Below are 102,818 nucleotides of genomic sequence, written 5' to 3'. Positions count from 1 at the left end.
TGAGGACAAGGTGCCCAGGACCAGGCAGGGCTCCAGGAGCTGGATCCTTGGTGTGGGGAAGCCTTCAGAGACCAAGAAGCTGGAACCACAGGCAGCCTCTAGTCCAACCCCTGCAGCCAGCAGGGACATCCCCAACCAGAGCAGGTTGCTCACAGCCCCAACCAACCTGACCTGGAATGCTGCCAGCCAGGGGGCAGCTCCCAGCTCTCTGGGCAGCCTGGGACAGGCTCTCTGCACCCTCGGGGTCAAACACTTCTCACCTCTCTCTGGTTTCAATCACCTTCTTGCAGTTCCAAACCATCCTCTCCTGTCCTGTTACAACAGGCTCTGCTCAGAAGCCTGTCCCCAGCACTGCAAGGACACCAGAAGGTCTCCCTGGAGCCTTCTCTCCCGGCTGCCCAAGCCCAACTCTCTCAGCCTGGCCTCCCAGCAGAGGGCTTCCAGCCCTGCCAGCATTGCTGTGGCCTCCTCTGGCCCACCCCACCTCAGCTCCCCCAGCCCCTTGCTGTTGGTCCAAACCCTCATGCCCCTCAATCCCATGTTTTAATCCCCATACTCTCTCCCTGGGGTGGCTGAAGCCGCAGCCTGGTCCCTGTTTGCTGTGCAGACAGCAAAGCAACCTTCACCCAGCTGTGGAGCCAAGCAGGGATCAACTTCAGGGCCCTGCTGCCTGCAGCCTCAGGCTTAACCCCTCATGGCCAGAGCTCTGGTCTGAGGCTGATGATGGGACACCCACACATGGGCACTGCAGCACAGGACACACACACACACACACACACGAGCTGCAGCACAGGGCACACACAGACACACACACACACAAACAGAGGAGCTGCAGCACAGGGCACACACACACACAGACACACACAGAGGAGCTGCAGCACAGGGTGCACACACAGACACACACACACACAAACAGAGGAGCTGCAGCACAGGGCACACACACAGACACACACAGAGGAGCTGCAGCACAGGGTGCACACACAGACACACACACAGAGGAGCTGCAGCACAGGGCACACACGCACACACACACACAGAGGAGCTGCAGCACAGGGTGCACACACACACAGACACACACAGAGGAGCTGCAGCACAGGGTGCACACACAGACACACACACACAGAGGAGCTGCAGCACAGGGCACACACACACACAGACACACACAGAGGAGCTGCAGCACAGGGTGCACACACAGACACACACACACAGAGGAGCTGCAGCACAGGGCACACACACACACAGACACACACAGAGGAGCTGCAGCACAGGGTGCACACACACACAGACACACACAGAGGAGCTGCAGCACAGGGTGCACACACACACAGACACACACAGAGGAGCTGCAGCACAGGGTGCACACACAGACACACACACACAGAGGAGCTGCAGCACAGGGTGCACACACACACAGACACACACAGGAGCTGCAGCACAGGGCACACACACACAGGAGCTGCAGCACAGGGCACACACGTGAGGGTGCTGAGGAGAGGCCAGAACCGTTTCAAGGCAGGACTGGTGGCTGGGGCTGTGCTGTGGTGCTGGAGGTCAGCAGGAGGTGGCAGAGCTCCCCCTGTGCTCCAGCACCTCCTTGCCATTGGTGCTCAGCAGCTCAGCCCCGAGCAGGCCCCTCCTGCTGTATCACACAATCACAGCACATGAGAGGCTGGACAGGATCTCCAGAGATCGTCCAGAGCAGCATCACCCAGGGCAGGCTGCACAGGAATGCAGCCCGGGAGGGGTTGGAAAGGCTCCAGAGAAGGAGACTCCACAACCCCCCTGGGCAGCCTGCTCCAGGGCTCTGGCACCCTCATTGTAAAGTTTCTCCTCATGTTGAGCTGAAACCTTCTCTGTTCCAGTTTGCATCCATTGGTCCTTGGCTTGTTCCTGTGCACCACCCAAAAGAGCTTGGCCCCCTCCCCTTGCCCCCCACCCCTCAGATACTGATAGACATTGATCAGATCCCTCTCAGCCTTCTCCTCTCCAGACTAAACAGCCCCAGGGCTCTCAGTCTCTCTTCAGAGGGGAGTTGCTCAAGTCCCCTACTCACCCTTGTGGCTCTCTGTTGGACTCTCTCCAGCAGGTCTCTGTGTCTCTTCAACTGGGGAGCCCCAAACTGGACACAGTGCTCCAGGTGTGGTCTGAGCAGAGGGGGAGCAGAACCTCCCCAGCCCTGCTGGCCACACTTTGCTTGCTGCACCCCAGGATCCCCTTGGCTCTCTTGGCCACAAGGGCTCATTGCTGTCCCATGGAGACCTTGCTGTCCACCAGCACTTCAAGGTGGAGCTCCAGCAGGGCTGTCCCCAACCTGCCCTGGTGCCTGCTGCTATTCCTTCCCAGGGGCAGGACCCTGCCCTTGCCCTTGTGGAACTTCATGAGGTTTGCCTTCCCCCAGCTCTCAGCCTGTCCAGCTGTGGTTGGGTGGCTGCAGAGCCTGACAGGTGTCAGGCACCCCCCACCCAGCTACAACAGAAGGAGAAAGAGCCCAAGCCAAGCCCCCAGCAGACAAAGCAGGAAGAAGGGAGAAGCAGCTTCCAGTCATTCTCGTTTATTAAGCTCTATGCCAGCCTCAGGAGGTGACTCTTCCCGGAAGGAACCAGAGCAGGCGGCCGCATCTATCATGAATAAATTTATTGTCTTACAAAAAAATCATTGTCTAGAAAGATGGGGTTACAGAAAACAAGACCTTTGCAGTCAAGATGCCTGGTGGGCACCAGCCAGTTCGAGTAAAAACACCCAGAACACACACACACAGAGGACGAAACCTTCGCCACGGATGTTAAAGCTTCGTTTGGAGCCCGGGAGCTGGGGCTCGGCCCTGGCCCGGCGCCTGGCAGGGGAAGGCTCCCAGTTAACACTGATTTCATCATCACCCTCTCAGCTGAGTTCCCCCCACTTGGGACTGGAGAGGTAACAAGGTGTGATATGAAACAATGCAGACATCAACCCATCGTTAAGAGAGGCAAATCAAAAGGTGGTGACATTGTCTTAGTACTGTAGTGTCTAAGGCACTTTCCGTAGGTCAGGATTGCAGCTGAACGGAAACCAAATCAGGAAGGCTAACTACTGGCTGTAATACTGCTCAAAAAAGAGGAGGGAAAAACCCAAACCAACAACAATGACCAGAAAGGAACAAGAGAGCAAGGATCTCACATCCACTGGCATCTCGCCTCGCCGGCAGGCAGCACCCCCACGGCACAGAGCACAGCCCCCCCCGGCCCGGGGCAGAGCAGCTCTCCCTCCCCCTCCCCAGCGAGGCTGCGGGGCTGGAGGCCTGGCTGGGCCCTAAGTGAATAAATTAACGGTGCCTGTGCTGGGTGTTGCTTTCCCACTGCTGTTCACATTTAGAGGAGCCTGGAGAGCCGCACGGCCCTGCAGGGCAGAGGGGCAGGGAGGCTGCAGGCTCCCGCCGGGGCAGGAGGAGGAGCAGCTGCTGGGTACAGCCCCGAAGCACACCGCGGGGCAACCGGGGCGCTGCGCCCCCAGCCCTGCACCACCTCTCCCCGAGGCCTGGCTGATTCTGTGTCACAGTTCACTGGCTGGTGGTGGTGTGTGGGGGGTCACAAGGATGAGGAGGACAGAGAAAGGTCGGGGTGAGGTTTGGTCGTCCGGGGCGCGGCAGGCCCGGGGCGGGCGGAGCGCAGCCGGCTGGGTGCTGTCTGTACAGAGCATGCATGGCCTGGCCCCCGGCTCTGCCCCAGCCCCCCAACCCCCCCCGGGAATGACACTGCTGTAGTGATAAAAAACCAAACCCAAACAAAAACAAACCCAAAACAACAACAACAACAACAACAAAAGAGCCAACAGAAATGGAACAAAACAACCCCAAAGAGTTTCATCCTTCACATGATGCTTTAGAAAATGGCTTTCCCACGAGGCTCTGGAGAGGAGCTGCGCTGAGCAGGGAGGGCCCCGTGCCCAGGGCTGGCGCTCAGGAGCAGCTGGGCCTAGGTCAGAAGCAGGGTGCGGCGTGGGGAGGCTGCAGAGCCTTAAGACAGAGTTGACCTAAGAGAAGTAACCTTGTAGCATGCCGGCGATCCGTAAGGCAGAGTTAGGGCCACAAGGCAGTTGGGTGGTCAGGAAAGTCCCCCTCCTCCTCCTCCTCTTCCTCCTCCTGCTGCTGCCTGTCCTGCCAGAGCTCTCTGGGTGGAGGCTGAGGGCTCTACTCGGCAGGGGCCGGCTGCGCCTCGTTCACGTCGCTGCCTTTGCTCTCTGCGTCGTCGTCAGACAGCTCCAGAGAGGCTCCTTCCATGTGCAGCTGGCGGCGCCCGGAGCGGCTCGAGGAGAAGGTGATGGGACCCCCCCTCCTGTCAAGCAGAGCAGGCAGGGGCTGGGGGCTGCTCTGCTGGGCACAGCTGAGGCCATGCCTCAAACACTGGGCTCAGCTTTAGGACCCTCACTACAAGGAGGACATTGAGAGGCTGGAGGAGGTCCAGAGAAGGGCAATGAAACTGGGGAAGGGGCTGGGGAGGAGCAGCTGAGGGAGCTGGAGGGGTTGAGCCTGGAGAAGAGGAGGCTGAGGGGAGACCTCATTGCTCTCTACAGCTCCCTGAAAGGAGGCTGGAGTCAGGTGGGGGTTGAACTCTTCCCCCAAGGAACATGTGATAGGATGAGAGGAAATGGCCTCAGATTGCACCAGGGGAGGTTTAGGTTGGACAGGAGGAACAATTTCTTCCCCTTGAGGATTGCCAAGGCCTGGCCCAGGCTGCCCAGGACAGTGGAGTCCCCATCCCTGGAGGGGTTTCAAAGCCCTGGAGATGTGGTGCTGGGGCCATGGCTTAGCAGCAGGCTTGCTATCATTGGGTCAATGGTTGGAGTCAATGACCTTAAAGGTCTTATCCAGCCCAAGCCCCTGTGACTCTGCTGATGGCTCACACCTCACTCCCAGCCCAAGGCCTGTTGCTGGCAGCCCCCCCTGAAAGACTGAACCATGGGAGAATGTGGTAAAACTCCCCAGTGGTGTCTTGAAACCCTCTCCCCCACCACGCTGGGCTCAGACAGCTGCTGGTGCTCCCAGTGCCTGCTGAGGACCCACTCACATGTTGCAGGTCCCTCTGTCACATTTGCCTGCAGCTGGGCTGAGCTGGCAACCCCTGAGGACCTGACAATGTAAGCTCCAGAAGCTTTGGGCCCAAGAGCCACCTGGAGCATCCCTGTGGTCTGACAGCTTCCTACCACCACCACCAGGCCTGGCCGGCGGCGCCCGGCAGGCTCCCTCCTGAGCCCTGCCCCAGCGGCGGCAGCTCTGCCCCTGCAGCTCCCCAGGGCCGGACCCCAGGGCACAGAGGGGCTCAGGGTCCCCGGTGCCACTCACCTTAGCCTGTTCTTGAGGGTGCTGACCTCGCGGCTCAGGCCCTCGTTGGCCTCGGTGGCGTCGTCCAGCTCGCGCTGCAGCTTGCGGCGGGAGGCGTTGGCGCGCGTCGCCTCCTCCTCCGCCTCCTCCAGCTGCCTCTTCAGCTGCTTCATCCTGGCGTTGGCCTTCTCCATCTGAAACGCAGCCCCAGGCGCTCAGCAGGCTCCACAGCTGCTGCTGCCTGCCCTGCCTCACCGACACCCCCTGCCCCCGCTGGAGGAGAACCTGCAGCGCGGCTGCCGGGTGTGGGGGAGCAGGATGGGAGCCACAACTGCAGCCACCACGGAGACCTCCTGGCTGCTGGGAGCTGCTTCAGTGCTTAAGCTATCAAAAGAGGTCTCCTTAGATCTTGTCACTTCGTGTTTCTAGAGGAGCAGCTGAGGGAGCTGGGGCTGTTGAGTCTGGAGAAGAGGAGGCTGAGAGGAGAGCTGTGACAGTTTTAGGCTGTGCCTTTAAGCTGTGCTTTGTGTGTGTGTGGGGGGGAGAACTAAACTTTCTCTCACTACCACAAGACCTCATTGCTCCCCACAGCTCCCTGAGAGGAAGCTGTAGTGAGGGGGGGTTGGGCTCTTCTCCCAAGGAATGAGTGATAGGATGAGAGGAAATGGCCTCAGGTTGCACCAGGGGAGGTTTAGGTTGGACATGAGGAACAATTTCTTCCCCAAAAGGGTTGTCAGGGCCTGCCCCAGGCTGCCCAGGGCAGTGGTGCAGTCCCCATCCCTGGAGGGGTTTCAAGGCTGTGTAGCTGTGGTGCTGAGGGCCAGGGGTTGGTGGTGCCCTGGCAGTGCTGGGGTAAGGCTTGGACTGGATGCTCTGAAAGCTCTCTTCCAGTCAAATCAGTTCCCTGACTGCAGAAGCAGCCCTTGCTGCCCCAGGCACGGCTTGCTTTGGCTTTGCTGAGGAGCAGGAGCCCGAGCTGCCTGCACCCACCTGCTCCTTGTACTGGTCCGCGTGCCGCCGCTCGTCCTCCACCTGCATGAAGACCTCCTTCAGCTTCTTCTCCGTGCGCCGAACCAGCTTGTTGGCAGCTGCCCTCTCCCTAGGACGAGCAAAGGCACCGTTGGGAACGTCAGCCCTGCCCCTCTGCTAGGCTCTGGCCTCGCTGTGTGGCCAACACAAGGCCTCTCCACACCTGCCACCACCAGCAGAACCCACTCGGGCTTAGTCTGCTGTGGGAGGCAGCTTTGAGAGTCAGCAGTGAAGCAGTAGGAGGATGGGGGAGGAGAGGGGTGAGAAGGTTCTTCAGTGAGAGGCAACAGAGCAGCTTTAGAGCGCCTGCTAACCAGGAACATGGTCCTCCTGCAGAGCCAGCAGCACAAGAGGGGTGGAGATGGAGATGTGACAGTGCACCCTCAGAGCCTGGGGAGGACTAGCTAAGGACTGGGCAATGCACTGTGTGTGGAGGAGCAAGGTGGCACAGGCAGAGCCCCCTGCAGCAGGGCTTCTGCAGAGCACAGGATCCAGCTCCACCAGCTGGAGCTGTCACACACAAGCTGACCAAATTGCTTCCCATAACCATCCCTGGGGGCATAAAAGGCCTTCCCCAGGAGCTGCAGTGGGACTCTTGCTCCATGCTGTCCCTCTCTGTCCTGCAGGTCAGAGTCTCAAGGGAGGTTTTCACCTCGAGAAACTTCTGCAGCACCTCGTGGAGCCTGGGCCCACAGTCACACATCCACTGCTTGATGCCAGGAGCTGACTCAGCTCCTGCACTCAGGGAGGAAAAAGCTTCTGCAGCTTTCAACTGCAGCTCCTTTCTGCTGGCCTTGTTAAATGTCCTCTCCTAAACATTGGCTTCCAGATGCTGAAGCCTGCAGTGGCTCTGTGAGCTCCATCTCCATCTGAGTTTGCTGACAACACCAAGCTGTGAGGTGCAGCAGACACTGGAGGGAAGGATCCATCCAGAGGGACCTGGACAGGCTGCAGAGCTGGGCCCAGGACAGCCTCATGAGGTTCAACAAGACCAAGGGCAAGGTCCTGCAGCTGGGGCAGGGCAATCCCAGGCACTGATCCAGGCTGGGCAGCAACTGGCTTGAGAGCAGCCCTGAAGAAAAGGCCTTGGGGGTGCTGGGGGAGCAGAAGCTCAAGAGGAGCCAGCAGGGAGCACTTGCAGCCCAGAGAGCCAAGCAGAGCCTGGGTTGCAGCTGGTTCAGGAACCTCTGTTCCAGGCAGAAGGATCTGGAGGTGCTGGAAGGTGTCCAGAGAAGGGCCATGAGGATGAGCAGAAGGCTGGAGCTGCTCTGATGTGAGGACAGACTGAGGGAGCTGGAGTTGTGCAGTCTGCAGAAGAGAAGGCTCTGAGGAGACCTAATTGTGGCCTTCTAGGATCTGCAGGGGGCTCCAAGAAAGCTGGGGAGGGACTTTTGAGGGTGTCAGGGAGGGACAGGACTGGGGGGGATGGAGCAGAACTAGAAATGGGGAGATTCAGATTGGATGTGAGGAAGAAGTTGTTCCCCAGGAGGGTGGTGAGAGCCTGGCACAGGTTGCCCAGGGAGGTGGTGGAAGCCTCCTGCCTGGAGGTGTTTGCAGCCAGGCTGGAGGTGGCTGTGAGCAACCTGCTGCAGTGTGAGGTGTCCCTGCCCATGGCAGGGGGGTTGGGACTGGCTGAGCCTTGAGGTCCCTTCCAGCCCTGACAATTCTGTGATCTCTGTCCTTCCACCACCCAACATCCGACAGAGCAGGCAGACAGACTGCTCCTTACTTGGCCTCCTGCTCGAGCTGCTCTTCTAGCTGTGCAATCTTGGCTTCTAGGGTAGAGATGGTTGCCTTGAACTTGGACTTGACAGAGCCCTCCAGCTCCTGCAGCTTGGCTTTCAGCTCCTTGTTCTGCCTCTCCAGCTGCTGCCGTGCGTTCTCGCTCTTCTGGGCCGCGCTGCGCTCCCCGGCCAGCTCCGAGTTGAGAGTGTCCACCTGAGAGGAGAACAGGAGATGCTCACAGTGCTTTGGCTTGAAGGGACCTCAGAGGTCATCCAGTTTCAATCCCCCTGCCACACACAGCGACACCTCCCTCCAGCCCCGGTAGCTCAAGGCCTCATCCAGCCTGGCCTTCAACACCTCCAGGGAGGAGGCAGCCACAGCCTCCCTGGGCAACCTGTGCCAGTGTCTCACCACCCTCACTGCAAAGAATTTCTTCCTCATCTCCACTCTCAGTCTCCCCTCTCCCAGCTCAAAGCCATTGTCCCTTGTCCTGGCACTCCCAGCCCTTGCCAAAAGTCCTTCCCCAGCTCTCCTGCAGCCCCTTCAGGTACTGGGAGGCTGCTCTGAGGTCTCCCTGGAGCCTTCTCTTCTCCAGGCTGAACAGCCCCAGCTTTCCCAGCCTGTCCCCACAGGGGAGGTTCTGCAGCTCTGCAGTCATGGCCCAGGACGATTTGGTGCTGTCCAGAGGCCGCCTTTGCCTGCAGGCCCAGCTGCCAGCTGCCCACCTGCAGCGTGGTCTTGCGGAAGCGCTCGTTGAGCAGCTCCATGTTGCTCTGCTCCTCCTCCAGCTCCTCCTCCAGCTGTGCAATGCGAGCCTCCAGCCGCCGCTTCTCGTCCAGCAGCGCTGACCTAGAAAGGAAGGATTTGGGTCAAGCCTTCCCGCACCTGACACCAAGCTGCCAGCCAGCTCGCTCCGGGCCCTCCGGCGCCGCCGGCCCAAAGAGAAGCTGCCGCGGCTGCAGCTGCAGGGCGGCCAGGAGGGAGCTCGTGCGAGCAGAGGGGCGAGCGGCAGAGGTGCTGCGCTGCAGTGGGGCTGCAGTGTGGCAGTGGGGCTGCAGCAGGGCTGCGGGGGGCTGCGGCAGGGGCTGTGGGGGGGGCTGTGGGGCTGCTGCAGGGCTGCGGGAGGGGCTGTGGGGCTGCAGCGGGGCTGCAGGAGGGGCTGCAGGAGGGGCTGTGGGGCTGCTGTGGGGCTGCGGGAGGGGCTGTGGGGCTTCAGCAGGGCTGCGGGAGGGGCTGTGGGGCTTCAGCAGGGCTGCAACGGGGCTGCAGGAGAGGCTGTGGGAGGGGCTGTGGTGCTGCTGCAGGGCTGCAGGAGGGGCTGTGGGGTTGCAGGAGAGGCTGTGGGGCTGCAGGAGGGGCTGTGGGAGGGGCTGTGGTGCTGTTGCAGGGCTGCGGGAGGGGCTGTGGGGCTGCAGTGGGGCTGTGGGAGGGGCTGTGGGAGGGGCTGTGGGGCTGCTGCAGGGCTGCAGGAGGGGCTGTGGGGCTGCAGGAGAGGCTGTGGGGCTGCAGCGGGGCTGTGGGAGGGGCTGCGGGGCTGCGGGAGGGGCTGTGGGGCTTCAGCAGGGCTGCAGCGGGGCTGCAGGAGGGGCTGTGGGGCTGCAGGAGGGGCTGTGGGGCTGCAGCGGGGCTGTGGGGCTGCGGGGCTGCAGGGAGGGCTGTGGGGCTGCAGTGGTGCTGCTGGGCTGCAGCGGTGTTGCAGCGGGGCTGCAGCGGCGCTGACTCACTTTCCGGAGGCGCTGTTGGCAATCTCGTCGGCCAGCTCGTCCCTCTCCTGCTCGGCGTGCCGCCGCGCGCGCTCCGAGGCCGCAAACTCCTGCCAGGGGCAGCACAAGAGGCGTTAGGACCCCCCCAGCTCCTGCAGCCCGGCCTGGCAGCCCTGAGGGCGGTGGAAGGGCTGAGCAGAAACGCAGTGCCCTCAGGCTGATCCCCCCGGGTGCCACGGGCTCCCTCCGCCCCGGCCCTGCAGCGCTCCTCGCACAGAGCCAAGGACAGCAGAAGCCACTCTGAGGATGGGCTGCAGTCAAACCTAAGCTGCAGGAGGCAGCTGCTGCCCTGTGCCCCCAGACCCACGTCTGGTGAAGTGAGCACTGACCTGAGCACAGATTTGGCTCACAGCATCAGTTTGGCTGGCAGAGACCTTCAAGGTCATCCAGCCCACAGCCCAGCACGGCCAAGCCTGCTGCAAAGCCATGGCCCTCAGCACCACATCGACACAGCCCTGAAACCCTTCCAAGGATGGGGACAAGTCCTGACAGCCCTTTGGGGGACAAAATCGTTCCTCATGTCCAACCTGAACCTGCCCTGGCACAATTCCAGGCCATTTCCTCTTGTCCTATCAATTCTTCCTTGGGAACAGAGACCAACCCCTACCTGGTGTCTCCCCTCAGCCTCCTCTTCTCCAGGCTCAACACCCTCAGGTCTCTCAACTGCCCCTCCCCAGCCCTGTTCTCCAGACCTTTCCCCAGCTTCATTGCCCTTCTCTGGACCTCCTCCAGCCCCTCAATGTCCATCTTGGAGAGAGGGCTCCAAACTGACCCCAGGACTCAAGCTGTGACCTCAGCAGTGTCCACTATGGGATGACGATCAATTCCCTGCTCCTGCTGGCCACACTGTGGCTGATGCAGGCCAGGAGGCCCTTGGCCTTCTTGGCCACCTGGGCACACACTGTCTCATCTTCAGCCACCTGTCAGCCAACACCCTCCCAGGTCATTTTCTACCACCAGGCAGCTTTCCAGCCACTCTGTCCCAAGCCTGGAGCATTCCTGGGGCTGCTGTCAGAGCACAGGCACCAAACCCACAGCAGAGCAAGGAGCACTGGAGCTCTCCTTACCAAGCTGCATGAAGTGGCACAAACACCCAAGTGGCTGCTGAGAGGGACAACTAAATGTCCTGCCAGTGCAAGAGTGACAAGTGTGAGGCCACACATTCATGCCAAGGAGAAGCTGTGGGAGGTCACAGGTTTTCTGTAAGGGCTCAGAGTCAGTGTGGTGAAATCTGAGTGGCTGCTTCAAACCTCGGTCTGCTGCTAAAGGAGGCCACAAAAAGAGGCAGCCTGTCACAGCTGGCACTTCTGCTGCTGCTGGGCAGCCTGGGGGGATGGTGCAGCTAAGTGCCAGGTACCAAGACTTGGAGCTCTTACATGAAGTGAGGCAGCTGCTGCCCAGAAGAGAAGGGGTGAGGACCCTCAGGGCAGAGTGAGAGCCCTCCACAGCCAGGCACAGTGCTGAGCAGCTGCAGAGCTTGTTGAGAGCACTGCACCTTTCAGAGCCTGGAAGCACCCTGCAGATGTCAGTGAGGCCTCAGGCCCAAGCAGGAGCAAAGCTTCCTGCTCACCTGGCAGGGAAATGAGTCCAGGCTCCCACAATGAGTCCTACAGAGCCCCAGGAGCTTCACTGATGTCCTGGGGCAGGGGAAGAGAAGGTTCTCCTGGCTCCCATTTCTCTGCTCACCTCACTAGATTGCTTTTAACTCTTTGCTCTTCACCTCAGCAAGAGAAACAAACCTCCTGGGTGACAAACTCACCTCCTGCAGCTGGAGTATCTCTGCTTCCAGGCCTTTGAGCTTCTTCTCACTCTCTTTGGACTGTGCAAAGATCTCATCCCTGGAGGCTCGAGCTTCTTCCAGCTCCCGCTGGTAGTCTTTCATCTGAGCCTGCAGGGGGAAAGAGGGATGGAAAAGAAGGGAGCAAGGAGGTGGGGGAGAGGGAAAGAAGGGAGCAAGGAAGTGGTGGGGGAGGAGGGAAAGAAGGGAGCAAGGAAGTGGTGGGGGAGGAGGGAAAGAAGGGAGCAAGGAAGTGGTGGGGGGAGGGAAAGAAGGGAGCAAGGAGGTGGTGGGGGAGGAGGGAAAGAAGGGAGCAAGGAGGTGGTGGGGGGGAGGGAAAGAAGGGAGCAAGGAAGTGGGTGGGGAGGGAAAAGGGAGCAAGGAAGTGGGTGGGGAGGGAAAGAAGAGAGCAAGGAAGTGGGGGGGGGGAGGGAAAGAAGGGAGCAAGGAAGTGGGTGGGGAGGGAAAAGGGAGCAAGGAAGTGGGTGGGGAGGGAAAGAAGGGAGCAAGGAAGTGGGGGGGGGAGGGAAAGAAGGGAGCAAGGAAGTGGTGGGGGGGAGGGAAAGAAGGGAGCAAGGAAGTGGGTGGGGAGGGAAAAGGGAGCAAGGAAGTGGGTGGGGAGGGAAAGAAGAGAGCAAGGAAGTGGGGGGGGGAGGGAAAGAAGGGAGCAAGGAAGTGGGTGGGGAGGGAAAAGGGAGCAAGGAAGTGGGTGGGGAGGGAAAGAAGGGAGCAAGGAAGTGGGGGGGGGAGGGAAAGAAGGGAGCAAGGAAGTGGGGGGAGGAAAGGGAGAAGGGATGAGCAGGGAGAAGCCACAGTGCCTTAGGTCCCTCACAGGATGTCTCAGCAGCTCTGGAGCATTCTGGCCCTTACAGCCAAGACCTTCAGCCCACAGTGGTTTCTCTCCACTCAAGTGCATTTCCACTTGCTATTTTCACACTGGAACTTCCACTTTCTCTCCTTCCTGCCCTAGTTCCTCACCAGAAGCAGCACATTCAAAGACTTCACCTCCTTTATCTGGCACATTTCTTGCAGGGAAAAAAAGATCATCTCTACATCAAGAGCTGCTCCTTGCCATGGGTGATGGAACTTAAGGAGACACAGAATGGTTTGGGTTGGAAGGGACCTTAAAGCTCATCCAGCTCCAACCCCCTGCCATGGGCAGGGACACCTCCCACCAGCACAGCTTGCTCAAGGCCTCATCCAGCCTGGCCTGGAACACCTCCAGGGAGGGGACGGCCACAGCCTCCCTGGGCAACCTGTGCCAGTGTCTCCTGACCCTCACTGGAAAGCATTTCTGCCTGATCTGGAGAGGTAAAAAGCTTTAGCAGTGCCCAGGACAGACTGGCAAATTGAGTATAAGAAATCCAAATGATGAGAAACCTGTGAGCTAAGAAGCTGTGAGTGCTGAAGCAACATGATGCCCACCCAGGAGACACACTCATGCTTCCCTTAGACACCTGACAGGCAAATCCTCATCCCAAGGCTGACTTGAGATGCCAAACAAAGGTGAAGCTGCACTGAGGCTGTACCTGCACCTTTGGAACAGCAGCAGGCATGGAGCAGTTGTTTCAGGTGCTACATGCAGATGCACAGAGGTTAGGTGTGAAGTCTCCAGCTCTCCTGGCCTGGGGGAGCACAGCAGCTGGGCACTGCTGGGTGCCAGCACTTCTCACTTAAACCTTCACCCAGGGTTCAGCTCCAGAACTGCCCCACTGGGCTGAAGCAGGATTTGCAGGAGCACTGCCAAAGAGCAGTGAAGACAATTTGACATCAGTGTGCTCCACCTGCTCTTGCCATGGCCCCACACTCACAGCACAGCATGGTGAGGCCTGGAAGGGACCTCAGGGGATCATCCAGTCCAAGCCCCCTGCTCCAGCAGGGCACCCACAGCAGCTTGCCCAGGAGCACAGTGCCCAGCTGGGCTTGGAAGCTCTCCACACCAGGAGACTCCACAACCTCTCTGGGCAGCCTGCTCCAGGCCTCCACCACCCTCACAACAAACAACTTTCTCCTCCTGCTCAGATGGAACCTCCTGGCTTCCAGTCTGTGCCCACTGCCCCTTGTGCTGTCCCTGGGCACCACTCAGCAGAGTCTGGCCCCAGCCTCTTGCCCCCCACAGCTCCTTTAGCTCTTGCTGAGGATTGCTCAGCTCCCCTCTGGGGCTGCTCTTCTGCAGGCTCTCAGCCCCTGGGCTCTCAGCCTTTGCTCCTCCCAGAGCTGCTCCAGGCCCCTCAGCATCTTCTTGACCCTCCTGCAGCTTTGGGGCATGGCACTGAGAAGTTCTGCCAGGCCTGAGCCCTGCCAAGCACTGCATTCTGGCCATGGGACACAGCTCCTTGCCACAAGGACTGGGTGGCTCTTGCCAAGCTGAGAAGAATGGGCAGCTTGGAGCTGGTTAAAAGCAACTACATTTGCTCCTCCTTTTTCCTCTGCAGCATCTTGGGCTGAAAATGCCTTCAAAAGCAGCACATTGAGGAGGCAGCAGCCAGGAGAGCTGAGCTCAGCCTAAGGGTGCAGACAGCAAACCTGAGTGAGTCCTCGTACGAGGTGGTGGTGGCAAGGCAGAGAGAGTACTGAAGAGAGGTACAGGGGGGACAACCTCAACTCCCCCACTGCAGAAGGCTGAGTGGTGAGCAGGAGAAGCTGAGGGCAGGTGCTCTGTGCCACCTCAGCCCAGGGGAGGCTGGGGGCCCTGCTGCCCTGAGGCTCCCAGCAGCGGGAGCAGCCCCAGGCCGGGGCGGTGGCTGTGCCGGCGGTGCCTACCTGCAGCTTCCGAAGCTGTTTGATGGCCTCATCCCGAGCCTTGTTTGCAGCTTCCATCTGCCCCTCCAGGTCCTTCAGATCCATCTCCAGTTTCTTCTTGGCTGCCACAGCCAGGGCCCTCTGCTTGCGCTCATCCTCCAGCTCTGCCTCCAGCTCTCGCACCTGGGGGGCAGGGACAGGCTCAGGCCCAGCAGTGCAGGAGGCACAACCCCAGCGAGGGGGCTGGGGACACCAGGAGGCCTCTGCAGAGCAGAGCACTCAACCAGGCAGGGGACTGCAGAGACAAAGCTGCACAGAGGGCACTGCAGGTGGCAAACCCGAAGGCACAGGCTGGAAGCAGAGCTCTGCACTGCCCGGGGAGGCAGACAGGAACTCAGCAGCTCCTGGCCCTGCACAGCCATCCACGCACAGCTATCACCCTAGAGAAGACCTCACCACCCTGACTGCACCACCAAGAGGAAAACCATCAAATGCCAGAGTCATTGTGGCTGGAAGAGACCTTTCAGATCACCCAGTCCAAGCCTTACCCCAGCACTGCCAGGGCACCACCAGCCCATGGCCCTCAGCACCACAGCTACACAGCCTTGAAACCCCTCCAGGGATGGGGACTGCACCACTGCCCTGGGCAGCCTGGGCCAGGCCTTGACTACCCTTTGGGGGAAGAAATTGTTCCTTATGTCCAACCTAAACATCCCCTGGTGCAACCTGAGGCCATTTCCTCTCATCCTATCACTCATTTCTCCTCTCATCCTATCACTCATTCCTTGGGAGAAGAGCCCAACCCCCCTCACTGCAGTCTCCTCTCAGGGAGCTGTAGAGAGCAATGAGGTCTCCCCTCAGTCTCCCCTTCTCCAGGCTCAACCACCTCAGTTCCCTCACCTGCTCCTCCCCAGACCCTTCCCCAGCTTTGTTGCCCTTCTCTGGACCTGCTCCAGCCCCTCAGTGTCCTTCTTGGAGTGAGAGGCCCAAAACTGAACCCAGGACTCAAGCTGTGGCCTCACCAGTGCTGAGTAGAGGGAGACAACCTCTCCAGTCCTGCTGGCCACACTGTGCCTGATCCAGGCCAGCCTGCTGGTGGTCTTCTTGGCCACCTGGGCACACTCTGGCTCATCTTCAGCTGCTGTTGGCCAACACCCCCAGCTCCTCTTCCTCTGGGCAGTTTCCAGCCACTCTGCCCCAAGCCTGGAGCAGTCATGGTGCTGCCATAACCCAAGTGCAGGACCCAGCACTTGGCCTTGTTGAGTCTCACCCCAGTGGCCACAGATCCCTCTGCAGAGCCTTCCTAGCCCCCAGCTGACCAACACTCCTGACCCACTCAGCATCCTGTGCAGACCTACCAAGGATGCCCTCAATCCCCTCCTCCAGATCACTGATGAAGACATGGAAGAGCACTGAGGCCTGGGGTGGTGCCTGGCCACCAACTGGAATGACCTCCTCTCCCCACTGCTCTTTGGCTGAGTAGGTTCACCTCATTTTCTCAAGGAAGAACTGAAGTCATTCCCTTTGAAGCCCTTTGCTGCCAGCACTTAAACACTGACCATGGCTGCTGTGCAGGATCTAAGCAGCAAACCACCCACCCCTAAGCCAAACACAGCGCCCCCCAGCAGCAGCCAAGCCTCTGCTGCCATGCTGAATGCTTCTGGAGGACCAGCAGCAGCAGACAATGCCAACAGTTGGCAGTGGCCAACAAGAGCAACTCTACCACTGGCAAAGATGGGTGCTTGGGGCTCCTACAGGATGGGAGTTTGATTGCCCTGGTAGCAAGCTCCCCCTGGAACCACAGAGCTTTGGCCAAAGATCCTCACAGCAGCCTCCTGCCCCAAGCACAGCACAGCAGGCTCACCTGTTTAACCAGCATCCTCTTCTTCTCTTCATTCTGCTCCTCCCTGGTCTGCAGATCTCTCTCAAACTGGGATTTCATGGCTTGCATGTTCACCTCCAGACGCAGCTTAGCATCTTCAGTGGCCTGCAGTTCATCTTCCAGCTCCTCAAGCTGAGTCCTCATCTCTTCAACCTGCTGCTCTAAAGTCCTCTTTGACTTCTCCAGTTCATGGACCTGAGCCAAAAATATTAATCAGACTCTCTCCCTCAGGTAGCTCAGAAACGTTTTGGTGCCAACCCTTAAGCCAGCAGTGCCAGGTCCCCGCTGAAGCATGTCCCTCAGCACCACATCTCCAGGGCTGCTGAAGTCCCCCAGGGATGGGCACTCTGCCACTGCCCTGGGCAGCTCAACATCAGCACTGCAGAGCCAGACAAGAACTGGACTCAGGACACTGCATTTGGGGAGGGGCTGAATTGCACAAGGGATTAGAACAGGCAGAGCAGCATCTCTGAGTCTGTGCCAGAGAGCTCACCAAACACCTCTGCAGATCACACAGTGCCTTAGGCATCAGCTACTCCAAACTCCCTGCCACATGCAGGGACACCTCCCACCAGCACAGCTTGCTCAAGGCCTCATCCAGCCTGGCCTGGAACACCCCCAGGCAGCCACAACCTCCTTGGGCAACCTGTGCCAGAGTCTCACCACCCTTGTACTGAAGAGCTTCTTCCTAAGCCTGACCCTGCTCCTTGCCCTGTGTTGCTGGACACCCTCATGGGAAGTCCCTCTGCAGGGGACTGGGCAGAGAGCTGTGCAGTGCCACAGAGGAGAGCAGCAGTGGGACAAGCCCTCAACTCTAGCACAGCACTGGGCCAGCAGCTTTGGCTCCCCATGGCTTCACCTCTCTTGTAGAGGCCTCATGTCAGTGAAGACAGCCCCTGTGCCCTGAGCTCCTCCAGGCCTGGGGTTGTACAGCAGCTACAGAGCTGTGTTTCTGTGCCCAGCCAGGCAGCCCTGCTGGCTGCTCCCCATGCAGGCTGTGGGAGCACACTCACGTTTTTGCCCACATCATCTTTGGAGCTCATCAGGTCTTCCATATCTGTCCTCAGCTGCTTGTTCTGTCTCTCAAACTCTTCCTTAGCTTCCAGGGCTTCCTCCAGGGCCCGAGCCAGAGACAGTGCCTTGGTTTCCTTCTCCCTGGCTTCTGCTTCAGCACGGTCTCTCTCCTCTGCATACCTGGCAGAGATGTTCTTTTCTTCTGCCAGCATCTGCACACAAGAAACAAGGAATGCAGCTCATGAGGTCCTAGGACCAGGTCCTTCCTGCCTCAGGGGTCAGCCAATGAATGCTCTATGTGTAGCTGGCCTCCAGAAGCTGTCTGCTCTCTCCATCTTGATCACAGTGCTAGGAAGGAAACAGCTACAGCTGCTTTGGGATGAGAGGAGGAAAGGGAATTCCTACTCCAGATCAAATAAGGGTTCTGAGATTTTCATCTTCCCTCCTTCACATCCCTTCTTGGTTTATCCCAGGAGATACAATCCTCAAGCTTTGGTTCCCATTTCCTTTGAGTGCACAAAGAGCTTACTGCTTCACAGAGTGGCCTAGGTTGGAAGGGACCTCGGAGATCATCCACTGCAAGCTCCCCATGATGGGCAGGGACACCTCTCAACTAGACTTGGTCACCAAGGCCTCATCCAACCTGGCCTTCAACACCCCCAGGGAGAAGGCATCCACAAAGACTCTGGACAACCTGTTCCAGAGTCTCACCACCCTCATACTGAAGAGCTTCTTGCTCAGCTCCAGTCTAGCCCTGCTCTCCCTCAGCTTCAAACCATTCTCCCTTGTCCTGTCTCTAGACACCCTCATGAAAAGTCCCTCTGCAGCCTTCCTGTAGGATCCCTTCAGGTACTAGGAGACAGCTCTAAGGTGCCCCCAGAGTCTCCTCTTCTCCAGGCTGAACAACCTCAGCTCCCTCAGCCTGTCCTCACAGCAGAGGTCTAACAAGACCTAGATGTAGGTGAGGAGCTGCTCTGAACAAAGGCCAAGCTGCTCAGGAGGGATCCCTCAGCACCCACCCCACTCTGGCCAGAGCCTTCTCCCTTTCTGCAGGGACACCAAAGAGGATGTCCCCTGGAAACCACAGAGAGAGCAAGGGGGCAGGGAGCCAGGCTACCTGATCAAACTTCTTCTGCTTCTTCTCCAGGTTGGAGACAATCTGGCGCTGGTGGTCCAGATCCACCATCAGGTCATCCAGCTCCTGCTGCAGCCGGTTCTTGGTCTTCTCCAGCTTGTCATAAGCCAGGGCCTTCTCCTCCAGGCGCTGGCTGAGGGACTCCATGTCCTTCAGCAACTTCTTCTTGTTTTCCTCCAAGCCTTCAATGGTTCCCACATCATCATCCACCTTTTTCTTAGCATCAGCCAGCTGGAATGCATGGAAAGAAAACAAGGTGCAGCATGAGAGGGGAAAGGAAGCAAGGGGCAGCAGGAGAGGGGAAAGGAAAGCAAGGGGCAGCAGGAGGGGGAAAGGAAAGCAAGGGACAGCAGGAGGGGGAAAGGAAAGCAAGGGGCAGCAGGAGGGGGGAAAGGAAGCAAGGGGCAGCAGAAGGGGGAAAGGAAGCAAGGGGCAGCAGGAGGGGGAAAGGAAGCAAGGGGCAGCAGGAGGGGGAAAGGAAAGCAAGGGGCAGCAGGAGAGGGGAAAGGAAGGCTGCAGGTCCCAACAGCCCCAGAAAGAGATGTCCTTGAGAGCTGGAGTGACACAGACACTGGGAGCTAGCAGGAGAAAGTCACACCGTCTCAAGCATGCTGGAGGTTGGAAGGGACCTCTGGAGCTCATCCAGTCCAACCCCCCTGCTAAAGCAGGGCTCCCACAGCAGCTTGCCCAGGAGCACAATGCCCAGCTGGGCTTGGAAGCTCTCCAGAGCAGGAGACTCCACTACCTCTCTGGGCAGCCTGCTGCAGGCCTCCAGCACCCTCAAATCCTGCCCATTGCACTGGCTTGTCCTGATCATTTCTGTGGAGGAGAAAGGCCACAGGAAACTTTGTTCTGAAATCTAGTCTAGCATGCGTGCAAGCTCCTTGGCACCTCTCCAAGAGGGCTGGGACACCAATCCATCCCACCTGGAATGTTCTGGCCTTCTAGACTCACAAATCACTTGGGTTGGAAAAGCCCTTGGAGATGATGGAGTCCAACCGCTCTGTAACTCTACCATGGCTGGTGCTAAGCCTCAGCAGCACATCTCTGCAGCTTCTAACACCTCCAGGGATGGGCATTCAGCCACCTCCCTGGGCAGCCTGGGCCAGGCTTTGAGATCCCTTTCAGGGAAGAAGTTTCTTCTAGTGTCCAACCTAAACCGTTCCTAGGACAAGTTGAGGTTGCTTCCTCTCATCCTGTTGCTTGTTACCAGTCAGAAGAGGCTAACCCACCTCATTCCAGGGAGCTGCAGAGACTCCCTGCAGCTGTAGGTCTCCCCTCAGCCTTCTCTTCTCCAGATTAAACAACTCCAGTTCCCTCAGCTGCTCCTCATAGGACATCTTCTCTAGACTCTTCCCCAGCTTTGTTGCTCTTTTCTGGACGTGCTCCAGCCCCTCAGTGTCCTTCTTGGGAGCGAGGATGAGAGAGCCTTACACAAGTCCTGCCCTTTACAACAGCTTACCTGTGCCTGCAAGGCCAGCATCTGCTTCTCCAAGTTCTTTCTGGCCTCCTCTTCCTCTTCCTGCTGCTCCTGCAGGTTGTTCTTCTCCTCTTCCAGCTGCCTGATCCTGCTGCTCAGGTTGAGTTTCTGGCGGGTTTCTTCCTGAAGCAGCTCCTGGTACACAAACATGGATAGAATAGAATAGAATAGAATAGGCCAGGTTGGAAAAGACCTTTGAGATCATGGAGTACAACCTCTCACCCAGCACCATCTGATCAACTCAACCATGACACCAAGAGCCTCATCCAGCCTCTTCCTAAGCACCTCCAGTGATGGTGACTCCACCACCTCCCTGGGCAGCACATCCCAATGGCCAATCTCTCTTGCTGGGAAGAACTTCTTCCTAGCACCCAGCCTGAACCTCCCCTGGCACAGCTTGAGACTGTGTCCTCTTGTTCTGGTGCTGCTTGCCTGGGAGAAGAGGCACATCCAGAGCTCAGCTGTGCTTGTGGTGGCCTTAGGCTACGACCCTCCTCCTCCCCCACGTGGAGTTCCAGGTTTGGTTGCTGTTCTCACAGCATTTTTCTCCCCAGACAAGCTGGGATTTGGCTTTTCCAAAGGCCCTGCCCATTCCTTTGGGGCACACTTACACCTTCAGAAAGCATCAGGGGATCTGTGCCCCTGGTCTGGTCTGCATGTTAATGGATGATACTTTGTCATCTTCAAAGGGAGGAGCACAGAAGTCACCTTCCAAACCTCCTGGTCTGCTCTCAGCCAAGCATCCAGAGCAACTACTTTAAAGCACTCAGGAGGAATGCACAGCAGTGCAGCCTGCAGTGGCAGCACTCTTCCAAGGTTTGCTGCATGCTTAAAGGTAGAGGGGAGGTTGAGGACAGCTGGAGCTTGGCAGTGGAGCTTTCTGCCCTCACAGAAGGTGTGACCACCACCATCCCATCTCCCCATCCTCTTCCTCCCAGACCACCCCAGTTGCAATCAACATTACTCAGGCAGTCACCATTCTCCCAAAAGGAAGATAAAAAGAGGCTATTTGAGTGGTGAATACATGCAGCAAACTGCATTGCTGAACTCAAACCCAAAGCCTGGCAGTCTGAGCTCCAGCTGTCAGCAAAAGACAAGAGGGATGTCCCTTGTGCCTTTCACACACCCCAAGGCTCTCATTTACATTCATAGTCTACTTGAAAAGCACTTCTGGACTTCATTCTCCTCTCCTATAGAGACTAAGGCAGAAAAGAGAAGCTGAAAGGCTCCAGTCTGTCAAGCTGAGAATCTTAGCTGATGACAAACTGGCTCCATATGGAGCTGAGCAACCATGGGCCACCCCACTCCAGCTTCTGCACCTTCTGGATCTACCAAACCAAGGCTGAAAATGGACTTTTTATCATGCACTGAAGCAGGAACAAAGCTCCAGTGCAAGGCTGGAGCCTGCCTGCCCACACACCTGTGTGTCCTGAAGCTGAGATTCCAAGCTGGCTGCATCCTTGGCAAACTTGATGCCTTTCTTCTCTGCTTCCTCCAGGAGACTTGAGACATTATCCAGCTCGTTCTGCAAAGCAAGCAGACCAAAGGGAGTGAGTTTGCCTGGCTGAAAGCAGAGCCTGAGTCCCAAAGAACCTCCACAGATCCCAGGGGCACCTACAACATCCTGCCCAGGGTCACAGTGCCCTGCTGGGCTTGGAAGCTCTCCACACAAGGAGACTCCACAACCTCTCTGGGCAGCCTGCTCCAGGCCTCCAGCACCCTCACAACAAAGCTCTTGTTCAAGGGGAGCCTCCTGGCTTCCGGTTTGTGCCCATTGCCCCTTGTCCTGCCCTGGGCACCACTGTGCAGAGTCTGGCCCCAGCCTCTTGCCCCCCACAGCTCCTTTAGCTCTTGCTGAGCATTGCTCAGCTCCCCTCTGGGGCTGCTCTTCTCTTACCTGCAGCTTGTTGGCTTTCTCTGCCAGCTCCACCCTCAGCCTCTCTCCTTCGGTGACCTTGGCAGTTAGCTCTTGAACCTGAGCATCCAGCTTCTTCCTCTTGTGCTCAGACTCTGCCTTCACCTGCTGCAGCACCTTCACTTCACAGGCCAGCTCCTTGTTGTCAGACTCTAGGCCTTGCTTGTTTTTCTCAAGGTTTGCTTTGAACTAGGGAAGGCAACAGGAAAGCAAGAAATGAGATCAACACTGGGTTAGGGCTGGCAAAAGGCAAGGAAGCAAGCCAACACTTTTGTGTGTGAATTAAAGGCCTCTGCCCCAAACCATTCAGCAAATCAGATTTAGGAGTTGAAAAAGATAAACCAAGTGCTGAGTAAGCTCTGAGTAGAGTGGAGAGTGTTGAAAGTGTTGAAGGGAGCACTCTGTGCAGTCAGCCAAAGCCCAGGTGAATGCAGGCTACTCCACCTGCCCCTCACAAGCAGCAGTGAGGAGCAGAAGATACTGCCACAGACCCAGCAAAATCTGGGATGTGAGTGCTGGCAAATGCCTGCTTGAGTGGCACTGCCAGGAGGAAGGAATGTGCCCATTACCAGCTCAGCATGGCTCATCTCACAGAAAGAAAAGGACAGCTAGCAGCCAGAGCTGCCCTCATTTCAGGAGGCACAGCCAGTGCACACCAAAGCTCTGCTCAGCACCACCCAGACAGCTGGCAGCAGTCTGCTGGAAAAGCAGCCATTCACTTCAGGGTGCTCAAGTGTCACTGTTGCACTGATAGCCTCTCATCACAGGCCCTCTGGGGAAGGCTGCAGGGCGTTCTTCTTCCTCTCCATCTTCTTATTGAGAGTATTTCAGGAACCAGGAGCAGAAGACACAAGTAAGACCTCCAGGTCAGCCAAGGGCAATTCCCACCACCTTCAGCTACCACATTTCTCACTCAGCATAGAACACTTCACTACTGCAGCACAGGAGCTGCACACAGGGCACTGGGGAATGACCCAAAGCAGCATTTCACAAACTGAAGCTGCTTTAGGGTGGGGGATTGGAATAATTCTGCTTTTGGCATTAACCAGGTTGGAAAAGACCTTGGAGATCATGGAGTCCAACCTCTCACCCAGCACCATCTGATCAACCAAACCATGGCACCAAGGGCCTCAGCCAGGCTCTTCCTGAACACCTCCAGGGATGGTGACTCCACCACCTCCCTGGGCAGCACATCCCAGTGGCCAAGCTCTCTTGCTGGGAAGAATTTCTTCCTAACATCCAGCCTGAACCTCCCCTGGCACAGCTTGAGACTGTGTCCTCTTGTTCTGGTGCTGGGTGCCTGGCAGAAGAGACCAACCCCCACCTGGCTACAACCTCCCCTCAGGGAGTTGGAGAGAGCAAGAAGGTCTCCCCTGAGCCTCCTCTTCTTCAGGCTAAGCAACCCCAGCTCCCTCAGCCTCTCCTCCCAGGGCTGTGCTCCAACACTCAGCCTACAGCAGCAGGACCAAAGGATCATTTTGATGGGAAGAGATCTTCAAGATTAAATTCCATCATGCTCTAGGTGTACCAGGCCTGGTGCTAAACCCTGTCCCTCAGCACCACATCTCTGCCTCATCTAAACACCTCCAGGGATGGGGGCTCCACCACAGAATGCCAGGCTGGAAGGGCCCTCCAGGATTACTGTCTAGGTAACAGTGGAGCTGGAGTGAGAAGTTCAGCACCCTGGCAAGCTGAGTCTTCAAACTGTTCCAGGCTTTAAGAACCCTTCACAAGGAAGAAGTTTCTTCTAATGTCCAACCTAAACCTCACCTGGTGCAACCTGAGGCCATTTCCTCTTGTGAATCAAAGCTTGCTAGGGAGAAGAGACCAACCCCTCCCCCCCCACACTACATTTATGCTACCCAGGAGGGCATCCTCCTATCCTCCTGCCTGCTCTGGAGGTGGTCACCAGAGAACACCAGAACACAGCTGTGCAAACTGGTGAGGTGCTCCACAGGCACCTAGCACTGCAGGGCACAGCACAGGAGGCTGGAAGCACTTCCCCCACTGCCTGCACACCCAGCTCAGCTGTGGGTGCTGCTATTACAGTGTGGGAGCACTGCAGCTCACTCAGCCCCAGGTCTGGCTCTCAGCAGCTGCACTGCTGGAGAAGGGCTACAGAAGGACATGATGTGAGTTTAGGTGTGCCATTTCCAAGCCTAAGGAACACTTCTCAGATGCCAAGGCAGATGCACAGAGTGCATAGGTTGGGAAGGGACCTCCCAGGTCATCTTGTCCAAGCCCCCTGCAGGCAGCAGGGACATCTCCAGCTGGAGCAGGCAGCCCAGGGCCACAGCAAGGCTGATCTTGAACATCTCCAGGTATGAGGCCTCAACCACCTCCCTGGGCAACCTGTGCCAGTGTCTCACCACCCTCACTGTGCAGAACTTCCTCCTGGTGTCCAACCTAAATCTGTCCTCCCTCACTTTCAAACCATTGCCTCTATCCCCACAGCCCTTCTGAACAGTCCCTCCCCAGCCTGCCTGAATGCAGCTCTAAGGTCTCCCTGGAGCCTTCTCCAGGCTGAACAGCCCCAACTCTCTCAGCCTGTCCCCACAGGGCAGGTTCTGCAGGCCTCTCATCATCTTTGTGGTCCTCCTCTGGACCCTCTCCAACAGCTCCAGGTCCTTCTTGGGGCCCCAGAGGTGGACAGAGCCCTGCAGGTGAGGTCTCAGCAGAGCAGAGGGGCAGGATCCCCTCTCTCCAGCTCTGGCCACGCTGCTTTGGCTGCAGCCCAGGATGTATTCACCTACTACTGCTAGGCACACCCAGAGGACAGCTGAGCTCTGCAGGTGTGGGAGGCAGGGACTCCAACCCTTGGGGCCCTTCTGAGAAGGCCTGGGGCCCAGAAGGATCTCTGTGCAGGTAGCTTTGCTCTCACCCTCTTGGCCTGCTCCAGCTGCTCGGAGAGCTCCTCCAGGGCGCTGGCGTGCCTCTGCCTGATCTCCTGGATCTGTGCCTCATGGTTTTTGGTTTCCTCTTCAATGGCTTTCTTCAGCTCAGCCACCTCCTGCTCACGCTTTGTCCTAGAGGAAGCAGCAAGAGTTACCCCCAGAAATAAACCAACCTGTGAAATGCAATGGAAGATGTGAGAGTGTGGCCAGCAGATCCAGGGAGGGGCTCCTCCCCCTCTGCTCTGCCCTGCTGAGACCTCATCTGCGCTGCTGTGTTCAGTGCTGGGCTCCCCAGTTCAGGAGGGACAGGGATCTGCTGGGGAGGGTCCAGCAGAGAGCTACCAGGATGATGAGGGGACTGCTTGGTGAGGAGAGGCTGAGAGCCCTGGGGCTGTTCAGTCTGGAAAAGAGAAGACTGAGAGGGGATTTGATAAATGTCCATCAATAGCTGAGGGCTGGGGGTCAGGAGGCAGGGGCCAGGCTCTGCTCAGCTGCACCCTGGGATAGGCCAAGGAGCAATGGATGCAAGCTGCAGCACAGGAGGTTCCACCTCAACACAAGGGGGAACTTCTTTACCCTAAGGGTCCCAGAGCCCTGGAGCAGGCTGCCCAGAGAGGTTGTGGAGTCTCCTTCCCTGGAGCCTTTGCAGCCCTGTCTGGATGTGTTCCTGTGTGACCTGAGCTGCATTCTATGCTCCTGCTCTGGCAGGGGCTTAGACTCCATGATCTTTTTGGATCCCTTCCAACCCCTGACATCCTGTGATGACTTCCAGTGGTTCCTCCCTAACAGCCACCCAAGCCTACCTCAGCTCCTGCTGTGCAGCAGTGGTGTCCAAGGTATCTTCCAGTTCTGTTTTCAAAGCCTCCAGCTCTTCACTCAGGTCTCTCTTCTGCTTCTCTGCCTTGTTGCGTGACGCCTTCTCAGACTCCAGATCCTCCTGGAGCTCTGCAATCTGAGCCTGCAGCTCTCTGATCACTTTCAGGGCATTGTTCTTCTGCACTGCTTCATCATCCCCTCTGTTGGGCAGAGGCACAGCAGTGAGCCAGTGGGGGAGATTGCTGCAGAGCTGCTCTCACAGCAGACTACCATTAAGTTATGGGACTGACATCTTAACCTTAGCACTAGAACCAAAACAGACCTCCTAGACCTCCCTGGATAGGAAAGCACCACTGTGATGGTGAGGAGCAGGGTGCCTCAGCTGCTGCAGGGTGCCTCAACAGTCTGTTGAAGCTTTCCAGCTCACACCCAAGCAGCCCCAAAATGCACCACCTGTAGGCTTTTCCCTGCCTGCAGTCAGACATCAGGACTCAAGAGACACACAAAGCCTTTAGCTGGTATCAAAAAGCAACCACACAGATCTTGATGACCTCCATCCCACCTACTCTAAGCATTTCCCTCTCTGGGTGTTGAACTGTGTAGGTCTCCAAAAGCTCCCTGAGCCCCAGCTCTGCTGCTCCCTGGGGACACTTCAGCGTTTGCAGGTGTGCAGAGATGCTGAGAAACAGTCTGTGGCTTCCTCTGCCACCTCCACACCCAGCACAGGAGTGCAGAGGTGCTCTAACACACAGACCAGCTGCCCTCTGCTTTAAGCACCCCCAGCTGGGAGGTGTCTGCAGTCAGCTGACACTGCCTGGGCCAGCAGGTTTGTACCACCCCTGCCCAGCCGTGTGCCCAGCCGTGCGCCCCGCCGTGCGCCCCGCCGTGCTCTGACCTGGCCAGGGCAGCCTGCAGCTCCTCTTCTTTCTTGGCCAGCTGGATCTTCAGCTCCTCAATCTGGGCCTGCAGCTCAGCTATTTGGTCCTGCAGATCTGTTGTCTCCCCATCAAGTTTCCTTTTAGCTTTCTCAAGCTCCTGGCGAGTCTTCTCCTCCTTTTTCAAGCGCTCTGGGGAAGCAAACATTGCAGTTACTGTTCCACCCCCTGGTCCTCTGAGGGAGGACCTCACTGCTCTCTCCCTGCAGCAGGCTGGAGAGAACTGGGGCTGGGCTCTTCTTGCACAGTGATAGGACAAGAAATCAGAATTGCCAGGGCTGGAAGGGACCTCAAGGCTCAGCCAGTCCCAACCCCCCTGCCATGGCCAGGGACACCTCACACTGCAGCAGGTTGCTCACAGCCACCTCCAGCCTGGCTGCAAACACCTCCAGGCAGAAGGCTTCCACCACCTCCCTGGGCAGCCTGTGCCAGGCTCTCACCACCCTCCTGGGGAACAACTTCTTCCTCACATCCATGGCCTCCAGTAGCTCCAGGGGAGGTTTAGGTTGGAGATTAGGAGAAATTTCTTTACTGCAAGAGGGGTCAGGGGTTGGCAGAGGCTGCCCAGGGAGGTGGTGGAGTCCCCAGGTCTGGAGGTGTTCAGGAAACCTGTGGCCATGGCACCTGAGGATGTGGTTTAAATAAATGTTTGTAAATATCTGAGGTATCAGGAGGCAGGGGCCAGGCTCTGCTCATCCCTGCTCATCTGCTCTGCCCTGGGATAGGAAAAGGAGCAAGGGATAGAAACTCCAGCCCAGGAGGCTCCACCTCAACAGCAGAAAGAATTTCTTCCCTGTGAGGGTCCCAGAGCCCTGGAGCAGGCTGCCCAGAGAGGTTGTGGAGTCTCCTTCTCTGGAGCCTTTCCAGCCCTGTCTGGATGTGTTCCTGTGTGACCTGTGCTGGATTCTATGCTCCTGCTCTGGCAGGGGGTTTGGACTCAAAGATCTCTTTGGGTCCCTTCCAACCCTGACATCCCGTGGGGCTGTGACGGTTGAGTGGCCATGGTGGTGTTGGGTTGCTGGTTGGACTGGATGATCTCAGAGGGCTTTTCCAACCTCAACTATTCCATCAGAAGGTTCATGAGGTGCCAAGAAGGGGTGAGGGGGAAGGTTTAATTTATATTGTGTCAGTTCTTTGTCCAGCCTGCAGCTAGAAGGCTGCCTGGGAATGAAATGGCCAAGCAGAACTGCATGGATTAGATAAAGTCCTAAAATACAGGCAATGAATGGGGGGAGGGAAGGGGGGAGAGTGAAATAAACACCAGAAACACCCTCACTGTGATGTAAAATAAGGATCTAACAGAAGGGCAGGTGGAGCTGCCCAGCCAGATAATCATACAATGGCCTAGGTTGGAAGGGACCTCAGAGCTCATCTCCTCCAAGCCCCTGCCATGGGCAGGGACCCCTCCCACCAGCCCAGCTTGCTCAAGGCCTCATCCAGCGTGGCCTTCAACACCCCCAGGGAGGAGGCAGCCACAGCCACTTTGGACAGCCTGTTCCAGAGTCTCACCACCCTTGTGCTGAACAACTTCTTCCTCAGCTCCAGTCTAACCCTGCTCTGCCTCAGCTTCAGACCATTCCCCTTGGCCTGGCTCTAGACACCCTCAGCAGAAGTCTCTCTGCAGCCTTCCTGCAGGATCCCTTCAGATATTGGAAGGTAGCTCTGAGGTGCCCCCAGAGTCCCCTCTTCCCCAGGCTGCACCCCCCCAGCTCCCTCAGGCTGGCCTCACAGCAGAGGTGCTGCAGCCCTTGGATCACCCTTGTGGCCTCCTCTGGACTCACTCCAGCAGCTCCAGGTCCCTCTTGTGAGGGGACACCTGACATCAAACTCAAAACTTAAGCTCAGCCATAGACTGGAAGCAATGATGGCTGGGCTCCCAAAGCTCTACTGGAAAAGAGCACAGCTTAGATAACACTTGGAGAGGGCACTGCTGCAAGGAGCTGTGCCACTCACTCACATCCCACCCCTGTTCAGCCACCCTCTGCAGCCCTGACAGCTCCAGGAATTGATCTGTGTAGCCAAGAGACTCCTGTCCTAAGGTACTCCTTGGACCTGACCACCTCTCCTCTGAAGAAAGACTGAGCCCTGGGGCTGTTCAGTCTGGAGAAGAGAAGGCTGAGAGGGATCTGATCAATGTCTATCAATGGCTGAGGGCTGGGGGTCAGGGTGAAGGTCCCAGGCTCTTTGTGGTGGTGCCCAGTGATAGGAGCAGCAGGTAGAAGCTGGAGCACAGGAGGTTCTTCCTCAACATGAGCAGACACCTCTTTGGTGTGAGGGTGCTGGAGGCCTGGAGCAGGCTGCCCACAGAGGCTGTGGAGTCTCCTCCTCTGGAGAGCTTCCAAGCCCAGCTGGATGTGTTCCTGTGTGACCTACCCTGGGTGATCCTGCTCCGGCAGGGGGCTTGGTCTTGATGATCTCCAGAGGTCCCTTCCAAGCCCTGCCACTCTGTGGCTGTTACCAGGGCTGGAGCACTCAACCCCAGGCAGCTGATCTGCTGCCTTGGCAGCTGGCTGCTGAGCAGGTCTAGCACACACTGAGATCACAGCAAGGGCTGCTTGGCACAGCATCAGCACCAACAGAGATGACTAGACTTGTTCAGTCCTCTGTGGGGCCTCAGTGCAGAGATCTCCCCAGCACAAGGAGGATATGGAACTGCTGGAGAGAGTTCAGAGCAGAGCCACAAAGATGATCCAAGGGGTGGAGCAGCTCTGCTGTGAGCACAGGCTGAGGGGGCTGGGGGTGCTCAGCCTGGGGAAGAGAAGGCTCCAAAGGGACCTTAGAGCTGCCTTCAAGTACCTGAGAAGAACTCCCAGGAAGGCTGCAGAGGGACTTTTCCTAAGGGTGTCCAGAGCCAGGCCAAGGGGAATGGTTTGGAGCTGAGGCAGAGCAGGGTCAGACTGGAGCTGAGGAAGAAGCTCTTCAGTACAAGGGTGGTGAGACACTGGCACAGGCTGCCCAGGGAGGCTGTGGCTGCCTCCTCCCTAGGGGTGTTGGAGGCCAGGTTGGCTGAGGCCTTGAGCAGCCAAGTCCAACTGAGAGGAGTCCTTGCCCATGGCAGGGGGGTTGGACTAAATGATCTCTAAGGAGCCTTCCAACCCAAACTGTTCTATGGTTTTATGATTTCTCTCACCCCTTCCTAAGCCTGCTGCTGGATATCATCTTCTGCACAGGTAGAGAGGCATCTTCAAGAGCCACCTCTGGGAGCCACCCAAGGTTATTTGGCATCTTCCAGACAGAACCAGGGAGTCACTTTGGTTGAAAGAGGCCTTTAGGATCATCAGGGCCAACCTTCAGCCCAGCACTGCCAGGCTCCCACTAACCCTTCAGCACCACAGCTGAGGAGGAGAAGCTTTTCTAGATGGTTCCTCACTCAAAACCCAGCCCTTGTGCCTCTGCCTGCACCTCACATTCCTGGTGAGTGCCAGTCAGCACGGGGGCAGAAGGCCCAGTTTTGTAATTGGGGAAGTTCACAGCCCTCCTGCTCAAGCCTCAGTGCCTGGCAGTGCCAGGACCCTAGCAGGGAGACTTTAATGGCTTCTTGAATCCTCTCCAAGAGTAAACATCCTTTTGCTGTGCTTCAGCAGCCAGGAGCCTGCAGGCCTTGTACCTAACTTCAAACTTCCCTTTCTAAGGCCATCAGCCTTGCAGCAGCCCCATAAGCAAACCCATCTGTCAAGTGCCTTCAGGAGCACCAGGCCTGATTTAACCACACAACTGCTCCAGCATCACTTTCCAGTGAGTAAAGCTCACTTCTGCCTGTTTTAAGGCCTCTGAAGATGATTCTGAAAGAAAAGGACCATCAATTACCTCCTCTCCCTGTCAGACTCACAGAACTGTTTTGGTTGGAAGAGACCTAACAGCATAGTATCATGGTATCACAGTATCAGTCAGGGTTGGAAGGGACCACAAGAATCATCTAGTTCCAACCCCCCTGCCATGGGCAGGGACACCCCACGCTAGATCAGGCTGGCCAGAGCCTCATCCAGCCTGGGCTGAAACACCTCCAGGGACAGGGCCTCAACCACCTCCCTGGACAACCCATTCCAGGGCTTCACCACTCTCATGGGGAAGAACTTCCTTCTCACCTCCAGCTTGAATCTCCCCACCTCCAGCTTCATTCCATTCCCCCTAGTCCTATCACTACCTGAGATCCTGAGAAGTCCTTCCCCAGCCTTCCTGTAGCCCCCTTCAGATACTGGAAGGCCACAATGAGGTCACCTCAGAGCCTTCTCTTCTCCAGACTGAACAGCCCCAACTCCTTCAGTCTGTTCTCATAGGAGAGGTGCTCCAGCCCTCTGCTCATCCTCCTGGCCCTGCTCTGGACACCTTCCAGCACCCCCAGATCCCTCTTGGAACAGGGGCTCCAGAACTGGACACAGTACTCCAGGTGGGGTCTCAGCAGGGCTGAGCAGAGGGGGAGGATCACCTCCCTTGCCCTGCTGGCCACACTTCTCCTGATGCAGCCCAGGATCTCATTGGCTTTCTGGGCTGCAAGTGCACACTGAGAGCTCCTGTTGAGCTTCTCCTCCCCCAGCACCCCCAAGGCTCTCTCCTCAGGGCTGCTTTCCAGCCAGTCACTGCCAAAGAATCAAGTCCAGCTGTTACCCCAGCCCTGCCAGGGCACCACCAGCCCACGGCCCTCAGCACCACATCTGCACAGCTCTGAAACCCCTCCAGGGATGGAGACTCCACCACTGCCCTGGGCAGCCTGGGCCAGGCCCTGACAACCCTTTGGGGGAAGAAATTGTTCCTCATGTCCAGCCTCAGCTCCATGGCTTATCAATCCCTCCAGAGATGGGGACTCCACCACTGCACTGGGGAGTCTGTTAGGTCAATACCTTCCCATACAGAGATTAAACTTTGGTGTTCTTCCATAAGCACAGCAGCAAGACAGCTATGGAATTGCCCAGAGAAGGGCCACAAAGCTGGGAAAGGGTCTGGAGAACAGGGCTGGGGAGGAGCAGCTGAGGGAGCTGGGGGGATTTAGTCTGGAGCAGAGGAGGCTGAGGGAGACCTCATTGCTCTCTGCAGCTCCCTGAGAGGAGGCTGGAGCCAGGGGCGGGGGTTGGGCTTTGCTCCCTAGTCTCAGGTGATAGAAGGAGAGGAACTGGCCTGAAATTGTGCCAGAGGAGGTTGAGGTTGGAGAGGAGGAGAAATGCCTTTGCTGCAGGAGTGGTCAGGGATCGGCAGAGGCTGCCCAGGGAGGTGGTGGAGTCCCCAGCCCTGGGGGTGTTGGGTTGATGGCTGGACTTGATAACCCCAGAGGGCTTTTCCAACCCAAACTATTCTATGATTCTATACCAGGGCCACACAGAGGAAGTGGCAAAAAACTCCTGCCAGATGAGGGCAGTTAGGGCAAATTTTGCCCTGGCAGTTCCTTCACATTGCACAAGGACTATCTACAGCCACAGGCAATTTAAAGCCCTTGAAATGAAGCAAGGTGACAGACAGGGGCAGTGCAGCTGGTGACAACACAGGCAGGAATGAAGAGCCAAAGAGGTGGAACCATCTTAGAGCCACAAAGCATTAAGCAAAACAATTTAGATTTGCTTACTCAAGCAATATTGGGAGCCTAAGGCCTGCCTGCAAACACTCCCCCAGGCAGGGGTTGCTCCAAGGTGCTGGTGCAGGGCACCTTCCCAGGACAGATGTGTGATCCTGACCCCAAGGGGACTGGCTGGGTACCTCCTGGCCCCAAGGGACTGGCTGGGTGCCCCTAGCCCCAAGGGAATGACTGGCTGCCCCCGGCCCCAAGGGACTGGCTGCCCCTGGCCCCAAGGGACTAGCTGGCTGCCCCTGGCCCCAAGGGACTGGCTGGCTGCCCCTAGCCCCAAGGGGACTGGCTGCCCCCGGTCCCAGGGGACTGGCTGGCTGCCCCTGGCCCCGAGGGACTGGCTGCCCCTGGTCCCAGGGGACTGGCTGGCTGCCCCTGGCCCCGAGGGACTGGCTGCCCCTGGCCCCAAGGGGACTGGCTGCCCCTGGCCCCAAGATACTGGCTGCCCCCGGCCCCAAGGGGACTGGCTGCCCCCGGCCCCAAGGGACTGGCTGCCTCTGGCCCCAAGATACTGGCTGCCCCCGGCCCCAAGGGGACTGGCTGCCCCTAGCCCCAAGGGACTGGCTGCCTCTGGCCCCAAGGGACTGGCTGCCCCCGGCCCCAAGGGGACTGGCTGCCCCTGGCCCCAAGGGGACTGGCTGCCCCTGGCCCCAAGGGACTGGCTGCCCCTGGCCCCAAGGGGACTGGCTGCCCCTGGCCCCAAGATACTGGCTGCCCCTGGCCCCGAGGGACTGGCTGCCCCTGGCCCCAAGGGACTGGCTGCCTCTGGCCCCAAGGGGACTGGCTGCCCCTAGCCCCAAGGGACTGGCTGCCCCTAGCCCCAAGGGACTGGCTGTCCCCGGCCCCAAGGGACTGGCTGCCCCCGGCCCCAAGGGACTGGCTGCCCCCGGCCCCAAGGGGACTGGCTGCCCCCGGCCCCAAGGGACTGGCTGCCTCTGGCCCCAAGGGGACTGGCTGCCCCTGGCCCCAAGGGGACTGGCTGCCTCTGGCCCCAAGGGGACTGGCTGCCCCTGGCCCCAAGGGGACTGGCTGCCCCCGGCCCCAAGGGACTGGCTGCCCCTGGCCCCAAGGGGACTGGCTGCCCCCGGCCCCAAGGGGACTGGCTGCCCCTGGCCCCAAGGGACTGGCTGCCCCTGGCCCCAAGGGGACTGGCTGCCCCTGGCCCCAAGGGGACTGGCTGCCCCTGGCCCCAAGGGGACTGGCTGCCCCTGGCCCCAAGGGGACTGGCTGCCCCTGGCCCCAGGGGACTGACTGCCCCCGGCCCCAGGGGACTGGCTGCCCCTGGCCCCAGGGGACTGACTGCCCCCGGCCCCAGGGGACTGGCTGCCCCTGGCCCCAAGGGACTCGGTGCAGCAGCAGAGCCTGCAGTGTGTCTGCAAATGAAGTGGATTCTCAGCAATGGACCCTAAGAAGCTAAGCAGGAGACAGACTGAGCAGGCAGAAGGAACAAGGCTGTTCTTCAAGGTGTGGATAAATTAAGAGCTGTTGAGGCATGGACACAGAGGTTACACTTTGGAGCAGGTCCCATTCCATTCCAGCAGTGTCCAAGCTGGGGATAGGTAAATGTGGTAAGAAAGATTGGGTTGGGTTGGAAGGGACCTTAAAGACCATCCAGTTCCAGCCCTTCTGCCATGGGCAGGGACACCTCCCACCAGCCCAGGCTGATCAAGGCCTTATCCAGCCTGGCTTTGAACACTTCCAAGGGTTGGAGCCTCCACAGCCTCCCTGGGCAGCCTGTGCCAGTGTCTCCCCACCCTCACTGGAAAGAGTTTCTTCCTCATCTGCAGTCTCAATCTCCCCTCTCCCAGCTCAAAGCCATTGTCCCTCATCCTGTCACTCCCAGCCCTTGTCAGGACAGCTTCCCAGCTCTCCTGTAGCCCTCTTCAGGTACTGGAAGGCTGCTCCAAGGTCTCCCTGCAGCCTTCTCTTCTCCAGGCTGAAGAACCCCAACTCTCAACCTGTCCCCACAGGAGAGCTGCTCCAGCCCTGGGACCATCTTTGTGGCCTCCTGAGGACAAAGCTTCCAAGAAGAACCAACCTTCCAAATCAGTGATCATCATTTCCTGCTTGTTCTTGAGCTTGGCCAAGTTTTTGGCCTTCTCTTCTTCTTCAGCCAGCTGAGAAGTGCATTCAGCAATCCGATCCTCCATCAGCTTCTTCTCCTGGGTGGGGGAAAGAAGAACAGCTTCAGGACCACCATCTGCCAAGAAGTCAACAGAGGCAATCCAGAGAGCTCACAGGTCTGAGTGCCTGACCTGGCAGGATTAAGGCCCAGTTGGGATACTACAGGAACAGTTATCTGTTTTCCAAGAAACTGAATTTACCACCTGGGAGGCCTGGCTGGAGGACAGCATCTGCTGCACCCCTCTGGAAATGCTGGCAGAGAGCAAGGGGAGCCAGAGAATCATAGAATGGGCTGGGCTGGAAGGGACCTCCAGAGCTCATCCAGTCCAACCCCCCTGCAGTCAGCAGATCAGGCTGTTCAGAGCCCTGTCAAGCCTGACTTTGAATTCATCTCCAAGCACAGGGCCTCAGCCACCTCCCTGGGCAACCTGTGCCAGTGTTCCACCACCCTCAAGGTGCAGAACTTGATGCTAACATCCAATCTCAATCTGCTCTGCTCCAATTTCAAGCCCTTGTCCCTCATCCTGTCACTCCCAGCCCTTGGCAAAAGTCCCTCACCAGCACTCCTGTAGCACTTTTCAGGTCCTGGAAGGCTGCTGTAAGGTCTGCCTGGAGCCTTCTCTTCTCCAGGCTGAACAGCCCCAGCTGTCCCAGCCTGGCCCCACAGCAGAGGTTCTCCAGCCCTGATTATGTATTCTCATGGCCTCCTCTGGACCCACTCCTTTAACTCCAGGTTCTTCCTGTATTGGGGTCCCCAGAGCTGGCCCCAGCCCTGCAGGTGAGGTCTTCCTAGAGCAGAGCAGAGGGGCAGGATCCCTCTCTCCAGCTCTGGCCACACTGCTTTGGATGCAGCCCAGGCTGCCCTTGGCCTCCTGTGCTGCCAGTGCCCATTGCTGGCTCTTGTCCAGCTTCTCTCCCACCAGCACCCCCAAGTCCTTCCCTGCAGGGCTGCTCTCAGTCTCATCACACCCTAAGCCTGGACTTCTGTCAAGGATTGCCTCAACCCAGGTACAGGGCCCTTGCACTTGACCTTATTGAACCTCATGAGATTCTCCTTGCTCACCCCTCCAGCCTGTCCAGGTCTCTCTGGACAGCTCTGGATCCTGCTCTTCAGACTTAGCAACCATGAGTAACACCTTCCAGCTCTTAGATTGGGCAGACTGGAAAGCTTGCAGGGGAAATACTTCCCTTTTGAAGGCCTAAAGAATCTCTCAAGGTCTCAGCTTCTACCTGTCCAAACCCCACAAGCCTTCAGGCACAAACTTCACTGATAAATAGAGCAGCCACCAGCTCTTGGGAGCTATCCCTTGGCACTGCCATGACCTCTGTGCACGACCTCCACCAAGAACACTGGTCTCACCTTCAAGAATTTGGAATTTTGGTCCTCCAGCAGTAGGATTTCTTCCTCCATCTTCTTGATCTTGGCTTCTGCTGTCACCTTTTCAAGCTGCAGCTTCTGCCGAGCTCCCTCCTCCTCATCGAGCTGCTCCTCTAGGTCCTGGGGAGAAAGGCAACTGCCCCTCAGCACCTTGCAGCTCAGCCACCCTGCTGCACTGGTCACTGGGGGACACAGATGTGTGCTTTTGAAGAGCCACCTGCCCTAACCAACACTCCAAGTCCCTTTGCTCTGCTGCAGTCACTGGTAGGGTCACTGTTAAGGAAACTCAAGGCCATGTGACACAGGTGGAACCTTTTATGCTCTGGATTCACACAGTCACAGAAACATTCAGGTTGGAAGAGACCCTCAGGATCACCAAGTCCAACCCAGAACCCTGCTCTGCAAGGGTCACCCCTAAATCACAGCCCCAAGCACCACATCCAAACCACCTTGAAACACCTCCAGGCATGGGGACTCCACCACCTCCCTGGGCAGCACATTCCAGCCCCTGACCACTCTTGCTGGGAAAAAATGTTTCCTGCTGTCCAGTCTAAACCTCCCCAGTGGCAGATTGAGGCCATTCCCTCTTGTTCTGGCACTAATTGCTCTCTACAACTCCCTGAAGGGAGGTTGTAGCCAGGTGGGGGTTGCTCTGTTCTCCCACACAACCAGCACCAGAACAAGAGGACACAGTCTCAAGCTGTGCCAGGGGAGGTTTAGGCTGGAGGGGAGGAGAAAGTTCTTCCCAGAAAGAGTAATTTGCCCTTGGGATGTGCTGCCCAGGGAGGTGGTGGAGTCACCATCCCTGGAGGTGTTCAAGAGGGATTTGGATGTGGCACTTGGAGCCATGGAGGTGTTGGGTGACAGGTTGGACTTGATGACCTTTGAGGTCTTTTCCAACCTTATTGATTCTATGATTCTAATTACCTGTGAGAAGAGACCAGCAGCAGCCTCTCCACAGCCTCCTTTCAGGTAGCTGTAGACAGCCAGGAGGTCTCCCCTCAGCCTCCTCTGTTTCACACTAACCATCCCCAGCTCCTTCAGTTGCTCCTCATCAGATTTATTCTCCAGGCCCTTCCCAGCTTCCTTGCCCTGCTCTGCCCTGGCTCCAGCACCTCCACATCTCTCTGGTACTGAGGTGCCCAAAACTGGGCACAATAGACAAGGTGTGGCCTCTCCAGAGCTGAGTAGAGAGCTCTGGCTGAGGCGTGCTGCCTAGGAAGCAGACACTCAGAGTCCTTCACCTTCCTCATTCTACACTAAAAAATAACAAATTCTACTTGGTGACAACCAAATCAGACCAGGCTTTAGGACAAGGACTTCCCAGCACCTAACAGGGCACCTGGGAAACGTGCCAGAGACACCACAGGGCCCCCCTCCTGACATCAGTGTGAATCTCAGCTCAGGGTCACAGCTGAAACCCTTCAGATCCTGCCACAAAGAGCTGGATGTGCCCAGAGGAGCAGTACCACAGCATGCCAGCTTGGGAGGGACCCCAAGGATCACAGGATGTCAGGGGTTGGAAGGCACCCAAAGAGATCTGCAAGTCCAACACCCCCCTGCCAGAGCAGGATCCAGCTCAGGTCACACAGAACACATCCAGACAGGGCTGGAAAGCCTTCAGAGAAGGAGACTCCACAACCTCTCTGGGCAGCCTGCTCCAGGGCTCTGGGACCCTCACAGGGAAGAAGTTCCCCCTTGTGTTTAGGTGGAGCCTCCTGTGCTGCAGGATCATCTGGTTCAGCTCTTCAGGTAACAGAAGAGTTGAAGGGAGCTGGCCAGGACCTTGTCAAGCTGCCCAGTGCAGGGGAACCCTCCACTTCCCCTGGGAGAGGATCCCAGTGTGCTTCTCTTCATGGACACTTCCAAAAGGCATCAGGGGCTGGGAGACTTGGGTTTTCTTTCCCCCTCAAGCACCTTGGATACTTCAAAAGGTGAAGCTCTCAGCTATTCCCTCTTGCCTATCACTCAAAAGGGAGCACCTAAACCATCAGCTTTGCCCAAAACCACCCCAGAGCCTGGCAGCTGGGAAGGGATGAAGCTGGTTTCGTTCAGGAGTCAAAGGAGAGCTGTTTCTCATGATTCTGGCTGGGTTTCTGCCCCAAAGGAACACTTCTGACAAGTGACACCCTCCCAGCAGTCTTTGTCTCTAGGAGACAGCAGGGGAGCCCCAAGGAGTAGTTCCCAGTTTCTCCCCACTCTCCACATTCCCTGCAAGCACAGCAGCTCCCAGGGCATTGTGACTTCTCTTTCTCCCCCCACACTCAAGTGCCTGCAGGGCACAAGAGGCTGAATGCACTGAACAGAGGAAGGGACAAACATCCCACCTGATTTTATTCCACACATGCTGCTAAGGAGATTTTATTCCACACATGCTGCTAAGGAGCTCAATTCCTCCATACTGTGGAGATCAGACTCACAGAATGGGATGGGTTGGAAGAGATCTCAGAGATCAGACACTTTCAACCCCCTGCCCTGGGCAGGAACACCTCCCACCAGCCCAGGCTGCTCAGGGCCTCATCCAACCTGGTGTGGAACACCTCCAGGGAGGAGGCATCCACAGCCTCCCTGGGCAGCCTGTGCCAGAGTCTCCCCACCCTCACTCTCAACAATTTCTTCCTCCTCCCCAGTCTCAACCTCTCCTCACCCATCTCAAAGCCACTGCCCCTCATCCTCTCCCTAGTCCAGGTTGAGATGCTGAGGGAGCTTCCCCCCCTTCACTGTCCTGTTGCATGCTTCTCCCTTTCCAGCACCCAGAACCATACCTGGATGTGACCCTGCATTTTCTTTTTCTCATTTTGCAGTATCTGGTTTCTTTCCTCCTCCTCCTCAACCCTGGACTCCAAGTCATGAAGGATTTCTTCCAGCTCCTGTTTCTTGGCAGCCAAGCGAGCCCTCATCTCCTCAGCTTCTGCAAAGAGCTCTGTCTCGGCCTGCAGCTGCTCAGCAAGGATGTTCTTCTCTTCCAGGAGCTGCAAGCACACACAAAAGGCAGGAAAGCAGTAGAAAGAGTATTTCCAAGTCCCTTAGGAGAGATTGCACACAGGACAACTGCAGAGTGACTTAAAGGCTAAGCTCAGCTCCAATTCCTACCCAAAGCCAAAGTCTTTGAGCAGAGGCATGTACCACAAATCCAGAAGGTAGAACCATGGAATCATTAGGGCTGGGAAAGTCCAACCATGCTCCAGCTCTTCTCTCTTGGTAGCAAGGCTGCTGCTAAGCCATAGAATCAGTCAGGGTTGGAAGGGACCACAAGGATCATCTAGTTCCAACCCCCCTGCCATGGGCAGGGACACCCCACACTAGATCAGGCTGCCCAGAGCCTCATCCAGCCTCCAGGGACGGTGCCCCAACCACCTCCCTGGACAACCCATTCCAGGGCTTCACCACTCTCATGGGGAAGAACTTCCTCCTCCCCTCCAGCCTGAATCTCCCCATCTCCAGCTTCATCCCATTCCCCCTAGTCCTATCACTCCCTGAGATCCTGAGCAGTCCCTCCCCAGCCTTCTTGTAGCCCCCTTCAGATCCTGGAAGGCCACAATGAGGTCACCTCAGAGCCTTCTCTTCTGCAGACTGAACAGCCCCAACTCCTTCAGTCTGTCCTCACAGGAGAGGTGCTCCAGCCCTCTGATCATCCTCGTGGCCCTTCTCTGGACACCTTCCAGCACCTCCACATCCCTCTTGCAATAGGGGCTCCAGAACTGGAGGCAGTACTCCAGGTGGGGTCTCACCAGAGCTGAGCAGAGGGGGAGGATCACCTCCCTTGCCCTGCTGGCCACACTTCTCCTGCTGCAGCCCAGGATCTGATTGGCTTTGTGGGCTGCAAGTGCACACTGAGAGCTCCTGTTGAGCTTCTCCTTCCCCAGCACCCCCAAGTCTCTCTCCTCAGGGCTGCTTTCCAGCCAGTCCCTGCCCAGCCTGGATTTGTGTCTGGGATTGCCCTGACCCAGCTGCAGGACCCTGCACTTGCTCTTGTTGAACCTCCTGAGGTTGGCTTGTGCCCACCTCTCCAGCCTGTCCAGGTCCCTCTGGATGGCCTCCCTTCCCTCCAGCTGTCTGCTGCACCACACAGAAGGTGCCAGGGGCTGCACTTTGGCCACAACAACCCCAGGCAGTGCCACAGGCTGGGGTCAGAGTGGCTGAGAGCAGCCAGGCAGAGAGGGACCTGGGGGTGCTGGTGGACAGCAGCTGAACAGGAGCCAGCAGTGTGCCCAGGGGGCCAAGAAGGCCAAGGGCATCCTGGCTTGCATCAGGAACAGTGTGGCCAGCAGGAGCAGGGAGGTCATTGAGCCCTGTGCTCAGCACTGGTTAGGCCACACCTTGAGTCCTGTGTCCAGTTCTGGGCTCCTCAGGTTAGGAAAGATGTTGAGCTGCTGGAAGGTGTCCAGAGAAGGGCAAGAAAGCTGGGGAGGGGTCTGGAGCACAGCCCTGTGAGGAGAGGCTGAGGGAGCTGGGGTTGCTTAGCCTGGAGACGAGGAGGCCTTCTTGCTCTCTCCAGCTCCCTGAAGGGAGGTTGTAGCCAGGTGGGGGTTGGTCTCTTCTGCCAAGCACCCAGCACCAGAACAAGAGGACACAGTCTGAAGCTGTGCCAGGGGAGGTTGAGGCTGGAGGTGAGGAGAAAGTTCTTCCCTGAAAGAGAGATTGGCCCTTGGAATGTGCTGCCCAGGAGTGGTGGAGTCCCCATCCCTGGAGGTGTTTAAGAGGAGAGTGGATATGGCACTTGGAGCCATAGTTTAATAGCCATGAGGTGTTGGGTGCCAGGTTGAGCTTGATGGCCTCTGAAGCCTTTTCCAACCTTACTGATTCTAAGATTCTCTACTTCCCCTCCTCAGGAAGCTGCAGGGAACAATGAGGTTGCTCCTCAGCCTCTTCTCCAAGCCAAGACAAACCCAGCAGCCTTAGGCACTCCTCATGGGACAGACCTGCCAGCCCTGTGACCATCAGGCACTGATGCTTTGCCCTTCCAGCTCTCCAGCTCCAGCCCATCTCAAAACACCCTCAGTGATGAACACAGGCCTGTCTTTGCTGAGCCCTTCAGCTCCTCTGAGCTCATACCAATGGCACTTATCACCTTTATCCTGCCTTCAACAACATGTGCCCACCAACAGAAGCATCCTACCCTGAAAACAGCAAACAGCACTGCTTCTGAAGTTCCCCTGGAAAGGCTGGAAAACACTTTGGTGTTCACAGAATTGTTTGGGCTGGCAAAGCCCTCTGAGATCACCCAGTCCAGCCAGCAACCCAGCCCCACCATGGCCACCAAACCTTGGCCCCAAGTGCCATGGCCTCAGGGTTCTGGAACCCCTGCAGGGCTGGGGACTCCACCACCTCCCTGGGCAGCCTCTGCCAATCCCTGACCACTTCTGCAGCAAAGAAATCGTTCCTCATCTCCAACCTAAGCCTGCCCTTTTCCTGGAGGAGTGGCTCATGCCACATCTTCCTCTCCCAGGTTTCAGCTGAGTGGGAAAGGAGTTGGTTTGCCTGATTCTCAGTGCTGTAGCTCCCAGCTGTCCCCCCAGCACAGCTCCCTCCCATGGGATCTACTGCTAGTCACACTCAGGACAGCAAAAGCAGCTCCTGGGCACAAACCTGTTGGTGCTTCCTTTCCATCTCCTCAAGCTCTGCCTCCACTTTTGTCTGTTTTTCTTTCACCTTCATGAGCTCCTCGTCCTTGGCTTGCAGCTCTTCCTCCTGACGAGTGACCTGCAGAAGGGGCTTCACCTGCAAAGATTGCAGATGGACATGTCAGAAGCTGCTTCCACCTACTCACAGGAGCCAAAAGAGAAGACCACAGCACAGGAGGAACCTTGGTGAAGACTCTCCACCACTGCCAGTGCCTCAGCTTCAGGTAGGCGGCGCAGTTCCTCTGCAGGATCTTCAGGGCGCTCAGCTGCTGCTGCTTCTTGGCAAAGGCTCTGAGGAGGAGAAGAGAGCAAAACAATTCCATGCTCAGCACAGCTGATCATCTGCCCATGCTTTGTTCTGCTGCTAGGTGCCTGGCAGAAGAGACCAACCCCCACCTGGCTACAACCTCCCTGCAGGGAGCTGGAGAGAGCAAGAAGGTCTCCCCTGAGCCTCCTCTTCTCCAGGCTAAGCAATCCCAGCTCCCTCAGCCTCTCCTCACAGGGCTGTGCTCCAGACCCCTCCCCAGCTTTCTTGCCCTTCTCTGGACACCTTCCAGCAGCTCAACATCTTTCCTAACCTGAGGAGCCCAGAACTGGACACAGGACTCAAGGTGTGGCCTAACCAGTGCAGTGTACAGGGGCAGAATGACCTCCCTGCTCCTGCTGGCCACACTGTTCCTGATGCAGGCCAGGATGCCATTGGCCCTCCTGGCTGCCTGGGCACACTGCAGGCTCATGTTCAGCTGTTGTCAACCAGCACCCCCAGGTCCCTCTCTGCCTGGCTGCTCTCAGCCACTCTGACCCCAGCCTGTAGCACTGCCTGGGGTTGCTGTGGCCAATGTGCAGAACCTGGCACTTGGATGTGTTCAATCTCCTGCCCTTGGACTCTGCCCATCTGCCCAGCCTGTCCAGGTCCCTCTGCAGAGCCTCTCTACCCTCCAGCAGATCAACTCCTGCCCCCAGCTTGGTGACATCTGCAAAGTTACTGCTGATGGACTCAATGCCCTCATCCAGATCATCAATGAAGATGTTAAAGAGCACAGGGCCCAGCACTGATCCCTGGGGCACACCACTGGTGCCTGGCTGCCAGCTGGCTGTGGCACCATTCACCACCACTCTCTGGGCTCAGCCTCCAGCCAGCTCCTAACCCAGCTCAGAGTGCTGCTGTCCAAGCCAGGGGCTGACAGCTTGGCCAGGAGCTTGCTGGTGAAGGGGCAGCACTGGAGCTGGAATCCCCTCTTTCAAAACAAGAGCTACAAATGTTGCTTCTTCCTCCTCTTACAGACTGGTTTCTTACAAAGACAAAAGTCAGGACTCTGAACTGTCCTTCAATTTCATCCCAACAGCTTTCCAAGTACTTCCAAGAGGCTCCAGTGGAGCAGGAGGGGAGGCTTGGCTTCTGTGCAGCCAGCAGCTCTGTTGGTGTCAAAGAGCTGCAGGTGTGGCTCAGGTGAGGTTAAGGGCAGGAGATAGGCAAGGAATGAAGGGGTGAATTCTAAGGGTGAATTCACCCAACACCCTGGATGCCACCACAGACTATCAGGCAGCTCACTTCAACCTCCTGAAGAGAACATTTCCATATAATCATGGAAGTGTTTGCTTGGAAAAGGCCTCTAAGACCACCCAGTGCAACCAGCAACCCAGCACCACCAGGGCCACCAAACCCCGGCCCCAGGTGCCATGGCCACAGGGTTCTGGAACACCTCCAGGGCTGGGGACTCCACCACCTCCCTGGGCAGCCTCTGCCAATCCCTGACCACTCCTGCAGCAAAGACATTTTTCCTCCTCTCCAACCTAACTCTCTCCCCTGGCACAATTTCAGGCCATTTCCTCTTCTTCTATCACCTGAGACTAGGGAGAAGAGACCAACCCTCACCTCCCTGCAGCCTCCTCTCAGGGAGCTGCAGATGCTCCAACTCCAAGAGCAGGCAGGGCCCACATACACACCCCAGTGGCAGGCAGGGCACACACACACACACCCAGGAGCAGGCAGGGCACCCACACCCCCACCCCCAGGAGCAGGCAGGGCACACATACTTCCTGGCCAGGTAGCCTCTGCAGACAGCCTGGAAGAAGATGATGATGTCGGTGATCTTCAGGTCTCGCTCTTCCTCTAAGTGTGCCAAGACTCCAGCCCGGAAGAAGATCTTGCTCTGCCCAATTCTGTATAAGTTGGGGTCCAGCTCTAAGGCTCTGATCTGAATGGAGAGCAAGCAGATTGGTTTTCCATCAGGAGGAGGCCAGCTGCAGCCTGTCAGCGTGAGCAGGGCTGAGGGCTGACACTCACCATCCGCTCGCAGGCTTGCTTCCCGTCCATGAAGCCTTTGGGGATGGCATTGGGGGTCAGGATCTCGTACCTTCAAGGACAGGAAAACAAAGCCTTCACACCCAGCCACCAGCTCCAGCACCCATGCAGCTGCAGCCACCAAAAGCTGGGCTAAGGGACCTCTCCACGAGGTGTGTGGAGCAGAATCCCAGCAGGGCGAAGGTTGGACCTCTGGAGATGACTGACTCCAACTCCCTGCTGAAACAGGGCACCCACAGCAGCTTGCCCAGGAGCACAATGGGCAGACTTGGAATCTCTCCAGAGAAGGAGACTCCACAGCCTCCCTGGGCAGCCTGCTCCAGTCCCCTTGCAATGCCTTCCCCTTCCCTACTGTCCTTAGAGTAAACTCATAGCATTTAACTGCTTCGAGCTTGAGCCACTCCAAGACCTCAGCCAGGGCTGTAGATTTTGTTCCATGTGGGACAGGGGAGAGTTTGGGGTGTCCTGAATTCTTTCACAAGGGACTTTGATCAAAGGTGAAGAGGCTGTTCCTGCTGTTACCTCTGCCTGAACTCCTGGAAGACAATCCTGTTTGGAAACCCTTGTCGACAAATCCTTATGCCTTCCAAAACCCCATTGCAGCGCAGCTGATCCAGAACCAGATGTGGGTCCAGCTTCCCAGCCTGCAGAAACACAACCACTGAGCTCACCTGCAGCCACCAGCAACTGCAGGGGAATTGGCCCAGGCTAATCTCTGCAAAGAGAGCTGTCTAAGTAAGGGAACATGCAAGAAATACTGAGGGAATCACCGACACAGGTAGGAAGGGAGCTCTGGAGATCACCCAGTCCAAGCCCCTGCCAAAGCAGGGCACCCACAGCAGCTTGCCCAGGAGCACAGTGCCCAGCTGGGCTTGCAAGCTCTCCACACCAGGAGACTCCACAACCTCTCTGGGCAGCCTGCTCCAGGCCTCCAGCACCCTCACAACAAACAACTTTCTCCTCCTGCTCAGATGGAACCTCCTGGCTTCCAGTCTGTGCCCACTGCCCCTTGTGCTGTCCCTGGGCACCACTCAGCAGAGTCTGGCCCCAGCCTCTTGCCTCCCCACAGCTCCTTTAGCTCTTGCTGAGCATTGCTCAGCTCCCCTCTGGGGCTGCTCTTCTGCAGGCTCTCAGCCCCAGGGCTCTCAGCCTTTCACAGAATCACAGAATTGTTATGGTTGGAAGGGACCTCAAGGATCATCCAGTTCCAACCCCCCTGCCATGGGCAGGGAACCCTCACACTAGATCAGGTTCCTCACAGAGCTGCCCCAGGCCCCTCAGCATCTTTGCAGCCTCCATTGGACTCCCTCCAGTAGTTCCCTGTCTTGAAATGGGGAGCCCAGAACTAGGCTGCAGCTGTGACCTCACTGGGGCAGAGTGCTGGGGGGTAGAGAGCCTCCCCTGCCCTGCTGACCACACTTCTTGATGCACCCCAGCAGGCCCTTGGCTTTCTGGCCCGCGGGGCCACGCTGCTCGGGGACTTGCTGCCTGCCAGCACGAAAGCTTTGTGGGACCTGGCTGCTGATTTCCCCAGAACACAAAGACAGGCAGGGTGCAGGGACTCCCCTGAGGGGAAAGGAGGAGAGGAGGGCTGTGGCACCTACCCTCTTCTCGTGGTTGGGGATGATGCAGCGCACGAAGTTGGGGTTGGTGTTGCGCAGCGTGGCCATCAGCTTGGTGAGAGACTCCTTGTAGAGCTGCCCCACGGTCCTGAACATGCCCTTCTTGGTCTTGTAGGCAGAGCCAAAGGCTGTCTCTGTGATGCCAGTCACCTGGTCCAGACCCACGATGCGATCCACTGGGAAGGGCAGGAGGGAAGAGTGAGGCGGGCCTGGGGGCAGGCGGGCCGAGGGGCGGGCGGCAGCAGCGGGGCAGCGGCAGAAGCTCGGCAGCACAGGGGGCAGGAGGTGCCGCCAGGGGAGGCAGTCAGCAGGGGCACGCTGTGCACAAGCAGTGGGACCAACAGCCACAGACTCAGACAGCAGGAGAGTGTAGCTTTGGGAGGGACAAAACTACAATGCCCAGCTCCTGACTTGCAGCTCTACATGACCGGTGAAGCCGTCTGCCTCAAGGCAGCTTCTCAGCGAGAAAGCTGCTTGGGAACCAGCAACTGCCTGAGCTCCTGGGATGGAAAACACTCCTAGGCTGAAGGCCTGGTGCTACACAGCTGCATCTGGCTGCTTTAAATGCAGCACAGCATGGCAGGGCTTGGAAAGCACCTCTGGAGATCATCCAGTCCAACCCCCCTGCCGGAGCAGGATCACCCAGGGCAGGTCACACAGGAACACATCCAGCTGGGCTTGGAAGCTCTCCTCACAAGGAGACTCCACAACCTCTCTGGGCAGCCTGCTCCAGGCCTCCAGCACCCTCACACCAAAGAGGTGTCTGCTCATTTGGGGAAGAACCTCCTGTGCTCCAGCTTGTACCTGCTGCTCCTTGTGCTATCACTGGGCACCACACAAAGAGCCTGGGACCTTCACCCTGACCCCCAGCCCTCAGCTACTGATAGGCATTGATCAGATCCCTCTCAGCCTTCTCTTCTCCAGACTAAACAGCCCCAGAGCTCTCAATCTTTCTTCATAGCAGAGATGTTCAAGTCCCCCAGACATCCTGGCAGCTCTCCACTGGACTCTCTCCAGCAGGCCTCTGTCTCTCTTGAACTGGGGAGCCCCAAACTGGACACAACAGTACAGGTGTGGCCTCACTAGGGTAGAGAGGAAGGAGAACCTCCCTAGACCTGCTGGCCACACTCTTCCTCATGCACCCCAGGACACCATTGGCCTTCTTGGCTACAAGGGCACATTGCTGGCTCATGAGGCACTTCTTGTTCCCCAGCACTCCCAGCTCCTCCTTCACAGAGCTGCTTCCCAGCAGGTCCCTCCTCCCCTGTGCTGCTGCAGGAGGTTGTTCCTCCCTGGGTGCAGGACCCTACCCTTGCCCTTGGTGAACTTCATGAGGTTCCCTCTGCCCAGCTCTCAGCCTGGCCTGGTCTCACTCAGTGGCAGCACAGCCTGAGGGGTGTCTCCACTCCTCCCAGGTTGGTATCAGCAGCAAACTGGCTGAGGGTCCCCCCTGTCCCTTCATCCAAGCAGCTGCTGAACTCCAGCTCAAAGCACAGCAGAGGGAATTGTGCCTTGCTGACAGAAGTTGTTGTGCAGCTGTCAAAGAAGTGCCAGCATTTCATTCAGTTCTTACACTCAGCTGGTTTTCAAAGGAACATCAAAAGCAGGAAAAGAGAGGGCAGCAAGTTTGGATCATTGCTTGCAGGCCCTGCCAGCAGCAGAGAGCAGAGCCCACGTCCTCCACATGGGTTTGAACAACAGAGCCTAAGCTGCTCCTGGAAGTCACAGCAACAAGCAGGTGGCAAGTTGGTCAGAAGATGCTCTCCCAAAGATTTACTTGAAAGCAGAATTCAGTTCTAAGGCAGGAGCTGGTCAGAGATCAGTGGGAAGCAGTCCTGCAGAGGAGGAGCAGTGTGCAGACACTAGAACCAAGCACCCCCAGCCATCACTAAGGAGTGGACACCAGTCAGCCTCTGGCCTTGTAGGAAAGCTCTCTAAGTAATAATTGTTTGGTACCTCTGGGTTTGCTCCCCTCTGTCCAGCTGCAAGGTGGTGCTTGGGATCTCCAAAGGACTACGGAAGTTACATGTAAGCTTTCCCTCTAGGTTAGTGCAGGCCCTGAGCAGCACAACTGGAGAGTCAGCCCCTGGCCAAAGCCTCTCTAGTTAGGAACCACCCTGTCCCCTTGCCTGTCATCTAGCACAAGGAGAAACCCAGTCTGAAGGCACAACCTTCACAGAGCCATAGAAGGGACCTCCAAAGCTCATCCAGTCCAACCCCCCTGCAGTGAGCAAGAACATCCCCAACTAGATCAGGCTGCTCAGAGCCTTGTTGAGCCTGACCTTGAATTCACCTCCAGGCATGGGGCCTCAATTACCTCCCTGGGCAGCCTGCTGAAGTGTTCCACCACACTCATCCTCACATCCAGTCTGTATCTGCTCTGCTCTCATTTCAAACCACTGCCCCTGGTCCTGTCCCTGCAGGCCTTTGCAAACAGTCCCTCTGCAGCCCTCCTGTAGCCCCTTCAGGTACTGGCAGGCTGCTCTAAGGCTCTCCAGAGCCTTCTCTTCTCCAGGCTGAACAACCCCAGCTCCCAGCCTGTCCCTGTAGCAGAGGTGCTCCAGCCCCCTGATCACTGTCATGGTGCTCCTCTGGACCCACTCCATCAGGTCCATGTCCTTCCTATGCTGAGGGCCCCTGTGTTTTGGGAGAGGAACACAGGAATGAGGAAGAAGCTGGATGAAACATCCAAAGCCCCTTCAGCAAGGCATTCCAAAGTAGTGCAGTTGTTGATGGCTCTCAAAACCTGGGCAGCTTCTCCAAGGGGAAGCACCCACATTCACACAGAATTGCTGAGGCTGCAATAGGCCTCTGAGATCAAGTCCAGCCTGTGACCTAACAGCACCACACCAACCAGACCATGTCACTGAGTGCCACATCCAACCTTCCCTTAAACACCTCCAGGGATGCTGACTCCACCACCTCCCTGGGCAGCACATCCCAGTGGCTAATTACCCCTTCCATGAGGAAGTGCCTCCTAACATCCAACCTAAACCTCCCCTGGCACAGGCTCAGGCCATGCCCTCTCACAGCATCAGAGGATGTTAGGGGTTGGAAGGGACCTCCAGAGATCATCAAGTCCACCCCCCCTGCCAGAGTAGGAGCATAGAATCCAGCACAGGTCACACAGGAACACATCCAGACAGGGCTGGAAAGGCTCCAGAGAAGGAGACTCCACAACCTCTCTGGGCAGCCTGCTCCAGGGCTCTGGGACCCTCACAGGGAAGAAGTTCCTCCTCCTGTTGAGGTGGAACCTCCTGGGCTGCAGCTTGCATCCATTGCTCCTTGTCCTATCCCAGGGTGCAGCTGAGCAGAGCCTGGCCCCTGCCTCCTGACCCCCAGCCCTCAGCTATTGAGAGACATTGATCAGATCCCTCTCAGTCTTCTCCTCTCCAGACCAAACAGCCCCAGGGCTCTCAGCCTCTCCTCACAGGGCATGTGCTCTCATCCTGTCACAAGCTGCCTGGGAGAAGAGCCTGACCCCCACCTTACTACAACTTCCCTTCAGGTAGTTGCAGAGGGTGATAAGGGTTTGAAGTAAAGGAACAACCCCACCAAGCCTGGTGGGAGCTGATTTCCCCTTCCTGCCCCCTCTACCACTGCAGCACTCCTCTGATGCTTCCACACCCCCTCCAGCTCCACCACCCACGTGCTACAGCATTGCAGAGTTTCCCCACTGTTGGACTGCAGAAAGCAGCTTGATGGTGCTCCCAAGCTTGTGCCCTCCCTCAGGTGCTTGGAGCCACCTGAGGTCTCCCTGTCCCAAGCAATTCTGCGTCTCAACATGGAGCTAGGAAGCAACAAACCTCTTTTGTTGTTGTTGTTAATCTGCAATGCTCAAGTGCAGTGCACAAACTGGAGATGCTCTATGTGTGCAGCAGCAGCTGGGAAGGTATGCACTGGGACACCACCTGCCTGGTGGAGGAGGGGTTCCTAAGGGCAGCATGAAATGACAAAGTTCATGCAAGCCTACGAGCAAACACATGGCTCTCCTGGAGGTCCCCCAGCCCTGCCTTCAGTAGGCCTACTGCTTTATAGCCATTCACCTGGTGGATCATGGAGACCAGTAATATTGTCATAGAAACAGGCTCTCTGAATAGTCTGAATCTCTAAGGCAGAGAAACAGCAGAAACAGAAAGACAGAAGAGCAGACACACAAAGACACTTCAGTTAGTACAACAGAACAGGGTTAGCAATTGCAAACAGACTTCACTCTGCTCCCAGCAGCCATTAGGCCACACCACATCCCATGCACACTTCCACCACCTGGGCAAGGAGGGGGTTGGATAGGTAGCCCACATCACTTTTGCTCCTCTGCAACACAAAGAGGAGCAGCTCCCCAGACAGCAAAGCTCTTTATCTGCTCTCTGAAAGTGCTCTCTGGAGCCGAGCCAAGAGGGATGCTCAGCAGTAACCTACAGCAGCAGCTCTGCACAAGCTTCACCTCACAGACTCACACAATGGTTTGGCTTGGAAGGGGCCCTTACAGCTCATCCAGCCCAACCCCCTGCAGGCAGCAGGGACAGCTGCAACCAGGGCAGGTGGCTCAGAGCCCCAACCAACCTCACCTGGAATGTTTCCAGGGGTGGGGCTTCCAAGCTGTTCCAGTGTTTGGCCACCCTCATCACAAACCAGCCCTTCCTTCTAGCTAGTCTAGATCTCCCCTCCTTGACTTTAAAGCCAGCACCCTTGGCCTGCTGCAGCAGGCTCTGCTGCAAAGCTTGTCCCCATCTTTCTCACAGGGCCCCTCAGGGTGCTGGAAGACTGCAATCAGCTCTCCCTGGGGCCTCCTCTTCTCCATCTCCTCCTTGAATCAGATGCTCCAGGCTTTAGATACTGTGGCAGGCAAAGATCCACTAATGAATGCACTCTCTGCTGGTGAAAACAAGCCCCTGCTGAGTATCTGTTGGGCTCCTTTTGCTTCCTGGAGGTTTTTTGGGTGAAAATATTGCTAACACTTGAAGCTGCCATGCAGGTGAAGTAGGGCATCAGCAATGTGCAGCTGACAGGAACACACTGAGCTGGGCTCTTTTTTGGATCCAAGCACTGCTGTGGCTGCTACAGGATTCTCTCTGGGGAGAGATGCAGCCTTCCAGGGGGTCACCCACCACTGCACATGAAAACTGTGCTGCTGCTCCCATCAGACCACAGTTTATTGACAGAGCCACCACTAGAGCTGCTCACATTCAGGACTCCACAGCAGCAAGTCCAGCTAAGAGTTTGGGAGAGGATTCTGCTTGAGATTTGACAGAGAGTAACAAGAGGTTGAGTGAGGATCAGTTCAGACAATGAACATGAGAAGCAGCTGCTCAGAAATGGTGCATGTGCAAGGGACCAGAGCTGCACCCCAGCTTCCTCTTGCTTTGGGCACTGGCAGGGGAGAGAAAAGGCTGTAGAGAATTAAATGTGAAGTGGAGGGTGAGAAGGGACAGGCACAAAACACCTCAAACTCATCCAGCAAGGTAAAGTCACCCACAAGCTGTCTGCCCAGAGCAGGCTCTCTTACCATCCTTCCACAGCTCTGCCACAAACTTGTCAGAGGACTGGTGCAGGAGGGTGGCCACGTTGTCGTTCAGGGGGTCCATGTTCTTCATCAGCCACTCATCTGCCTTGTAGTCCACCTGCAGGGCAGCCAAGTTGCACGTCAGCAGAGAAAGCACCAGCCTGAAATGCCCCAGCAGCAAAGCCAGCCTTGGGAACACCACAGTGGTGTTGCACTCCTGTTCTCTTGGCAGTCACAGAATGGTTTGGGTTGGAAGGCACCACCAAAGGTCATCTAAATCCAACCACCCTGCAGCCAGCAGGGACATCCTCCACTAGATCATGCTGCTCAGAGCCTTCTCCAACCTGACCTTGATTATCTCCAGGGATGAGGCCTCCACCACCCCCTGGACAACCTGTCCCAGTGTTCCACCACCCTCATAATAAAGATTTATAGAATGGTTTGGATCAGAAGGGACCTTCAAGATCATCCAGCTCCAGCCCCCTGCCATGGGCAGGGACACCTCCCACCAGCCCAGGCTGCTCAAGGCCTCATCCAGACTGGCCTTCAACACCTCCAGAGAAGGGACATCCACAGCCTGCCTGGGCAACCTGTGCCAGTGCCTCCCCGCCCTCACTGGAAAGAATTTCTTCCTCCTCTCCAGTCTCAATCTCTCCTCTCCCAGCTCAAAGCCATTGTTCCTCATCCTGGCACTCCCAGCCCTTGGCAAAAGTCCCTCCCCAGCTCTCCTGCAGCCCCTTCAGGTACTGGAAGGCTGCTCTAAGGTTTCTCTGAAGCCTTCTCCTCTCCAAGCTGAACAGCTCCAACTCTCCCAGCCTGACCCAAGTTTGAAGCACCACAAGAAGTTATCCTTTTGAAAGGGTCACTGGGAGTTCCCTTCCAGCTTTAGCAGCCTGACTTGCTGCCCACTACCAGCTGGGAACACTTTCAGGGTTATTGCCAGGGTTATTCCCTGTGAAGATGCAAACCCAGCTCCCAGCAGAGACCTAGAGGGCTGCAGCATGAAGGTTTGACTTTCCCTGCAGGAGTTCCACACTTTGTTCTCTCAGGAAAACAAACAAAGCTCTTATCTGGAGTGAAGCAACTCTGTGGTTTGCCACTGAGCTGCAGCTCAGCAGCTGCTAACTCAATGATACCAACTTGGGTTTCATTCCAGCTCAAAAAGGGAGCCCTAAAACTCCAGCTCAAACAGAATCTCTGCATAGAAAACCTTTCTGCCACCACCAGGGCTTTCTATTTTTAACTGAGGGCTTTGGAAGGAAAGGCACTTGGAAATGCTTCCAGCATCCCAGGCTGGAGCAGAGCAGTATCTCAAGAGCTCTTGCAGGACAAGCTGCCTTACAAACTATTCCAGTTTGGGAGGAATAGACATTGGGATCCACTGCAAGATGGGAAATGCCTGCTGACAGGAGCAGCTCTGCAGAGACAGCACTGCAGAATCATGGCATGGTCTGGGTTGGAAGGGACCTCCAAAGCTCAGCCAGTCCAATCCCCCTGCACTCAGCAGGGACACCCCCAAATACATCAGGTTGCTCAGAGCCCTGTGAGCCTCACCTTGAAATCATCTCCAGGCACAGGGCCTCAACCACCTCCCTGGGCAACCTGTTGCAGTGTTCCACCAACCTCAAGGTGCAGAACTTCTTCCTCACATCCAGTCTAAATCTGCTCTGCTCTCATTTCAAACCTTTGCTCCTCCTGTCCCTGCAGGCCTTTGCCAGCAGTCCCTCTGCAGCCTTCTTGCAGCCCCTTCAGGTGCTGGCTGGCTGCTCTAAGGTCTCCCTGGAGTCCTCCCTTCTTTAGGCTGAACAGCCCCAGCTCTCTCAGCCTGCCCCCACAAGGGAGGTTCTCCAGCCCTTTGATCATTTCTGTGGCCTTTCCTGGACCCTCTCCATGGCCTTCCTGTGTTGAGGATTCCAGAGCTGGACCCAGCACTGGGCAGGCAGAGAAATGCCCAGAAGTGGCAGAAAGAAATCATTCTACAGAAGAATTACTTCTGAGTACTCAGGCACTGAGCTGCTTTACTTCCTTCTGATGACTCAAAGGCAATCACAGAATCACCAAGGCTGGAAGAGACCTCAAAGGTCATCGAGTCCAACCTGGCACCACAGACCTCATGACTAGACCATGGCACCAAGTGCCACATCCAATCCCCTCTTGAACACCTCCAGGGATGGGGACTCCACCACCTCCATGGGCAGCACATTCCAATGATGAATGACTCTCTCAGTGAAGAACTTTCTCCTCACCTCCAGCCTAACCCTCCCCTGGCACAGCTTGAGACTGTGTCCTCTTGTTCTGGTGCTGCTTGCCTGGCAGAAGAGACCAACCCCTTCCTGGCCACAACCAACTTTCAGGGAGTTGGAGAGAGCAATGGGGTCTGCCCTGAGCCTCCTCTTCTCCAGGCTAAGCAACCCCAGCTCCCTCAGCCTCTCCTCACAGGGCTGTGCTCCAGACCCCTCCCCATCTCTGTTGCCCTTCTCTGGACACCTTCCAGCAGCTCAACATCTTTCCTAACCTGAGGAGCCCAGAACTGGACACAGGACTCAAGGTGTGGCCTAACCAGTGATGAGCACAGGGCAGGATGAGCTCCCTGCTCCTGCTGGCCACTCTGTTCCTGATGCAGGCCAGGATGCCCTTGGCCTTCTTGGCCACCTGGGCACACTGGTGGCTCCTGTTCAGCCAGCTGTCCATCACTACCCCCAGGTCCCTCTCTGCCTGGCAGCTCTCAGCCACTCTGACCCCAGCCTGTAGCACTGCCTGGGGTTGCTGTGGCCAAAGTGCAGCCCCTGGCACTTGGACTTGTTGAATGCCATCCTGTTGGACTCTGCCCATCTGCCCAGTCAGTCAAGGTCCCTCTGCAGAGCCCTTCTGCCCTCTAACTGACCAACATCTGCTCCCAGCTTGGGGTCATCTGAAAACTTGCTGATGACTGACTCAACCCCCTCATCCAGATCATCAATGAAGATGTCCCTGCCCATGGCAGGGGGTTGGAACAGGATGATTTTTAAGGTCCCTTCCAACCTGAGCTAATCTATGATATCATTTAAGGGGGGTGTGTGTGTGTGATATAGACCAAGTGTTATGGGAAGAGAGGAGAAGAAAGTGAAGGTGGCAGTGACACAGCTTTGCTTCAGGCACTGCTGTCCACTTGGAAACAGGTATTCAGCAGAGACTTAGCAGTGAAATGAAACTGCAATATTTGCTTCACTCAGCATCAGTTTGTCTTTCTGGCTCTGTCTCTTGGGTAACAAGAGCTCCCCCAGAGCTCAGGACAATTGAAGGAGGCCTCCCCCCTGCACAAGTATTGCACAGCTGGGCAGCTCTGCTGCACAGCACTTCCCCAAGCCAGCAGCTCAAGACAAGTGGTTCATGTTTAACCCTTACCTTCCCTGCATAGTGGATGATGCAGAAGTCTGCTTTGTCCTTCAGCTGTCTTGGCTTTTGGAACTTGGAGTGAGTCCCTTGCTCCTGGACCAATTTCTCCACAAATGTCTTGTCAGTAGCTTTAGGGAACCAGCATTCCTCATCCAGCAGTGCCAGCACACCAGGAGGGTTGGCCTGAGATGCAGATGGGTTTCAGCAGGGTTAATATCTCTCATCTAGATCTAAAATGGTCACATTCAACCACACCACTTCCTGCTACAAGGAGAACTTGTCTAAACTGATTCAAAACTGGTCTGAATTAGAGCCAGCTGAGGGGGTTCAATGAAGAGCACTGGGGCTGGTCTAAAGTCATGCCAGAGGCCATGGAGCCAAGAGGCAGAATCCCTGAATGCTAGGGGTTGGAGGGGACACCCTGAGCTTGAGTCCAACCCCCCTGCCAAAGCAAGGGCACCCAGGGCAGGGCACCCAGGAACACAGCCAGCTGGGTACTGGAAGCTCTCCACACCAGGAGACTCCACAACCTCTCTGGGCAGCCTGCTCCAGGCCTCCAGCACCCTCACAACAAACAACTTTCTCCTCCTGCTCAGATCCAACCTCCTGGCTGCCAGTCTGTGCCCACTGCCCCTTGTGCTGTCCCTGGGCACCACTCAGCAGAGTCTGGCCCCAGCCTCTTGCCCCCCACAGCTCCTTTAGCTCTTGCTGAGCATTGCTCAGCTCCCCTCTGGGGCTGCTCTTCTGCAGGCTCTCAGCCCCAGAGCTCTCAGCCTTTGCTCCTCCCAGAGCTGCTCCAGGCCCCTCAGCAGCTTTGCAGCCTCCCCTGGACTCTCTCCAGCAGTTCCCTGTCTCTCCTGAACTGGGGAGCCCAGAAGTGGACCCAGGACTCCAGATGCAGCCTCACTGGGGTGAAGTAAAATGGGAGGAGAACCTCCCTTGACCTGCTGGCCACACTGCTCTGAGGAGGACTGTTGGTCTTCTTGGCCATGAGGGCACCTTGCTGGCTCATGGGGAACTTGTCCACCAGCACTCCCAGGTCAGAGGCTGTTCCTCCCCAGGTGTAGGACCCTACACTTGCCCTTGTTGAACTTCATGAGGTTCCTTCTACCCAACTCTACCTTCCCAGGTCTCTGAATGGCAGCAGAGGCTGCTGAGTTGTCAGCCCCTCAGAGCCCTCCTCAGACTTACAGGCCTCTCAATCAAGTCAATGCAAGGCTGCAGATCCAGTCCAAAGTCAATGAAGTTCCACTCAATGCCCTCTCGTTGGTACTCCTCTTGCTCCAGGATAAACATTGTGTGGTTGAAGAGCTGCTGCAGCTTCTCATTGGTGTAGTTGATGCAGAGCTGCTCAAAGGAGTTCAACTGCAAGGGCAGGAAGCAAGAACAGGTCAGTGGCAGGGTGCAGCACACTTAGAATCACAGAATCAGGGAATCAACCAGGTTGGAAAAGACCTCAGAGATCATCAAGCCCAACCTATGACCCAAACCCTAACACCTCCTGACAACTAAACCATGGCTCCAAGTGCCACATCCAAGCCTTTTATGAACACCTCCAGGGATGGGGACTCCACCACCTCCATGGGCAGCACATCCTAAGGGCCAATCTCTCTTTCAGGGAAGAACTTTCTCCTCACCTCCGGCCTAAACATCCCCTGGCACAGCTTGAGACTGTGTCCTCTTGTTCTGGTGCTGGATAACTGGGAGAGGAGACCAACCCCCACCTGGCTACAACCTCCCTTCAGGGAGTTGGAGAGAGCAGTGAGGTCTCCCCTGAGCCTCCTCTTCTCCAGGCTAAGCAACCCCAGCTCCCTCAGCCTCTCCTCACAGGGCTGTGCTCCAGACCCCTCCCCATCTCTGTTGCCCTTCTCTGGACACCTTCCAGCAGCTCTACATCTTTCCTGAACTGAGGAGCCCAGAACTGGACACAGGACTCAAGGTGTGGCCTAACCAGTGCCGAGCACAGGGCAGGATGGCTTCCCAGCTCCTGCTGGCCACACTGTTCCTGATGCAGGCCAGGATGCCATTGGCCCTCTTGGCCCCCTGTGCACACTGCTGGCTCCTGTTCAGCTGCTACCAACCAGGTCCCTCTCTGCCTGGCTGCTCTCAGCCACTCCAACCTTAGAAGGCAATTCCTCAAATTCCACACTCCAGTGGGTAATGCCTGGCACACAGCTTGGGTTCCCTGTCACACAGAGTTCACCCAAGGTGTGGCAGGAGAAGCCATCACCTACAGGAGAATGATCTAGACTGAAATAGGACTTTTGGGCACTGCAGCTTAGGCTTGTCAAGGAATTTGAATGCTGCAAACCAAAATCCTCCTGCAGCTGGGAACCTGCACTGAGTAGCTTTACAGTCAATAGTCACAGAATGGGTTGGGTTGGAAGGGACCTCAAATCTCATGCAGGTTCAATCCCCTGTCCCATGCAGGGACACCTCCCACCAGCCCAGGTTGCTCAGGGCCTCATCCAGCCTGGTCTGGAACACCTCCAGGCAGGGGACATCTACCACCTCCCTGGGCAGCCTGTGCCAGTGTCTCCCCACCCTCACTCTAAACAATTTCTTCCTCCTCTCCACTCTCAATCTCTCCTCTCCCAGCCATTGTTCCTCCTCCTGTCACTCCCAGCCCTTGTCCGAAGTCCCTTCCCAGCTCTCCTGGAGCCCTTCAGGTACTGGAAGGCTGCTCTAAGGCTCCCTGGAGCCTTCTCTTCCCCAGGCTGAACAGCCCCAGCTCTCCCAGCCTGGCCCCACAGGGGAGGTTCTGCAGCCCTCTGATCATCTCTGTGGCCTCCTCTGGAGCCTCTCCAGCAGCTCCAGGTCCTTCTTTGTGTTGGGGGCACCAGAAGTGCTGCAGGTGGGGTCTCACAGGAGTTGTGAGAGGGCAGTGTTTGGAAGTACCTCAAAGATCTCAAAGCCAGCAATGTCCAGGATGCCGATGAAGCTCGCCCCCTGGCGCTTGGTCCTGTCCAGGGCTTTGTTGATGCGGTGCACCAGCCAGCGGAAGAGCCGCTCGTAGGTGGCCTTGGCCAGGGCCTCCACTGCAAAGTCTGCCTGAGGAACCCACACACAGCAGTCAGTACCTAGGGGCACTCAGCCAAAGCACACAGAGCCACAGGAGCAGAGGAGCAGAGGGGTTGGAAGGGACCTCTGGAGATCATTGAGTCCAAGCCCCCTGCCAGAGCAGGACCATAGAATCCAGCACAGGTCACACAGAACACATCCAGACAGGGCTGGAAAGCCTCCAGAGAAGGAGACTCCACAACCTCTCTGGGCAGCCTGCTCCAGGGCTCTGGGACCCTCACAGGGAAGAAGTTCCTCCTCATGTTGAGGTGGAACCTCCTGGGCTGCAGTTTCCATCCATTGCCCCTTGTCCTATCCCAGGGTGCAGCTGAGCAGAGCCTGGCCCCTGCCTCCTGACCCCAGCCCTCAGCTATTGATAGACATTGATCAGATCCCTCTCAGTCTTCTCCTCTCCAGACTGAACAGCCCCAGGGCTCTCAGCCTCTCCTCCCCAGGCAGTGCTGCAGTCCCTTCAGCAGCCTTGGAGCCCTCCCTTGGACTCTCTCCAGCAGATCCCTGTCCCTCCTGAGCTGGGGAGCCCAGCACTGGATGCAATATTGCAGGTGAGGTCTCAGCAGGGCAGAGGAGAGGGGGAGGAGACCCTCCCTGGATCTGCTGGCCACACTCTTAATGCCCCCCAGGATCCCATAGGCCTTCTTGGCCCTCAGGGCACATTCCTGTCCCAGGCAGAACCTGTTGTCCCCAGCACTCCCAGGTCCCTCTCCAGGGGGCTGCTCTCCAGCAGATCACCTCCCAGCCTCTACTGCTGCAGTTTTTATTCCTTCCCAGAGGAAGGACTCTGAAGGTACCACAGCTCAGACAGGAGAGGCTGAGTGGAGGTAGTAGCAGTGAGGCATGAAAACAAGCAGCAGAAGCAGGCTGGGGGTTGATCCATGGCATGACAAGGCTGGGCTGCAGCTGCTCCCTGCAAACCCCAAGCTGCATGCTTGACACAGCAATGGCATGAAAGGAGGAAGCCAGCAGAGGGCAGGGAAAGGGAAGGTTTTTCCTCCTTTGCCATAGATTCTTGCTGGGATTCCTCCTTCAGGTGGTTGCAGCACACACCTGATCCCAGCTCCCCCTGCTGAGAACTGCTGAGGGTGAGGCAGAGGCTCCTGCAGCACTTACCTGCTCCTTGGTCTGGGCCTTCTGCACGTAGTCCCTGCCCACCTTGATGCGGGGGGTGAGGATGGCCCTGGTGAACTCCATCACGTTCATCCCCAGCAGATGGCAGAGTTTCTGTGCGACTGGGAAGAGAGGAAGCAAGAGGAGCTCTGGGATCCCCCGCAGCAGCAGTGCCACCGAAGCCAGCCCCTGGCAAAGCCTGCCGTCAGCCAGCTGCAAATCCCAGCTGCTGCTGGCTCCTGCAGCCCAGGAGATCTGCCTCTGGGTCTGCAGAGGGGGCTGGCAGTCCCCCCAGCAGCACACCACTGGAGCTCCTCTGGGGAGTCTGGGAGACCCCCTGGTGCCTGGGAGATCCCAGCCCAGCTACATCTGTCATGTGAAAAGGGAAGGGAAGGCTGAGGACATCACACAGGGAGCAGTGCCCTGTGCTGGGCCCTGGGGAGGCCACACCTCCAACCCTGGGGGCAGTTTTGGGTCCCTCACTCCAAGAAGGACACTGAGGGGCTGGAGCAGGTCCAGAGAAGGGAAACAAAACTGGGGAAGGGTCTGGAGAACAGGGCTGGGGAGGAGCAGCTGAGGGAGCTGGGGGGGTTTAGTCTGGAGCAGAGGAGGCTGAGGGAGACCTCCTTGCTCTCTGCAGCTCCCTGAGAGGAGGTTGCAAGGAGGTGAGGGTTGGGCACTGCTCCCTAGTCTCAGGTGATGGAAGGAGAGGAAATGGCCTGAAATTGTGCCAGGGGAGGCTGAGGTTGGAGAGGAGGAAAAATGTCTTTGCTACAGGAGTGGTCAGGGATTGGCAGAGGCTGCCCAGGGAGGTGGTGGAGTCCCCAGCCCTGGAGGGGTTCCAGAACCCTGTGGCCATGGCACTTGGGGCCATGGTTTGATGGCCATGGAGGAGCTGGGTTGCTGGTTGCACTGGGTGATCTTAGAGGGCTTTCCCAGCCCAACTCAAACAATTCTAGGACTTTCTGAACTGCATCAGACTGCACACTGGTGAGAAGCTGTGCAGCAGCTCAGGCAGTGTCAGACTGCAGCAGAGCACAGTTGAAGCTGCATACAGCAGGGATTTGTACTGGGTTAGGGAGAAGCACAGAATGGATGAGGCTGGAAAAGACTTCCAAGATCAAAGTCCAACCACTACCCCAGCACTGCCAGGGCACCACCAACCCACAGCCCTCAGCACCACATCTGCACAGCTCTGAAACCCCTCCAGGGATGGGGACTCCACCACTGCCCTGGGCAGCCTGGGCCAGGCCCTGACAACCCTTTGCAGCAGAAATTGCTCCTCATGTCCAACCTAAACCACCCCTGGGGCAACCTGAGGCCATTTCCTCTTGTTCTGCCAGAACCTGAGCAGCAGCAGCAGGTCACTCTTCACCCAGCAGGAGCTGTGCTGGTGCCACACTCTGAGACGTGTCCCCCCCAGCGCTGCTCTGCACTGCTGCTGCCAGAAGCCTTTCCACAGAGCTCCACAGCAGCCTGGGTGTTTATGATCCCAAAAGGGAAAGTGACACTGGAGGTATTTTTAGGCCTGGGGAAGTGCTGCCCTTCAGCAGGAAGCCCTCCACACCATCCACTAAGTGCTTAAACTCCTTGTCCCTGTCACCTGACAGCTCCTTGCTTGGCTCTCAGCATGAAAAGAGCTATTTTTACAAGCCAGCAGTGGAAAGTGGATTTGCATGCCAACAGAGAAAAGCTTCCTCTGCACTGTATGTTTTCTGGGGGGGAGGGGGTAGGTTGCTGGTTTTTAAAAGCCACCAGCTTGCTTTTAGTGCTGAGATTCTCTGTGTGTCCACTGAGTCATTAGAAGGGTTCAGGAATCAATAGAGAACAGAAGGCAGCACCACAAATGGAGCAATCCTTCCACTGCAGCTGCACACAGGAACACTCCACAGCATCATTCTGGCTGGAAAGCACCTTCAGGCTCATCCAGTCCAACCATCCTCTAACAAGGCTGCAGCCAAACCATGGCCCTCAGCATCTCTGCCATCTCCTAAACACCTCTCAGGGATGGGCATCCAACCACCTGCCTGGGCAGCCTCTGCCAGGCTTTGAGATCCCTTTCACAGAAGAATTTTCTTCTGCTGTCCAACCTCACCCTCCCCTGACAGGACTAAGGCCAATCTGAGCAGTCAGGAAGGTGAAGCAAAGAGAAGAGCTCTGCAGCTCAGACCGGGAGCAGCCCAGAGCAGCAAGGTCGTTCCTGGGGTGGTGCCTGCCCTGGCCTGCTGCACACAGATTGGCTGCAACCACAGAATCTGCAACTGTTTGCCTTGGAAAAGTGCTCTAAGGCCATCCAGGCCAACCAGCAACCCAACCCCACCATGGCCAGCAAACCAGCTCCCCAGCTGCCATGGTCACACCTTTCTGGAACCCCTCCAGGGCTGGGGACTCCACCACCTCCCTGGGCAGCCTCTGCCAGTCCCTGACCACTCCTGCAGCAAAGGCATTTCTCCTCCTCTCCAACCTCAGCCTCCCCTGGCACAATTTCAGGCCATTTCCTCTCCTTCCATCACCTGAGACTAGGGAGCAGAGCCCATCCCCCACCTGACTCCAACCTCCTCTCAGGGAGGTGCAGAGAGCAATGAGGTCTCCCTCAGCCTCCTCTGCTCCAGGCTAAACCCCCCCAGCTGCTCCTCCCCAGCCCTGTTCTCCAGACCCTCCAGCAGCTTCATTGCTCTCCTCTGGACACACTTCACCCCCTCAGTGTCCTTCTTGGAATGAGGGACCCAAAACTGAGCCCAGGATTCAAGGTGTGGCCTCACCAGTGCTGAGTGGAAGGGCACAATCCCTGCCCCCTCCTGCTGGCCACACCATTGCTGATCCAGGCCAGGCTGCAGCTGGGCACACTGCTGGCTCACCTTCAGCTGCTGTCAGCATCCATCCCTTTTCCACCAGGCAGTTTCCAGTCACTCTGCCCCACGTGAGGCCAGTGACTGCCAAACTCTAACCCATACCCACTGCTGGGAGCCCTCTGGGAGCAGGCCACTGCCCTGCCAATGACACCAGTTGTGGACTAGCAATTGAGGACCATTAGGGAAGAGGCCACAGACAGAACTGAGAGCTGTGCATCTGCAGCAGGCCCTGTCCATGCCAGCTGCTCCTGCTCTTCCCAAGCCACTTCCCAAAGCTGCCTTGCTCAAAGAGCCTGTAAGAGGCTGGCACTGAAGTACCAAAGCAGACCAGCTGAGACCTGTGTCAGAAGGCCTCTCTTTGTGTGTGTGTGTGTGGCTGCACTCCTCAGGAAGCTGCTGGCACTGCAGCTGGATGAATCCAAGCCCAGCCATGCCATCATGCCACAGGCTTTCCTACACACAGCATTCTGGTGTCCAAACCATTCCCCTGGGGAAGTTGTGCTTGGCTGCAGGGCTCTTATTGTTGGCAAGGAAAGTGCTGCCAAGAACCAAAGCAAACAAAATGATTTAATCCTGCACTCCTTCCTAGGCCTTAAGACTTTGGAGATGATAATAGACAGGGCTCCAAGTGAGACACTCCCTCAAAGCCCAGCAGCATTCATGCCAACAGCATCACTGCTGCTGCTGGATAGCTCTGTGGGACAGGAATGGAAGAGCTTTACTGAGTGCTTGTTGGCTACTGCCACAGCTGTCGTGGCCTCTTCTGGCACAGAAGGCTCTGGAGGAAGTGGAGAAGCCTGCTCTGCACTTTCAGAGCTATGCACTAAGAAAGCTACAGCTCAGCTGCAAGGGAGGCCAAGAAACGTGAGCAACTCACCAGTGTTCTCTGGCATGGAAGCCTGGTCGGTGTTCCTCTCCTTCTTAAAGGAGATGTTTCCAAACTGCAGCACTGAAGACACCACTTTCAGCATTGCTGTGGTAACAAGAGACAAACCACAGAGTTACTGCATGCTGGGGGCTGAAAGGGACCCCTGGGGATCAGCCAGTCCGACCCCCTGCTCCAGCAGGGCACCCCCAGCAGCTTGCCCAGGAGCACAGTGCCCAGCTGGGCTTGGAAGCTCTCCACACCAGGAGACTCCACAACCTCTCTGGGCAGCCTGCTCCAGGCCTCCAGCACCCCCACAACGAGGAATCACAGAATGGCTTGGGAGGGACCCCAAAGATCAGCCAGTTCCAACCCCCTGCCATGGGCAGGGACACCTCCCACCAGCCCAGGCTGCTCCAGGCCTCATCCAGCCTGGCCTTGAACACCTCCAGGGAGGAGACATCCACAACCTCCCTGGGCAGCCTGTGCCAGTGTCTCCCCACCCCCACTGTCAAGAATTTTTTCCTCATCTCCAGTCTCAATCTGCCTTCTTCTAGCTCAAAGCCACTGCCCCTTGCCCTGTCACTCCAAGCTCTTCTCCAAAGTCCAAAGTCCAGAGTAGGAGTTGAGAAGGAGCTAAAGCTTGTACTGCACTTTTGGCCAGTGGCTTCATTCCCAGATTCACAGAACAGTTTGAGTTAGAAGGGACCTTTAAGATTCATCCAGTTCCAACCCCCTGCCATGGGCAGGGACACCTCCCACCAGCCCAGGCTGCTCAAGGCCTCATGGAGATGGCCGTGAACACGACCAGGGAGGGGACAGCCACAACCTCCCAAGGCCATCTCTAGCTCATGGCAGCCAAACACCTGCTGCAGGCTGTCCAGGACCCTCCAGCACGAGTAACTTTGGTGCCATTAATTAGCAGGGGTGTGCCAGAGGGCAAAAGTGGACTTTGAGGAGCCAAGAGGCTGGGTGACTTACACAAGATCTCCTCGTGGGAGAAGCCCATGATGTGCATGGCCTCCATGGTCTCCTGGAAGTTATCCTTGTCCTGCTGCCCAGGAATGGGGATGTAGCCATTGGATAAAAACCTGTAGTTGTTAAATCCTTCCAGCAGCAGGTCAGCTGTATCAGGGAGAAGGGGAGAGGCAGGAATGTAAGCTCAAGAAGTGCTGCTCACAGCCACCTGTGCTCTGCTCTCACTGCAAGCACAAACTCTGCCTTATGCAAGCAGCTCTCACAGATGGCTGGGAGTCAGCAGAGCCCCTTCTGGAGCTCTAAAACTGAATGTGCCTTAAAAGCTGAGGCCAGATTCCCAGAATCTCTCTCTGTAGCTCCACATTAGCTGTTTAATGCATTCAGCCTGACAACAGAGCCTTCCCCCAGTCAGATCTAGCAGGATCTCAAATCCCTGCTTGGAATAGATAGCCTAAAGGAAGCAGCTCTGTGGAAAGGGAACAGAGAGAGGCAGAAATGGAGTTAGGAGCTGATCATTACCACATCAAGGATGCTGCACACCAGTTTCTCTCACACAGGAGGAAAAAGAGTTGATCAGCTCTCTGAAGTCTGCTCCTTCATAGAGTTTCTCTTATCACAGCCTACCAGAAGTCCCCAGTTATCAGAGGGGAAAAGGCAAAATCAAAGAGCAGAAGATAGCCAACATCTTGCTGAGCTTGCTGGGAGGGCTGGGGACAGCTGCAGAGTTCACAGCTTCACAGAGTGCATTGGGTTGGAAGGGACCTCAAAGGGCATCTTGACCAACCCTCTGCAGTCAGCAGGGACACTTCCAACTGCTGCCTAGGGCCACATCAAGTTTGACCCTCAGTGTCTCCAGGGATGAGGCCTCAACCAGCTCCCTGGGCAACCTGTGCCAGAGTCACCACTCTCACTGTGCAGAACTTCCTCCTGATGTCCAGCCTAACTCTGCCCTGCTCCAGTTTCAAACCATTGCCCTTTGTCCTATCCCCACAGCCCTCCTGAACAGTCCCTCCCCAGCCTTCCTCTAGGTCCCCTTCAGGTCCTGGAAGGCTGCTCTAAGGTCTCCCTGGAACCTTCTCTTCTCCAGGCTGAACAACCCCAACTCTCTCAGCCTATCTTCAGGGAAGGGCTCCAGGCCTGCCCTCATCTGTGTGGCCTCCTCTGGAGCTGCTCCAGCAGTTCCCTGTCTCTCTTGTGTTGGGGGCCCCATAGCTGGACAGAGCTGAGGCCTCCAGGTGAGGTTCCACCAGAGCAGTTATGAAGGGGAAAAGAGCAGAGGCTGAGCAGGCTGGTGCTGTGGCAGCTGCAGCCAGCTGTGGGGTTCCACTGTGCTTTGGGGAGAGGGCTGCTTCCCTCCTGAGCTTCCAGGCACAGCCCAGGACAGACACAGCTGTCACTGCTGACCAGGTTTGTTAGCTACCAGTTCCCATGCAAAGATTCCCAGTCACAGGCTGCCCCAAACTGGACTTTGGCATCCAGGAGCTGGCTGCTTGAACTTCAGGCACTGCTTGATGGAGCCCAGGACTGACTTCAGAGCAGAGTCACCTGGCTCCTCCATCTTCTGCTACCAGTCACTGCTGCAGAGCCCAGGCCAGCTCAACCCCCCCTGTGTGAGCACTGACACAAACACAAGGAGAGAGAGCAGGAGTCACACAGCAGGCTGTGCACTTACACTTGAGGTGCTCCCCTGCTCCAGCCAGCAGCTGATAGAAGATGTGGAAGGTCCTCTCGTCCTTGGCCTGCCGGACAGCACGCGACTTCTCCAACAGGTCTGGGCAGAGCTGGAGTCAAGGACCTCCTGCAGGCTTGGGCTAAAGACATCCCCTGCACCACAGCTTGCAAAGCAGCCCACACAATTACTGCAGGGGCAAGCAGAACTTCAATGGGACTGACAGGACTAATCTGAGCAGTCAGGAAGGTGAAGCAAAGAGAAGAGCTCTGCAGCTCAGACCAGGAGCAGCCCAGAGCAGCAAGGTCGTTCCTGGGGTGGTGCCTGCCCTGGCCTGCTGCACACAGATTGGCTGCAACCACAGAATCTGCAACTGTTTGCCCTGGAAAAGTGCTCTAAGCCATCCAGGCCAACCAGCAACCCAACCCCACCATGGCCAGCAAACCAGCTCCCCAAGTGCCATGGCCACAGGGTTCTGGAACACCTCCAGGGCTGGGGACTCCACCACCTCCCTGGGCAGCCTCTGCCACTCCCTGACCACTCCTGCAGCAAAGGCATTTCTCCTCCTCTCCAACCTCAGCCTCCCCTGGCACAATTTCAGGCCATTTCCTCTCCTTCCATCACCTGAGACCAGGGAGCAGAGCCCAAACCCCACCTGACTCCAACCTCCTCTCAGGGAGCTGCAGAGAGCAATGAGGTCTCCCCTCAGCCTCCTCCAGACTAAACACCCCAGCTCCCTCAGCTGCTCCTCCCTGGCCCTGTTCTCCAGACCCTTCCCCAGGCTTTGTTGCTCTTCTCTGGACCTGCTTCAGCCCCTCAACAGGGGCCCAAAACTGATCCCAGGATTCAAGGTGTGGCCTCACCAGTGCTGAGTGGAAGGGCACAATCCCTGCCCCACTCCTGCTGGCCACACCACTGCTGATCCAGGCCAGGCTGCTGCTGGCCACCTTGGCCAGCTGGCACATTGGAAAGGATCAGCTGAAGTCCAAGTGGAAAGAGGAGCTGACTGCTCTTTCTCAGCCATTTCTACTAAGTTCAGATCTGAGCTCTTCATCCCACAGGCAAGCAGCTGCACTCAGCAGTGCTTTATCTGCAGGGCATTTGCAGCTCCTTTCAAGTGCTGCATTCTTACACACAACCTGCACTGCCTGGAAGCAGCTCCCAGATAACCTTTGTGCAGCAGTGTCCAACAAGCTGCCATAAGCTGTGAGCTTAGGGAGGTCTTTTGTATCTTGACATTGCCTATTGGGAGCCAAACATGGGGCAGGACTTGGGTTTGGGATGGCAGAGATTAGTGAGCAAGGATGAGGCCTTGTGAGGAAGGAGGTTAAGTCCTCCTGGCTTCACCAAGCTCTAAACAACACAACCCAGCTGAATAATCCTAAAGGCAAAAGCTGCCTTCATCCCCCTGCTGAATGAAAGCCCTCATCCCAGCACAGGGTATTCTAAGGAACTCTGAAGAACCTCCCCAGCCTTACTGGGAGCTTGTATTTTGTGGCAGCTCCAAACATCCAAAGCACCTAAAATAGATTCATGGAATCGTTTAGATTGGAAGGGACCTTAACTAGCATCCAGTTCCAACCCCCTGCCAAGGGGATGCAGCACCTCCCACCAGCCCAGGTGGCTCAAGGCCTCACCAGCCTGGCCTTGAACACCTCCAGGGAGGGGACAGCCTCAGCCTCCCTGAGCAACCTGTGCCAGTGCCTCACCACCCTCACTGGAAAAAATGTCTCCAGTCTCAATCTGCCCTCTCCTAGCTCAAAGCCATTGCCTCTCATCCTGTCACTCCCAGCCCTTGGCACAAATCCCTCCCCAGCTCTCCTGCAGCCCCCTTCAGCTACTGGAAGGCTGCTCTAAGGTCTCCACAGAGCCTTCTCTTCTCCAGGCTGAGCAGCCCCAACTCTCAGTCTGGCCCCACTGGTGCTCCAGCTCTCCAATCATTGTCAAAAGTAACCTTAAAGCTCAAACTGAGTGAGGAGGCACAGAATCCCAGCATGGTTGGATCATCCAGTCTGGAAGCTCCAGCAGGGCACCCCCAGCAGCTTGCCCAGGAGCACAGTGCCCAGCTGGGCTTGGAAGCTCTCCACACCAGGAGACTCCACAACCTCTCTGGGCAGCCTGCTCCAGGCCTCCAGCACCCTCACAACAAACAACTTTCTCCTCCTGCTCAGATCCAACCTCCTGGGTTCCAGTCTGTGCCCACTGCCCCTTGTGCTGTCCCTGGGCACCACTCAGCAGAGTCTGGCCCCAGCCTCTTGTGCCCCCCAGAGCTGCTCCAGGCCCCTAAGCAGCTTTGTAGCCTCTACTGGACTCTCTCCAGTAGTTGTCTGTCTGTCTTGAAGTGGGGAGGCCAGAACTGGGCCAGTACCCCAGCTGTGGCCTTGCTGAGGCACTGTAGGAAGAACTGAGGGCTTCAGCAGTGATTCCCAGTAGGTTCTGTGTTACTGAGCCTGTGCTGTTTCCTAGAAGACCCTAACCCCCAGGAGGTGTCCCAGCACTTCCAGCTCTACCCCTCTGAGATCAGCACCAAACTCCTTCCAGGTGCAGAGCTGTGTCTGCAGTGCTGATGGGAGCAAAGCCCAGCTTGGGGCACAACCCAGGAGCCCAGCTTCTGGCCAGGAAGGTATTTTCCCAGCAGGGATCACATTGCAGTGATTTCCCTGCTGAGCTCAGCCTGGGTTTGGGCTGTTCTGCAGCAGGTTTCAGAGTGCTACCCTCTGCAGTGTCAGGCTCCTGGCTAGGAGCAGCAGGCTGAGGTTGGGATATTTGCTCAGCCCCCTTGAGAACAAAGGGAGGGAAGGATCTTGCCAGAGGAAAGCAGCCCTGTGGTAACCTTCCACTGCACTGCAGTCAGCTCTAGGGTTAAAAGCAAGAGCAAGCAGGACAGTTGCAGCTGCTGATGTGGCTTGGAGCAGGATACAGGTCTCGATGTTGGCCCCAACGATGTACCCCGTGACATCAAAGTTGATCCTAATGAACTTGCCCTGCAAAGACAAGAGATTGGGGGGTCATTAATGAGGGCTGTAATTAAGACAGTGCTGTGGAGATACAAACACAACCCTGCCTGCAGTCACAGGACAAGAGCTTCACCCAGTGAAATCTTTCCCTGGACTCACAGAACGGTTGGGGTTGGAAAGGACCTCTGGAGACCATCAAGACCAAGCCCCTGCCAAAGCAGTGTCACCCAGGGCAGGGCACCCAGGAACACAGCCAGATGGGTACTGGAGCTCTCCACACCAGGAGACTCCACAACCTCTCTGGGCAGCCTGCTCCAGGCCTCCAGCACCCTCACAACAAACAACTTTCTCCTCCTGCTCAGATCCAACCTCCTGGCTTCCAGTCTGTGCCCACTGCCCCTTGTGCTGTCCCTGGGCACCACTCAGCAGAGTCTGGCCCCAGCCTCTTGCCCCCCACAGCTCCTTTAGCTCTTGCTGAGCATTGCTCAGCTCCCCTCTGGGGCTGCTCTTCTGCAGGCTCTCAGCCCCAGGGCTCTCAGCCTTTGCTCCTCCCAGAGCTGCTCCAGGCCCCTCAGCATCTTCAGAGCCTCCCCTGGACTCTCTCCAGCAGTTTCCTGTCTCTCTTGAAATGGGGAGCCCAGAACTAGACCCAGGACTCCAGCTGTAGCCTCACTGGGGCAGAGTGGTGCGGGAAGAGAACCTCCCTTGAGCTGCTGGGTCAGATTCTCCAGACAAGGAGCCTCCACAGCCTCTGGGCAGCCTGCTCCAGGCCTCCAGCACCTCACACCAATGAAGTTTCTCCTCCTGTTGAGGTGGAACTTCCTTGGTTCCAGCTGATGTCCATTGCCCTTTGTCCTATGGCAGGGCACACTGACAAGAGCCTGGCCCCTTCTTCTTGCTCCCCACCCTTCAGATATTTACAAACATTGATCAGATCCCCTCCCAGTCTCCTCTCTTCCTGTCAACGTGCTCAGCCACCACTTCACACAGCCACAGAATGGTAGGGGGTGGAAGGGACCTCTGAAGACTGATTCCAACCCCCTGCCAAAGCAGGGTCACCTAGGGCAGGTCACACAGGAATGCATCCAGACAGGACTTGAAAGGCTCTGCTCTTCAGTGGGACATCTGATGCTGCACACAAACCCTTCCTGAAGATGAAGGAACTAATACTGCAGGGATGTTTGTCTCCAGGCTTAGCAGTACCTGAGCAGCTCTTCTGAAAGCAAAGCCCAGTGTCTGGCAGTGACCAAACAAACCAAGGCTGAAAGCAGCCCAGAGTGAGAGCAGATACTTCTATAGGAGATCTGTTGGTGCCTCAAAGTGCTTGACCTGCAGCCATCCTCAGCCTCAGTCTGCTGCCCAGCCCAGCCACTTCCAAATGCAGAGGGGCTGCTCTCTGCAGGGGCTGTCCCCTAGCAGCTGGGAAAGAAAGGACTGAGGGAGAAACAACAGAATCATGGAAGTGTTTGGGTTGGAAAAGCCTTCTAGGATAGAGAGTGGCGGTGAATGGTGCCACAGCCAGCTGGCAGCCAGGCACCAGTGGTGTGCCCCAAGGATCAGTGCTGGGCCCTGTGCTCTTTAACATCTTCATTGATGATCTGGATGAGGGCATTGAGTCCATCAGCAGTAAATTTGCTGATGACACCAAGCTGGGGGCAGGAGTTGATCTGCTGGAGGGTAGAGAGGCTCTGCAGAGGGACCTGGACAGGCTGGGCAGATGGGCAGAGGCCAAGGGCAGGAGACTGAACACATCCAAGTGCCAGGTTCTGCACATTGGCCACAACAACCCCATGCAGTGCTACAGGCTGGGGTCAGAGTGGCTGAGAGCAGCCAGGCAGAGAGGGACCTGGGGGTGCTGGTTGACAGCAGCTGAACATGAGCCTGCAGTGTGCCCAGGCAGCCAAGAAGGCCAAGGGCATCCTGGCCTGCATCAGGAACAGTGTGGCCAGCAGGAGCAGGGAGGTCATCCTGCCCCTGTACACTGCACTGGTTAGGCCACACCTTGAGTCGTGTGTCCAGTTCTGGGCTCCTCAGGTTAGGAAAGAGGTTGAGCTGCTGGAAGGTGTCCAGAGAAGGGCAACAAAGCTGGGGAAGGGTCTGGAGCACAGCCCTGTGAGGAGAGGCTGAGGGAGCTGGGGTTGCTTAGCCTGGAGAAGAGGAGGCTCAGGGGAGACCTTCTTGCTCTCTCCATCTCCCTGAAGGGAGGTTGTAGCCAGGTGGGGGTTGGTCTCTTCTCCCAGGCAAGCAGCACCAGAACAAGAGGACACAGTCTCAGGCTGTGCCAGGGGAGGTTTAGGCTGGAGGTTAGGAAGAAGTTCTACACAGAGAAAGTGATTGCCCATTGGGATGTGCTGCCCAGGGAGGTGGTGGAGTCACCATCACTGGAGGTGTTCAAGAGGAGACTGGATGGGGTGCTTGGTGCCATGGGTTAGTTGATTAGGTGGTGTTGGATGATAGGTTGGACTTGATGATCTTGAAGGTCTCTTCCAACCTGGTCTATTCTATTCTATTCTATTCTATTCTATTCTATTCTATTCTATTCTATTCTATTCTATTCTATTCTATTCGCCATGGCCACAGATTTCTGGAACACCCCCAGAGGTGGGAACTCCACCACCCCCCTGGGCAGCCTGCACCAATCCCTGACCACTCTTGCAGCAGAATCACAGAATCACCAAGGTTGGAAGAGACCTCAAAGATCATCGAGTCCAACCTGGCACCACAGACCTCATGACTAAACCATGGCACCAAGTGCCACATCCAATCCCCTCTTGAACACCTCCAGGGATGGGGACTCCACCACCTCCCTGGGCAGCACATCCCAATGACAAATGACTCTCTCAGTGAAGAACTTTCTCCTCACCTCCAGCCTAAACCTCCCCTGGCACAGCTTGAGACTGTGTCCTCTTGTTCTGGTGCTGCTTGCCTGGGAGAAGAGACCAACCCCCACCTGGCTACAACCTCCCTTCAGGGAGTTGGAGAGAGCAATGAGGTCTCCCCTGAGCCTCTTCTTCTGCAGGCTAAGCAACCCCAGCTCCCTCAGCCTCTCCTCACAGGGCTGTGCTCCAAGCCCCTCACCAACTTTGTTGAGACTGTGAGAGGAGCAAATGCACTGCAAACTGGAGCCTTCCTTTCCTGAAACACTGCTTCTGGCAGAAGAAAATAGGTGGGGGGGAAAAAGAACTGTTTGGACAGGAGGCCTATTTCAGTCCTTTCTGGCCTGAGCAGCAAGCAGGGAGCAGGCTGTCCCATCCCTGCTGCAGGCTGAAGCCTGCTAAGCCTGCATGGGCTGAGGAACGGCACTTCCCACTTGGGGGGAGGATGGATCAACTCTTGAAAGCAGGATTTCAAATGGTTGTTAGCCAAGCTGATTTTTCCTGCATGAGATAAAACCATCTGGAGTGCATTATGCTGGCTGGTGGCTAAAAATAGAGCTGGAGCCACCCCAGTGAGGATGTCCACGCCAGCAGACTGCAGTAACACAAACCAGATGCTCCCCAGCAGCTAGGGAAGGAGCCCCTCAGTCAAAGGCAAGGGCAGCCTGGGCTGCATCAAAAGCAGAGTGGCCAGCAGGTGGAGGGAAGGGATTCTGCCCCTCTGCTCTGCTGAGACCTCACCTGCAGTGCTCTCTCCAGCTAGGGGGCCCTCAACACAGGAAGGGGAGGGGGTCCAGAAGGGGCCACAAAGATGATCAGAGAGCTGGAGTGCTTCTCATACAAGGGTGAGGTGAGGAAGCTGTCTGCTCAGCCTGCAGAAGGCTCCAGGGAGACCAGAGAGCAGAACTTCAGTATCTGAAGGGGACTGAGAATAAGAGTGGGGAGAGACTGTTCAGAAGGGCTTGGAGTGATAGGAGGAAGGGTAATGGGTTGAACCTGGAGCTGGGGAGATTTAGGTTGGCCATCAGGAGGATGCCTGCACAATGAGGGTGGTGAGACACAGGGATGTGGCTCAGGCCCCATCCCATGAGACATTCAAGAGCAGACTTGATGTGTCCCTGGGCAGTCTGAGCTAGCTGGAGGTGTCCCTGCTGGTGGGGGAGTGGGCTTTGGACAAGATGCCCTTTGAGGGTCCCTCCCAGCTGGATGGAATCAGTGAAGCAGTGAAATTAGGAGAACCTTTGGTGCATTCCAGAGATGAACATGGAACCACTGCAGAGGGGAACCTGTTGATGTGTTAAATCCTGTAGCCAGCAGGCAGCAGCATCACAACATGGCTCTAAAATGATCAAAGCTGAACTTCAGCAGCACTCTGCTCTCCCTTCCTGACTGCAAAGGCAGTTGAAGGGACTGAGGCAGAGAGTTTTCCAGAGCCCTTATCACTGGAGTTGACTTCATGCATCATAAATCCAAGCAACTGCTGAAGCACTGAGGCAGCCAAGAAATCTTTCAGTTGTTCTGTGAATTTGAGCTCTGTTCTCACAGGAAAAGAGATTTAATAGCTCCTCCAGAGCCCCAGAGCTGGGCTGCAAACATCTCCCCCTGAAAGAGGAGCCTGGGTTTTTTTTCCCCCTTCAAAGGAGAGGAAGTTTCAGAAGTGGTTTTGAGCTCCTCACCCCCAGTTCCACCCCACTGCTAAAACAATAGAACACATCAGAAGTGGTTCTCTGCCACCAAACAGCAGGCACTGGCCCAACAACAACACCAGCCAGACAGAAGAGTGCTCAGCACCTTGGAGCCATAACATAGTTTGGGCTGGAAAAGATCACTCAGCCCAAGCATTCTCTGAGAGATGAAGGCTGCTGCTAAGCCATGGCCCCCAGCACCACATCTCTGCCTCTTCTCAGCACCTCCAGGGATGGGCACTCAAGCACCTCCCTGGGCAGCCTGTGCCAGGCTTTCAGAACCCTTTCAGCACAGAGGTTTCTTCATGTGCCCAAACTAAACCTCCCCTGGTGTGACTTGAAGCTCTTCCCTTTTATCACTTGTTGCAAGGGAGAGCCCAACCCCCACCTCCCTGCAACCTCCTTCCAGGGAGCTGTAGAGAGCAATGAGGTCTCCCCTCAGCCTCCTCTTCTTCACACTGAACACCCCCAGCTCCTTCAGCTGCTCCTCACCAGCCCTGTTCTCCAGACCCTTCCCCAGGCTTTGTTGCCCTTCTCTGGACTTGCTGCAGCCTCTCAATGTCCTTCTTGGAGTGAGGGGCCCAAAACTGAGCCCAGTATTCAAGGTGGGACCTCACCAGTGCCCAGTACAGAGGCACAATCCCTGCAATGCTCCTGCTGGCCACACTGTGGCTGATCCAGGACAGGATGCTGGTGGCCTTCTTGGCCACCTGGGCCCACACTGACCCCCACTGCCAACCAGCAGCTCTCTTTGTTCCTGCCAATTCATCCCAAATCTGTTCTTGCTAGTTACAGTTCAAGCTCTGTGGCACAGTTGTGTTGGTTACCCTCTGAACACCAGATGGCTTCAGGGATGGTTGAAGTTAGCAAGTGGCCAAAAGTCACAGCAGTGTTGCCAAGCCCAGGGAGGCTGCACCTTCAGTGAGCCCAGCACAACACAGGCAGCACTGTAAGCACTGGGACAGGGATCTACTCCAGAGAGTCCAAGGGAGGGCTCCAAGGCTGCTGAAGGGACTGCAGCACTGCCTGGGGAGGAGAGGCTGAGAGCCCTGGGGCTGTTCAGTCTGGAGAGGAGAAGACTGAGAGGGATCTGATCAATGTCTATCAATAGCTGAGGGCTGGGGGTCAGGAGGCAGGGGCCAGGCTCTGCTCAGCTGCACCCTGGGATAGGCCAAGGGGCAATGGATGGAAACTCCAGCACAGGAGGTGCTCAAGATGAGGAGGAACTTCTTCCCTGTGAGGGTCCCAGAGCCCTGGAGCAGGCTGCCCAGAGAGGTTGTGGAGTCTCCCTCTCTGGAGCCTTCCCAGCCCTGTCTGGATGTGTTCCTGTGTGACCTGTGCTGGATTCCATGGCCCTGCTCTGGCAGGGGACTTAGACTCAATGATCTCCAGAGGTCCCTTCCAAGCCCTCACATCCTCTGCTCCTGTGCAAGAGAACCTGAATCGGTGGAGGAAAGAACAGAGCAAGAGCCTGAGAGTGACTGGAGGAGTGCCCAGCAGGGGAAGCCCCCCTGGGCAGAGGAGCAGAGAGGAGCAGAGAGGGGAGCAGAGAGGGGAGCAGAGAGGGGAGCAGAGAGGGGAGCAGAGAGGGGAGCAGAGAGGGGAGCAGAGAGGGGAGCAGAGAAGGGAGCAGAGAAGGGAGCAGAGAAGGGAGCAGAGAAGGGAGCAGAGAAGGGAGCAGAGAAGGGAGCAGAGAGGGGAGCAGAGAGGGGAGCAGAGAGGGGAGCAGAGAAGGGAGCAGAGAGGGGAGCAGAGAGGGGAGCAGAGAGGGGAGCAGGCACTCACGAAGCGAGAGGAGTTGTCGTTCTTGACGGTCTTGGCGTTGCCGAAGGACTCCAGGATGGGGTTGGCCTGCAGCAGCTGCCGCTCCAGCTCCCCCTGCAAGGCAAACACAAACAGAGATGAGAGAGTGCACAGGCAACACTGAGGTGGGTCCTACATTCTGCTTCCTCCTAACACTCATTTCCCCCCAGCTGGGCACCTTCAGCAGGGCTGAGCCTCTGCCCCTCGCTCCTAAAGAGCCTCCTCCAGCCCCTGAGGAGCGGCCCCGGGCTCCTGGCTGGCTGTGGGATGGTTTGTCAGAAGCACACAGAGACACACACAGAGCAGGGACCAACAGGACTTGGTGGATGCTGAAAACCACTGGACATGGACAAGGAAAGTCCCACTTTGGGCTGATGGAACCAGGCACAGCCTTGGAGTGGGAAGAGGAGAAGCCAGGGGCACAGGTTGAAGAATCTAGTGCAAGGTTATTTTAAACCTCCCAAGCCCAGCTTCTGAACCTTCCCACCCAGGGATCTGACAACACCCTTTGGAATCTCTCTTTTCAGACTTGTTTTCAGGCATAGGTTTGTTGCAGTTGGTAAAAAACAACCCTAAGATCACCAAGTCCAACCTTCAACCCAACAGCACCATGACCATTAAGCCAGAGAGCCATAGAAGGGTTTGGGTTGAAAGGGACCTCCCAAAGCTCATCCAGTCCAAAGTCCCTGCAGGCAGCAGGGACATTCCCAACTAGATCAGGTTGCTCAGAGCCCTCTCAAGCCTCACCTTGAAGATCTCCAGGGATGGGGCCTCAACCACCTCCCCGGGCAACCTGCTCCAGCAGTCCACCACCCTCAGAGAGAAGGAACTTAGAATGGCTTAGGTTGGAAGGCAGCTCAGAGATCATCTACTCCAACCCCCCTGCCGTGGGCAGGGACACCTCTCAACTAGACTTGGTTACCCAAGGCCTCACCTAACCTGGCCTTGAACACCTCCAAGCAGGAGGCATCCACAACCTCCCTGGGCAACTTGTTCCAGGGTCTCACCACCCTCCTATTAAAGAACTTCTTCCTCTGCTCTCCCTCAGCTCCAAACCATTCCCCTGGGCCTGGCTCTAGACACCCTTAGGCAAAGTCCCTCTGCAGCCTTCCTGCAGGATCCCTTCAGGTACTGGGAGGCAGCTCTAAGGTTCCCCCAGAGTCTCCTCCTCTGCAGGCTGAACACCCCCAGCTCCCTCAGCCTGTGCTCACTGCAGAGCTGCTCCATAGAACTTGTTCCTAACATCCAAGCTAAACAACAAAATTGTTTTGGTTGGAAGTGAGCTCTAAGATCATTGAGGAGGGGCTGAGGGAGCTGGGGTTGCTTAGCCTGGAGAAGAGGAGGCTCAGGGGAACAGGCTGCTGGAGCCAGGCAGAGGAGGCAGAGACATCACTGGCAGCTCAGGCTGAGATACAGGGGTGGGGGAGCCTCAGCCTCAGGCTCCTGTCAGCTTGCATTGCCTTTCTGCTGCCCAGTTCTGCTCCAGGGAAGGGCAACAAGGCTGGGGAGGGGTCTGGAGCACAGCCCTGTGAGGAGAGGCTGAGGGAGCTGGGGTTGCTTAGCCTGGAGAAGAGGAGGCTCAGGGGAGACCTTCTTGCTCTCTCCAACTCCCTGCAGGGAGGTTGTAGCCAGGTGGGGGTTGGTCTCTTCTCCCAGGCAAGCAGCACCAGAACAAGAGGACACAGTCTCAAACTGTGCCAGGGGAGGTTTAGGCTGGAGGTTAGGAGGAAATTCTACACAGAGAGAGAGATTGGCCATTGGGATGTGCTGCCCAGGGAGGTGGTGGAGTCACCATCCCTGGAGGTGTTCAGGAGGAGACTTGATGGGGTGCTTGGTGCCATGGGTTAGTTGATTAGATGGTGTTGGATGATAGGTTGGACTTGATGGTCTTGAAGATCTCTTCCAACCTGGTTAATTCTGTATTCTGTGTCCAGATCATTGCAACTCCTCTGACCTGCAAGCACCTGAGAAGCAGCCAGAAGGGCAGCAGGGGAGGTGAGCAACACAGATCCAGAGAGCATTCTGCCCTTGCTCAGCTCAGGCAGCAGGGGAGGTGAGCAGCACAGATCCAGAGAGCATTCTGCCCTTGCTCAGCTCAGGCAGCAGTGCTCAGGGAGGAGAGCAGCACAGATCCAGAGAGCATTCTGCCCTTGCCCAGCTCAGGCAGCAGTGCTCAGGGAGGAGAGCAGCACAGATCCAGAGAGCATTCTGCCCTTGCTCAGCTCAGGCAGCAGTGCTCAGGGAGGAGAGCAGCACAGATCCAGAGAGCATTCTGCCCTTGCTCAGCTCAGGCAGCAGTGCTCAGGGAGGTGAGCAGCACAGATCCAGAGAGCATTCTGCCCTTGCCCAGCTCAGGCAGCAGTGCTCAGGGAGGAGAGCAGCACAGATCCAGAGAGCATTCTGCCCTTGCTCAGCTCAGGCAGCAGTGCTCAGGGAGGTGAGCAGCACAGATCCAGAGAGCATTCTGCCCTTGCCCAGCTCAGGCAGCAGTGCTCAGGGAGGTGAGCAGCACAGAGCCAGAGAGCATTCTGCCCTTGCTCAGCTCAGGCAGCAGTGCTCAGGGTGTTCAGTGCCTTTTGGGAGCATTTCAGCTCAAGCCAGTGGCTGCAGAGCTCCAAAGGACTTCAGGCACCTGCACAACAGCGCCTACCCCTGCAGGCCATGGGGGGGTCTGTGGTGCTTCCATCAGCCCAGGAGATGGGAAAAGATGAGGTTACCTTCCTGCTCTGAAGGATGGCTTTAGAAAGCCCAAAGCTGTCTGAAATGTGGCCTCCAAAGCTGGTGTTTGTGCTCCCAAACTTGCTTTTCCCAGAGCTTTATAGCACAGAGGAATAAAGGCAGCAGAGTGAGCATCAAAGACCAGGGAAGGTAAGTCCCTGAAGGCCTCCACGAGGTCACTCCTCACCCAGGAGCATTCGCAGCTCCCTACTTCACCCCTGAGAGAGGCTTTGATTTGCACAGGGAAATAGATTTCAAGCTCTCCTGCAAACTAATGGCTGCTCCCTCTCCAATGAAACCTCAAGTTAGCTGCTCCAGGCTTGTGTACTTCCAAAAGCATTCCCTTTGGGACCACATACTCTGAACACTGAGCTAAGGAGGAAATCAAAGTGTGAGAGGCAAGCACTGCCCAGGCCACGGTGCCAGTGCCCCATGGGGCAGGGCTGCCAACGTTGGAGTTCTCAGGAGGACCTTTACACTGACCCCAAAACTCCACAGCTGGAGCAAAACTAAATGCCTGTGGGAAGCAGAGAGCTGTTTTGGTTGGAGAAGGCCTTTCAGATCACCCAGTCCAACCATGAACCCAGCCCTGCCAGGGCACCACCAACCCATGGCCCTCAGCACCACAGCTACACAGCTCTGAAACCCCTCCAGGGCTGGGGACTCCACCACTGCCCTGGGCCAGGCCTTGACAAGCCTTTGGGGGAAGAAATTGTTCCTCACACCCAACCTAAACCTCTCCTGGTGCAACTTGAGGCCATTTCCTCTTGTCCCATCACTGGCTGCTTGGAAGAAGAGACCAACACCCACCCAGCTCCAGCCTCCTTTCTGGGAGCTGCAGAGGTCTCCCCTCAGCCTCCTCTTCTCCAGACTGAAGCACCCCAGCTCCCTCCCCAGCCCTGTTCTCCAGACCCTTCCCCACTACACACACATCTGATCTCCATGCTCCCATCTTCCTCTGGGAATCCATCAGCAGTGGGCAGGGATTTGCTCCCACCACTCCTGCTGCTCCCCTCTCCCACCCATGCTGTCACCTCCTGCTCAGACACCCAGTACCAACCCCAGCAGCCTCCCTGCCCTGCTGTACACAGCCTGAAATAAATCACTTGATGTGCAGGGAAGGCAGCAAGTGAGTCACAGCTACCTTCTCAGAGCCCAGCTCCCCTGCAGGGAAGCAGGCTGCCTCCAACACTTGACTCCTCCACACAGCATCATCCCTGAGCCACCTCAAACATCTCTCTGCAGGCTTGGAACAGCCTTTCCCATCCTTCCCTCTGCCACCAGCTTCATAGAACCACAGAACTGTCAGGGCTGGAAGGGACCTCAAGGCTCAGCCAGCTCCAAGCCCCTGCCATGGCCAGGGACACCTCACACTACAGCAGGTTGCTCACAGCCACATCCAGCCTGGCTGCAAACACCTCCAGGCAGGAGGCTTCCACCACCTCCCTGGGCAACCTGTGCCAGGCTCTCACCACCCTCATGGGGAACAACTTCTCACATCCAATCTCAATCTCCCCATTTCTAGTTCTGCTCCATCCCCCCCAGCCCTGTCACTCCCTGACACCCTCAAAAGTCCCTCCCCAGCTTTCTTGGAGCCCCCTGCAGATCCTGGAAGGCCATAATTAGGTCTCCTCAGAGCCTTCTCCTCTCCAGCCTGCACAACCCCAACTCTCAGTCTGCTGCACAACTTCTCAGTCAGGAATTTCACTCAAATGCTCCAGCTGGATGCATTGGAGCTCCCAGTAGCTCCTTTTTATGATCACCCCTTTCAGGTGGGTCCTGTGATGTGACTGAAGGCCATGAGAAGGAGGAGAGGGCTTCCAGACTCCAGCCAGCATCCATGGCTTGCAACTTGCAGCCACAACTGAGAACCAGCCAAGCTCTCACCCTACATTAAACAGCTTCTAATTTAGAGACCCCAGCATGGAGGAGGTTGGAAGGGAGCTCTGGGGATCAGCCAGTCCAAACCCCCTGCTGCAGCAGGGCACCCACAGCAGCTTGTCCAGGAGCACAGTGCCCAGCTGGGCTTGCAAGCTCTCCACACCAGGAGACTCCACAACCTCTCTGGGCAGCCTGCTCCAGGCCTCCAGCACCCTCACAACAAACAACTTTCTCCTCCTGCTCACATGGAGCCTTCTGGGTTCCAGTCTGTGCCCACTGCCCCTTGTGCTGTCCCTGGGCACCACTCAGCAGAGTCTGGCCCCAGCCTCTTGCCCCCACAGCTCCTTTAGCTCTTGCTGAGCATTGCTCAGCTGCCCTCTGGGGCTGCTCTTCTGCAGGCTCTCAGCCCCAGGGCTCTCAGCCTTTGCTCCTCCCAGAGCTGCTCCAGGCCCCTCAGCAGCTTTGCAGCCTCCCCTGGACTCTCTCCAGTGGTTCCCCATCTCTGGAGTAATGACTCCAGATGTGGTCTCCCTAGGGCAGAGTAGAGGGGGAGGAGAACCTCCCTTGCCCTGCTGGCCTCACTCTTCCTGATGCACCCCAGGAGACCAGTGACATTCCGGGCCCCAAGGGCACACTGCTGACTCCTTTACAGGTTTCCTTTTCAGCTGGTTTGACTTAGAGCCAAACCCCAGCTCTCCCCTTGGAAAGAATGCCAGTTTGGGCTGGGGACACCTCTGATGCACAGGCACCTAAAGAGACCTTGGGAAAAGCAGTATCAGAGTGCTGTGGAACAGATGGAGTCATGCAGGATCTCATGCAGGCCAACATTTAGGTAAGGCCAGGAGGTTCTTGTCTGCATTTCAGAGCCCCCTGGGCTGCTGGTGGAACCTGGCTGAGGCAGGGCCAGCTCCATGCTACTCACATCCACCAGGGATCCACTCTGGAGCTCAGGATGACATCAGAACAGAAATGTTAATGGTTATGGTGCAGGCAGTATCAACACTTCTGGATTAGCACCTTCCCACTGCTGCTGTGAAGATGCTGGCCAGCAGATGGTTTGCTTCCAGCCTGACAGGCCAGCTCCAGGCAACAGGAGGCTTACACCAAACACTGCTCTATTCTGGGAGCAGAGGGATACCTGAGTGCAAACCCTTCCAGTGGAGGGAGGATTGAGTTCAACACTCAGATTGTCTGCAGCTCCTGCACATGAGCCCATGGGCTCAGGGAGCTGGAGGGGCCAGAGTCTGATCAGGACACCACAGGCTTGCAAAGCAGCTCAGCTCTGCATGCAACTGCCACAGCCCAGCCCCAGCTTGAAAGGCCTTTGATTTCTCCCCTTTCCACTGCTCCCTAAGCCACACTGCCAGGGGAAGAATACAACCAGCTGAACTAACTCATGGGGGCTTCTTCAGCTCCCAAAGCCTTGGTTGCAGCACCCCCAGGGAGCAGCTGCAAAGCTTTCCTTTGTGTCAAGGCTTGTGCCCAAAGGCAGCAGGTACCAGCTCAGCTCAGAGGGGCGCAGTTCTCTTCCAGCTATCCACTGCCTTACCCTCAACTTGCATCACCCACACCTCCTCCTTGTCTCCCTCACTGGGAGCTCCACAGCACAGCTGCAAGCTGGGCTGGAGCAGCCTGGCCACTGCTGCCAGAGCAGGAGGGATTACACCTGAGCTCCAAGTGCCAAGCAGGGTATCTGAGAAGCCACACAAATATCCAGCTAGGGCAGGATGTTAACCAAAGGGCTCTGGAAGCTTCCATTACTCCACCTCTCTCCTTTATCTGCACAGGGGCAGCCAACCTGAGGAGTAAGGGCAGCTGAAGCCCAAGGGAGCAGACATTGAGCAGGATCACAGAATGGGTTGGGTGGGAAGGGACCTTCAAACTCATCCAGCTCCAGCCCCCTGCCATGGGCAGAGACACCTCCCACCAGCACAGGCTGCTCCAGGCCTCATCCAGCCTGGCCCTGAACACCTCCAAGGAGGGGACAGCCACAGCCTCCCTGGGCAGCCTGTGCCAGTGTCTCACCACTCTCACTCCAAAGAATCTCTTCCTCATCTCCAGTCTCAGCCTCCCCTCTTCCAGCTTCACTTGTTTGCTGCTTGCACCACTGGTGCTAGAGCCAGGGGAAGGCCTGGAGTTCAGAGCTGCTTGGTTGTGTGGAGAGCAGAGTCTCCTAGGCTATCAGAGAAGCTACAAGCATATCCAGATAGAACAGGATGTCCTCCAATGCAACTTGGAGGCTTCCATTGCTGCAGCTCTTCCCTTTAGTCCTTGGCTGAATATTCCAAGAGTTCTGCACTCAGCAGCATGCTGCCCAAGCAGACACAGGGCACAGATGGAGAGGGGCAGCTAGGGAGAGGTGAACATCTTGGACTGCTGGAGAGGGGTCAGAAGCCCACAAAGATGATCAGAGGGCTGGAGCACCTGCCCTAGGGGACAGGCTGGGAGAGTTGGTTTGGGTCAAACTGGAGAAGAGAAGGCTCCAGGGAGACCTCAGAGCAGCCTTCCAGCAGCTGAAGGGGCCCAAGGAGGGCTGGGGAGGGACTTGGGACAAGGCCTGGGAGGGACAGGATGAGGAACAATGGCTTTGAGCTAGGAGAGAGGAGACTGAGACTGGAAATGAAGAAATCCCTTAGAGTGAGGGTGGGGAGACACTGGCACAGGTTGCCCAGGGAGGCTGTGGCTGTCCCCTGCCTGGAGGTGTTCAGGGCCAGGCTGGATGAGGCCTTGAGCAAGCTGGGCTGGTGGGAGGTGTCCCTGCCCATGGTAGTGGGGCTGGAACTGGCTGATCCTGAAGGCCCTTTCCAACCCAACCCATTCTCTGAAGCTATGAACCCTCTGCTCCAGGACACAAACATCACCTCAGCGTGGGGAGAGGTGCTGGGAGTGCTGAGGGGCCTGGCAGCTGCTCCCTGGCCCACTCTGAGAGCCACTCCAATGTTTGCTGCTGGCTCTGGAGCTCCCCAAGGCTCCCCCAGGTGACACAGAGCCTTCAGCAGCTGGCTGTGCAAAAGCAGAACGAGAGGCACTTGCCTGGCTTAGGTGACTCGGGCTGTGCATTGCAGACAAACACACACAGCTGTCAGCAAGCAGCCAGCCCAGCTCCTCCTCACCCCACAGCCACCTCAGCAGCCTGCACTGCACACACACACCACACTCAGCCACTCCCCCAGACACCTGCTGCTAGTGACATGCACAAAACCCTGCACAGACCCTGAGCTGCTGCAGAGAAGCCCCCAGAGGGCAGCTGGGCAGGGAGGGCACAGGGCAGAGCTGCAGAGCTGTGCCCCACTTCCCCTGGGGGCCAAAGCAAACCAAACCCACAGCACCAACTCACTTCTTCTGCAGCCTCAGGCACTACAGAGTGGTTTTGGATGGATGAGATCAGAAACAGTGGGTTGGGCTGGAAGGGACTTTCAAGATCATCCAGCCCCAGCCCCCTGCCATGGGCAGGGACCCCTCCCACCAGCACAGGCTGCTCAGGGCCTCATCCAGCCTGGCCTTCAACACCTCCAGGGAGGGGACAGCCACAGCCTCCCTGGGCAGCCTGTTCCCTCACTCTAAAGAATTTCTTCCTCATCTCCAGTCTCAATCTCTCCTCTCCCAGCTCAAAGCCATTGTCCCCTGTCCTGTCACTCCCAGCCCTTGTCCCAAGTCCCTCCCCAGCTCTCCTGGAGCCCTTCAGGTACTGGAAGGCTGCTCTGAGGTCTCCCTGCAGCCTTCTTTTCTCCAGGCTGAACAGCCCCAGCCCTCCCAGCCTAGCCCAACAGGGGAGGTTCTGCAGCCCTCTGATCAGCTTTGTGGCCTCCTCTGGAGCCTCTCCAGCAGCTCCAGGTCCTTCTCGTGTTGGGGGCACCAGAAGTGGAAGACCCCTCCTGGCTTTCTCCTGGACCCCCTTCAGATGCAAACCCAGAACTGAGCCAAGCTTTGTGTCTTTCTCCTCAGAGTGAGCACTCAGCAGAATCTTAAACTGGAAGAGCTTCACATTTTGTCAGGGAGAAGGATCAAAGGAAGATGAATGCAATAAAGTCCAATCAAACCCTTCTAAATTGCAGTTTCTGCAGGAATTTCCTCTTCCATTATTGCTCCCTTGGCTCACTGTCAGTTCAATAATCATGAGCTTCAGAGCAGAGAGCCTGGGGGGAAAGTCCCATGGTGAGACACAGCCCTAGAAGCTGCCAGGCCAAGGCAGAGGCAGCCTGCAGCCTTTAAGATCCAGGATTTTCAACAGCTAGCACAGTGCTGGTGCACAGGAGCAGAGGATTAGAGGGGTTGGAAGGGACCTCTGGAGATCTTTTAGTCCAAACCCCCTGCCAGAGGCATAGAATCCAGCACAGGTCACACAGGAACACATCCAGACAGGGCTGGAAAGGCTCCAGAGAAGGAGACTCCACAACCTCTCTGGGCAGCCTGCTCCAGGGCTCTGGGACCCTCACAGGGAAGAAGTTCCTCCTCATCTTGAGGTGGAGCCTCCTGGGCTGGAGTTTCCATCCATTGCCCCTTGTCCTATCCCAGGGTGCAGCTGAGCAGAGCCTGGCCCCTGCCTCCTGACCCTCAGCCCCCAGATATTGAGAGACATTGATCAGATCCCTCTCAGGCTTCTCCTCTCCAGACTAAACAGCCCCAGGGCTCTCAGCCTCTCCTCCCCAGGCAGTGCTGCAGTCCCTTCAGCAGCCTTGGAGCCCTCCCCTGGACCCTCTCCAGCAGATCCCTGTCCCTCCTGAACTGGGGAGCCCAGCACTGGATGCAATATTCCAGGTGAGGTCTCAGCAGGGCAGAGGAGAGGGGGAGGAGAACCTCCCTGGATCTGCTGGTCACACTCTTAATGCCCCCCAGGACCCCATTGGCCTTCTTGGCCCCCAGGGCACATTGCTGTCTATGCAGAGCCTGTTGTCCCCTGCACTCCCAGGTCCTTCTCCCCAGGGCTGCTCTCCAGCAGATCACCTCCCAGCCTCTCCTGTGAGGACAGACTGAAGGAGTTGGGGCTGTTCAGTCTGGAGAAGAGAAGGTTCTGAGGTGACCTCATTGTGGCCTTCCAGTATCTGAAGGGGGCTACAGGAAGGCTGGGGAGGGACTGCTCAGGATCTCAGGCAGTGATAGGACTAGGGGGAATGGAATGAAGCTGGAGGTGGGGAGATTCAGGCTGGAGGGGAGGAGGAAGTTCTTCCCCATGAGAGTGGTGAAGCCCTGGAATGGGTTGTCCAGGGAGGTGGTCGAGGCCCCGTCCCTGGAGGTGTTTCAGCCCAGGCTGGATGAGGCTGTGGCCAGGCTGATCTAGTGTGGGGTGTCCCTGCCCATGGCAGGGGGCTTGGAACTAGATGATCCTTGTGGTCCCTTCCAACCCTGACTGATACTGTGATACTATGATCTACTCCAACACTGTGCCATGGGCAGGGACACCTCCCAACCAGCCTTGGTTGCCCAAGGCCTCACCTAACCTGGCTTTGAACACCTCCAAGCAGGACGCATCCACAACCTCCCTGGGCAACCTGGTCCAGGGTCTCACCACCCTCCTATTAAAGAACTTCTTCCTCTGCTCTCCCTCAGCTCCAAACCATTCCCCTGGGCCTGGCTCTAGACACCCTTAGGCAAAGTCCCTCTGCAGCCTTCCTGCAGGATCCCTTCAGGTGTTGCAAGGCAGCTTTAAGGTCCCCCCTGGAACCTTCTCTTCTCCAGGCTGAACACCCCCAGCTCCCTCAGCCTGGCCTCACAGCTGAGGTGCTGCAGCCCTTGGATCATCTTTGTGGCCTCCTCTGGACTCCCTCCAGCAGCTCTGTGTCCTTATGCTGGGGACACCAGAACTGGAGGCAGGATTGGAGGTAGAGTCTCACTGCTTGAAAGGAGCTGGTCCAGCACCTTGTCAAGCTGAGTCTTCAAACTGTGCAGTGCAGGGGACTGCCCTGCTTCCCTTGGGGGGTGAGTCCCAGCTCTAACAGCTCTGACTGTGCAATCCTAAATGCTCAGCATCAGCAGGTCATGAGCATCATCAGATCCTCTGCTCATCACTACCATATCACTGTCATCTCCTAACTGCTCAGGGGGTAACTCAGCCATGCTAGATGCTTCACTTGGGACCTACCACTGCTCCTCCAACCACTGGAGAAGGATTTGTACCCTTAAGAACATGGGAGGGATTGGAGGAAACTGGGAGAGTTTGGCCTGAAGATAAAGAGACTGAGGAGAAACCTTCTGGATCTCTACAGCTCCCTGAAAGTGAGTTGGAGTGAGGTGAGGGTTGGGCTCTGCTCCCAAGGCAAGCAACAGGACAAGAGGAATGGCCTCAAGTTGCCCCAGGGGAGGTTTAGGTTTGACATGAGGAACAATTTCTTCACCCAAAGGGTTGTCAAGGCCTGGCCCAGGCTGCCCAGGGCAGTGGGGGAGTCCCCATCCCTGGAGAGGTTTCAAAGCCCTGGAGCTGTGGTGCTGAGGGCCATGGGCTGGTGGTGCTTATTTCCTTCTCCAGCAGAATTGCTCCTGGAGGGGGTGGCTGACTGTGCTCAGTGGAGCAGCACTGAGCATAACCAGACACACTTCACTTCTCTGTGCTTAAATGAGGGCACTTAGAGCCCAGCTGGGAAATCCCCACTAAGGGGAAGCTCCCCAGGCTCCTGCCCTGCCAGAGCAATCAGCTTCCCTTTGAAGTTAATAAAGCAAATTAAACCATTTAGTACTTCAGCTGCAAAGGCAAAAGCAGCCACGGAGAGCAACCCTCAAAGTGCCAGCAATTAATTAGTGCTGAGACTTCCAAGGGCAGCACCAGGGAAAGCAGGACTGGAGGGGAAATAAAGGTTCATTGAATGCTTTGCAAGGGGCCTTCAAGATCATCCAGCCCCAAGCCCCTGCCATGGGCAGGGACCCCTCCCACCAGCCCAGGCTGCTCAGGGCCTCATCTAGCCTGGCCTTGAACACCTCCAGGGAGGAGACATACACAGCCTCCCTGGGCAGCCTGTGCCAGGCTCTCCCCCCCTCAATGGAAAGAATGTCTTCCTCATCTCCAGCCTCAATCTCCCCTCTTCAAACCCTTTAGAGATGAACACCTCCTCCCCACTGGATCTCTGCTCACCAGCAGATAATTAGGTGTCAGTTCAGCCAGGAATTTAAATGGAGCTAGCCAACACTGCATTAAAAAGTGCAACTTCTCCTTCCCTGACACTTTGTCCCCCAGCTTCCCCCCCCCTTTCTCTGCCTTCATTCCTCAGGCAGCCCCAAAAGAAGCATAAGAAGCAGCTTGCTTCATTCATAGTATCATAGAATCAGTCAGGATTGGAAGGGACCACAAGGATCACCTAGTTCCAACCCCACACCCCACACTAGATCAGCCTGGCCACAGCCTCATCCAGCCTGGGCTTAAACACCTCCAGGGACAGGGCCCCAACCACCTCCCTGGACAACCCATTCCAGGGCTTCACCACTCTCATGGGGAAGAACTTCCTCCTCACCTCCAGCCTGAATCTCCCCACCTCCAGCTTCATTCCATTCCCCCTAGTCCTATCACTACCTGAGATCCTGAGCAGTCCCTCCCCAGCCTTCCTGTAGCCCCCTTCAGATGCTGGAAGGCCACAATGAGGTCACCTGGGAGCCTTCTCTTCTGCAGACTGAACAGCCCCAACTCCTTCAGTCTGTCCTCACAGGAGAGGTGCTCCAGCCCTCTGATCATCCTCGAGGCCCTTCTCTGGACACCTTCCAGCACCTCCACATCCCTCTTGCAATAGGGGCTCCAGAACTGGAGGCAGTACTCCAGGTGGGGTCTCCCCAGAGCTGAGCAGAGGGGGAGAATCACCTCCCTTGCCCTGCTGGCCACACTTCTCCTGATGCAGCCCAGGACCTGATTGGCTTTGCGGGCTGCAAGTGCACACTGAGAGCTCCTGGTGAGCTTCTCCTCCCCCAGCACCCCCAAGGCTCTCTCCTCAGGGCTGCTTTCCAGCCAGTCCCTGCCCAGCCTGGATTTGTGCCTGGGATTGCCCTGACCCAGCTGCAGGACCCTGCACTTGCTCTTGTTGAACTTCATGAGGTTGGCTTGTGCCCACCTCTCCAGCCTGTCCACGTCCCTCTGGATGGATCCCTTCCCTCCAGCTGTCTGCTGCACCACACAGCTTGGTGTCATCAGCAAACCTGCGGAGGGTGCACTCAGTGCCACTGTCCATGGCACCCACAAAGATGTTGAACAAGCCTGGTCTTGTTCAACTCTGCTTGTCCCTGGCCTCCACTGGGACATGGACCCATGGACAGCCACACAAAGCCTGATGGACCTTAAGCACTCCAGTTTGAATCCTCACCAGCCCTAAGGCCAGTGAGTGGCCACAGGAATGATCAGCACCAGCAGGCTCCCAAAGAGGCACATTAGAGGAGGGACTGCACCAAGTGCTCAGGAAACACAGCTTGGGGAGGGCCAGGCAAACCTGGGGGTGTTTGCAAACAGCCAGAGCTTGGTCTTCAAGTGGCTCAGCACCAGAACAGCTTCAGTCCCTCAAGGCTTTCAGCAGTCAGCTTCGGGAGGCTGTGGGCAATGCCACCCAGCTTTGAAGGAAGGCCTGAATTGAAAGGAGGTTGGACAGGAGGCTGCCACAAGTCTTTCAACCTGACAGCCAAGCTGTCAGTAGTGCATCTGAAGTGCACAGCCCCCTCCCTTCTGCCCTTGCACAGCCCCAGCCCCTCCTGCAAAGAGATCCAGACAGAGGTCCAAGCCACTCCTGAGGCTGATTGTCTCCCAGCTTCTATGTAGTAAGAGGTGTGTGGTGGGGGGGGTGGGGTTAATCCAAAGATGGAAGCAATGAAAAGAGGAAACAGCCCAACTTACAGGGATATTGTGGTCCTTTCTTCCTTTGTGGGAGGAAGCCACATGAGCAAGGTACTGGATCACCTTCTTGGTGTTCTCTGTCTTCCCGGCGCCAGATTCGCCTCTGCAAAACAGTTCAGAGAGCAGCCTCAGAACCCAGGCTGCCAGCTGCTGCTCCCAGCCTCTGCTGGGCAGCCACCACACTGCCCCCCACTGATGGCTTGGGCTCCCCCAGAGGCCTTCACTAACCACCTAAAGTCCAAGGCAGGGATTTTAAACCAACCTCCCCTCCATCCTAAGGCTGTACTGAGCCTGAAGGCGATGACCCAGCCCTGGGCCACCAGTTGGCTGAAAGGCTTTTGACTAAGTGCCTGCATTCCTTTGGTACCTTAAGGAACAAGACACAACCCTGCCCTCTGCCTTGGTCACAGAGCCAGAGAGAGAGGCTTTCTTCAGAGCACATTTGAATGCAGATATGTGTTTCCATCACTCCAGCCCCACAGGCACACCAACTGCTGCCTCCAGCAGCCCCTGCACTGGGGCATTGGCTGCACCAGGAGGTGGCTCTGAGCATTGCCAAGTTACTGGAGAGACCTTCAAAGGCCACTTTCAAAGTGCACCAAACCCCATTCTCAGCCTCTCTTTCAGCCCCATGGTCAGCCCAAGGCCTCCATTTCCATCACAGGGAGGGTGCCCTGGGCAGGGACACCTCCCACCAGCCCAGGCTGCTCAAGGCCTCATCCAGCCTGGCCTTCAACACTCCCAGGCAGGGGACATCCACAACCTCCCTGGGCAGCCTGTGCCAGTGTCTCCCCACCCTCACTGGAAAGAATTTCTTCCTCATCTCCCATCTCAGTCTCCCCTCTCCCAGCTCAAAGCCATTGTTCCCCACCCTGGCACTCCCAGCCCTTGGCACAAGTCCCTCCCCAGCTCTCCTGGAGCAGGTACTGGAAGGCTGCTCTGAGGTCTCCCTGGAGCTTTCTCTTCTGCAGACTGCACAGCCCCAGCTCTCAGCCTGTCCCCAGAGGGAAGGATCTGGAGCCCTCTGATCACCTCTGTGGCCTCCTCTGCCCCCCCTCCAACAGTTCCATGTCCTTCCTACACTTCTTGCTGCCCAGGTCTCTATTTCTCATTCCCCTTTTCCTGCAGTGTTCCCCTCCCCATCAGTCATGGCTAGAAGCAACACCAGCAGGAGCCTTGCCCACTTCTAGTGCTCTATTAAAGCATGTTTAATGCTGAAACTATTCTCCCTTCCCCTACCTGCTGGACAAGAAATCCAGCAAAAGAAACACTTCCACCCTCACCCAACAGCATTAGGTGTCAGCAGGGCTGGGGAATGCACTCTCAGCTCCGTCTTGAGCTGGAGAAATCACCTTCTCTGGCAAGTTACTCACTTCATTAAATGTTAAGGGAGGAACAAAACCCTCCTCTGACATCCAGTGAAGGGAAAAGAGGCCAATAAATGCAGCCCAGATGTGGGCTTTCTCTGAGGGCCCTGCAGAGGCTTAGAAGAATCTATTCATCAAGAGGCTTTTGTGGTGTGCACAGCAGTCAGGGGGAGGGTCAAGACCTTCTGATGCATTCCTCCTGCTCCAAAGCCTTTAAATCAACTGCTGGGGTGCCAGCAGAAAGCCTTTCTGCAAGTTCTCCCTCAAAAGCAAGGCTAATGGATGTTATCATCAGAGCTCTGCTCTCCCAGGGGCTTAGAGGAATGCCAAGAATTTCCTGCAGGCTCCAGCCTCGGGCAGCTCTGCTGCCACGGGCTCCAAGAGCTCCCAGCTGGGGGGGGAGAGCTCTCTGCACTTCTGCAATCACACAGCTGGGATGCAAAAGTCTTTCAAGCTCACCCACTCCAGCCAGCAACCCAACCCCACCATGGCCAGCAAGCCATCTCCCCAGGTGCCATGGCCACAGACTTCTGAAACACCCCCAGGGCTGGGGACTCCCCCACCTCCCTGGGCAGCCTCTGCCAGTCCCTCACCACTCCTGCAGCAGACATTTCTCCTCCTCTCCAACCTAACCCTCCCCTGGCACAAGTTCAGGCCAGTTGCTCTCATCCTAACACCAGTCACTTGGGACAAGAGCCTGACCACATCTCTGTGCTTCAGCTCCTGCCCAGGAGGGATTAGAAGCCTAAATTGAAAGCCTCTACCCCTCCAAGCTGCCCAAACAAGGGAAACTCTTACTGACCCTGGGCACAGCATTCATGGGAGGGTGATGGTATCACCAAGGTAAAGATTAACTTTGCTCAAAACCTGGCTTTAATGCCACTTAATTAATATGTTACCATAAATTAAACAACTCAAATCCTTGACAGAGCTCCTGGCCCTGCTTCAGTCAATGACAGTGATGCTAATTCCCAAACCCCAGCCTGGTGGAGTTGGAAGGGACCTCTGGAGCTCAGCCCAACCCCCCTGCTCAAGCAGGGCACCCACAGCAGCTTGCCCAGCAGCACAGTGCCCAGCTGGGCTTGGAAGCTCTCCACACCAGGAGACTCCACAACCTCTCTGGGCAGCCTGCTCCAGGCCTCCAGCACCCTCACAACAAACAACTTTCTCCTCCTGCTCAGCTGGAACCTCCTGGCTTCCAGTCTGTGCCCACTGCCCCTTGTGCTGTCCCTGGGCACCACTGAGCAGAGTCTGGCCCCAGCCTCTTGCCCCCCACAGCTCCTTTAGCTCTTGCTGAGCATTGCTCAGCTGCCCTCTGCATTTCACCTCCTTTGTCTCAGCTCAGCACTGTTAGAAAGCAGCCATTATGGACCCAGCTGACAGCCCCCAGGAGCTCCCACCATGGCTGTGAAACTCAGCAGCAAAGCAAACCAACCCATCCTTACCAATGGTCTCAAGCTGCAGACAGAATGCTCCTCATCAATTAAGTGAAGGCATCCAGAGAAGGGCAACCAAGCTGGGGAAGGGTCTGGAGAAGAGGACTGGGGAGGAGCAGCTGAGGGGCCTGGGGCTGTTTAGTCTGGAGAAGAAGCAGCTGAGGGAGACCTCATTGCTGTCTGCAGCTCCCTGAGAGGAGACTGGAGCCAGGTAGGGTTTGGTCTCTTCTTGTGATAGGACAAGAGGCAATGGTCTCCAGTTGCACCAGGGGAGGCTCAGGCTGGATATGAAGAACAGTCTCTTCCCCAAAAGGGTTGTCAGGGCCTGGCCCAGGCTGCCCAGGGCGGTGGTGGAGTCCCCATCCCTGGAGGGGTTTCAGAGCTGTGTAGCTGTGGTGCTGAGGGCCATGGGCTGGTGGTGCCCTGGCAGTGCTGGGTGATCTGGGTGATCTCAAGGGTCTCTTCCAAGCAAACTGAGTCTGTGAGTGCATGGCCTCTCCCTCACAAGCTGCCACAAGCCAGGGCACACAGGGGCTGGTCCATGTGCTAAAGGTCTCTTCCCTAGAGCAGCAAAGCTTTTGCTTGAGGGCAGACTGAAGCACACTGGAGACAGGAGCAGCTCAGCCAGCATGAGCCAAGCCTCCAGGAGGCTGTGAAGTCACTGCAGGAGAAGCTTTGGTGCCATTGGTGCCATTTGCCATCCAGGAAAACACTCTCCAGGCAAAGTGTAAACACTTTGGTTGGCAGAAATGAGTGACTAACTTCACCACTCAACCATGCAGCTTTTTCCCCTGAACACTTTCAGCCTCAATTTGCCCAGCAGGAAAAGGCATTTCCCATGCTGACCAAAGTGCCAGCTGAGAACCAGGCCAAGCAACCAGCTGGAAGAGGGAAGGCTGAGACTGGAGATTAGAAAGAGATTCATTGCAGGGAGGGTGGGGAGGCACTGGCACAGGCTGCACAGGGAGGCTGTGGCTGACCCCTCCCTGGAGGTGTTCAGGGCCAGGCTGGATGAGGCCCTGAGCCACCTGGGCTGGTGGGAGGTGTCCCTGCCCATGACAGGGGGTTGGAGCTGGATGATCCTGAAGGTCCCTTGCAAAGCATTCAATGAACCTTTATTTCCCCTCCAGTCCTGCTTTCCCTGGTGCTGCCCTTGGAAGTCTCAGAAGGTCCCTTCCAAGCCAAAGCATTCTGTGATGCCTGAACTGCAGTAGGCTCCCCTGGCACAGGGCTGTGCCAATGACTTTGGCATTGCATAAGGGCTGAGGGCTGTCTGCAAGCCCTGCTGGCAAGCCCTGGCTGCTGCATGGGCTAGGAGGGGAAGCAGTGTGGGGGCTGGTGGGAGGTGTGCCTGCCCATGGAGTAGATGATCTTCAAGGTCCCCTCCAACCCAGCCCAGCCTGTCAGGCTCAGATGTGAGTCCCAGGTGATGAGCACGCAGCAGGCAGGCATGGAGGCTGGTCTGACTTCCAGGAGAGCAGGGAGCTCTTCCCACACAGCTCACTTAAAGGTGGTTCTCATTCCAAGAGCAGGTCAAATGCCTGCCTGGGGAAGCCCTAAGGCAAGCAGCAGTGACAGGGCTGCTGCACTAGCAGTCACAGACTGCACTGGCTGGGAAGAGACCCTCAGAGGGCATCTTGTCCACCCCCTACTAAAGCAGGCTGCCCAGGGCCACAGCAAGGCTGACCTTGAGTGTCTCCAGGGATGGAACCTCAACCAGGCCCCTGGGCAACTTGTTCCAGGTTCCACCACCCTCACTGTGCAGAGCTTCCTCCTGATGTCCAACCTAACTCTGCCCTGCTCCAGTTTCAAACCATTGCCTCTCATCCTCTCACTCCAAGCCCTTCTGAACAGTCCCTCCCCAGCCTTCCTCTCAGTCCCCTTCAGATAGTGCAATGCAGCTCTGAGGTCTGCCTGGAGCCTTCTCTTACCCAGGCTGAACAGCCCCAACCCTCCCAGCCTGTCTTCATCAGGGAGGTGCTCCCAGCCCTATGAATTTGTGGACCTGGCACTTGGGGACACAGCTGAATGGCCAAGGTGGTCCTAGGCTGATGGTTGGGCTGGATCTGAGAGGCCTTTTCCAGCTGAAACAACTCTGATTACAGCATTGGGCATGGCAGGACAAGGCACCACCACCTCCTCCTGAACTGCCAAATGCCTTTCTGGATCTCAGGAAGGTCAGACTAGATTAAAGCTGCTTTCTGGAGTAGGGCCAGGCCCCCTCCAGCACCACCCTGCCAGCCACTAACACCCCCAGGGGCTACTCAGGACACAGAGGGGACTGTCCTGAGTCACCCAGGACAGGAGCACCCAACCCCACAGGGCTGTGGTTTGAAAGCTTTGCAATTCACAGACAGGTTTTGCATCACCTTGCTGCCTGCCCAAAGTCTGCTGGGAACTCCCCATGTGGGTGAAGAGAAGCAGCTGGCACACACTGGGATGGGAACTGCAGCCAGGGTCACCTCTGCCAGCAGAGAGCAGCTCTGTCACTTCCATTACTGAAAAGCAAAGCAAACCCAACCACAGCTTCCCATGCTGGAGCCTGGATCACTTCCCCCTGCCCTAGAAGCCTCAGTCTGGAGCAGCAACAAGCCCAGGGATGACAATCAGAGACTGGGTGGGAAAGGACCTTTAATACTCCTCTCATCTACCCTACCCCCCCCTGCAGCCAGCAGGGACATCCCCAACCACAGCAGGTTGCTCACAGCCCCAACCATCCTCACCTGCAATGCTTCCAGCCATGGGGCAGCTCCCAGCTCTCTGGGCAGCCTGGGCCAGGCTCTCACCACCCTCAGGGGCAAACATTTCTTCCTTCTCTCCAGTCTCTTTCAGTTTCAAGCCATCCCCCCTTGTCCTGTCACAGGAGGCCCTGTCAGAAGTCCTTCCCCAGCCCTCCTGCAACCCCTTCAGGTGCTGGAAGGCTGCTCTGAGGTCTCCCTGGAGCCTTCTCTTCTCCAGACTGAACAGCCCCAACTCTCTCAGCCTGTCTCCTCCCTGCAGGTGAGGTCTCCCCACAGCAGGAGGGCAGGATCCCCTCTCTCCAGCTCTGGCAATGGGCACTGGCAGCCCAGAAGGCCAGAAGGCTGAGCTGCCATTGGCCTTCTGGGCTGCCAGTGCCCATTGCTGCCTCCTGTCCAGCTCAAAACTCTGTCCCCAGCTCTCTGCTCAGCCCTTGAAGCACTGCAAGGCCACCAGAAGGTCTCCCTGGAGCCTTCTCTTCTCCAGGCTGCCCAAGGCCAACTCTCTCAGCCTGGCCTCACAGCAGAGGGCTTCCAGCCCTGCCAGCATTGCTGTGGCCTCCTCTGGCCCTGCTCCAACAGCTCCCTGGCTGTGCTGTGCTGAGGGCTCCAGAGCTGCCCCAGCACTGCAGGGGGGGTGTGAGCAGAGCACAGCAGAGGGGCAGAATCCCCTCCCTGCCCCTGCTGCCCACACTGCTGGGGCTCAGCCCAGGGCAGGCTAGGGCTGGGCTGGCAGCACACCTGAGCTCATCTGGAAGCAGAAGGTCACCCTGCCAAGAACTGGGAGCACCCCCTGGGCAGTTCTCCTCAGTGCCTGGTTTCACAAGACCCAAGGCACAGCCCTGTGGCTCACAGCTCCCTGGCCCAGCAGAGCCTTGCTGCACTCAGAGCAGCCACTCCCCCAAGCAGCAAGCCATGAAGGCCTCACTTGCCCTGGCTGCAGGGGGCAGGAACTGCAGAAGTGAGAGCCCCACCTGGGGCTTTTCTTCTGCTCCCAGCAGCAGTTGCAAAGGGCAGGAGTGGCTCTTGTTCCCAGGCACAGCTGAGCAGGGCTGCTGCCAGTTGCACACAGAGCTAGTTGCAGGCAGGACCTGTAATTAGCAGGGTGTTTTAATCAGCAGGCTCATGGCCTGGCTGAGCAGCTGTAAGTGCTGGCTTGGGCTAGCACAGGAGGGACACTCATTGTCTTCACTCTTCTCAAGGCTGCTCTCCAGCTCCTGCCTTTCTGCCTAGCTGCCTCCCCCCATCTGCACACCAGTTGCCCAGGGGATGTCACCAGCTGGCCTCTGGCCAGAGCCTGGACAAAACTATGCTTGGTATTTGCTGCTGGTGCCCTTTGCTGAGCAGCCTCCCTTCCCTCCACTCCCCACTGCTCCTGCTCAAGCCACTTCACACCAGAGGTGCCTGCAGGGCTGCAAGCATCCCCCCCAGGGGCTGGTTGTCAAACCCAGAGAGGGCAATGCCCCAAGCCTGGGGGGAGACTCCAGTTCAGAATACACAACCATAGAATGGTTTGTGTTGGGAAAGACTAACCATTGACCCAGCACCACCAGGCCATGAGGCCAGAAGCCCAGGGGGGGCCATGGCCACACATCCCTTGAGCACCTCCAGGGCTGGGGACTCCACCAGCTCCCTGGGCTCTAAGATGGTTCCACCTCTTTGGCTCTTCATTCCTGCCTGTGTTGTCACCAGCTGCACTGCCCCTGTCTGTCACCTTGCTTCATTTCAAGGGCTTTAAATTGCTTGTGGCTGTAGATAGTCCTTGTGCAATGTGAAGGAACTGCCAGGGCAAAATTTGCCCTAACTGCCCTCATCTGGCAGGAGATTTTTGCCACTTCCTCTGTGTGGCCCTGGTATAGAATCATAGAATGGTTTGGGTTGGAAAAGCCCTCTGGGATCATCAAGTCCAGCCATCAACCCAGCACCCCCAGGGCTGGGGACTCCACCACCTCCCTGGGCAGCCTCTGCCAATCCCTGACCACTCCTGCAGCAAAGGCATTTCTCCTCCTCTCCAACCTCAGCCTCCCCTGGCACAATTTCAGGCCAGTTCCTCTCCTTCCATCACCTGAGACTAGGGAGCAGAGCCCAACCCCCACCTCCCTGCAGCCTCCTCTCAGGGAGCTGCAGAGAGCAATGAGGTCTCCTTCAGCCTCCTCTGCTCCAGGCTAATCCCCCCAGCTCCCTCACAATTCCTGTGTGTGCTCACTCAGCTCCTCCCCCCCCAGCATTCACCAGGCCATGATTTGGCTTTCATAGAGGCACAGAATGGGTTGGGTTGGAAGGGACCTCAAAGCTCATCCAGCTCCAACCCCCTGACATGGGCAGGGACACCTCCCACCAGCCCAGGCTGCTCCAGGCCTCATCCAGCCTGGCCTTCAACACCTCCAGGGAGGGAGCAGCCACAAGCATCTGCCATTGTCCAGGGGACTGAGGAGCTGCAGCTCTGTGCCCATTTCTGGGTTTCTCAGTTGGTGGAAGGCCAAAGGGCACACAAGGAAGCTCATCACCACTGCCTGAGGAAGCCAGGCTTACACCACAGAGCAGCCAGAGTCCTTCTGGCCCTGGGAAAGCAGCTTCTGGGTGACTGAGAACAGCCTCTCTGCAATGGAGTCATTTCATCAGCAAGTGTCTCCTGCCAACTCAGTCCCTGTGGCTCAGGCACTGAGCAGTTCACAGGGACAGATGTGGCTGGGGGAAAGGAGGGGGGCACAGAGACACAGAACAGGAGCAGCAGTCAGTGCTTCAACCTCCAGAGCATCCTGAGCCTCTAACTCACAGCCAGCCCTGCAGCCCAGGCTGCACAGCAGGGCAAGAGATGGAGAGTGGAGAGGGAGGACACAGAGAGTAAGGGAGAGGAAGAAAATGCTCATTGGATGGGCAGAGGGCACTCATTCCTGCAGCTAAAGCAGGAAGTCACCTGTGTCACCAAGCCTGGGTTGAGCAGAGGGCTGGAGCTGCTCTGAGGACAGCCTGAGAGAGTTGGGGTTGTGCAGTCTGGGGAGGAGAAGGTTCCCAGGAGACCTAATTATGGCCTTCCAGTATCTGAAGGGGGCTGCAAGAAAGGTGGGGAGGGACTTTGGAGGGTGTCAGGGAGTGATAGGACTGGGGGGGATGGAGCAGAACTAGAAATGGGGAGATTGAGATTGGATGTTAGGAAGAAGTTGCTCCCCAGGAGGGTGGTGAGAGCCTGGCACAGGTTGCCCAGGGAGGTGGTGGAAGCCTCCTGCCTGGAGGTGTTTGCAGCCAGGCTGGATGTGGCTGTGAGCAACCTGCTGCAGTGTGAGGTGTCCCTGCCCATGGCAGGGGGGTTGGGACTGGCTGAGCCTTGAGGTCCCTTCCAGCCCTGACAATTCTGTGATTCACAGTTCACCAGTTCCTGCAGAACTCCTCATGAACACCAGCAGGTGATGAAACTGAGACAGCAAACCTCCAGGCAATCCTACTGAACTCAACATGAGATGTGAAGAGAGCTGTGTGGAGAACCAGCCAGCATGTCCAGGGTGTCCAGAGAGGAGCAATGAAGCTGCTGGAGGGTCTGGAGAGCAGGGCTGGGGAGGAGCAGCTGAGGGAGCTGGGGGGGGTTAGTCTGGAGAAGAGGAGGCTGAGGGGAGCTCTCTACAGCCATGGCTGCTCTTGGAGTTGGTGCATCTGCAGCTCCCTGAAAGGAGGTTGGAGCCAGCTGGGGGTTGGGCTCTGCTCCCTAGTCTCAGCTGATAGAAGAAGGTCTGATTCTGATTCTGTAACCATGAGGAGAGGAACTGGCCTGGAATTGTGCCAGGGGAGGGTTAGGTTGGAGAGGAGGAAAAATGCCTTTGGTGCAGGAGTGGTCAGGGACTGGCAGAGGCTGCCCAGGGAGCTGGGGGAGCCCAGCCCAAGGTGCAAGGCTTCCATGCTGAAGTCTGCTGCACTGGGCACCAAGCAGGGCCCAAGAGAAGGATCAAAAGCTTTCAGTAACCTTACAGCTGAGGGAGTAACAGCACAGCAGGCAGGAGGGCTGAGAGGCTTCCCAGCTTGCAGATGAAGAGATCAGACACTCAGTGAATCCAAAGCCCTGCCTCTGCAGCCTCTGTGGTCTGGGCTGACCAGGGAAAGCAGTGCAAGGTTCATGCAGAGGCACAAAACATGAAGCTACTGCAAAAGAATTCCCCTGGGGCGAGCACAGGCTGTCAGAGTAGCCACAGACAGCCCAGAACAAAGCCTTTCTGCTGGCTCTGGGATCCCAGCCCTGCTTTGAGGGCTGCTTTGTGCATTGCACATGGAGCAGTCATCACCTGACAGCAGAAGGCCTGCTCAGAGCAGGACAAGGCTGTGTCAGCTGCAGCAGCTTTTATCTCAGCCACAGAAAATGGCTTTGCTCTGTGTCCTCAGGCCCCATGGATCCTGTTTGTAGCACCCATGGTTCAAAGCAGCATGGCTTGAAAGGCTCCACCTCCAGCCTGCTTCAGAGCCTGAGTTACAGCATGCTGCAGAGGCAGGAGAGGGAGATCTGAATCCCTTCCTGTCAAGAAGGAGACTGAGCTCAGGTCTCTCTGCAGCACTTCAGCTGAGCACAAAGGAAGCAGGCACCCCACAAAGCCCAGGCTCAAGGAGGCTGCTGCAGGGGCACTCAGCTCAGGCAGCTGAGCACACAAGCTACCCCTCTGCCCCTCAGCTAACTGAGGATGGCAGCTTGTGCCCACGATGGTTAGCTGCAGGCAGCTTCAGAAGGGAGCCCAGGAGAGGTTTCACAATGCAGATGAACCCTCCTCACCCCAGGCTGCTACCAACAGAAGGTGAGGTCAGCTCTGGAGCCCTCAGCACAGCCAGGGAGCTGTTTGAGCAGGGCCAGAGGAGGCCACAGCAGTGCTGGCAGGGCTGGAAGCCCTCTGCTGTGAGGCCAGGCTGAGAGAGTTGGGCTTGGGCAGCCTGGAGAGGAGAAGGCTCCAGGGAGACCTTCTGGTGGCCTGGCTGAAAGAGGTTGATCAGAAAGCTGGGGACAGAGTTTTGAGCAGGACAAGAGGTGATGCTTTGAATCTAAAAGAGGGAGCTGAGGCTGGAGAGAAGGAAGAAATGTTTGACCCTGAGGATGGTGAGAGCCTGGGGGGCTTGGGAGCTCTCCAGAGGAGACTCCACAACCTCTCTGGGCAGCCTGCTCCAGGCCTCCAGCACCCTCACAACAAACAACTTTCTCCTCCTGCTCACATGGAACCTCCTGGGTTCCAGTCTGTGCCCACTGCCCCTTGTGCTGTCCCTGGGCACCACTGAGCAGAGCCTGGCCCCATGTCCTTGCTCAGCACTGACTGTTCAGAGTCATTCACACTCTGCCTACCCCAGCACTGCATTTCCAGGTCCCTGGGAAACTGCAGCTGAAGTTTACTCCTCAGTGGGGCAAATCCAGGGGCAGACAGGCAAGCAAAGGGAAACCTGAGTGTGACCTTCAGCATTCTCCTGTCTGAAGCAGATGCCAGGCTCAGCTGCTGCTCAGCAGGGTTTCTGGACCAGCCTTGGATTCCTGCCTGCCTCAGGCCCTATGCACTGAGGTGCTGCACTTCAGACAGATGCTATCAAGCTTTTTGTCTCTGAATCAGATCTTGACTGACACTTCCAGCTACATTCAGGCAGCCTGCACCTACCAAACCTCAGGCAAGTTGAGTTACAGGATGAAAAGAACATAGCATAGAGTGGCCTAGGTTGGGAGGGACCTCAAACATCATCAGCTCCAACCCCCTGCCAGGGGCAGGGACACCTCTCACAGACTTGGCTGCTCAAGGCCTCATCCAAACCACCACATCCAGTCACAGAATCACAAAGTCTTAGAAGCTGGAAGGGACCTCCAGGGACCAAGGCCAAGCCCCCTGCCAAAAGCAGAGGCACCAAGGCCTCATCCATCCTGGCCTTGAACACCTCCAGGGAGAAGGCAGCCACAACCTCTCAGGGCAACCTGTTCCCAGAGTCTCACCTGAAGAACTCCTTCCTCAGGTGCAGTCTAACTGCTGTCCCTCAGCTTCAAACTGTCCCCCCTTGTCCTATCTCTGCAGTTCCTTGTGCTCCTCTCCAGCCTTTGGGTAAGATCCCTTCAGGTATTTGAAGGCAACCCTAAGGCACCCCCAGGATCTTCTCTTCTCCAGGCTGCACACCCCCAGCTCCCTCAGCCTGGCCTCACAGCAGAGGTGCTGCACCCCTTGGATCATGTTTGTGGCCTCCTCTGGACTCCCTCCAACAGCTCTGTGTCCTCCTTATGCTGGGAATACCACAACTGGATGCAGGATTTGAGGTGGGGTCTCACCAGAGCAGAGCAAAAGGGCAGAATCCCCTCTCCTGCCCTGCTGGCCACACTTACTACATCATATTAAATCTCTCCATGCTGTATCTTTAGCCACCAGCCACTGCCTGTCAAGAGTGAAGACCAAATTTCAAGTGCCACAGGTAGAATAGAACAGAACAGAATAGAATAAACTTGGCTGGAAAAGAACTTTGAGATCATGCAGTCCAACCTATCACCCAGCACCATCTAATCAACCAAACCATGGCACCAAGTGCCTCAGCCAGGCTCTTCCTAAACACCTCCAGGGATGGGGACTCCACCACCTCCCTGGGCAGCACATCCCAATGGCCAATCTCTCTTGCTGGGAAGAACTTTCTCCCCACCTCCAGCCTGAACCTGCCCTGGCACAGCTTGAGACTGTGTCCTCTTGTTCTGGTGCTGGGTGCCTGGCAGAAGAGACCAACCCCCACCTGGCTACTACCTCCCTTCAGGGAGTTGGAGAGAGCAAGAAGGTCTCCCCTGAGCCTCCTCTTCTCCAGGCTAAGCAACCCCAGCTCCCTCAGCCTCTCCTCACAGGGCTGTGCTCCAGACCCCTCCCCAGCTTTCTTGCCCTTCCCTGGACACCTTCCAGCAGCTCAACATCTTTCCTAACCTGAGGAGCCCAGAACTGGACACAGGACTCAAGGTGTGGCCTAAGCAGTGCTGAGCACAGGGCAGAATGACCTCCCTGCTCCTGCTGGCCACACTGTTCCTGATGCAGGCCAGGATGTCATTGTCCTTCTTGGCTGCCTGGGCACACTGCAGGCTCATGTTCAGCCTACCATCAACCAGCACCCCCAGGTTCCTCTCTGTTTGGCTGCTCTCAGCCACTCTGACCCCAGCCTGTAGCACTGCCTGGGGTTGTTGTGGCCAATGTACAGCACCTGGCACTTGGATGTGCTCAATCTCCTGCCCTTGGCCTCTGCCCATCTGTCCAGCCTGGCAAGGTCCCTCTGCAGAGCCTCTCTACCCTCCAGCAGATCCCCTCCTGCCCCAGCTGGGTGTGCCCTGCCAGTGTGCAGATGTCCCCAGGGCAGTGCCCGCAGCAGCAGCGCTCACTTACGTGCAGAGAATGGATTGGTCCTCGCGGTCTGCAAGAGAGAAGAACAAACACAGTTACAGGGGTGGGCACTGGGCCTTGGCCTCTTGACCTGGCCTCTGCAGACCAGGCACTTTCAAAGCACCAGACAGTGAGCTCAGCTTCTCAGTCCCCACAGAGCCCTGGAATGCCAGGTTGGGAGGGACCCCAAGCATCCCCTGGCCCAGCCTGGTGGAGCTGACCTGAGCTGGCCCAGCACCCTGGCTGGCTGAGCCTTCCAGCTGCCCAGAGCAGGGCAATCCACCACTTCCCCTGGGAGATGATTCCAGTGTCCAACTCTGCTCAGGGAGAAACAGTTCCTTCTGAAGCCCCATGGGAATCACCCAGCAGCACATTGTCCCCATCACCCCTTGTCTTTAATTTCAAGGGCACTCCAAGCACTTCTCTTGCAGTCCCTGAGGCCCTGCAGGTCCCACACAGGATCACAGAATGGTTGGGGTTGGGAGGCAGCTCCAAAGGTCATCCAGCCCAACTCCTCTGCCAAAAGGCCACCCAGGGCAGGTCACCCAGGAACACATCCAGGTGGGATCTGGAAGTCTCTGGAGAAGGAGACTCCACCAGCTCTCCTGGCAGCCTGCTCCAGTGCTTTGTCACTCAGCCTGCACCCACTGCCCCTGGTCCTGCCCCTGCACATCACTGAGCACAGCCTGGCTCTGCAAGGTCACAGACCTGTTAGCTTTGTCTGAGCTACAGGAACATTTGCTCTGTGTCCCCAGGAATCCTGTTTGCAGCAACCATGGTTCACAAAACCCTGCCTTGAAAGGCTCCACCTTCAGTCTGCTTCAGAGCTGGAGTTGCAGCATGCTGAAGGAAGCAGGAGATGGGGATCTCAATCCCTTCCTGCCAAGGAGGAAACTGAGCCCACCTCTGCCACTGCACATGGCAGAGCTTTGCTTAGGCTGCTGGTTGCTTGTGGCAGGTTTAGCAGCAGCCCACAGGAGCTTCAACACACCTTCAGATCAAACTGGGGCAGCCCTTCTGCATTCTGGGGACACCCTGATTACAGACCTGAAGTATGAAGTGAGAAGGCTGGGAGAGTCAGGGGTCTGCAGCCTGGAGAGGAGAAGGCTCCAGGGAGACCTCCTGGAGGCCTTGCAGTACTTCAAGGGCTGAGCAGAAAGCTGGGGACAGAGCTTTGAGCAGGGCCTCCTGTGACAGCACAAGGGGGGATGGACTGAACTCAAAGAGGGAGACTGAGACTGGAGAGAAGGGAGAAGTGTTTGCCCCCAAGGGTGGTGAGAGCCTGGCCCAGGCTGTCCCCTGGCTGGCAGCATTGCAGGTCAGGCTGTTTGGGGCTGGGAGCAACCTGCTCCAGCTGCAGATGGCCCTGCTGGTGATCTTTCAAGGTCCCTTCCAGCCCAAAGCAGTCTCAGATTCCATGATTGTAAGACAAACAGCTCCATGCTCTCAGTGCTGCTGTCAGACCCTTGGAACCCCCCCTAACATCTCCACTGCTTCACTCAGCAGCTTGCCTTTTCCTCTCTAACTTAACAGGCCAGTCTCCAGTGCCTCCACAAGCTCACTTATTCACTACAGGCTTGGCCAAAGGACACCCAGGGAAATCCTGAGCAGAGCCCAGCTCCACACTGTGGTGCAGCTCAGCCCTTCCATGACACCCACTGCTCTGCTCCTGACCTCTGAGAGCAGTGCCTGAAGGGGGGGCACGGCCTGCATGAAAGGAGCTTTGCATTTCAACAGCAGGCACTCCAAGAGAGGAAACCCTCTGCAAGCAGAGCATTCTGCCCTGTGCTCAGCACTGCTTAGGCCACACCTTGAGTCCTGTGTCCAGTTCTGGGTCCTCAGCTTAGGAAAGATGTTGAGCTGCTGGAAGGTGTCCAGAGAAGGGCAACAAGGCTGGGGAGGGGTCTGGAGCACAGCCCTGTGAGGAGAGGCTGAGGGAGCTGGGGTTGCTTAGCCTGCAGAAGAGGAGGCTTAGGGGAGACCTTCTTGCTCTCTCCAACTCCCTGAAGGGAGGTTGTAGCCAGGTGGGGGTTGGTCTCTTCTCCCAGGCAACCAGCAGCAGAACAAGAGGACACAGTCTCAAGCTGTGCCAGGGGAGGTTTAGGCTGGATGTTAGGAAGAAGTTTTTAATGGAAAGAGAGATTGGCCATTGGGATGTGCTGCCCAGGGAGGTGGTGGAGTCCCCATCCCTGGAGGTGTTTAGGAGGAGACTTGATGGGGTGCTTGGTGCCATGGGTTAGTTGATTAGATGGTGTTGGATGATAGGTTGGACTTAATGATCTCAAAGGTCTCTTCCAACCTGGTTAATTCTATTTCTATTCTATTCTATTCTATTCTATTCTATTCTATTCTATTCTATTCTATTCTATTCTATTCTATTCTATTCTATTCTATTCACTCCCAGCTGCCTGCAGCAAGCAGAGTGGCTGGGGTGAAGGTGTTCTGCAGCCCAGCTCTGAGCCAGTGCTTGTAGCCAGGCCCACAGCTCCTCTGCCTCACAAGGCTCTTGGCTTTCCTCTGAAGCTGCCTGCCACCAGCTGCTGAGGACACAAATGCCTCCTGAAGGCTCAGAACTTCACCCAGCTGTTCTGTTCCAGTGGCAGCCTGTGCTGGATCACACCCCAGCAAAGCCAGGCTTGGTTTAGTTCAAGTGTTAAGCTGGGCCCTAATGCTGAGCCTCTGCTGCTCCCCACCCCCGCCCCGCAGCACAGCTCTGACAGGGCCTGGGGAATGGCAAGGAGAGGATCAGTACTGCCAGGACACAGAGCAACCTGGGACAG

The 102,818-nt window shown here is 56.9% G+C and overlaps 1 protein-coding gene across 1 annotated transcript; it reads right to left on the bottom strand.

Moving 5' to 3' along the window:
* Positions 1 to 2,619: 2,619 nt before the first annotated feature.
* On the bottom strand, positions 2,620 to 62,898 carry MYH10 (myosin heavy chain 10). The gene is made up of 33 exons (XM_068151615.1): positions 62,772 to 62,898; positions 61,803 to 61,898; positions 58,077 to 58,195; positions 56,787 to 56,939; positions 55,080 to 55,253; positions 53,898 to 54,071; positions 50,517 to 50,631; positions 44,993 to 45,186; positions 43,911 to 44,032; positions 43,371 to 43,440; positions 43,121 to 43,281; positions 41,266 to 41,374; positions 41,049 to 41,180; positions 38,225 to 38,431; positions 35,442 to 35,579; positions 33,996 to 34,119; positions 26,364 to 26,535; positions 25,456 to 25,668; positions 24,640 to 24,784; positions 21,741 to 21,947; positions 21,264 to 21,368; positions 19,826 to 19,978; positions 18,346 to 18,594; positions 17,228 to 17,440; positions 16,197 to 16,409; positions 14,354 to 14,515; positions 11,573 to 11,701; positions 9,775 to 9,863; positions 8,776 to 8,899; positions 8,055 to 8,263; positions 6,287 to 6,395; positions 5,318 to 5,490; positions 2,620 to 4,310 (listed from the first exon to the last, which is right to left on the bottom strand). Exons 1-33 carry the CDS (start codon positions 62,815 to 62,817, stop codon positions 4,166 to 4,168), a joined length of 4,944 nt encoding a protein of 1,647 aa, XP_068007716.1. The 5' UTR covers positions 62,818 to 62,898; the 3' UTR covers positions 2,620 to 4,165.
* Between the last annotated feature and the right edge of the window lie 39,920 nt (positions 62,899 to 102,818).

Source organism: Melanerpes formicivorus, unplaced genomic scaffold (assembly GCF_026170545.1).
Source record: "Melanerpes formicivorus ecotype bairdi unplaced genomic scaffold, bMelFor1.0.p_v2 SCAF_21, whole genome shotgun sequence".
Classification (NCBI taxonomy): domain Eukaryota; kingdom Metazoa; phylum Chordata; class Aves; order Piciformes; family Picidae; genus Melanerpes; species Melanerpes formicivorus.
Note: the sequence above shows the minus strand (reverse complement) of the source record. Positions and strands in the feature narration are given on the sequence as shown.

What these genes read in the sequence shown, in the direction of transcription:
- MYH10 (XM_068151615.1), bottom strand. Translation starts at nt 62,817, where the DNA reads ATGGAGGCCATGCACATCATGGGCTTCTCCCACGAGGAGATCTTGT. An exon ending in CTCAGCTTCAGGACACACAG is followed by an intron (nt 19,979 to 21,263) that starts GTGTGTGGGCAG and finishes TTTGTGTACCAG; the next exon opens with GAGCTGCTTCAGGAAGAAAC. An exon ending in CAGCTCGAGCAGGAGGCCAA is followed by an intron (nt 6,396 to 8,054) that starts GTAAGGAGCAGT and finishes TGCTCGTCCTAG; the next exon opens with GGAGAGGGCAGCTGCCAACA.